The 144179-nt window shown below is 43.8% G+C and overlaps 1 long non-coding RNA gene across 1 annotated transcript; it reads right to left on the bottom strand.

Moving 5' to 3' along the window:
* Window positions 1-69833: 69833 nt before the first annotated feature.
* Window positions 69834-129808, bottom strand: LOC138295691 (uncharacterized). The gene is made up of 4 exons (XR_011203667.1): window positions 129788-129808; window positions 106878-106996; window positions 75199-75303; window positions 69834-70733 (listed from the first exon to the last, which is right to left on the bottom strand). It is a non-coding gene; the product is annotated as an uncharacterized lncRNA (long non-coding RNA).
* Window positions 129809-144179: the final 14371 nt, after the last annotated feature.

Here is a 144179-nt window from a genome sequence, read left to right as displayed (position 1 = left end):
CCTCTGCCACCCCCCAGTCCGGGCCCACTCCCCCTCCTTCCAAGGGCAATCCAAACCCTCTCCACCTCCACCACCACCTCCTAAACCCCCCTTCAAGACCTGACTCACCACTCCTGCCACCCCCTGCCCCTGTTCCCTGAGGTGCCTGACTGCCCCATTGATGCTCCTTCCAAGTAGAGTTTCCTTTGCATCGTAGTGGTCAAGTATGGGCTATATATACCCTTCCGGGACTTTGCAATAGACTGGCCAATGGCCATATCTGGACATTCATGTTCTTTGTTGCAATTAAATTTGAGTGCCCAGCAGAGCTGTTGGCACAATATAGAGACGTTGTGCAGAGTTTCACTGGGGGTGTGGTGTGTACAGGTGTGTGCATTGGTGCAGTTATTTGTTGGCTTGTGTCTGGTAAGTACATCTTGTTATGCTATGTATGGCTTGGGATGGTGGGAGGATTTGGGAGTGCGTTTCGGTGTGGGTGGGGTGAGTGTGTAACTGTGCCCTTTCTTCCCATGTGTACTAGGCTGAGGTACTTCCCGTTGTTGTGTTTGTCGCTGTGTTCGTCGTCAGTCACGGTCCTGGAGGAATATGGCAAGGAGAAGCACTGGGATTATTTCCAACTCTTGCTCCATGTCTGCGTCGGCGTGTTCTGTGTGCCTCCGGTAAGTGTCTCTATTTATATGGATCGTTTCAGCCATGCTTTGCCTGGCGGTGGTTCCCGCCCCGGAACTGATGGCAGTGTGGTGTTTCATAATTTGGTGGGTGGGTAGGGCTTTTCCTGTGGCCTCAGTGCAGCCTCCCCTGTCGTCGGCGGGACTACAAAAATGGCAGTGTGTACATGGCCCTCTGCCTGTTTCTCATGTGTTTTATTATTTCGTGATCTGGACCGCCAGCCTGCTGGCGGAAGTTACCGCCACCGCTGACAGTGCGGTGTTTCCTGCCATGTTCATAATGACCACCATAGTGTTGTCAACTTGCTATCCAGACTAAACTATAACTCAAGCCTTCCCCATGTACTGCTTATATCCTTTCACATTACATCAGTTATAGCATGTTTATAATCACATACATATGCATGCATACATGTGTGTACATATATTGTTTGAGAGATGTCCATTGTATCTTTCAGATATCATACGTACATCACAAGAATATTCAGAAGTTAATTGTGCAATTGTTCTTCTTGCTCCTTCATGATCATTAACCCAAATTTCCACACTCTCTGAATATATCTATACTTGTTTTATCAAATAAATTCAACAAAATAAGTTTCAAGTGTATTTCCTTTCATTACTTCTCTGAATTTCAAATGTCCAAAAGTGCTTTAGTAACCAAACATAAATGCAGAGTTCCTTCATGAAATTCAAGAAATCCAAATCCAAGGTTCTGGCTGCAGTAACATTGATGTACAGCTATCTCCAAACAATGTGAGAGTTCAAGGATTACTGAAAAATGTACATTCTTTTTCAGCACTATTGCATAGTGCATTCTCCATAGACACAAAGGTGGTCATTACAACCCTGGCGGTCAGTGTTAAAGCGGCGGTACTACCGCCAACAGGCCGGCGGTAAAAAATTTGCAATTACGACTGTGGCAGAAACCGCCAACAAAGACAGCCACTTTAACACTCCGACCGCCACGGCGGTACACACAAACAGTGCGTCGGTCACCGCCAACAGACAGGCGGGAGACAATGTACGGCCCACACTATTATGACAGGCCAATCCGCCACCTTTTCTGGGGCAGATTCACCGCGTATAAAAACACAGCGAAAACAGGAATCCAGAAGGAAAAAAGCTCACCTCTACACACCCCACGAGGAACAAGGACGCCATGGATCCGGAACTCCAAATTCTACCTGCAATACTCTTCCTGCTCCTCTATCAGGAGCACGAATGTCGGTGGCAAAGACCACAGTGAGTACTGCGCCTACGACACAGGGGAGGGAAAAAACAGGGACAAGCAACACGCAACACCCCCCCAACCACCACAACACACACACTAATGCATATCAATACATCACAGTTACACCCCCAAACACCCCGGAAGAATGCAAAGACAATAGAAAATTAGTGTAACCATTGTAATATATTAAAAGCAAGTAGGCAGAAACATATATATATACACCATGTACAAAATATATACCAAGCATAGTAGTCCAGGTAGTGCTCTAATAAAGTCAGTGGAACACTGGGACCACACAGTATGTGCGAGGCCCACACAAGATCCCCGACCATGACGGAGAGAACACTGCAGGGGCATCAGAGAGCAACAAAACAGGCACCTCAGGGGGAGGGAAAGGGGGGGCACCTCAGCCGCTTGAGTGCACAATGCCAAATTCACGAGGGGGCCACATGCCCACTGTTCAATCCTGGGGAGTGCAAAGCCACAGTCTCACAAGTCTCTCCACTGGGTGGGTTGCCGACTGTTCAATCCTGGGGAGTGCAAAGCCACAAAATCACAAGTCTCTCCAGTGGGTGGTTTGCCCACTGTTCAATCCTGGGGAGTGCAAAGTCACAGTCTCACAAGTCTCTCCAGTAGGTGGGGTGCCCACTGTTCAATCCTGGGGAGTGCAAAGCCACAGTCTCTCAAGTGGATGACAGTCTCCACTGGATCTGGAGGGGGCCTTTTGCCCAGAGTGCTTCATCCTGCCAAGGACAGAGGTAGTGGATGTGATAATCCACTGGTTGTGGAGGGGGCTTTGTGCCCAGAGGGCTTCATCCTGCCAAGGACTGAGGTAGTGGATGTGATACTCCACTGGTTCTGGAGGGGGCCTTGTGCCCAGAGTGCTTCATCCTGCCAAGGACAGAGGTAGTGGATGTGATACTCCACTGGTTCTGGAGGAGGCTTTGTGCCCAGAGTGCTTCATCCTGCCAAGGACTGAGGTAGTGGATGTGATACTCCACTGGTTCTGGAGGGGGCCTTGTGCCCAGAGTGCTTCATCCTGCCAAGGACAGAGGTAGTGGATGTGATACTCTACTGGTTCTGGAGGGGGCCTTGTGCCCAGAGTGCTTCATCCCGCCAAGGACTGAGGTAGTGGATGTGATACTCCACTGGTTCTGGAGGGGGCCTTGTGCCCAGAGTGCTTCATCCTGCTAAGGACAGAGGTAGTGGATGACAGTCTCCACTGGTTCTGGAGGGGGCATGGTGCCCAGAGTGCATCATTCACCCCGTGACAGACTCAGTTGCGTCAGTGCCCTTGCCGCTCTTGGGCCAGCAGTGCTTGAGATGGCGGTGCCCTGTTCAGTGGTGTTTGAGACAGCGGTGCCCTGTTCAGCGGTGCTTGAGATGGCGGTGCCCTGTTCAGCGGTGCTTGAGACGGCAGTGCCCTGTTCAGCGGTGCTTGAGACGGCAGTGCCCTGTTCAGCGGTGCTTGAGACGGCGGTGCCCTGTTCAGCGGTGCTTGAGACGGCGGTGCCCTGTTCAGCGGTGCTTGAGACGGCGGTGCCCTGTTCAGCGGTGCTTGAGATGGTGGTGCCCTGTTCAGCGGTGCTTGAGACGACGGTGCCCTGTTCAGTGGTGCTTGAGATGGCGGTGCCCTGTGCAGCGGTGCTTGAGGTGGCGGTCTCCATTGCAGGGACTCAGCTGCTGGCGGTCCTTCATGGCCCAGCGGGGCTTTTGCTGGGGGTGGCCTCCTGCGCAGTTGGGCTTGTGCTGGCGGGCCTGTCCTGGGCAGCTGGGCTTGTGCTGGCGGTCCTGTCCTGGGCAGCTGGGCTGGTGCTGGAGGTGGCCTCCTGGGCAGCGGGGATGATGGCAGTCTTCTCCACCATGCTGCTCTTCCCAGACTTTCCTGGTTTCTTGTGGCCCTTCCCCACCTTGGAGTGTGTCCACACTCCCACTCGGACCCCTGGGAGCGGCTTTGGTGGCTGGAGTCTTCCCCCTCACCCGCAGGGCACTGGCCAACTTCTGATGCTTCACAGGTGGGGGACTGTCTGTGCTGTGGCTCCGTGCCACACTGGCTGCCCTGGTGGCCGGTGCACTCCAGATTCCGGTGACTACAGGCTCCACTGGTCCCGGAGATGTTGTGGCTGAGGTGCTAGTTCAGGACCTAGGAGACGGACGGGGTGGGGGAGGAGTGGGAATGACGTCAAGGTTGGACAGGAAAAGTTTTTTTGACACACTGGGATGGGTAGCTGGAGGGGGTTTGGGAGTGGAGGAAGAGGTGGTGGTTGTAGGAGGTGTTCGTTTGCTGACTTTGGGTGAAGGTGCATGCGCTGGAGGCTGTTGTGAGGTGGATGTCTGTTGGGTGTGTGTGTGCCTGCGTGTGTGTATCTTGGGAGGGGGCATCACAGACACACTGGGAGAGGACACAGGGGACGTGTGAATGGTAGTGGGGGTGGTGACTGCACGTGAGCGGGGTGTGGTGGTGTGTGTGCTGTGATGGACGTAGTGGCTGAACATGTAGTGCATGCTGGTGTACATGGGGAAGAGTAAGTTATTACCAACTGCACCGTCAAAGCGATTGGCCCCCATCCCTACCCTTGCCATGTGGCACATGCATTCACTGTTGTTTCATGTACGCTGCACTCTTCCCCCTTCCTTCTTACATCTAGCCCTCTCCACACAGGCATAGCCCATTCAGCATGCTCCCAGTGTACTTACCTGTTTGTCTGGAGGACCACAGAGTAGCGTGTACGGGGGAGGACCCCATCCGCGAGTTTCTCCAACTCCTCCGATGTGAAGGCAGGGGCCCTTTCCCCAGACACTCGAGCCAGTGTCTCTTCCAGACCGAGGTCACAGCAGCACTTGCAGTGTAGGTCCTGTCCTGTCGAAGATCAGGTATCGAGTGATTGAACAGATAGAAAATAGCGGTCACGTCTGCGGCGGTGCGTACCGTCACCACCGGTGTACATCGTTTCTGGCTCCTGGGACCCATAGGGTCCAATGCTAACCAATGCAGCATTGCGCCGCAGTCTTCGACCGCCTACTGCGATGGTGTACAACGCCAGTGCAGTTACCTCACATCCCATTGTCCCACTTTAGAGGTCAGGCAGCCGCCATTTCAGGGGCCCACGTGGATTAATTTTCAACTGCGTCACACATACCTAGGCCTAGACTCAACACACATACAGGCCACCTTTTGTGTATGAATGGTGTTCTGTGTAAACTGTGTGTACGTACCTCTGAGTTGTTTGACTCTGTGCTCGCTGTTGTCCTTCATAGGCACCGTCCACTGGGACATGTGAGGAGATGGCGGCATCCTCCGGTGTACCGACCATTGGTGGACCTGTCGACAATGGAGGAGCGACATGTGATTATCATATACAGGCTTGACCGTGCCACAATCCAGGAATTGTGTACCCAGTTGGAGCCAGACCTGATGTCAGCTATCCGCTATCCCACAGGAATCCCCCCTGAAGTGCAGGTGCTGTCAGTGCTTCAATTCCTTGCAAGTGGGTCATTTCAAACAACAATGGAGATAGCATCAGGAATGTCCCAGCCTATGTTCTCCAACGTGTTGTCCAGTGTTGTCTGCCCTGCTGAAACACATGCGGAGCTACATCGTTTAACCTAAGGTGGAGGAATTGCCTACAGTAAAAGGTGACTTTTATGCCCTGGGACATATCCCCAACATCATAGGTGCAATTGATGGGACACATGTGGCCTTGGTGCCCCCCGCAGGAGTAAACAGGTGTACAGAAACCGGAAGAGTTACCATTCGATGAATGTGGAGATGGTGTGTTTGGCAGACCAGTATATCTCCCATGTGAATGCCAAATTCCCTGGCTCAGTACATGACGCTTACATCCTGCGGAATAGCAGCATCCCTTATGTGATGGGGCAACTACAGAGGCACCGGGTGTGGCTATTAGGTGAGCACCGGGACCCAAATCAGTGGGAATAGTTGTCTGGGTCTGTGGATGTCCCTATGAGTTAGTGTGTGTCTAACAGTTGTCCCTCACCATTTGGAGGTGACTCTGGTTACCCCAACCTGTCATTGCTACTGACCCCAGTGAGGAATCCCAGGACAAGGGCAGGGAAACGCTACAATGAGGCCCATGGGCGAACTAGGAGGATTATAGAGCGGACCTTTGTCCTCCTGAAGGCCAGGTTCAGGTGCCTCCATATGACAGGTGGTTCCCTATTCTACTCACCAAAGAAGGTGTGCCAGAGCATCGTGGCCTGCTGTATGCTTCACAACTTGGCTTTGTGATGACAGGTGCCTTTTCTGCAGGAGGATGGTCCAGATGGCGGTGTTGTGGCAGCTGTGGAGCCTGTGGACAGTGAAGACGAGGAAGCAGAAGAAGAGGACATCGACAACAGGAAGACGGTGATCCTGCAATACTTCCAGTGAGACACAGGTAAGAAGACAGGCCTACCTGCTACATCTAATTTAAATCTACTACCTCTCTTCTGTCTGTCATTTTCATCCAGTGTATGGTCACTGAATTGACACTTTCCCTTACGATTTCACAGATGTGGGTCCCACTGTGTAACATCTGCTTTGTTTCCTCATGGACTAGAGCTGTGTGACATAGGTATGTTGACATTACATTTGAAAGAGCATTTTGGCACTGTAATTGCTAATACAATATTTCGAAATCACAGACAGACTCCAGATTGTTTTGTGCTGTAAGGGTGTTTATTTAAGTGCTCAATATTGGAGGGGGTTGTAAAATGGTGAGGGGTGATGGTGGAGGAATGTCCATGGCAGAGTCCAGTCTATTAGTCTCACAGGTGCATTGTACAAAGGGGCTTAGGAAGTGGAGCTGGGACAGTTTAAGTATGGACAGGGTGACAAGGTGGGACATAAGGATGACAATCAGGGTGGTCTCATTTCTTGGCAGGGGTCTTGCCATTGTTCTCTGTCTTTGTCCTGGATCTCAGGGACCGCTTGCGGGGTGGTTCTCCCTCTGCAGGGGGTGGGGTACTGGTGTGGTGGTCCTGTGGCAGTGCCTCCTGTCCACTATTGCCGGCGGAGGTTGTGGGCAGTTCATCGTCCAGGCTAGTGTCAGGGGCCCCTTGTAGTGCCACAGTGTCCCTCCTGGTATTGAGGAGTTCCTTTAGCACCCCTACAATGGTGCCCAGGGTGGAATTGGTGGATTTGAGTTCCTCCCGGAAGCCCATATACTGTTCCTCCTGCAGCCGTTTGGTCTCCTGAAACTTGGCCAGTACCGTTGCCATTGTCTTCTGGGAATGGTGGTAGGCTACCATGATGTTGGAGAGGGCCTCGTGGAGAGTGGTTTCCCTGGGCCTGTCCTCCCCCTGTCGCACAGCAACCCTCCCAGTTCCCCTGTGTTCCTGGGCCTCTGTCCCCTGAACCGTGTGCCCACTACCACTGCCCCAAGGTCCCCGGTGTTGTTGGGGTGGTGGGTTAGCCTGGGTTCCCTGTTATGGTGGACACACTGCTGCTTGACGTGTCCTGGGGACAGAGGTACGGGCCCGCTGGGTGGGTGCTGTGCTGGTGTTTCCAGAGGGGGGAAGCTCAGTAGTGGCCTGTGGCTGTGTGAGGGGAACCGACTGTCCTGAGGTCCCAGATGGGCCGGGCTGGTCATCTTGATCCAGTTGGACAGAGCTGCTGTCATCACTGTGGGCCTCTTCTGTGGGTGGAGTGAACATGTCTGGACCCTCCTGTCCGGTGACGTTGGGTAGGGGTCCTGCAGGGGTGTAAAAGCATGATTATTGTATCTGTGTGTGCCATGGTGTGCAATGGGTGGGTGACCGTGTACCCCAGTGCTTGCATTCCTGTGTAGGACTTTGTGTGATGATGGTTTAGTGGGGTGTATGGGTATGTGCAGTGGACATGCTTTGGTGATGGGTGTCCATGCTTTGGTGTTACATGCAGGGCTTGATTTTGGGATGGGTGGTTTGTGATATTGGGACAATTGTGAGGAGTAGGAGTACTGGGGTGAGGGTGAGGGTGGGGGTATGTGATGGCATGCAGGTAGGGTCGGGATGTAATAATAAAGATTTGACTTACCAGGGTCCATTCCTCCACCTACTCCTGCGAGGCCCTCAGGATGCAGAATAGCCAAGACCTGCTCCTCCCATGTTGTTAGTTGTGAGGGAGGAGGTGGGGGTCCGCCGCCAGTCCTCTGTACCGCGATGTGGTGTCTTGAGACCACGGAACGCACCTTCCCCTGTAGGTCATTCCACCTCTTCCTGATGTCATCCCTATTTCTTGGGTGCTGTCCCACTGCGTTGACCCTGTCCACGATTCTTCACCATAGCTCCATCTTCCTATCTATGGAGGTGTGCTGCACCTGTGATCCAAATAGCTGTGGCTCTGCCTGGATGATTTCCTCAACCATGACCCTGAGCTCCTCCTCCGAGAACCTGGGGTGTCTTTGCCGTGCCATGGGGTGGTGTGGGTGATGTGTGGGGTGATGTGTGTTGTGATGTGTGGGGTGATATTTAGTGGTGTGTTGTGTGAGGTGCGTGGATGTTGTGTGAGTGATGGTGTTGAGTGCCTGTGGATGCTGGTTTGTAGATGGTGGTGTCTCTCTGTGGCCTTCAGTCGCAATTGTTGTTGTAAGGGTTTGTGGGTGATGTGGGTGTGTGTTTTATATTGTATTGGGTGTGTGGGAGTGGTGTGTGTATGTGTATCAGGTGTGTGTATTTTGATTTGTCCAAAGTGGTAGTGTTTTGTATAAGTGTGTATTTTTTTAGCAAGGCGGTGTGTACCACCAATGGAATAACCTGGTTGAAAGACCGCCGCGTGGATTCGTGGGTCGCGATAGTGTGGGCGTATTCCTGTTGGCGTGGCGGTGGAGGTTTTGTTATCGCCAATTTATCACTGACCTTTGGTGTGGCGGACTTGTGTGGGTGTCTAGATTTTGGCGGATTCCGGCCTTTGGGTCATAACGACCGTGGCGAAATTCCGCAGTGTGTTGGCGGTCTTCTGCACGGCAGTCTGCGGCTTTTACCGCCAATGTTGTAATGACCCCTTGAGTTTTCAAACCCCCAGGGAGGACACCCTGATTTGTCCAAACAGGCCTAGTGGACATGCCCTAGGCAGGACAAGGCCCAGAGAAAGTCAGATTGAGAGGAGGACGAAACCTCACTGCGCCAGGGAACCTGATCCAGACACTAGGGACCCATCTTCTAGCACCCTAAAAGCACACTGTGCCACATTCACACCAACTTAGAGAGATGACTGCATGGCCTCAAGGGGAAAGCACTGCACCATACACAGAAGATGATAGGCAGGCTGCAGGAGGACCTTCAAGGCAGTGGACCAGCCACACACATATACCCCACAAAATGAGAGCTCTAAGAAGGTCCGAGATGAGGGGACATGTGGCACATTGCCAGATGCCACACACAGAGACGATGAGGAGAATTGGATCCGCGGCCACTTTGATCATCTCCAAGCCAGAACTCAACTCCTGAGGCTGGTGATCAGAAGACAGAGACAGTCAACCAAAGAGAGGCCCTGTTGGGCAGTTATGAAGTAGGTGACAGCACAGAGGAGAACCAAAAGGAAGCCGCAAACATGTGTGAACAGAGTCTCTGCCCCCTTGCTTCCCAGCATAACTGTCCAGACACAGTAACTGGTGGCTAAGCAAACCAGGGCTTCTAGGTTGAAGGATGCAGATACCTCTACAAAGAAAGGATGTAAGCATCTTGTCACCATCACACTAAATTGTCAACAACCCAAGAAAGTAGGCCTGTGCCCTTCAAGGCAAGTTGTTGTCACTTGTCGTACAAGTGATTGGAAACTCCATTATGCCAATCCTTGTCTAGTGCATCACCACTACCATTCATGCACCATGGAGTAACCAGACTGGAGTCCGACACTGCTATTATACCAAAAGAAAAAAAGCACCAATGACACTCCGAAGAACCAAACTATGAGTCTTGCTGTTTGACTCTAAAGACTGATGGACTATGTGATATCCAGTTTGTTTTGTTTCCACAGGTTGGATTTGTCCTTTAATTTGAACTGCATCCTGATCCCAGTAGTGTTATCATGGATTGGCCATGACCTATCTACCCTGTGGTTGCGTGAGTGACTAGGCAGTGGCTCCTCAGACATTGCCATGGCCCAGACGGAGTACGTGCAACCCTATCGCAGACCACATGCAAGAGAGATGGACTTGACAGCACTCCACCTACAGATTCCAGGAGGTAGTAGTACTTCTGAACGGAAACTTCAACAGGTTGCAGGCTGTCTTGCCAGTCACAAGACTGCCATCATTGAGTTAAGCAATGCCAACAGTCAAGCTGCAAGATGGACTCCAACATTGCTCCTGTTGAATCTATTTTGTACTTTTGACAGCAACTACTAATCATCTGGAGCATCAGAAGAGTAGGCCAGCTCCAAACAATGGATATGACCTCAACAAGTATACTGCCAGAAAAGTCTTGGATTTCTTTGCACCAGTGTTTATGTCCTGTCCTAGCCCAGTTTAAATTATGAATGCAAGAGTAGGGGGCTCATTATGACTAAGTCTCATGTTGGGGTGACTGTTTATACGGTTCTCCCCCCGTGGGCCCTATTATGAGTTTCCCATTGGGCTGGTGGTCGGAAACAGTGTTTTCTGCCCCCCAGCCCAGCGGGAAACTCACCACAACATTGACCCCGGCTCATAATCAAGCCAGTGGCAATCTTACGGTGCGTACTGCTTTTCACTGCCCGTAATTTGGGCACTGAAAAGCACGATGGGCTGTTCATGGGTGCCCCTGCACTGCCCTTGCATGTGTGTGCCGGCGCACCCAACACCCCCTTTCTGCCAGCCTTTGCATGGCAGTCCAACCACCATGCAAAGGCTGGTGGAATAGGGACTCATAATCTGGAGGGCAGTGCTGCCCTGGTGAATTACAACCGCCGAGACCACCAGGCTGTTGACTGGCGGCATCCTGGTGGTGCCGGTGGTCGTAATGTGGCGGTCAGTCCACCATTATGGTAGCAGTCCGACCGCCACCGTGAGTGTGAGGGCCTAGATGGCCAGGTGTAGCCAGTGTCATTTGTTCATGTGTCCACTGCTTTTTTGCTGTTTGACTCTAGAGACTGATGGACTATGGGATATCCAGTTTGTTTTGTTCCCACAGGTTGGATTTGTCCTTTCCTTTGGAATTTGATAGGAATGTAGGGGCAGATTTGTGGAAAGTGGCGCTGCACCGAGTGCAGCACCACTTTGCCTACACCCCTTAACACGCCCCTTCCGTCACCATGTGTGCGCCATCTTTAAAATACAGTGCACCATGGCGCAGTGTAGGAGGCAATAGCGTAAAATCTCATAGATTTCTTTATGCCATTTTTCCGGCTCTCCTAACGGGGAGATGCCCCCTTTACATACAGTATGCCTGGCACAGGCATAATGTAGCACAAAGAGTTACAGAGTGGCGCAATGCATGCATTGCACCCCCCTGTAAATACGGCGCGGGGATTTCAGCCTCGTTGGGCCACATTAACATCAAAAATGACATTAATATGGCTCAAGATGGTGCTAGGGCATTATAACTATGCACCCGTAGTGTCCCCCTGGACACATAACGATGCAACACCTTCCCTGAAGCTGTACTACCACCTATGCCACGTCCATCTATCATAGGTGTCACCATTCAGATGACCCTGTCAATAAAAGGGGCTGAGCGCACGTTTCTGGGCCAGTTTAGTAAACGACTAAGCAAGTCCCTCTCGTCATTTACTTTAGCATGCGGGCCTAGCGCCCGCAACACTACAAGCGCAGTTCGTCAATTTCAATTGAAAATTATTGAAACACGGGACAGATTCATATTTCAATCTGTGCATTTGAGTTTACCCAGCAATTTTTCTGTTTAATGTTACCAGTACTTTACTCTCTAATCTTACTATGATTTGTTAATTGTGTGATTAATTGCCTGTCTCATTACTCAATAACACAGATGCGACACTAGCTGAAGCCAACCCTGGTTGCAGTTTATCAACCCACTTTGTTAATTTTAGCATACAACCACACATGAATACGCAAATAAATTTGGAAAATTGAATTATCTGCCCTGCTTTTGAATGTGCATTTGATAGTAATTACTCGACAGTTGTACTCTTGTGCGTGGCCTCTTAGACGCTTTGCTTTAGGTTTCCAGTAACGGAGAATATTGAGTTAATTACGCTGCATCGTCCGATGATAAAGCGGCCAATAACACATGCCACTATTGAATCTCTTTCACATTTCTGTTATTTAAAGATGGCAGTCTGAATTAATGTGGCTATCAACCACCTGCTGTACTCTGAACACTCCTATTAAACATCTCTGTTAAAACATTATTCAGCAGCAGGACATACATCTAAAAATATTCAGAAATTACAGTCATTAAATCAAAATTAACGTGTCAAATGCAATGACAGCCAGGAAGGAATAGCACCTATTAATAGAAGTTATACAGGAAATTATTATTTTGAATTTTAAATAGAGCCAACATTCTAATCTAGCGGATGTCTGATTATTCTAAAAACAGTTCCTGCTTATACATTTAATTCAAAGAAAAGGAAACATGCTTTTTGTATACTGTCTATATATTGATAGATAATATCTTTTTCGGATTGTAAATTTTGTGACTGCGTCTTCTCTAGGCAGTGAACAAGGAGAGTCGAATTTAAAGGTTCTAGTGATACCCTTTGCTGCCTGTTCCCGGGTGATACTTAGGATCATATTTAAGAGCCCCTTGCTCAACTTTAGCACCACCTTAGCGTTTTTTTTTAACTAAGCTGGCCTTTCCCCCGTGCCATATTTACAAAGAGGTGCAATGCATGCATTGTGTCACTTTGTAACCCCTTGCGTCACATTATGCCTGATCCAGGCATAATGTATGCAAAGGGTGCGTTCCCCCATTAGGAGTCCTGAAAAATGGGACATTTTTTCTGTCATTTTTTAACGCCTGCTCAGAGCAGGCGTTAAAATGACGCACCCATTTAAATCAATGGGCCTCCTTGCACTTTGCTACACAAGCTTAAACATTTTTGACAAAAGTTTAGGAAAATGCCAAAATAGTGTCAAGAATTTTGACGCGATTGTTCTAACTACCGTCATGGTATTCCGTATCTCAGATGCGGGACACACATGGTGGCGTTAGTAGAGTGCGGGGGCGCAAAAAAAGTGGGGCTGCATTGGGTGCGGAGCCACTTTTCTTAAATGTTTCCCTTAGTAAGCAGTTACTGAGTAGCACTTACCAGTCTCTGCTGTAACTGTGTGGGGAATTTAAGACTGGATGTATGAAAACCTTTTCCTGGTCGCATTGGGCCATTTGCAACTGGGAAAAGGCTTTTCCTCATGCAGCAATCCTATTCTGCGAGTCGGTAACCTGTTACTGACTCACAAAATATGTTTGCAAGTCTCTATAAGGGCGGGGAATGCCAAGGGCATCCTTTCCTCATAGCGAGTCACAGGGGTGTGTAAGATTGTTTTGCGACAGTGAATGCAGATGCAAAACAATCACAGTTGCCACTAACTTCAAGTTGGTGGTAACTCATTCACAAATGGGAAGGGGTTCCCACAGAGCCCTTTCCCTTTGTGAATGGAAGTCAAAAAGAATTTCAGAGCTGGTAGTGGTCCCAAAGACCACTGCCGACTTTGAGCAAATGAAAAGAAAACTTTTCATTTTTTTGTTTGAAATGCATCCCGTTTTTCCTTTAAGGAAAACGGGCTGCATTTTAAAAAAGAACTGCTTTATTTAAAAAGCAGTCACAGGCATGGTGATGTGCTGTGTCCGGCAGGCCACCATCCCTGTGAGTGTGGCTATTCCCGATGGGTTTGCAAATTGTGACCTACCTAATGAATATTAATAAGGTAGGTCATTGGAGAACCCATTGAAAATCTCGAAATTTGTCTGAGACACGTTTGTACATTTCATTTTGCGAGTCTCTAATTGCGATTCGCAATGAATTGCAATTAGAGACTCACAAAATGAAATGGTTGTACATCTGGCCCTATATATCTTAATGTTCAGATCGATACTATAACTATTATACCATACCTAAATTCATTACCCTAAATCTGCCCTTAAAGGTTAAACCATGTTTGACTGTGCTTGGTAACCTCTAGGTAACTCTAAATTGTACTGCTCCCGGATAACCCTTTTAAGGTAATCTTTAAATAATTATTAGCAACCTTTACTATTACTCCTCTTTGTAGCTAATGTTTTAATCCACTGAGTAATGTACGAAGGTGTTTGTCCATAATACGTCTTCTTAAGTTTAATGCCCAGTACACTGCACCATCTGGACCTTGCCCGATAATCCTTTACTCGCTTCGCTGTGCAGCCCCCAGTCTATATCTGATAGGTTCTAGCTTTCTCATTCAGTTCATATGTGTAATTCAGTCACCGAATATACAAAGAATAACCTTGGGTGCAGAGCCTCAGGCATGTGCCTACAAGTCTTCATGCTTTCGATTTAAGGCTATGTTCCCTTCTGTCTTCTCCCATCTCTTCACCTTCCTCGCCTGCCTTCTCTGACCTTTTAGAGCCCATCAGTGGTGTGTCTCCCACCCCTACTATCCTAATCCTTACTTATCTGTTTTTCTGTCACTCTCCACTCCTATGGCCCCGAACCAGACTCCTCTAATTTCCTAATTCCGTGCATAATAAACCCGTCCTTGCCACCTATGGTTTCTTCCCCCATTCTATTCCACCCGCCACTTTACTCTCTCTCGTTCACTGGCATTTCCTCTCTATTCAGACGGTCTTTCCTCCTCCAGTTCCCACCCCCTCAGTTCACTTGTTTTTACCACCAGCGGATTCGTCATCAGCACTTCACGCTTCAACTAACAGCCTTTGGCCATGTCCAGTTGACACTTCGGGTACGGCTTGGCCTTTTGTGTTCAGCCCACTCACCACCAAACCTTCATGGCGGCCATAACTTTCAAACATGCCCATTTGTGTGTGTATGTTGTATTCTTCCCTCACGCACACAAAGACCTGGGCTCAATGTGTTGTATTTACCTGGTACCTCCAACAACAGCTCCACCAGTGTCTACTGGACAGGGGCACCTGGTACATTCTGTGTGAAGTGTCCAGCCTCGCCCAGAGAGTACTGACACTCCGCACAAGATGAGGCCTTTCACCATATTCTATTCTTTTGCCCTAGAGCCCTTAAAGATTCATGTTTGGCCATATCAAGCAGGCTTTGGGTACACGGTGCAGCCTTTGGCCATGCGATATACCCTTTACTCTTCTCCCTAAGACAGCACAGCATGGACCTGGGCTGTGCCCTTCGGATGCTAGGCAGAGAATGTGCCATTCAGCCATGGTCTGCATTCAATCCCTCCATTGAAATGCAATTGTTTGTGACTTCAAAGAGGGCAAATATAATGTTAATGTTCAGGCGACATGTTATGTTAAAAGTCATTTATGTCATCGCAGATGTTATTTTTTTATGTCATCAATAAATATAGAAATTATAAACTGATACATTTGAACTCCTTACCAAACTCTGTTCCCATTGATATTAATGGTATCTGCAGTGCCACTGTGCATTTGGACATCCTAGTGTGTGTATATACATATATATATATATATATATATATATATATATATATATATATATATATATATATATGTATATATAGACATATATATCTATATATATATATCTATATATATATATATATATATAGATATATATATATAGATATATATATAGATGCAAGACTGTTTGCAGGCTTTCATATACACTTGGGTTTGTGTCCTATAACCACTGGCACCGGCCTTTAGAAGGGTAACTTAATAGGGCGTTTCTTATATGATTGCTCACCTATGAAAAAATCGTAGGTCTGTGATGTTTTTGTTATATCTGAGTATCTTTCTATATATTGAAACAGATTTCTTTTTACTAGTATTACGAACAGGCACTACGTGAAACTGAACTTTCAGTGCTCGTGTTGAGCTTTACCAGTTCAAATGTCTCATTTCCCAATATCAGAAATACCTTTGAAGCAGGTACTGACTGTTCACTCTACCTTTATTCAGCATCAAAATATATTTTTGATTGTGGTAGAGAATATAATTTTTGCGTTGGAGCACATTCTGGAGGATGAGCTCTATATTTGTGGAATTTGACTCGAAACAAATGTAGTAGTCCTACCCACAACAGACAGAGAAGAAGAGGTATTGGAGGCAGGGTACATTTCTATCTCAACAACAGAAATAATGCAAAATGTTGAGAAACTAATTCCAAAAATGTTATGTATTTTCTTTATGTTTTATATTTATTGTTCACCTGTCCTAATTCTCTAAAAACGACAGCTATATTTGTCTACTATTTTAGGTCTCACCTAATACAACTGGTATATGCTGTCACTTGAGGGACATTTTGTGTACTAAAAGGGGCTTAAAGTTTGCCCATTCCTTAACACTTGTTGACTTCATTTTTCACTCTTCATTGGCCAGTGAATGCCAGTTTCATTTAATCTTCTTTGGTGTGGAGCATGGACCAAATACTTATTGTTACTTTTTAATTGGTGTCCTTCCCGCTGTTCGAGCTGTGATTGAGGTACTATTTTTCTTTCTTCAACTTCTGTTGTGCGTTGTTGTCCATTCTGCTTCTGCCCCACCCCCGGTGTCTGTGCTACTTCTGCCCTCCAACCTCTCACCATCTTGTTATCTGTGTTGTCCTCCCACATGAAGTAGACAACACTGGGCTTGTCATAATGCTGTTTTATACTCCTGTTGTCCATGGTGCTTGTTTTTGCCCTCCCTTCCTCACGTTGTCCATGTTTCCAACTCCAACACGCCATATGAAATAAAGTGCTATTACGTGGCAATTGCTGGCTTTTTCATAGCATTTTTTTTTCTAAATTGTATTCATGCTGGACAGCAGCTGCGCTGCTATACAACATGGCTAAAAAACACTGGCCTATTTGCTTTGTCTGGTAGTCTTGTTGAATTCCTTGAATTCTCAGAACCAGAATGGGGGCTCACATATAAATGAGTCAAGTGTTGCTAATAGGTCTAAGTAGCCTCCATTCTGACCCATTCTTTGCAAGGTCAGAGATATCTCAGTGATGCTACTGTCAGTTCTTTCTGCTCTGCTGGCGTATGAGATAACAAGCTCACTCTAGGACCAAGACTGGTCTACCAGGAGAGGCAAAGTATTTACACTGTCAGTAAACAGATGTTGGTGAGAACTGTTTGAACTTTTTAGCAGGCTACCTTTGAAAGTGGTGGCCCATAGGTAGTGACCTGAAATTTCAATGAATGGGCAAGCAAAGCAAGCATACCTCAAGAAAACTTTGAAAGAGTAAAACAAATACATTTTACAGCACTTTTTTTTTTACAGACATTTATTAAAAAGCAGGGTACTCATGAAATATTCTAGAACATTCTTCGTGTTTCAACTAAACCTACCTTTCCTTTGGATTATTTGCAGATTTGTCTGCGCTAGCGTAATTTGATAACATGGAGCCAAAAGAGTACACTTTAGGACAAATAAAATGTCTAAAATGTAATAAGTGAAACAGGAAGTTGAGGAATTGCAATTTTATGCAAACTATTGTTTAAATAGGGTCAATCTATATTTCTGCATTTCATTTAATTTTTCCCTTCTGCCCCTTGGATGTGGATTCTTTATCATATGCTATAAAGGAGGATCCACTTGAAAGATAACAAAAAAATGAAAATACAGACATTTCACACTACATAGATCAGAGTATGACAGATTTTTCAGGCTCCTAGAGCACTGCTCAGACAGCCATACTGATTAGCACTCAACTCTCTGGGTTAGATTATATATTTTGAAATGCAACAACAAACATTAGCTTGTCGTGCAATGAAAATATGAACATTGTTCTATTAAATGCATGTTTTTCATCTTAGAACAATAATTTTCCCTAAGAAAATATTCATGAGAAAAAATATTTTAATTCTGTAAGTACCTTTTCAGTTTCAGTAAATACATACCCAGGGCCTGAACTAGAGTTTGGCTGAGGGGTGTACTCCATCACAAATCTGACAGATATCTTGTCCGCCGTATTACAATTCCATAATATCCTATGGAGATCTTAATAATCCCGCCCAATGATATATCTCCGTAAAAAAATTGTTGTCCAGAGATTTTCATTTTTGATTTGTGTTTTGGGATCATTAGAGAAGTGGTGACATTTGAAAGCGGTAGGGAGGTGAAGGTCTGGGTATGACATTTATGTAGTGAGTGAAGCGAGCAAGCTCAATGGACAAAAGTGGGGTCCAGGGTGAGTCCTCCTCCCAAGTAAAAATAGAAAAAAGATTGACAAATGGTGCCTTTGAAAGGAAATACATTTAGTAAGAAAGCAAGGTATATAAAGAAGTGGGAATCTATAGCTTTGAAATATTAAACACGTTAAAAACTGTCCTATATATTACTCGATTAACATGTTCACGCTTTAACTTAATGTGCGAATTGTATACCGCAACAACTTCAGGCCCCTTTAAAGTGTGTGCTTACCCAGTGTCTTGCACTGCATGCAGGATCAACGTTGGAAGAAAATGCTCTAACCAGGCATCAGAAAGCACCCACAGCTGCTGGGTGCAATCAGTCAAACAGAAATATGTGCAGACAGGTCTTTAAGTGGGAGAAAAAAGTGAGGGCTGTCTAAAAGGAAACATGCAAAATACATTTCTGTGATTCCTATAATGTGCCACCTGGCCTGTATTTTGTTTTCTCTCTGAGATGTTATTGCATCAAAAAATATAACACAACAACTGACATATACTTAAAACCTGTCTGTACTGTTGGCATTGTCAATGGTTGTTAGCTGTTTAAGATAAATAAGCAACAATAATGATTAGTAATAAATAATTAAAATTGGAAATGGTTCAATTCTGAAATCGTGAGCCTGTGAATTAAATATTATTGAGGCCTGAAGAAGGAGTAGGGCCTTCAGTTATGTGTGCTTTATATTAGATATGTTTGCCATTTTTCTCTTCACATCTCACCCACCTGCACATTTTCAATCTCTTTCTCCTCTTCAGCACCCTTTTTCACTCTTCTCTGAATGCACTTCCTAGCATCTCCCTCATGTTACCACCCCAAACATATACTGCACTCATTTACATTTAAGCTCTTTATTTCCTTTTGCTTGTGCCTTATAAATATTTGGACCTCTGAACAACCCCTTCACAGACATTTACCCTGGATTTCAATTGTAACCATTGCTCTGTGTGCTCTGCAGAGACACCAACCCACTGACAGGCACTTTGCTTTACCTTCAATCTCAGCATCAGTGCTCTCAATCAAAGACCCTCATAAACACCTGCCACAAGTCAAAGTGTGCACTGTGGAAGAGAAATAAAATGCACAAAAAGAAATACAGAAACAAAGGAAGATGAAGCAGCTAGCTCTCTTGGCGAATGCACTATTAATTAAAACGTGAAATAAGGGAGGAACTAAATTGCTTTTTAACATTCATTGTTTGCATATCAATGCATGTTTTTGGCATTAATGCTAAGGACATGACGATATGACCAGTTTCAAAGCCATACAGCACATAAGTGCGTTTATTTAAGCACATATTTCTCCCTCTGTGCTTGACTCCGGTACTTGGATCAATTTCACAAGGGAACAAGAACTGTGCTCATCTTTTGGATCAATTGTGTTAGTGAACAAACACAGAAGCTCCACTTCTAAAGGAGCCAGCAATTTGCAGCCAGGACCTGGGGTGACACAGTGGGGGAAGTTAGTGTGACAAGGGGTCTCAGTACAATACAAATAGCACAAGATTAGCATTATAACACTTACTATTACCAAAGACAAGGCACCAAGTAACAAGTGCTTGCATCCTCTCCTACTGCGTGATGAATGGGGAAAGGGTTGGATCCATGCCTGTGAATGAGGGATTGCTGCCTTCATGCAAGGATGAAGACTCCAACACCCGAAACCAAGATGCTAAAAGTGTCACTGACCTATAGGGATACTGCCATAGAGCACAAAGGAAGTAAAGGGCTTTAGAGCAGTCAGCCCTGCGTTGTGCATCACAGTGTAGAAAGTTGATTTACTGTCTAGCTTCCATTTCCTGCTTCAAAGCGAGGCAGTGGAGGTAGCCTGGGACAGGCAGCCCAGATGTAAATGCATTGATTTGTTTAGAGTTACGATTGTTACAATCCCATCTCTGAACAAATCAATCTATTTATTGTTTTTTACTATTAATGTGTAGGAATTTCAGAGGGGCACAGCCCCTCAGCCCTAAAGGAGAAACTGCCCCTGCATTAGAAAAATAATTTAACTTGGGTAGACATTGCTGATCTGGGCTCATTTTTTCTGGACAACATTTTTTTAAATGGGGCTGTGTTGCAGTGATGATGTAATATTTCAGGAACCATTAGTTCTATATACTTCATTTTAATGTAAAAACATAGGTTTTGGGGGTGAAGTAGTCTTATAGAGACAGAAAATAACTCCTCATAGCAACCCTTCTGCCATTTTCCAAAATGGCAACTATATTAGAAGAAGAAGAGACATATAGAAGTGATACAAATAATAATGGTTTTCAATCCTTTTATGTATACACCATACAATATTTATGATCTGACTATGAAAAAAATAATATTTATCATTCCTCTTTTAGACACATTTTCATAGTTCACTTTTTTGTTTTCTCAATTCTTCCATCATTTGTAGAATGCTAAACATTTAAGAAGAGCATATCGACAGAGACATCCTTTTGCAGCACACGATTTGCAAGTCTATGTACGTGTAAGTTCCATGGGTAGAGGCTTTTGAAATGTTGTAGGTTTTCGCATCCCATCAATATCTTCCCAACCAAATTGACATGGATCTGTCTTTACATATGCATAGTCGAAAACATTTACACATCTTCTAATCAAGTTGAATGCTCTTTTAATGAGCCCATCCACAGGATATGATGTCAGCGGAAGTTCATTAATCGGACTGATCTCCTGAACTCACTGTACCAAAGATCGTCAAATGTGTGACAACCAGGACTAATTTTCCACAAACGCACAAGGTATTTTTCTATGTCTTTAAAGTCACATTCTTCTTCTGACTAAGCAAATCCTTTTATAAACTTCACAGGTTCAGGAGTTAAAGCTCCAAACGTTGTTCCAGTTTTGCTCATGGTGTCATCACATGTAAGAGTATGTGCCTTTATAAGAACACTGTGCATCGCTGGGTCAAGATTCTTGTACAGAATATGAAGCGGGAATATGTCTTCTCTTGCCTATTCCATAAAGTATCTATAACTCTGACAAACCTCGACTTATAAACACTGCAGCAAATCTAAGTAGCACAATAATAACATCTGTGTCAGTACAATGACTCGAATCGAACCATTTAGACAGCCTACTCAACATGTAACACAACACGAAAGTCAGCTTACTCCAATGTTCTGTTTAGTTCTTGAACAATATGGCCCGTATCTTTTGAATATATCTCTGCAGGCACAAACTCCTCATTGAGAATCATTCTACTTGCAATATTGGAAATTCAGTTTTCACTGAAGTATCAGCAATGTTTTGGCAAGTTAACATCTCCAAGTTCATCCTGTTTGATGTTGATGACCAGAACTTATGAAGTATGCATAGGTCGAATTTCTGATGCAGGTAAGGCCAGTTGTTGCACTGTAGACATTTTTCTGATTCTCTCACATTCTGACAGACAGTTCAAGATAACCCTCAAAGACAATGAGCATTTCTTGCAAGGTGCACAGTGACTTTGTATAACAGTCTGAATGACCTCTCTGAAGTTTTGCATGGATGAAATCCTGACCATTCGCAATTGTGACATACAGTCCACAACAACAGCAGTTTTCAATGAGGAGACCTTTTCAAAATGAAATTCTTCATGTGAATGTTATTTTTCAAGCTCCTGTAAGAGTTTGTGCTTAACTGGTTTTGTTGCAGCATCTCAATCAAATAATGCGTTTGTTGAAAGAAGATCATGTAACAGAATGTCCTTGAAAAATTCACACCTTACTTTTGCTATATCTATCTTTCTATGTGCTTGCAAAAGTAGTTTTTTTGTAACCTGTTTGTAGTGGCTGGCTGGACAAACCCCTACTATGGCAAGTAAAGCTTGGAAGTTTATCTTTCAATACAAATCACTCCTGCTTCACTTATGCGTATAGTTTCTATCCATGTTCCAGGACATCTAGTAGACATGTGTTTATATCGGTATCCACATGTTGTTTGGTCACCGAGTTCTGTAATCGCAAAGGCTCAGTCATTTTAAAGGGCTTTCCTTGCTGCTGTATGAAATGAAGAAGGCTATCAACATGTTTATTAAAATGTTCCCTCTCTATCCCACAAGTTCTTGTTGAGGATCAGTTTCACCATGGTACATCAATTTTGAATTGGTCACCTCTCTGAAAACATTGCAAATAGAAAGGACTTCATGGTGAACTAGCTGCCATTGAGCAACATATTCACTTTTACGTGTCTGACCAACAATTCTCTTGGAGCTTTTCTGTGATCTCTGGATTGTGTGTTCCAGTCTACTATCTGGAGCCACAGCATTGAACCTTCCCTCTCTGTCTTTCACCACAGTGAATTTTCTGTGGAAGGATGTTTTTTTCCATCTCTAGCTTCTTCACTCTTTCCAAATACCAGGACCCACAGCTCAGGTAGTTTATGCAAGCAAATGTATGAAAAACAGTAATCAGCGACTCCACAGTCTTAGCATGCAGCTCTCATTCACCTTCCCGATCAGTATGTACCTAGTTTTTCACTAGAGCTATCATGTTTAAAACATTTCCCCTGCACTTGCAAAGTTCAGATATTTCTTCACATTCTTTGACAAGCTCTACAAACTTGGGATCTCATTTAAGAGGACCTAGCAGCACACTGCCCCACTGGAGTGCCATTTTTCTGAATCTCCGATGGCACAGTGTGCCAGCCAATACTTACAAGGCCACGCAAAGCCACCCTGTGTGGCTTTTCAAGGCCTTGTAAATATGGACCACTTCCACACATAACACTGCATGAAAGGGGCATTCCGTGGGTGTTGCTTGGGTGGGTTCCCACACAACACCCATCGAGCCAGAAGTACTCTGGGGCATTCCTAGATTTACAAGTCTGGGAATGTGTCAGATTCCTACACCACCCCAGGGGTGGTGAAAGAAAAACGCAATGGTGAGAAATATTTTCATTTCTCCCCATTTTTTCTTCTTTCTATGTGTGCTGCATGCTGAAAGAAGAAAACACTTCTTGTAATTTTTTTGTGTGCAGGAAGGTGTCCTTTTCTGCACAAAAACAATCCTCCCAGCATGGTGCAAGAGTGCCTGGGTTGGCACACGGCAGCAATTTGTGCGCAGCGCAGGGGGGAGAGGACAGAAATATGCCATATCTTGTAGATACAGCACATTTCTGCCCTTTTCAGGTGGCGCAGGGTGGCACAGTAAGGCAATTACTATGCCCCCTGTGCCATAGGCCTTGTAAATGAGGCCCTTGATTTTTTGATTTTCTGATTTTGAACTGAGTGTATTGAACATTGCCAGGATTTGCATTATGTCTTTTGAATGAGCTGCATCCTGTGCCTTGTTCACTTCTGAGGTAAGAATTTCAATGCAATGTTTCTATAGCCTCAGATATGAAGATGTACATGTTTTAGAACTGTGTATACTGGAGATGGAATAACTGGTAAAAACCCAACCTTATTCAGTGGGACAGTATTCTGGGAGGTCAGAACAATAATTCCAGCCCACAGAGGAAATGGCTTTTCTTCATCTTTTCAGTCTGCACCGAGTAAGCAATATAATACATTCAGTTAAACCAGCTTTGCAGACCACAGCATCAGAAAGAAGAAGATCCATGTTCCCAGCCACTTTGAAACTTTCTGTCAGACTGGGATGTGCTGATGGCCTGTAGTGATTTTGCACACATTGGCAACGCAGTTGGGTTATAAGTTGAAGCTTGGCTTCTTTATGCCTACAGCTAAAACAACTTGTTTTCCAGCAGCTACTTCATTGGTACAGTCTTGAAAACGCACCATGGCATGTGTGCTGGATGTTCCAGACAAAAAAGAGCTGTCTTCACAATCAAAATTATCAAGAGCAGCCACCTTAAATCCTTTCCTGGTAAAGTGATGTGGAAGTGGTGTGATGTCGGAGTCACAAGATTTTACCGCATGAGTGGCTAACAAGTTCCTGCTCCAAACTATGTTGTTATAACTTGTTCATACACCAATCTTATTCATTCAAGTGATTAGCTCTCTACTTTTGCACTTGTCATTGATTGCATGGGCAGTCATTGTGTGTAGTGGAGTTTTCTTTTTGTTGTGATGTATTCATAAAACATGATTTGGAAAAGACAGTACTTTTGCATAGCATAAGCTTGTCGGTTCATGGGATCGTCTTCCACTTCCTCGCTTATATCTTCAAAGTCATCATCAATGTTGTCAGCTTCATTTCCAAACTCAAGAATTTTAGTTTGTAACAGTTTTGCTTTGCTGACATTAAACAATAATGTAAAAATGTTAAGACAACATCAGGCATTCTTGTTGACTCCCATGATTTGTGGAGCTCTGGGGCATCACAAAATTTGTCATTAAGTCTGAAAATCTAAATCTTTCAGGGCATTTCTTAAAATGGTTCCTGCTGATTCTACTGCATCCTGTGATCTTATTTTGGCAGCAAGAACGTCAGGAGTCAAATTAGCTGAGAACACCATAAACAGCTCATTCTTTTTGTTAGACTGACAAAAACGAATTCTGTCATTGTGCATTCTCACCAGAAAAACCTTGATATTATGGATCAATACAGTTTCATATTTGTTGACCATTATTTTTTCTGATCTCACTGAGTGTGAACCTGTGGTCAGCCCTCAAGAGAAACTTTAAAACTTAATTTACTTTTGCAAACATTGCAAACTTAACTGAAGGCTGCTGGTTATGTTGCTGCTGGGAGCTCATCGTACATTCATATTTTTGAATGTCGTACACATGCAGTTCAGGTGAGAATACAAATCAACTGCAAATACATTCACTTCGCTGTTCAGATCACCTACTTGGTTGAAAACTTTGTCTTGGGAAAACTAGCTGCTGATAAAATCATGTTTGCCCTTTGAGACTCACATACTCTGAACTTCGTTTTGTCAGTCTCTTTTGCCCTTGATCTGGCTAAACCACAGATAACACATTGAAGATCCTCTGCTCTCTGATCTGTTGTTGGAGGTGGACGAGGGGTAGCCATTGGCTTCTGCTATTTTTTTGACAATTTTTTTTCTAGGCTTTTTCCATGGTATACGACTTGTAGCATTTGTTGTTACAATGATAAAATATTCAATCCTCTTCACTCTTTAGTTTTAATCAAAAATGTCTATTAAGGTTGGGACCCCGGAGGCGATCCAACAAGCCAGATGTATGTACAAAAATACAATTTTACAATCAAAGAAATCCTGGGAAGACTCTATTTGGCAGGAGCTGTTGGATGCTACAAAAACAAATAATAACACGCTTTTCTGGGAATTGTTGACTAAACATGACTAGAGTAGGTCTAATCTAAGGAACCATATTCAACCCGAAAGTTGGGTGGAGCACTTCTCTCTTCTTTATGAGGGAACTACCTCTTCTGGGGCTTCTGATTGTGATAACGTGGGATTAGACCCCCTCACTTCACTAAATGCTAACCCTGCCATTTCTCTCCCCGACGGGAGTCTATATGACCCTGAGGGTCACATTTGTTTCTCCTTAGAAGAAACTGCTGATGCTATCAACTCCTTGAAACCTGGTAAAGCTCCAGGACCAGATAAAATCCCAGGCGATCTTATAGATCCGAGCCATCTATATGGACCTGGTATATCAACTTATTGTCAAATAGAATCACAGAAGGAAGACAGATTCCCGGGATGTGGAAGGGTGCTGTCTACAAAAAGGGTAACACAAATCTCCCAACCAACTATAGACCGGTTAGTCTAATTGATAATCTGCAAAAAATCTTTGCCAAACAGCTCCTAGGTAGACTATCGAGCTGGGTTACAGAACAGCAGATTCTTTCTCCGCTACAGGCAGGGTTCCGGCCTAGAATAAGTACGGTAGACCAGGCCTTTAGGTTGGCTGTGCTACATTGGAAATATGTAGTTCTGGCAAAGCAAACCTTATATGTTGCCTTTGTTGATTTGCGTTCTGCCTTTGATTTGGTCCCAAGAGAAAAGCTTTGGGAAGTGTTATACAAAATAGGGATACCTGCCAATATAATTCACCTATTGAAACGCATGCACGAAGACACATATGCGCAAGTGAGGTGGGGCAACCAAGGTGAATTGACTAATAAATTCCCCATTAAAAGAGGTGTCCGACAGGGTTGTGTGCTAGCACCACTCCTGTTCTCTCTATTTATTAACAAGGTGGTGCAAGAATTAAGGGCATGTCAGAATGATACTCCTACCTTAGTCAATCAGAAAATTCCTATTCTCCTTTTTGCGGATGACTCTCTACTACTAAAATGTTCTAATTCTACCTCCATCCCATGGATTAAACACGTATCCAGCTGGTTTTGTACATTGGGACTGGGAGATTTATGGGAGAACCCCCATCAACTTGAGAAGTCCCATGTAAAAGTATTGAAGGGAGCCTACTGGTCCTATATACGGAACAACTATATTTCCCACAAATTTAATGGTCGTTTAACTAATCTTTTTATTGATTTTAAATGGTACCCAGAGTTCGAATTATACCTAGATATAATACCTGATCTATTAGGCAAAGGACTGTATGCCAGATTCCGCTTTGGAACACTACCATTGATGGCCTTGACGAGCAGATGGGGATCCAACTCTACTTCTGATATTTGTCCCGTGTGTGGCAATTCCTCTGAAACAGTAGAACATTTTATGTATTTTTGTCCTGCTTACTTAGTCCCAAGGTCTAAATGGATCCGCAAAACTTGTCGGGAATTGAAGTTAAGAAAATGTGCTTTAGCTCTGAGGATTCTAAAAAGTCACAATTCAAACGTGTTAATTTATGCTGTAAGCAAGTTTTTAGTAGCGGCATGGCGTATCCGTAACTTTTATCTATAATGATCTTAACTGTTTTTAAGTTGGGCAATCAGGGATTTTATTCTTTTTTTCTTATATTTAGTTTATGGTAGATTTGTACTGTTTTATTCATGATGATTATTTATCTTGTATTGTATTGCTTTGATGGTCTGCTGGCCGAATAAAGCTTGTGTGAAACTGAAAATCATTTGTGAACTTCAGTCTTTCAGTATTTCTGCAGCATTTCAAACGCTCTTCTGTCCAGCTGCAGTTGATGTAAGCTTTTCTTTCGGATTAGTATGGCATATGGCACATTTTTGAAGGAGTCCTCAGATTTTGTAGTTATCAACACTCTGTAAGAAGGTAAAGATTCTTTGCTACCACCTGCTTCACTCATGTTTACAAAGTTGAATGAACGGAAAACCTGAAACAAAAACAATATTAAAATAAATTACTATTATGATGGCTAAAAACATTCTAGAGCCACCATTTTGGAAAATGGTGGAAAGATTGCTCTGAGGTTTTATTTTCTGTCTCTATTAGACTACTTGGCCCCCAAAACCTGTTTTGACACCAAAATTAAGTATATAGGTCTCATGGTTCCTGAAATATTACATCATCACTGCAACACATCTGACATTGTTAAAAATGTTGTCCAGAAAAAAATGGCACGGATTAGCAATGTCTACACAAGCTAAATTACTTCTCTATTGATACAAAAACACAAATCAAAAATGAAAATCTCTGGACAATAATGTTTTTACGGAGGTTTATTAAAGGGCCAGGACTATAATACAGAGAACTGAATATCCGTCACTTTTGTAATGCAGTAAACTGTCTGCCAAACTCTGAATCAGGCCCTTAGTGTCCAAAGATTATTATCAATTCCATGAAGTACTGACATGTGCTACTGACACAAAAAGTTGCCCCAATATGCCAAGTATTACTATTATTATATGAGGGCTAGAAGCATTCCAAGGGTTTCATTAGGAATAATCATGCTTTGGGCGACCTCATAAATCTCTACTGTGACTGGAAGATTTTGAAGTAAGTCCTGTATATTGCCTATCTGTGCCGAGGAACATCAGGGGTAACCTGGTGTCATAGCCAGCCATTGTTCCCACCAAATGTCCCACTGGTTACTGATCTTGATCTCCGTTGACTGTGCCCACTGATCCCTGGGAACCAGACACCCAGGCATCACAGGAAAGTCCTAAAAATATGGCTTTGTTTTCCTGAAGGATGGGCTATTCCTTACTTTAGATAGTGGGTCCTTGTTTCATTTTTGAGTTTCATGGCAGTATCATTAGGTGCATTCCAATCCGTGTATGAGAAATGGCTTGGGAAGCACAGGTTGACCAACCAAAGACCTTAAAGTTGAGCGCAACGTACATCTCTTCAGTACTTGACTGTCAGCAGATCAAGGTTTACCCAGGAAGATGGTGTGGGGTTAGAGACACAGAATTCTGCAGCTCATGAAATAACTTCTAAACGTACGAGTGTCCAGTCAGTGTTTTTACTTAGTAGGAAAAAGGACTTTATTCTGACACTACAGGCAAGACGTACTCTGCAATTCAATAAAGACTATAGTACTTGAGGGAAGGTCTAACACTACAGGAAACAACAAGTCTAGGCCTCAGAGTGTAATAATAGATTAAGCTTTTACCATTTCCATGAACGCAAAAGTCAGTCCATAAGTTTTATGTCCCACCATGTTCAATCATTTTGGAAAAACGCTCACGTTCAGCAGTCTTCAATCTGGCACAGTCCTAAGAGGAACTGTTTACCTCGTGGTCTGGTGCAGGGGAATGAGTCTGACGGGCGCACTGATTTTCAGTGGCCAATGGCAGCATAAAGAGTCTGGAAACTTTGCACTTGTGTTGTTGTGGTTCCTACTACTCACTCTAGATCATTGACTGGTATTTGCATTCCTGCATCCTTTATTGTTTTGTCCTCTATTCGGTTCCTCACATTTCCTGTCTTCCAATTTACTCTTTGCTTCCGTGTTGCTTTTTGTTGGCGGTTTATATGTGTGTCCTGTATTTGCTGCACAGCTTGCAGGTGTTATCCAGCAGTGCCTGGATTCCAATAGGTTTCTTGGTAGTTCATGATGTTTTTCACAGTTTGACCGTGGGGCATCCCGGCAAATGAACTTGTATCCTTTATATGACTGATATAATATCAACTTTCTCTTCACTTTACTGAAGAAGACTTGCCCTTTCCAGGATGCACTGATTACCAGACGAGACACAATGAAGGCCTGCCTTGATCTGAGAATTGAGATATCCCTGTACCAGTCGTCTATGAAGTGTCCGATACTTCTCTTCCATCATTTTGTGTCCTCCTTTTCGCTGCAATCTGCAACAGTGAGCTATTTGGTACTTTAGGGGCAGTCTGTTTTGGAAGGGTGGGGTTTGCATCGAATCTGCCTGTCAAGCACTCACATATTCCAATTGGTCTTAATAGTTTTCCAAGACACATCATATTAACAACAGAAGGATTCCATAACAACACTTTTACAGGGCATAATTAGTGTTATACCAAAGATTCCGAGTAACTTAGAAATCATGCTTTGAGAGTGAAATGTTTTACTTGATAAATTTCATCAATTAGTGGCTCCGCTGCAAAAGGCGGCCCACATCTCGGTTTTAACAAAACCACCTGGATTGGCAGAGGGAATTCTTAATATGGGTATCTCAGCAAATCATGCGGTTCCGATTTGGCCTCAGTTTTCATGATAGACAGCACATGATAAATTTACAAGGGATCCTGGTCAGTATCAGTTTTTTGTTGTACAATGTCAGTTACTGTTTAAAACTCATCCTCAGCAATTTGCTGTTGATAGTGCAAAAATATCTTTCATGCTCTCATACTCCATAAACGACACCATGTTATGGACCATTCCTTTAATTATGAAAGCTAGACCTTGCTTGGAGAATTTTAACAAATTCATCAACAATGTTTCACCATCTTAGGTGATAAAGAAATGACACAAACTGCACATACAGAGTTATTCACTATTAAACAAGAATTATTGGATCTGTTGAAATATCAGAGTTTTTCAGCAGTTATACGCAGATGCATCTTGAATGGATTATGCCTAAGTGGCTGCTTTTTATCAGTGGCCTCATGAAGAAGTAAAGGATGCCTTGTCAAAGACAACTACAATTACAACAGCACTTATTGATCTGAAATTGCAGACTGAAGCACAGAGGAAACAGCATTAGAAAGAATGAGGTAGAAGGTTTAACCTTACCTTCAAAAGATTTCCTTTTTCTCCTCTGTCTGCAGAAGGTGTTTTCATGGAAGAGCCAATGCAGATTGGAAATATTAGATACAACTTAACATAAGAAGAGAAGGACAGATAAAGATAGAACGGACTGTGTGTATACTGTAGAAACAAGGTTAATTTTGTTCATAATTGTCCCTTGCTCCAGGAAAATGAGGTCTCCCCCAACCCTGAATAACAGACCAGACAAGGGTGTTTTGTTAGCAGATCTGTTATAAACAAAGCACATTACTTACATTACACAGTATGTCACATTACATGCTGATGAAGTGGCAGATGAAGACAGAGGGGACGAGGGACAGAGAGATACGTCATCAGCCAAGAGCAGAACAGAACCCCTGGACTGGGCCTCATGGGAAACTACCCGCACCTGGTACGTATTGAGTTGGTTCTACTTATACTCAATGCTTGTCCAGCAGTTGCTCTGGCACAGCGCCTTTAGCATCTAGAGACTTTAAAACTGCTCTTTTCCTCTGTTCACATTTATCTCTTGGTTTGTGTGCAATTTGTACTTTATAAACTGCTGGTTTTTTTCTAGCCGTGATTGTTTAAATTTCTCTCCTGGTTTTCCCCTATACTGTGCTAAGGCCTCCAGAAGGCAACCACCCCACTTTTTGTACAAGCTAAAAAGGCAAATACACACCTAAGCCTAGCCAAAGTGTCTTTAAGAGACTGCTTAATTTGTTTGGTAGTATAAATTGTGATTATAAAGTGTAAGTGGTACCCATTTTGTGGCTAGAAAACATGATTTGGTTTGGTGTACAAGACAATTCTGACCTCATGAGCAGCTCCCTGCCCGCCTGCTCACTTACCTGTACTTAAGGTCACATGTCCCTTACATAACCTTCCTATTGGTTGTTGCATCTGTACTCTGAGTGGCTTCTAGGGCTAAGATTTCTATTGGAGCTAGGACTTAGGGTCTGACAAAATGCACTTTACCCATTTACTACAAACAAATCCTATCCACATTTCAATTTCTCAACAATCTCTACAAAACCCCACAGCTATACATGCCTCTACCCCCAACTGCCACACAATGGTGGCTTCACTCTCACGCAAAACACCACTCTCTCCTATTCCACTAACAACTCCACACATCCCCAAGACAACATAAAACCACATTATACATAACTTTAATACATACAGACACATAAACCCTGTTCATACAAAACACCAGCTCTACCCTCTACTTGATCCTAACAGACCCCTTTCTGTCACCACCAAAACTATACTCAGCCCTCCCTTATATCCTCCACGAAAATCACACATGGGCAGTGCAGGGCACCCCCTGCCCAGCATTGTCAGAATATGCACTGTCTGCTTTGCACAAGTCTTGCTGCTTGAAAGCCATAGGTATCTGAGGTTGAGCATTAGGTTGTTCAAACGGGCCTGACTGGACCCCAGACAGTGTTTGAGAGTTTATTCCATAGTAAGGCCCCCACAGCCATACCACATAATATGCTAAAAACCTCACAAGTTGTATTTCTTTGGTGCACATCCCGGTATACAAATGTTGGGAGATAGGGATTTGCATCAAAATCCATGAGTGATTGCACTGGAACACTGGAGCAAAGTGGCACACATCCCTGCTTTGTTGTACTTGGAGCAGCTTTCCCATGCAAATCATGATTTGCTTTGGAAAGTAAATCCCAGCACAAAACCTTTCATTGGTTTTGTCACATTTGTGATGCAAACTTCGTACAAAGCGTTAGTAAGTCTGGGCCAAAGTAACAAGTCTAGAGATATACAGAAAGATCTGCACCAACTTTGGTGAAAAACTACAGCTGATTTTGAAGTAAGCACTAATTATGAACTGCATTTACCAGGATCCAAAAGGTCGAACTGTGCTGGGATGTGAGGCAGGGTGCTCCCACCCCACTCCTGTTTAACAGACTCACTGGAGCCAGCAAGCTGACAAGCTTTGGAGATGCACCTGTGTGCCTGTTAGTGGTACTTTGACCTGAGAGAAATTTGGCAGCATTTCCAGCAACCCCAGATGAATTTTCTTTGCTCTGTACTACTTCTGCTCTCTACTGTTGAAGGGCTAAACCCAGAAACACGTGTCTAGAGATATACAGAAATGTTTGCACCATCTTTGGTGAAAGACTACAGCTAATTTTGAAGTGTGAACCACATTTACCAGGATTCAAAGGGCAAACTGTGCTGGGATGTGAGGCAGTCTGCTCCCAACCACCCTCCAGAGTAACAAGCAGTCTAAACCTACCCTCCACTGACATTTCAACATCATACAAAAATATATTATATTGAAATATTTACAAAAAACATGCATTGGCTAAAATGAATTGAGAAGCATGTTTATGAATTTCGTGACTTTCCAACAAGGGTCATGGCAGGAGCATCAGTGCAATATATCTATCAATTTGCATTAGATGCATGTTTCTTATAAATGTAATTGACTTACCATATCAGAAGAAGTTATTGCATCTATCACAACCTCGGTCTGTCGATCTGTGTATGCAGATGACTGTACCAACTTCTACATTTCTTTAAGGTGCAGGGCAATTCTCTGTGATCTGCATTGGTTCCCAAAGTAATATTAAAGATAGCACTGATGTCGTGAAAAGTCTGCAAACTATTGGCTATCAAGATTTGATGATTTTTTATATATTCACAGAACAGCCGAAATGTATTAACTCTTTATGTAGATTATGTCCCTTGGTGTTGTTAGGCCTTAATGAGTACAGTGAAACACCCTGCCACAAACATTCAGATCCTTAATAATCACCCATTTGTCTGTGCATGATGTACATCTAATTTGATCCAGATGACTTTTCTTTAAGAGGTCTCAATCTGTACTGTTACTCCTTTATCATCATAGGGGTGCACTTAAAATAAATAACTTTAAAGTACAGGAGGTGGAGTAGCAATGGCACAGTCCTGTATAGTGTTAGCAAGAAACTGAGTCCACCACTCCCTTGTGCGGTAATTAAGAACAGCTACTAATTGTGGTGAAGTGAGCCCCACATACCCCTAAGCAATAGTACCACTGTGAGTAATGCACTATTGATATGTATACCACTGAATACTGTCACTGTTTTCAATGGGCTTACCGTCGAAGTTGAGAAGAGTTGGGGAACGGCCCCGGTTCCGGCAGGTTCTGCTCTGGCCGAGGAAGGGGCGACCCCTTCCGGTAGCCACGGTGCTGTTTGACAATAGCAAGCCACTACAGTCCGTGCCCTCCAGAAGGAGTCCCAGAGGAAAAACCCCAGTAGGGTAAAAAACCTCCAACAGGAACTCCCTGAAAAGGAAGGAGGACACCAAGGCGTTAGAGCTGAAGATCCGAAGTGCAGGAAGACTGGAAAACAAAGACAGGTCAGGAAACACTGGATTCACAGGAAGAAACCAGTCAGAGCGTGACTACCACCAAGGAGTGTTGCAACGCAATGAACAAGCAGCTGACTTCCCCTTATATACCTCTAGACAGGAAGTAGGAAACAGGAAGTAGAAACACCACCATCTTGAATTGGGAAAAAGAGTATAATAGTGAATCAGGTACATGCGTCCAAACAAAGAAAAATAATGCATGCTGGGAAGAGAGGAAGTGGGTAGCATGCTGGGAAAGGGAAAAGGTCTGCATAAAAGCACCATCATGTGCAAATATCCGGCTTTTGCCTGTGCATGCTGGTAAGTGCCCAAAGTACACGCTGTCAAAAATGTAAAGCGCACTAATGCGCTGTGTGCGGCAGGATCTAGACCAAACTCGAGGTCTTTCTCCCGCCGCGTTTGTCTTTCCTGAAAAGACAAAAGAAGGGGGCGCGGCGAGTGCCGCGACCCCCGGACGAACTTGCGGCTTTCCCCGCGACCTGCACGCAAGCCGCGGCTTCCCCCGCAGTCCGCATGCCGGCCACGGCTTTCCCCACGGCCCGCACGCAGACCGCGGTAGAATGCCTCGGCGCAGCCGCCGCGCCGCGACAAATACATGGTCTAAGACTGTGCAAACTTTTGCCCAATTGCAAACATGCCCATTCTCAATGGGAAACCCAAACCTGTCTGCATTGCAGTCAATACCTTTCTTTTGAAAAATAAATTAACATTGTGTTTAGCAAAGAAAAAGGATGCACATCTGCATTTAAGAATTGCTAGTACTTTGCTGACATTTTAAAAGGGCTGCCATAGCAAGCAAGCATTGGGAAAGTGAGTAGCTCTTGCCTTCAAATGGTAAGCACTGATGTGGGACATGTTGGATCAGCAAATTTAAAAAAACGCCAAGATGTGAGAAATTGGGTTATTGATTGAGGAGGGTGGAAGCCCTGCTCAGGCAGCAACCACAAATCTTGTCAGGGTGAAACACAAAAATCACTAAACTAACCTGTTCTTAACCACCCTATGGTAGCTTGGCACAAAGCAGTCAGATGTAACTCAGAGGCAAGTGTACAAACAGTAATAAAGTAAAAATGTAAAGCGTTTTCACAACACACACAACACACGTGATGCACTATCCCCACATAAAGAAAACACAACACCAAGTTATATAAAAATACACTGTATTGTACACATAGCAATTATGAACCGAACACAACATATCAGTAATATCCTGCTATCCGAGCAGTTGTCAGAGCGTTACACAATAGTTACTCAGCAGAACCAGCAGAAGTCACACATAACACACAGGTTACTTATTATTCTGCAAAATAAGTAGTAGTCAGGAATCATATTACTAAATGAATGCACTTGTCATAGATATATCATAAATGCCCAGTAACATTATAAAACATATGGCAAGTCAAGAAAACATATCAGCATGTCATGCCCAAAGAAGGAACATCAGCACATATATGTAGCACTTTATAAAACAAACAGGTTAACATAATGTTATGTCATGTTATAGGGATTTATAAAGCACATGGCTACCCGAGGGCCTCCCAGCACTGAATGCGGACCTTCAAGATAAAGTCTGAAACATTTGCTCTGAATAGCCATGTTTTAATTAGTCACCGAAAGGAAAGCTCATGGCTGGTCAGCCGAAGGCTGAGGGGAAGGGAATTCCATAATTTACTATCTAAATAGGCCACAGAGGTTCCACCCCATCTACCTTAATTTACAACTAGAAGTCTAACTAATGCAGCCGATGAAGATCTAAGCTGCTTAGAAGGCATATAAAAAGAGGCTAATGGCCTTAGCAAAGAGGGGCTTCTATTGTATCAGAACCTGTGAATATAACACAGAGCTTAGAACTTTATGGGGTATGCCACAGGAAGCCATTGAAGAGACGAGATAGTCTCTTTGACAGACATTTATCTAGGTATGTCTAGGAGAAGCCGGGCAGAGGCATTCTTAACCACCTGCAGTTTTCTGCTTACATACTTTGGAGAGCCGAGGCATAGTGCGTTACCGTAATCAAGCTGGGATATAATAAGGGCCTGAACAATAAGGGCCTGATTTATACATTTTTAGCTCCGCATTTGTGTCATTTTTTTATGCAAAAGTGATGTAAACTTACAAAGAAAGGAGAGAGGAGGTTCCAACCAGTTACAACTGGTTCTGGGAGTGCCCACTCACTCCTTCAGCACAGGCTCCAAACATCAGTTGGGGGTAAACAAACCTTTTGTGTTAGGCCAGGGCACAGCCTTTACAAATGCAGGTGTGCCCCCCTCTCCCTTCTCTCAGCCCATGAAGACTATTCAGTTTGCAGAGGCACCTCTGTGACACCTCCACCCTCCCTGTGTACAGGCTGCCTGAAAAGTATGCACAAAGCACAGCTGTCACTCTGCCCAGATGTGGATTGGAATCAAGCTGCAAAACACCTTACTCATAAGCACAGAGAAATTCTCACTTTCTAGAAGTGGCTAGTAATACAAAATCCACTTACACCAGTAGGCAGCATTTCTCAGCACCATTTCAACCATACCAAACATGCCTACGCTACCCCTCATAAATCAGACATTACCCCCTAGACATAAGACAGGGCATTTCCAATGCAATCCTATGAGAAGGCAGCACTCACAGCAGTGAGAGACCAAATAGGCTGTTTGTCACTACCAGGATAGGTCACGCAAATAGGCACATGTCCTGCCTTCTATATACACAGCACCCAGCCCATTGGGCTAGTTAGGGCCTACCTTAGGGGTGACTTCCATGTAGTAAAAGGGGAGTTCGGGCCTGGCAAGTAAATTTAGATGCCAGGTACCTGGGGCAGCAAACTGTACATGCAGGCTCTGCGCTAGCAGGTCTGAGACAGGTTTAAAAGGCTACTTCAGTGAGTGAGTGGTGCAGGCAGCCCACTAGTAGCATTTAATTTACAGGCCCTGGGTATGGAGACAGAACTGTGCAAGGGACTTACATGTAAATTAAATATGCCAATTAGATATAAGCCAATCATACCAACTTTAGAAGGGAGAGCACCTGCACTTTAGCACTGATCAGCTGTAAAATAGTGCTCAGAGTCCTAGAGCCAACAGCAACAGGTCAGAAAAAATAGGAGGAAGGAGGCAAAAAGTCAGGGGATGTCCTGCCAAACAGGCCAGATCCAACAGCAACCATCAAGGATCTAGTCATAAAATTATACAAAATTTCAGTTGTCAGAACAAAGTACTATCTCTTTTAAGAAGATCTAACAAGGATTCTGATTGTGCACATATTCTATAACCACAGTTTGTCAGAGGGGGTAACTAACACCAAAACCCTTTGTCTATTACAGTAGTCTGGAGATTCCATGTAACAAAATAACTATTTGTAGACTTTGAGACAGAGTAATAGCAATCAACTATTAAAAGCCTATTGACTTTGACATATCCTTTTCACAATAAATAGTTCAGGCCTACTGACATTACCATAACTGTTCACAATACACAATCAGGCCTACAATCTTAATCTTTGGGTTGTTACCATAACCAACTCCGACCTTCTGAGTTGGACATAAGCTTCCCCACAAAACAACCATAAGGCATATCATAATAACGTTACGAATATGTACAAAAACAGTTGTCAAAGCAATATAAAATCCCCCCTAATAGAGCATAACAAGGATTACCATAGTGTAAATCTTCAATAACCATAATTTATTCAGGTAGGTGAGCAATACCAAAACCCTGGCCTACGGTGGTATTCTGTGATATTCTGTATAACAAAGTACCTGCTTAGAGGCTTTAGCACAGTGTAACAAAAATCACAATAAACAGCCTATTGCCTTGAACTCATGAGTTGCACAATATGTTATTCAGGCTACTTGCTTTATCATGAGTCTTCATTCTAACTGGATCACAGGGAAGGAATCCTACATACATTTTACCACTGAACAGAAAAAGCATATAGCCTTTCCCATTGGCTTGACATTATAACCAATACAGTGCTACTGAAGTGTGCATAAGCTGTCAACCATCACAAATACAGTTATACAATTACAAATATAGGGAAATTACATTTGGCAAAACAATGTGCAACCCCTCTCAATAGGGTCTAACAAGAATCATTACAGTGAAAATATTTTATGCCGACGGTTGGTCAAAGTGGGTGACCGCCACCAAACTCCTTGTCTTCTATGGTATTCAATGAGATTACATGCAACAAAATACCTGTCTACACCATGTAACAGTGGGATAACAATCCACTGTTAGAGGATTATTGACTTTAACAAACGCTTTTCATAATAAATAAGACAAGCTTACTGCCTTTCTCATACTTTTTCATAACAAACATAGAAAGCCTATGGCATCCACCAAAACATTGCTCACAGCAATCAGGCTTACTGCTGTTATTTTTTCACTTACCACTATAACCAATTCAGACCTACTGCACTGAGCATACGTTTTCCCACAAGGCCGCAATCAAATAGTCATAAAATTACAAATGTATACAAAATGACAATTGACAAAGCAAAATATTGTCTCACCAAAGAGGGTCGAACAAGGCACAGTGCAAATCTTCTATTACCACAGTTTTTCAGAGGGGGTAATCAACACTTAAACTCTTACATACTATGGCAAACTATGAATTGCCATGAAACAATATAGCTATCTGTAGGCTTTAATACAGAGTAAGAATAGTCCTCCCTTAAATGCCTATTGATATTAACATATGCTTTTCACAATAAATATGGCAGGTAAACTGCCTTGATCACAACTTTTAATACCAAAGAATCAGGCCTATGATCTTTATCACTGATTTGTCACCATAATCATCTCTGTCCTACTTTACTGGAAACCCATCAGTTATACTGTAAATACATTTCAAATATGTACAAAAGTACAGTTGTCAAAACAATATAAACTCTCTTCTAAGGGAACCTAATAAGGATTATTGTAGTGCACATTTGTATGCCCATAGTTTGTTCGGGTAGTATAGCAGTACCAAAACCATTGCTTATTAGAATGGTCGGTTAGTTTTCATGTAACAAAATACCTGCCTACTGGCTTTAGGTCAGTGTAATGACAATCTATTTTAAACACCTATTGTCCGTAGCATATGCTGTTCACTAGAAGTAAGTTTTGCCTACTGGCTTTGTCATAACATTGTATAATAAACAGATCAGGCCTATAGACATTATCATTGTCTTTCCATCACAACAATCTCAGTCCTAATGTATTGGGTGAGTATATGCTTTAGTACAAGCCAAAATGTGCAATACAAGCACTCTTTTCTAAGGAAGCACAAAACGTTGGTCCAAAAATTAAACCCTTCACTCATGGGTACCAACATGTGGGTGGAGCCTAAGCCGCTGTCTCAGTAGTACTCTAAAGGTTCTTTTTCTGTTGATCACATAAGGAAATGTGACAGCAGTGGTGTCAAGCTAGACCCCAAAAGGGCAATACAGGGCTTGCTTTTAGACTTGGCTGGGACAGATGTCATCTGCGTCCTATTAGGAGAACTCTCAGTTTATGGCTGTCCTGTCAGATGTGGACATCTCCTTGGGTATATAATTTGTAGGATGACAAATTCACACATGTACCGATGATCCCCAACTCTGGCATGGTCAAAAGCAGTGCTGACAAGATGGTGGCCACCTTTACTCATCTCACATCAAGGGGGATGAGAGGAAATTGAGTTGAAGACAGCTAGTTGAGACAGGAATGTCAATGAGCACCCTTCACTTCCCTGTGGGTCATGTGATTCCTCTTTTCAGTTGTTTTCTGGTCCTCACATAGACACAGTACAATATTAGACATAAAGGAAGTTTGTTTGGATTGTGTGATGCTGAGTGATCCCAACCTCTTAACAAAGACTTTAAATGGGACAGCCAATGTGAAATTGCAGAAGCTCTCCTCACCACATATTTCACTTGGGCCCAGTGTTACATTTTGAAGGCCCCGATTGCAAGTTAAGAAGACATTTTTGCAGGGATTGTGGGTGGCAGAGATTTCTTTTACCACCTACTCTATCTACATACACACCTCCTAGTATCTCTGACATATTCAAGGGCTTAACCTTTCAGAATGAGAAAAACTGGTCCATTTTGGATGGTTTAAAAGTATCTTCGACTGATCCAAAAGCACTTGATATTCGGTTAATATTTAAACTAGAGCAAAGCAAGTCTCTACCTGCTGTCCAGAAGCCCAGACTAGATGGTACTCTCATTCATAGGCGCATTTCCATGCTCTGCTCTTATATCACCTTGCCATCTTATTTATATTCGCAAGTGTTGTGCACTTGAACAGACATGTAGAACACTGGAGACAGAATTGTGTACAACTGTTACAGACACATTAGTGAATATAACTGGATGGGTCAGTGACAAAAAAAGAGAATCCACAGTCTTGACATTAAGATGTGTCTGACCTCCCTCAAGTCCCAAACAATACGACCCCCAAAGGTAAACTGGTTGCAGAGACAAATGCCTGATTCCCTTATTCATGGAAAATGCATGTGATGCTCAGGCAACAAGTAGCCAGTCTGTCATTGCATCAAAGAAATAAAGGGGCATATTCGAGAGCCCCTAACGCCATCGGAGCATCACTTTTAGTGATGCTCCGGTGGCACTATGCACTATGCACTGCACCGTATTTACAAGGTGGAGTTAAGCCACTTTTTGTGGCTTAGAATCACCTTGTAAATACGGCCCCTTCACACACAGCACTTTGCGTGGAAGAGGCATGCAATGGGTGTTGCTGTGAGCGTGCCACAGCAACACACATTGCATTTTGATGCTGCCCTAGATTTACAAGTTTTCGCAAACCCGTAAACCTGTAAACCTGAGGCAGCGCCAAAATCTAACGCCACCCCAGGGGTTTTGTGAGCATGGCACAATAAGGTGAAATGCTTTTATTTTTCCTTGTTTTTTGCATTTTTACTCTTTCTATGTGTGCTGCATCCTGCAGCACACATAGAAAGAGCAAATCACCATTTAAGATTGCTTTGGTGCAGGAAGGTGTTTCTTCCTGCAAAAACCAATCTCCCCCTCAGCGCAGCCATCCTTGCACTATGGTGCAAGGATTGCTGCATTCCCGCACAGCAGCATATATATTTTGCCGGCACAGGGGGAAACACAGGAGGTGCACCATATTCTATTAAATACGGCGCACCCCTGCGTACTGAAAATGATAGGTGCGCGATGCTGCCAAATTTGGTGTAGCAACGCACCATCATGTTCTCTTAAATCTGGCCCAGAGAATTTAAGAGACACACACCATGTTAACTAAATTGACAACAGAAGTGATAAGAAAAACATCATAATATTAAAGATACTGTGATAAAGGGATGAAAGAGTATAGACATCACAAAAAAACATTGAAAAAAAAACTTCAATATCATTCTATGCAAAGTGCCAAAAATTGAAAAAAATCTAAATGTTTTAAAAGCGAGTGATGGGATCCGGGAGCTCTTTGTGGCCAGACCATCAGAGATCTCAGTCGGGTAAAATTTGATAGTTCATCCCACGTTACATTTTCACATTAGACTTAGAAACGGCCTAGAGATTCACCATCTTCAGTGGAACAAGATTGGGTGATGTAGATGAGAACGACTGCACTTAGTCAGAAGCACCAGCTGAGTCGTTCAACCGAAGATAATAACATGAAAATGTTGAATTCATACCCTTTTCAGCTGGCATGGCACTTTGACTACGCACTAATTCTAGTATTCTTCAGCTGTGACTTCTCTGAATCCATTGCAGAAGCCAGAAGGCCAAGCCCACGACTACTGACTTACTTCACTCCAGCAACCTTTATCAGCTGTATCTCTTTTTCCCTTTAAAATCTGTTTAAAATATTTGCCATGAGGCTAAAATGTGACAGTATACAAGCAATAGACTTTCAAGTCAGAAAGACTGGTCCTAATTCTCACAAGATTAAAAGCAAAGACATAACTTATTGTGCTTGTGAAAATTCATGATGAGCATATTCCTCTTTTTAACGTCGGCCACTTCCTGTGCTTGACATTAGCATCATTTACATTGATCAGAATCAATATATTTCAAGTTGCAGTTTGTTATTCCCCACAATGAACAATGCTGCAGTGTATTGCATTATACTGTGTTCGAGCCTGAGAAATTGTGAGTTAATGCACATCGTCCTCTCAAGGAGAATTTTTTTTTCCAAAAGCTGAGAAATGCAGTCCAGCAGCCACAAAGGGGATATTTACTACACTGCACCTCCCTTCACTGGGAGAAGGTGAATGCGATGTACAGCCTTCATTAGGATTTCTCTGTTACGGGGGAATTTGTTCCTATTGTTTTACTCACTAACAAGCCACAGGGAGCTAGCTACACCCCTGAACAAGTTAGAAGTAAACTGGACGTCACAGCTAGAGTAAAACTTTAATCCTGTCCAACAGAATTTTAGGTCTGCTGAATTGAGCAAATCAACCAAATTGATCAACTCTGAAACAGATAGGGTGCTGAGCATTGTAAATGCACATACCAACTACATGCATGCCAGGCATTCACAGAAGAACTTAAAAGATGTTTATGGTAGATTCACTTGTCAATCATATGCTGTATTGTATCCCCTGTAACTGCGACTAGATCATCCCTGGCAATCTGAGCATTGATGGAAATACCATGACATTAGATGGTGACAGGATTATGAGCTGAAGACAGTTTCATCTGTACCTTAGCTTAGCCCTGACAAATGTATTTCTACATGGAGCTACTTGGAGCCCTGCTCTAGGGTGGATGCATGAAAATCCACTTCTACACCAGTGAAGCATAACTATTCTGTGCTTAATTTGAGCCAGTGGTTTCCGGTGTTGGGCACCAATACTTATTTTTGAGGGTTGACACTTAGTTTTCTGCATCAGACATTAACTGCGAGCAAAAGACACATATGAGAATGGTGGAGGAAGAAAACAAAGAAAAGGATCCTGTTAGACTTTTCATCCTTGGCGTGGTCTCCCTTAACTTTTTGCCTGTGTTTCCCAGGTTGCTGATGTGTGCTGACTCTGTTTCTGCTGTTTTTGTTACTCTAGGAACTTTACCACTGCTAACCAATACTAAAGTGCAAGTGCTCCTTTACAAAATGTGTATGTAATTGGTTCATCCATGATTGGCATATTTGATTTACTAGTAAGTCCCTAGTACAGTGCACTAGAGGTGCCCAGGGCCTGTAAATCAAATGCTACTAGTGGGCCTGCAGCACTGGTTGTGCCACCCACATAAGTAGCTCTGTAATCATGTCTCAGACCTGCCACTGCAGTGTCTGTGTGTGCAGTTTTAAACTGTAAATTCGACTTGGCAAGTGTACCCACTTGCCAGGTCTAAACCTCCCCTTTTCTTACATGTAAGGCACCCCTAAAGTAGGCTCTAAGTAGCCCCAAGGGCAGGGTGCAGTGTATGGTTAAGGTAGGACATGAAGTAATGTGTTTTATATGTCCTGACAATGAAATACTGCTAAGTTCTTTTTTCACTGTTGCAAGGCCTGTCCCTCTCATAATTTAACATGGGGGATAACTTTAAATATGATTAAGGTGTAGATTCCATTTGGGAGCGGATAGATATGTGGAGTTTGGAGTCTCTGATCTCACAATTTAAAAATATATCTTTTAGTAAAGTTGATTTTAAGAGTGTGTGTTTGAAAATGCCACTTTTAGAAAGTGAACATTTTCTTGCTTATACCATTTCTGTGACTCTGCCTTTGTTGGATTCCCTGTCTGGATCAGTTTGACAGTTGGGCTGGCTGCGCCTCACACTAGACAGTGACACAAAGGGAGCTGAGGTGTGTAGCCTGCATTTCCTGATGAGCCATCTGTGCTAGGGGGGAGGGGAGGAGAGGTCACTCACACCTGAAAGAGCTATGCCTGCCCTCACACAAAGCAATCTCCAACCCCCTGGTGAGTGTCTGGGGCCTGGCCTGGGCAAGGCAGGATTTCACAAACAAGAGAGACTTTGATTTGAAGTAGGCCTACTTCAAAGGAGAAAATGGGTATAAGAAGGGCACCCTAAACCACTGACTTTAGAACACTTCTGAAAACCAAGAGGAACCTCTGCCTGGAGAAGAGCTGAAGAGCTGAGGAAGAAGAGCTGCTCTGCCTGTGACTGTGCTTTGTGGAGCTATCCTGCAGTTGCTGCTTCTGCCAGAGTAAGAGGGCAAAGACTTGACTTTGTGTGCCTTTCATCTTGAGAAGAAATTGCCAAAGGCTTGACTTAGAGCTTGCCTCCCGTTGTTTGAAATCTCAGGGACAGCAAAGACTTCTCTCTGCCAGCACCTGGAGTCTCTGGAGAGACTCCTACTCTGCCCTGTGATGCCCATCCAGTTCCTAGGACACTGAAAGGAGAAGCTGGCAGCCTAGGAGTGGGAAATCCACGCACAGAGCGCCGTGCGGGGAAAAGAGTGACGTGACTCCGATCTGTGGCTGAAGAAACGATGCACCGCCGGCTCTGCGGCTGAAAATCGATGCTCGCCAGCAACGTGACCGAAGAATTGATGCACAGAGCTGTAGAAACGACATGCAGCATCACTGACGGAGGCTGGTGAGATCGCAACCCGTGCTGCGTGGTTTTCGGATCATCGTGCAGATGGATTTCCGAAGCAAACACCGCTGGGCATGTAAAAACAACACAAGGACTGCCCTGACCCGAGAGTGCTGACCAGATCGACGCATCGCTCTCCTGTGGAGAGAAGAAACGAAGCGCCCCAACCCGACGAAAGGAGAAATTATGCAAGGTCCTGCTCGCGAGTGGAATCGACGCATCGCAAGCCCTTTTTGACGCACACTCGCCTTTGCGGGGTTATTTTTGATGCACCCAAAGTACATTTTCACTCTAACAGTGTTACTGTGTGTTTAAAACTACATGAAGACTCTTTGCTTTTTAATTGATAACTTGACTTGTGTATTGCAGATTTTTTGTCGTTTTGGCCTTGTTTTGTTTAGATAAATATTTCCTATTTTTCTAAACCTGTGTTGTGTCATTTTGTAGTGCTTTCATTAAGTTACTGTGTGTGTTTGTACAAATACTTTACACCTAGCACTCTGAAGTTAAGCCTACTGCTCGTGCCATGCTACCAAGGGGGTAAGCAGGGGGTTAGCTGAGGGTGATTCCTTTTTACACTAACTAGAGTGAGGGTCCTTGCTTGGACAGGGGGTGACTTGGCTGCCAACCAAAAACCCCATTTCTAACAGCGTCATAAAGGGAGAAAGCAGAAAGCTGCAAGAGTGAGCTGAAGGGGCAGGGAGGGGCTGTAAATGAATTAAAGAGGCCCATGATGGCATGCACATTTAAGTGTAGCAGTCGTGGGTTTAAAAAGAGAGCTTTGGGCACTGACACGTTTTTATTTACAAACTAAGCACTGCAACTAATCTTGATTGTTTCTTGTGTTTTTGAGTTTCAGCAACTCAAGCTCAGTCTCCATCATGTTTAGACCTGCATGTCCAGTGCCAATCTGAAACTCAAATCCACTAATAGGGAAGATTTCCTACTTGCCGATAATAAACACAAGTTCAGTGATATGAACCTTGATGAATTCAACCCTATAGATCAATCATTGCCAAGTCACTTGTGTTTATTGTTGACACTAAACTCTCCTTAAAGAGTAAATCACTAAGATGACCAAGGAGGTATAGGAGGAGCTCTCTCTCTTGCAAAAACGAAATATTTCCTTCTTGCTTGTAAATACAGATCTGCACTTAGAACCCATGTATTCTTGCATCTCGATGAAGGCCACACCTTGCTCCGCAGCCTCCCAGAGTCCCCAAAGGCCGTACTGAAAGGTATTGTTCATGCCAGAATTAGCCCAGCAGGGGCATGACTAGTTGCCAGTTCTGTGGGATTTAACAGTATGAAGAAATTTGCCTCACCACTTCGGCTCCCATTAAAGGCAAGCATGATCTTCAAAGCTAGCCACATTATCTGCAAGGCCATCACAAAATCCCCCTGCCTACCTATCTGCTGAAAGTAACCCTCGCCAGTGCATTCTGCACACCTGCCACTCAGTGGCAGCTGATGAACTTTCAGATACAGAAGACTATCCTTTGTAAGGAGTGCATGGCAGGGATTACAAGGTGGGGTTATCAAGTGGTGTGTTTTTTACAGCATCCTTATGTTATGAAATTGGCTAAAATATATGGATTTTACAAGGGATTCTGAAGCGTAGCTTCTGAAATATTCTACGACTTCAGGGTCGGATGCAGTTTTGCTCCTTACAGCTGCAAATTATGAATGCGGCTTACAAGAAAGAGAATGTGATCCCGATGAGAGATCTGCTCAAAGATGCCGAATTTCATTCAGTCACTCTGCAAACCTGCCATGTATGCTGATCAAATAGTCTGCTTCTGTTCAGTGCTCAGAATTAGCACTAAATTATGCTTGAGCTGCAAGTCTACCTATGCACTGTGCCCTGCAGATCGCTCAAAACTATTTCCTTACACAGACAGCACCTCTACGTAGGTGGCTAGAAACCTAGCCAGGCAAACTCTGCACCATTTTACTTTTTGAAAAAAGGTCAGTGTGTAGGTAGCTAAAATGACTGACAAAGGGATCGGTACTTCTCTGGTTGCCTATCCTACGTAACTCTGAAAGGCTAGCTTTCATAATTTTCCACAGCTGCAGATTGTCTCGGTAAAGATGTAAGTGTGTAGAGTGAGGTATAGATTTACTATTCTTAACTCCACATCTTTCTACTTTGAAGATATATATCTTGTCAAGGTACATATATATGGAGTTAGACAACTAAAATCTATACATACTTACCATTCATTATTCAGGGTTTTCAATATTCTGTCACATTATTGTGACCACTCAGTAGTCTTGCCTCGATATTCAGAACCCACACCGAAGTTTTTCATTTTCTATGATCAATGTGGTTCTATTATCCCACCGTTCTAAGTGCTGTTAGCTAAAAAAAACACATGTTGCTACATTTAATATAGGCCCGCGTAGCAAGTGCACATTTCATAATCAATTTAGAATGGTTACTGCAGTTACTTTTTTAGCTAGCATTTAAAGCTTTCTGGATGAATGTGGTATGAATGTGGTATAGGGTTTTTGCCCCCTGGTATTACTGCACACATGTCCCAATGGGTTTTTTATTCCTGTTTAAAACTTAGTCAATCCCACTTTAGTTTGAATCTCTCTCATATTTATTATAAGATGCACCGCATTCTTGGCTTGCAGCTGCCTACTCTAGCACTATGACTCAGAAAAATTGTCACTGATGCTCTGTTCTGATGTGTCTGTGTTCCTCTTAAAGATCCATTTCTGACACTCCCGCATGTTTCCTCCAATGCATCTCACTTCTGACCTAAGGCATCACTGCAATTTCTGTGTTGAAGCTCACATCCTCCTGATGTCATGCACTCTAGAGAATGTGCTTTCTCGGACAGAACTTTGCCAACATTTGTCATTGTTATATAAGCTTGTGACTCTCTCACAGCTGTGCCATTGCAGCTCCACACTGACTTTCATCATACTGCTATTCTCGATATCCACAAGCTGCTCGGCTGATGTACCTCAGTCATTACCAAAATCTCCCCTACCACGCAGGGCTTGCCTAGGGCAGCAGGCGTGGCTTCCAAGACACTTTCTATTGAGGAAGTCATGAGATCTGCATGAGCTATGCTCATCAGAAAATTGGAAAAGGCTGGCGTCGAACACGCTCACCATTAAATCTAACAAAGTTTCGTACTGTGAGACAAAAGTACAAAGGCCATATATCTATAGCTCTATAACATACCAGATCCCTCCTCAGTACGGCCAAGAATAGACTAAATTGCTATTTGAGGTAATTAATGAAGCTAACCATCCTCCCTCCAACCCCCCATTTAGGCATCGGAGATCCTTTGACATAATTTTGCGGAGTTCATTGACAAAAAAGTCATTCACACCTCTCCTTTCCTTCAAAAGTTGACAACATACTCGAGCAGGTATTGTCCCACAGGGCACCATAGCTATGATCGTCTTTCACCCCAGTCTCAAAGGGAGGTTTACCACAAACTCTATCAAAGATGAAACCCTCGAACCATCTTTATGACTCCTTTCCAGGATCCATCAGTAAATCCCTAGCCAAGCTGCTTCTGGGCAATCCCATTTAACCCACCATTGGATCAGGGCATGTTCCAAGACTTCTAAAAAGAGATCACATTTCTCCTCACCTAAAAGAAACAGTCTGTTAACCCTGACAACTTCAACAATTGCTGCCCTATTTCCACCCTGTCTCTCCTAGGCAAGATTATCGAATTTGTGTTGCCTTCCAGCTGTCAGCCCACATCCAGGACAACAATCTTATTGAATACCTTCGTTCTGGATTCCATCAGGGCCACAGCACTGAGAGTATATTTTGCAGATTGAGGGAGGTGGCCTCCGGATCCTAGACATGGGTAATTCCTGTCTACTTGAGGCTTCTCGACCTCTGCACCGTGTTTGAGACAGTTAACCAACAGGTGCTGCTAGATACCCTGAAGCATCAAATGGGTATCAATGGTGTAATAGTTAAATGGTTCACATCCCACCTAACAGCTCCAAAATTGAAAAAATTATGAATGCTGTGTCAGGTCCAGTCAGCCTGCAACAAGGGGTCCCAAAATGTTCAATTTTCTCCTAAACCCTTTTCAACCTCTACCTCGAACCCCTCTGCACAATCCAGACTAAAATCAGAAGTCCTCTTCCACCTATATGCTGGTGTGACTCAATTCTACTTGAAGGTCTAATTCCTGCAAGCCTGCTTCCACTTGTCTAACTACTTGAATAGAATTCAAACTTGGGTGGCTAACAACTATCTCAAACTAAGTCCAGCGAAAACCGAGTTTCTGCTTATTTCTCTAGAGAAAGCTAACTTGCCAATCCAAGACTGAATGGATCCCATCCCAGACATGGTCAGCCACCCTTCCATCACACTCCCATCATACAGAATGCCAAATCTCTGGGATTCACCCTCAACAGATGCCTTAACCTCCAGAACCATATATTCTCCATGGCTAAGAGTGGCTGTTTCCAGCTAAGGCTCCTATGGTGAATCAGCTCATCCCAGCACACAATCTTAAATCTGTTGTCCAGGCACTTGTTCTCTTAAGACCGGACTAGGGAAATGTACTCCATTCTGCCATTCCAAAAGTTCACCTAGGTCCTCTCAGATCAGTCCTATATGTGGCATCCCACTTCACAACATGACACAAGAAATTCAATCACATTTCCCTCATTCTACGCTCCCTTCAGTGGCGTCCCATGGAAGTAAGAGCTCAGTTTAAAATTGCCTGCATCACTCATAAAGTTCGGCACTCCTCTTTAACCGCGCACCTCTCCAAAAAACGTAGAATGTCAGGCACCGGAATAGACTCACAAACTGCTGAATTGCTCCACCTCGAACCTTCAAGCATGAGCGATACATGAGGTAATCCTTCTCCGGAAGTGCCACAAAATTATGGAACTCCCTTCCGCTGAGCCTCCATCTGACCATATGTCAGCTCACCTTCAAAAAAGGCCTCAAAGCAACTTTCTTTGAGCGACACCTGGCCTGACCCACTCCTACCCTGTCATGCTCCTTCCAAGGTTAGACCAAACACAACCAGCACAAACAATTGCTGTTCAGCTTGTGATGCTGTACCATCTGTATGTCACTGCTCTGTTTTACAATGAATACTGTACTTCATGGGGTGGCTAAACTGGTGTTTTCTCCACCTATGTAATTTTTATTTGTTATTAATACGTTCTGCCTTTGGTATAACACTCTGAAGCTATATACAAGCAGAAACATAAATAAATAAATAAATAAATGAATAAATACATAAATCCTGACCTGTAGTATTCCTGTTATTCAGCCACGAGAGAAGAGCAGCTCTTTCATTGCATTAGAGTTCTGACCTGCATCTGCAATTGCACATTTAATATGCCCCCCACAGTATGGCATGAAAGTTAAACTATAAAGTAATAAGGAGAGACATGGTGGACGGTGGAATTATTTGAGCATGCCCTTACCGTTCGTTGTACAACATGACACAATCTAATAAACATGATGAACAACCGTAGCAAGTAGCCAGGGATACATCCTTCTAGATTAAATAGTTCCATTTGTGACTTCACTCTAAATGATATGAAGCTCAGCAGAGAAAGGAACATAACTTTATTACACAGTCTGTGTTCTACACTGACAAATTAAGTCTTCTACTTAGCTGTAAGAAATTCCACATCAAGAGCAGTGTGGCTATGCCTGCCTCGTTGTGGGAGCAGGCGTGTGTGACAAAGCTAACAAAATATACCTAGTGATGTGGCGCTAGTTTAATCTCCGAATTCCAACTGCACAGCACATTCAGTGGATCCTTTTGTTTAGCCAATATACTATATCATAGGAAAAGCAAACAAATAGGACACTGCAAAAATGTGCTACAGTTAGTGTAGTGCTTGTGCAACACCTCTTCACTCCCCATATTAGAGAGAGATATGAACCAACATAATAAAGGCACGGTCAGAAGTACATAGACATTCCATAACAACTCCTTCAATGTTTAACATACAAAGCCACTATATTTTTGTAAAGTCACGGAGTGGTTCTTAAAACTGTACTTTGTGTGGTTAAAAAATTAGTGTAGATGCTAAAGATGGATCACACTCACGCAGGCTGACTGAGGTTTCTCAGAGATAGGCACATTCAAATCGAGACTGTTGGACCTGGCTTTTTGACAGGGTCATCCCCAAACTTTTTGCCTCCTTCCTCCTATTTTTCTGACCTGTTGTTGTTGGCTTTTGAACTCTGGGCACTTTACCACTGCTAACCAGTGCTAAAGTGCATATGCTCTCCGTGTAAATTGTACTGTTGATTGGTTTATCCATGATTGGCTATTTAGATTTACTTGTAAGACCCTAGTAGAGTGCACTATATGTGCCTAGGGCCTGTAGATTAAATGCTACTAGTGGGCCTGCAGCACTGGTTGTGCCACCCACTTCAGTAGCCCCTTAACCTTGTCTCAGGCATGCCATTGCAAGGCCTGTGTGTGCAGTTTCACTTCCACTTCGACTTGGCATTTAAAAGTACTTGCCAAGCCTAAAACTCCCCTTTTTCTACATATAAGTCACCTCTAATGTGTGCCCTAGGTAACCCGTAGAGCAGGGTGCTGTGTGGGTAAAAGGCAGGACATGTACCTGTGTAGTGTATATGTCCTGGTAGTGTAAAGCTCCTAAATTCGTTTTTACACTACTGTGAGGCCTGCTCCCTTCATAGGCTAACATTGGGGCTGCCCTCATACATTGTTGAAGTGGCAGCTGCTGATCTGAAAGGAGCAGGAAGGTCATATTTAGTATTGCAAGAATGGTAATACAAAATCCTGTTGACTGGTGAAGTCGGATTTAATATTACTTTTCTAGAAATGCCACTTTTAGAAAGTGAGCATTTCTTTGCACTTAAATCTTTCTGTGCCTTACAATCCACGTCTGGCAAGGTTTAGTTGACAGCTCCTTGTGCATTCACTCAGACACACCCCAAACACAGGGTACTCAGCCTCACTTGCATACATCTGCATTTTGAATGGGTCTTCCTGGGCTGGGAGGGTGGAGGGCCTGCCCTCACACAAAGGACCTCCACACCCCCTACTGGGGCCCTGGCAGACAGGATTGAACTGAAAGGGGTCCTGGTGCACTTCTTAGCCACTCTTTGAAGTCACCCCCACTTCAAAGGCACAATTTAGTATAAAACAGGGCCTCTGCCCTACCACCTCAGACACTTGCTGGAGAAGAAACCTGAACCAGAACCTGTATCCTGCCAAGAACAACTGCCTGGGTGCTCAAAGGACTCACCTGACTGCTTTCTACAAAGGACCGCTGCCTTGCTGTTGGCCTGCTGCCTTGCTGAACTCTTGTCTGGCTGTAAGAGTGCTCTCCAAGGGCTTGGATAGAGCTTGCCTCCTGTTCCCTGAAGTCTCAGGACCAAAAAAACTTCTCTTTTTCAACTGGACTCCTTGTGCGCCGAAAAGTTCGATGCACAGCTTGCTCCGCGGTGAAAAACTCACTGCACGCCGATCCAGAAAGACACCACTCGACGCGACGCCTGCGGTGCGACCGGAACTTCGACGCACGGCCTCGCATGGACAACGCCGCCTGACTTCCAGAGAGGAAATCGATGCAACGCCTGCCGTGAGAAAAAAAAATCCACGCACAGCCTCCCGGAAGGACGCACAGCTGGATAACAAGCCGAGGAATCCACGCACAGACCCTGGGACATCTGGTAATCCCGCGATCCACAGAAGGAGACGGTCCGCGTGCCGGAAAACAATGCATGTCTTCCCCGAGAGAAAAATAACGACGCAAGTCAGTGTGTGAAGGGGCGAAACCGATGCACACACCTTTTTTCTTCCCGTAGAACGACGCACGTCTCCCTGCGTGGAAAATAACGACGGAAGTCCGGGTGTGAAGGGGCGAACCCGACGCACACACCATTTTTCCACGCATCTCCTCCTCTGCAGCCCTCTGTGGAGATTTTCCACTCCAAACCAGGTACTTTGTGCTTGAAAGAGACTTTATTTGCTTTTTAAAGACTTAAGACACTTTATATCACTTTTCTTTGATATCTTTACAAATTCATATTGCATCTTTAATCGTTTTGACCTACAAATATCCAGATAAATATTATATATTTTTCCAAACACTGTGTGGCGTATTTTTGTGGTGCTATATTGTGTTATTGTATGATTTATTGCACAAATACTTTACACATTGCCTTCTAAGTTAAGCCTGACTGCTCAGTGCCAAGCTACCAGAGGGTGGGCACAGGATAATTTGGATTGTGTCTGACTTACCCTGACTAGAGTGAGGGTCCTTGCTTGGACAGGGGGTAACCTGACTTCCAACCAAAGACTCCATTTCTAACATTGGTGATCAGCGGTGAGGATAGGACTTGTATTTGTGCAGTGACATACAGTAGCTAAGTATTTCACTACCTACCCACAGTTGAGGGTCAACTTGATTTTTCATCTTTTTGCTTTTGGTTCTCTGATGTCCTCCTGGATATATTATTGATATTTTGGACTTTGGATTTTGGTTTTGCCTGTGATACCTTGTCAGATTGGGAACGGGTACCTACCGTGTGTCATTCTTTGTGCCTACTGAATCCCTCACTAAGGCTGACCTCAGGAGGCTTTGGAGAAAATGGGGACTTCCTATGTCAAGGAGATCCACTAAGATGGAACTGCTAGATATATACATAGCATGGGGGGAAGAAAGATGGGCAGAGGAAGAGGCAGCAAAAAAACAAATGACTGAGGACTCCTCAGATGAGGAGGAGGACTGCTCAGATGAGGAGGAGGACTACTCATATGAGGAAAGAGAACCAGTGAGAGATGAATGGCTCCTAGAGGCAGAGCGGTGGAGTGAGGAGCTAGATCACTTTATTGAAAGGGCTGAGGCAGCAAGAGCCTTAGCGCTAGAAAAAGAAAGTATTGCAGCTCAGAAGCTGAGCTGTGAAGAGCTGAAACTGGAAGCCGGAAGGGCTGAGTCCAGTTCAGATGGTGGCAGCAAAAATCTTGCATCCAGTACTGCTGAAGAAGGGCACAAGCCCATAGATGTGGTGCCCAACTTGAAGAAGGGAGTTGACACACCCCAGGCGGTTCAAGAGTATGAGGTAGTTCCCGTTATGCACAGGGTCCCTGAGAAGGATTGGGGAACTGGCACAGGGAGTCATATTCCTACTGGGGGGAGGGACACTTTACTGGCTCTAAAAGAGAGTGACAGGGAAAAGGGTTCCCCCCTGGTGGACGTCCTGGATATAGAGTGTGGAGACATCCCAGAAGAGTATGGGTTGAGTGTCAGGGACAGTCGGATACTGTCTCACCAGTCTCAGGAGGGTGATGTAGAGTGCTTTTTCAAGGCTGAGTCACTGGATGGTTGGGTGAAGGGTACTGTGGTTAATACATGTGAAGGGCAGAGTGATGTAATTGCTGGAGAGCATATGTCTGGTCCTTATTTTCCAGAGCTACGCCAACACCAGGTGGAGTGTGAGTTCTCTGACCCCAGGGAGCTTACAATGGAGGGAGACTTCTGGGTGAATACCAGAGAGTCTGAAGAGGCATTTGGGGGTGCTCCTGAAGGGAGTGGTCTAGGTGTTTCCCAACCAAGTGAGGTGGGAGAGGATTGTAGTGTCCCAGGTAGGTTCCAGGTCCTAGAGGGTTCCATGAGGGAACGCCAGGAGGGAAGCCTAGCCTGTTCCGTAGGGCCACCTGTTGAGGGAGGCTCCGCAGTGTCAGAAGAACTTGGGGGGGTGACTGTAGCCAGCATCCCACCAGTTCTGGTGTCTGGCAGTACCACTCCTAGTGAGGGGGTGCAGAAGTCCAGACAGAGGGTTGAGAGGGGGTTGCAGACCCCAGTGGAGGTCCTGGAGAGTCAGGGGTCAGCTCTGAGAGCAGAGCCCCCCAGGAATGACCCAGGTGAAACCGTTTCTGGTTTGGGGGAGATCCAGACTCTGCCAGATGGGCAGAGGTCAGGAGACCTGCGCCAACCAGACTCTTGTGTAGCCCTTGGGGACAGTGTGTCCCTTGTGGGGGGTGAGCGTGCCCCCCAGGAAGTCCTGGCGTGCCAAGCAATTGTTCAACCTCAGGGTGGTGACTCTGGGTTGGATGACCAGTTTCAGGGGTTAAACTCTGGCCTGGTGGGGGGTCAGTGTGCCCCCCAAGAAGTCCTGGTGTGTCAGGCAATTGTTCAACCTCAGGGTGGTGACTCTGGGTTGGATGGCCAGATGCAGGGGTTAAACTCTGACCTGGTGGGGGGTAGGTGTGCCCCCCAGAAAGTCCTGGTTTGCCAGGCAATGATCCAGTCTGAGGGTTCAGACCCTGGGCTGGAAGACCAGGTTCAGGGTGTCCCCCCGGACCTGGAGGGAGGGGCTACTGATAACAGTGCCCCTACCATGTTGTCTTCTGAGGAGGCCACTCCTAGTTGGAGGGTGCTGGACCCCAGAAGGGAGGGCAGGGGGAGGGAAGCCTCACCCCAGGCCCTAGTCCAACCTGAAGGTACAGACCCCAGGTTGGAGGGCCAGTTGCAGGTTAACAGTCCTGCACTGGTGGAGGAATGGTGCAGGGCGGCTTCTATAAACACCCTGGCCATGTTGGACTCTGGGGGTACCGCTCCAGGAGGGAGGGTACAGAGCCCCAGAGGGGAGGACCAGGTTCAGGCTGTCATCCCTGACCTGGTGGAAGGGAGAGTGGTTAAAGGGTGCCCAGCACCTGGGGCTTCCACCCCCCACTCTCCACAGGCACAGTGGTTGGAGAGCTTTGAGAGGCCTAGGGCCTGGCTCTCATCCCTGACAGCTGTCAGTAACCACTGTGGCTTGCTGACTGGGTGGACAGAGTTATCCCTGGGGAGGGGACAAGTGTCACGCCCCGGGGTAGAGTGGGCAACACCACTGTGTTGGTCCTGGTGGTACTATCCTGCTCCTGGGATACGTCTGTGAGCAAAGTAAGGTTAGGTGCTGCACAGATGGTATCCGCAGGTAAGGAGAAAGGTTCCCCATGGGTTGGCTTAGTGGGCCCTGAGAGTATGGACAGAGGGATACAATTGGAGTCAGGAAGGCGAAGAACTGGAGCATGCCCCTGCTGGTGTGGGCCTGGGTCCTTGTTCTATCGCCTCAAACAGGGAAGTACATCAGGATAGTGATTGTTCTCCCCTGGCTTTAGGCTGGTGGGGGGTCATGTTGGACCTGGCTTTTTGACAGGGTCATCCCCAACCTTTTTGCCTCCTTCCTCCTATTTTTTCTGACCTGTTGTTGTTGGCTTTTGAACTCTGGGCACTTTACCACTGCTAACCAGTGCTAAAGTGCATATGCTCTCTGTGTAAATTGTACTGTTGAGTAGTTTATCCATGATTGGCTATTTTGATTTACTTGTAAGACCCTAGTAGAGTGCACTATATGTGCCTAGGGCCTGTAGATTAAATGCTACTAGTGGGCCTACAGCACTGGTTGTGCCACCCACTTCAGTAGCCCCTAAACCTTGTCTCAGGCCTGCCATTGCAAGGCCTGTGTGTGCAGTTTCACTGCCACTTCGACTTGGCATTTAAAAGTACTTGCCAAGCCTAAAACTCCCCTTTTTCTACATATAAGTCACCCCTAATGTGTGCCCTAGGTAACCCCTAGAGCAGGGTGCTCTGTGGGTAAAAGGCAGGACATGTACCTGTGTAGTTTATATGTCCTGGTAGTGTAAAGCTCCTAAATTCGTTTTTACACTACTGTGAGGCCTGCTCCCTTCATAGGCTAACATTGGGGGTGCCCTCATACATTGTTGAAGTGGCAGCTGCTGATCTGAAAGGAGCAGGAAGGTCATATTTAGTATGGCCAGAATGGTAAAAGAAAATCCTGCTGACTGGTGAAGTCGGATTTAATATTACTATTCTAGAAATGCCACTTTTAGAAAGTGAGCATTTCCTTGCACTTAAATCTTTCTGTGCCTTACAATCCAAGTCTGGCTAGGTTTAGTTGATAGCTCCTTGTGCATTCACTCAGACACACCCAAACACAGGGTACTCAGCCTCACTTGCATACATCTGCATTTTGAATGGGTCTTCCTGGGCTGGGAGGGTGGAGGCCTGCCCTCACACAAAGGACCTCCACACCCCCTACTGGGGCCCTGGCAGACAGGATTGAACTGAAAGGGGACCTGGTGCACTTCTTAGCCACTCTTTGAAGTCACCCCCACTTCAAAGGCACAATTTAGTATAAAACAGGGCCTCTGCCCTACCACCTCAGACACTTGCTGGAGAGGAAACCTGAACCAGAACCTGTATCCTGCCAAGAACAACTGCCTGGGTGCTCAAAGGACTCACCTGACTGCTTTCTACAAAGGACCGCTGCCTTGCTGTTGGCCTGCTGCCTTGCTGAACTCTTGTCTGGCTGTAAGAGTACTCTCCAAGGGCTTGGATAGAGATTGCCTCTTGTTCCCTGAAGTCTCAGGACCAAAAAGACTTCTCTTTTTCAACTGGACTCCTTGTGCGCCGAAAAGTTCGATGCACAGCTTGCTCCGCGGTGAAAAACTCACCGCACGCCGATCCAGAAAGACACCGCTCGACGCGACGCCTGCGGTGCGACCGGAATTTCGATGCACGGCCTCGCATGGACAATGCCGCCGACTTCCAGAGAGGAAATCGACGCGACGCCTGCCGTGAGAAAGAAAATTCCACGCACAGCCTCCTGGAACGACTCGCAGCCGGATAACAAGCCGAGGAATCCACGCACAGACCCTGTGACACCTGGTAATCCTGCGATCCACAGAAGGAGCCGGTCCGCGTGCTGGAAAACTATGCACGTCTTTCCCGAGAGAAAAATAATGACGCAAGTCTGTGTGTGAAGGGGCGAAACCGACACACACACCATTTTTCTTCCCGTAGAACGACGCACGTCTCCCCGCGTGGAAAATAACGACGCAAGTCCGGGTGTGAAGGGGCGAAACCGACGCACACACCATTTTTCCACGCATCTCCTCCTCTGCGGCCCTGTGCAGAGATTTTCCACTCCAAACCAGGTACTTTGTGCTTGAAAAAGACTTTGTTTGCTTTTTAAAGACTTAAGACACTTTATATCACTTTTCAGTGATATCTTTACAAATTCATATTGCATCTTTTATTGTTTTGACCTAGAAATATCCAGATAAATATTATATATTTTTTTTAAACACTGTGTGGTGTATTTTTGTGGTGCTATATTTTGTTATTGTATGATTTATTGCACAAATACTTTACACATTGCCTTCTAAGTTAAGCCTGACTGCTCAGTGCCAAGCTACCAGAGGGTGGACAGAGGATAATTTGGATTGTGTGTGACTTACCCTGACTAGAGTGAGGGTCCTTGCTTGGACAGGGGGTAACCTGACTTCCTACCAAAGACCCCATTTCCAACAGAGACCTTCAGGAGACGTTAGCTCCTCCTGACTCAGTGAGGTGTGCTCTTAACAAATGACTTTTTCTTCTTGGTTTCTTGTGTCAAGTTCTATGGCACATGAAACCTCTTCACCAACAAGATGTACCTATGACAGCATCCTTACTTCTTCATGCAGCTATTAGAGTCCCTTTTATATCTGACACAGTCCATTGGTTAGGTTTAAAGTGGATTCTGAGCTTGCTCCCTGGGTGCCTGTTTTTCACAAGCACTTGAAAGATTGTTGAGTGACAGTCATGATGGGTGGTACTGGTGAAGTAACAGTTATTGGATTGGTTTGTGGCACGGCTTGGAATCTAGGTGAGGTGATAAGTAATGTGAGGTGTTATCAGCACCAATCCTGATTATGGAGGGGTGGATGGGAGAGCATCAGGTTGTCAAATAGGGAGTATTTTGGCAGTCCCTGAAGAACAAATATAGTGCCCACTCAGAGCTGTGCGCAACTCCCTGAGTTATTATCTGGCCCTTGTTCAGACTGTGAATGAATCTTTCATCTTTGCCTCTGACCATTGAGGAGAGGCTCAAATGTGTTACATCTTTAATGAGGTCATCTAAAATTATTGGCTTTAGAATGACTCTTTCAGCAGTGTGTGCCTACGGATAACTTTTTCTGGTTACATGGATTGCAAGATGAATATAGTCATCACTATAATATCTAGACATGGTTTGGTTTCTTTGGTGCTGTCTAAGTACTGACGGGTGGTGTCCACTTATACAGGTCTTTGTTTGCCTGAAAAGTTTGCTGATGCTCACTCATTCACTCCTGAGGTGAGGAAGATTTGAAAAAGTCCCAGAGTGTTTTAGTGAGAGAAGTGAGGTTTTGGACACATCATCCACAAAAGTTGACCATGCCCTGGAAGGGATGTATGATGGAACAATACATGCGTATAGCACGCATGCCTTTACAACGCAGTCTCTACAACGACTGTGTCTTTAACATGCATGCTTTTACCACATATGCATTTACAATAAATTTCGTTGTAAAAGCATGTTTGGTAAAGGAACATGCATGGTAAATTCTCCCCACCACACCCTGCACTGACACCATAAAACCTACCCTAACCTGTCCAAAAAACTACCTCGTCCTAAACCCTAAAACCTACTGTGCCCTATCCTAAAACCTACCCCACCCTGTCCTAAAAAAGACTCTGAAAAACCCTAAAACCTACCCTGTCCTAAAAACTATCTCAACCTGTCCTAAAAACTACACCGCCCTAAACCCTAAAACCTACCCTGCCCTGTCCTAAAAACGACCCCAACCCCGCCCTAAACCATAAAACCTACCCTGTCCTAGAAACTACCCCTCCTTGTCCTAAAAACTACCGGGACCCCCTCCCACCCTGAACTCAAAAAGCTACCCTTCCCTGTCCTAAAACCTACCACTCCCTGTCCTACAAACTACCCTGGCACCCCACCCTCAACCCTAAAACCTACCTTGTCCTAAAAACGACCCCACCCTGACATAAACTCTACTGGGGGACCCCATCGCCCTAAACCCTAAAATCTACCCTGTCCTAAAACTTTCCTTGCCCTGACCTAATAACTACCCCGAGCCCCACCCTATGCCTTAAAAGCTATCCTGCCCTGTCCTAAAACCTACCCCGCACTGTCCTAAAAAATACCCCTCCGCCACACTAAAAGCTATCCTGCCCTGTCCTAAAACCTACTTCGCCCAGTCCTAAAAACGACCCTGATCCCCGCCCTAAATCTTAAAACCTACCCTTCCCTAAAAACTATCCCGCCTCCCGCCCCACCCTAAACCCTAAAAGCTACCCTGCCCTATCCTAAAACCTACCCTGCCCTGTTCTAAAATTGACCCCAACCCCCGTCCTAAACCCTAAAACGTACCCTGTCCTAAAAACTAACCCACCCTGTCCTAAAAACTACCCCGAATCCCTGTCCCCGCCCTGAACCCAAAAAACCTACCCCATCCTGTCCTAAAAATTACCCCGACCCCCCCTTTGCCCTAATCCCTAAAAGCTCCCCTGCCCTAAAAACGACCTCGACCCCCCACCTTAAACCCTAAAACCTACCCTGTCCTAAAACCTACCCCGCCCTGTCCTAAAATCTACCCAGCCCTAAACCCTAAAACCTAATCTGCCTTGTCCTATGACTACCCCTCCCCTACCCTAAACCCTACCATGCCCTCTCCTAAAAACTACAGAACTCCCCACCCTAAACCCTAAAAACGATCTTGCCCTCATAAACTACCTGACCCTGTCCTAAAAACTATACCTCCGCCCCCACCCTAAACCCTAAAAGCCACCCTGTCCTAAAAACTACCTGACCCTTTATCCTTATCCTAAAAACAACCCCCTTCACCCTTCACCAAACCTGGCCCTACTTACCTCTTTCCTCTGGTCGCTACTCCTTCCTGAGCCGCCCGGACTGCTCTCTCTGCCGTTATCACGCATATGTATGGTAAAGGAATGTGTGCTAAATGCATGCTTAGTAAACACATATGCGTGGTAATGGTAGCGTGGTCAATGCATAGTGTTGCATTGACCGCGTTGCTAGTGATGTTTCCCCCGGAAGCTGTGTCCTTTAAATGTTATGGTTAGTGAAGTACCAGGCTTGATATCTTGCAGCTTGGTTCGATCAGATGTCATTGCACCTGTTGAGAAATGACAACCAAAAGGTCTACGAGGGTCTGAGAAATTCATATGTCTTCATTTTTCTTCCTATGTCTTCTTGCTCAGCGTAAGGCCGTGAGGCAATGCTGGATGGCCCTGAGATGGGAGTTGCTCTCCTTAATGGGTTTGGCATGCAATGAAGAATAGTGTCATCATCATCTTTATTGTGGGCTTCGAATTCTGTCAGTGAGCGTGCTGAGGTGGCGCAAACCTTTTGTGTTAGTTCTTAGTCTGTGATAATGAAGGCCACTGGACACTGGACTGTGATCCTTTTACCTTGTTGAGGCTGAAAGCATTCTGGAGCACATAGGTGTAGTGTTTTTTGTATTTCCCTATTCTTGTGTACGTTCCCTAATGGAACTTTACTTTCATTGGCCACCGTGTGGGGTCTGGAAAGAGAGGCAGTTTGGAGTTGACTGTGGCCTCTGAGTATGCAGGTGGTCGATGCAGTCGTGGGTCCTTTTATCCAATAAAAGGATTTTCTTTCTACATCCTAAGCTTTGTGCTTTATTATTTGGAAATCGTGACGGATGACCTTCACCCTAAGTAGCTCAATGCTACAGTAGGTTTTAGAACCTTTTCTGAATTTCAAGATGTCTAGATCAAATATAAAATGAGCCAAGGAGAGAGGTCCAGATATTGAAGCCTTAACAATGGAGAGGACTGCTGCCAAACTGTTAATAAAATTGTTCAAAATTGGCGGATTTAAGATAGCTGATTGAGGGAGACGAAACATAGACATCTGGTCAGATGAAAACTTTTGAAAAGGCCTTGTGAGGTAGACTGACATACTTCCATTTAGGACCTTGTGGATGATGAACACAGCATTACATTGCATTAAATGTTTCACCGCTTTCCAATGGAGGGTCCAAAGATCAGGGGCAATGCACTGAGTGCCTCAAATTTTCAGTATGATTTCGGAAGCTCTTGCTCCGAGCCGTTTGCAATCTGAAAATGATTATTCCCAGGTGGGCTATATTGCGACATTAGAGTAGGTGCCATAAACTACATACTCCATGTGTAAGCATGTTCACTGAATACACACACTCACAAAAAGATACGTCAGCCTGCACCAAAGCAACAAAAAAAAAAGACTGAAAGAAGACAACCAAATCAAGAGCCCAGTAGCACTGTTATGACATCATCCAGCCCTGATACAAAATAACTAGTTGAGAATACCTTCTTAACGAGTTTCAGACACAGCTAGAGATGAATAATTAGTTTAATGACAATTATGTCTCAGTTGCTAATACGTATGCTACAGTAGACACAAGCAGCAGTCTTAATCACTGAAATCCATAGATGACTAAAAGGCAGAGGGAGGAATTAGCTCACTTTTTAACGTAGGACAGACACCACGCTCACGGCATCTCTTCCGTTACCAACGAGCACCAATGGATTCTTCCAGCACATAAATGCAAAATTCAGAAAGCTCTATAATGTGCTTAGATTGCAATGACTTCAAGTAAGGACAGAGAGTGGCATGTACCAGGGAAGTGAAAATTAGTTTTTATTTCAAGGGGGCTTGTGGTGCATTGAAATTTGCATTGACACAAAATTAACTCCTAATCTAATGGTTTTAGGCAGCACAGCTATATGGTTGCCTATAATCTTCTTCTAAAATCTGTACTGAATCTTTGTACTGGAAAGAGAGATCGCATTTGATAGGAAATATGTTGTTAAGCTGAAATACGATTTCTGCAAATTGTAACTTTGTGTAACAATAGTATGGTACCTTTTATGTGCTGTTAATGTTGCCTTTTATTTCAGGGTTACAACATTAGCTAAGGCGTCTTTTAACAAGCTGGAAGAAGCTTGCAGACAAGATCAGCTTCAAACTCTTTTGGGTACCCCCGGAGGTTTCCCCTACTCACCCGTTACGGAGATTACCTACTATAATGTGGATTCCAAGATCCTCAACCAGAATTTCGTATGCACTAACATCGAGCTCCTCTCAGTCCCTTTAGGGCCACCGCTCACCCTCTCTAATTCAAATTAGGGGGCCTCCACAGCTGCAAAACCCACCTACAGATTTGAAGGCCCATGTGGTTGATTACGTATGCTGCTCACTTACTGTATCCTCCCTGTTCTATTAACGTTACAATTAAGAGTACTTGAAGTGGTCGGGTGAAGACCTCCTGAGGGTCACTCACTCAGAGGATAAGGAAGCCAACTGCTTCTCGCTCTAAAATGTCTTCTTGGTGTCCATCATATTTTGCTAAACTCCATTCTGCAAATCACATCCAGTTTCAGCAGTCAGGCCCAGATTTACCAAAACGACACCAGTGCAAAGCAGCAGGGAAAAATGCTGCACTACGTGAGAAGGAGAGAGCACGAGAGCGCAATAATTACAGGAATATGGCACTCTCCTCCCCTCTCCCTTGTGCTGATGCAGAAATCTGTTGTCGTGCACCATGCACACACCTTTGCACTATATTGCAAGTGTGTCTGTGTGAGGTTTTGTAGCATAGGTTTTGTACTGGAAGAATAGCCTTCCAGTACAAAATACTATGCTTAGACACAGTTTAAAGTGTTTCCCACTCTGTCTGTGTGCTGTACAGTGTAGCATGCATGCACAATCGGAAAAGGGAGGAGAAATAAAGGTATTTTTCCATTATAGTGCCTAGTTGGAATGGGTGCTACTTTTTACACAAAACTCTGTTTCCTTTTTTAGTAAATAAGGTTTTGCGTCAAAAATCTTGGTAGGTTGCATGGGAATGCCCAAGGACTACCCATGGAATGCCCCCTTGGTGCTAAGTAATGCAGCACAGTGCTATGCACTGCTTTGCTTTACTTTTAAGTGATTTTCCAGTGCAAAACATCTTGTTTTGCACTGGAAAATAAATAAGTACAAAAAGATGTAGCATCATATGTAAACACAGTGAAAAAATCACAGTAAATATACCCCTCAGTCTTCAGATAGAGCTAATAAACCCCCATCCATTTGTCTGGCCAATCATGTTAAGGGATAACACATATTAACAGCGGAACCTGCCTATACTGTTTGACTCTCGAGCTATGAGTCACTAATACAGATATCTCATACCCTCTAGGCCATCAAGGCTGCACTGTCAACTAAGGGCCACCGAAGCTCTCAAACTCTCCTAGTGCACACACTGCGCGGCACGCAGTCAGTCACTCACACACTTTCACCGAGCGGATCCTGAAGCATACACACAGGCACTCAAGATTTACCTGATTGAAATGAAAAACGCTCCAAAGTTGTGCTCAACTAGGTCACACCATGTTGCTTGTTTGGAATTTTAATATTTTTTAAATAAAAAAGGGGCCACGCTGCGGATTGACTATGTCATGTCAGGGCCAAATGAGCAAGCCAAGGTCTCTCACTGGAAGTATTGACATAGCACTTGCTCAATGCTCTGTCCGTTTCAGAATGGAGGTGAGATTAACTAACTCAACTGGGAGAAGCCGAGCACACTTGCTTGTCTCACTGTGCGACTCATGCATACATTTTTAATCCATCATGCGTTTTAAATGTTAATTCATCATCAGAAAAGCAAGGTCACAATTTGTGAAAAGTATTGTCCCGCAGGGGTGTATGTCTCATGCCCTAAGGTCAGATGTCAGTTTGGATTATTTCTGTTATGCAGAGACTTTTTGGGGCAGATTTAAGAGCCCCTAGCACCACAAGAGCGTTACTTTCGATGACGCTCCGGTTTCGCTAACCACTGCTCCATATTTACAAGGAGGTGTAACACCACTTTTTGTGGCGTTACACCTCCTTGTAAATATGGGCTCCTTCGATGCAGTTTTCTGCATCGGGGGGCATACAATGGGTGTTGCAGTGGGCATTCCACCACAAAACACATTGCATTTGACGCTGCCCCAGATTTACGAGTAATCGTAAACCTGTGGCAGTGCCAAAAACTAACGCTACCGCACGGGTGGCATTAGCATGGCAAAATGGGGAAGGAATACTTTTATTCCTCCTAATTTTTTGCTTTTTCCATGTTTGCTGCATTCTGCAGCACACACAGAAAGAACAAAGGGCCAGATGTATCATCATCCCGGTTCGCATTTCCCAAATAGCGATTTTTAAGAAATCGATATTTAAGAAATGCAAAATGGGATGTATGAAAATTGCGATTCAGTAATAGCGATTTCTTAAAACTGCAATCACTATTGCCGAATATCAATTAGGGAATGGGACTCCATTCATCCCTATGGGCCTGTAGGCCCATAGGTGCAAATGGTTTTTGTAGGAGGTTGGCCTGGCTTATAGTGGGCACCTGATGGTACTTACACCTTGTGCCAGGTCCAGTTATCCCTTATTAGTAGATTAGTAGTGTTCTAGCAGTTTAGGCTGATAGAGGTAGCTATAGCAGAGCAGCTTAGGCTGAACTTGGAGACATGCAAAGCTCCTATTATACCACTTATATCATATAGCACTATATCATAAGAATCACAATACTCAGTGTTACTAAAAATAAAGGTACTTTATTTTAGTGACAATGTGCCAAAAATATCTCAGAGGATATACTCCCTTAGGAGGTAAGTAAAATACACAAAATATACACACAAATCAAAATCAGGTAAGTAAACAGTTAGAAAAGTAGTGCAAACACTGTAGAATACAATAGGATGCAATAGGCCTAGGGGCAACACAAACCATATATCAAGAAAGTGGAATGTGAACCACAAATGGACCCCTAGGCTAGTGTAGTGTGTAGAGGGTCGCTGGGAGTGTAAGAAAACACTAAGGGTGTCCCACCCGTAGAACCCGAAAAGTAAGAGTAAAGTGATACTACTTCCCCAGAAACACACTAAACTTGTGATAGGAGATTCAACAGACTGCAAAGCACTAAAGACGGATTCCTGGACCTGAGGACCTGCAAAGGAAGGGGACTAAGTCCAAGAGTCACGAAAGTGTCCAGGGGGGGCAGGAGCCCACTAAACCCCAGATGAAGGTGCAAAATAGCTGCCTCCAGATGGAAGAAGCTGAAGATTCTGCAACAACGAAAGATGCAGGAACTTCTCATTTGTGCAGAAGATGTCCCGTTGAGTGCTGGAGGATGCAGAGTTGTTTCCTTGCACAAAGACTGAAAACAAGCCTTGTTAGCTGCAATCGTTGCGGTTAAAGAAAAAGGGTGCTGCCACAGAAGGACCAGGAGGTCGCCAATTGGAAGAGACAGATGGGGCCCTCAGCAGCACCGAGAGCCCATGCACATGAAGGCAGCACCCGCAGAAGTACTTGAACACAGGTTCAAGAAAACTGAGTACGGTGGTCATCTCAACACTACAAAAGAGGGTCCCATGAAGCCGGTGGTCAACTCAGCGAGTTGAGCAATGCAGGACGGAGTGCTGGGGACCTGGGCTAGGCTGTGCACAAAGGATGCCTTGCAAAAGTGCACAGAAGCCATAGCAGCTGCAGTTCACACAGTGCACAGGATTACTGTTTGGAGAGGGGAAGCAAGGACTTACCTCCTCCACATTTGGACAATTGGACCACTGGACAGTCTGGGTCACTGGGGTCCACCACCTGTGTTCCAGGGGCTACGCTCGTCTGGATGAGAGGGGTCCCATAGTACCGGTGATGCTGAAGTTGGGTGCCTGCTGGAGCAGGAGAATTATTCCATCGACCCACGGGAGATTTCTTCATGGCTTCCAGTGTAGGGTGAAGGCAGACAGCCCCCAGAGCTTGCACCACCAGGAAACAGACGTGAAAGCCAGCAGGATTAAGCGCTACAATGTCGCTGGTAGTCTTCTTGCTACTTTGTTGCAGTTTTGCAGGTATCCTGGAGCAGTCAGCGGTCTATCCTTGGCAGAAGTCAAAGAGGGAGATGCAGAGGAACTCTGGTGAATTCTTGCAAATCGTTATCTGAGGAAAAGCCCACAGGAGAGACCCTAAATAGCCCTCAGAGGAGGATTGGCCACCCAGTGAGGTAAGTACCTATCAGGATGGTTCTCTGACGTCACCTGCTGGTACTGGCCACTCAGAGGCCTCTATTGTACCCTCACACCTCTGGATTCAAGATGGCAGAGGTCTGGGACACACTGGAGGAGCTCTGGGCACCACCCCTGGGGTGGTGATGGACAGGCGAGTGAGCAGGGGCTGGGTGATCCCTGAACCGGTGTAGACTGGCTTATGCAAGGAGGGCACCATCTGTGCCCTTCAAAGCATTTCCAGAGGCTCAGAGAGGCTACTCCTCCCCAACCCTTAACACCTATTTCCAAAGGGGGAGGGTGTAACACCCTCTGCCAGAGGAAATCCTTTGTTATGCCTTCCTGGGACAGGGCTGCCCAGACCCCAGGAGGGCTGAACCCTGTCTGTGGGGTGGCAGCAGCGGTAGCTGCACTGACAACCCCAGAAAGCTGGTCCATTGTGGAGCCCTGGGGATGCATGGGATTGGCACCCCAATACCTGATTTGGCAATGGGGGGGCAATTCCATGATCTTAGACATGTTACATGGCCATATTCAGAGTTACCATTGTGAAGCCACATATAGGTATTGACCTATATGTAGTGCACACATGTAATGGTGTCCCCGCACTCACAAAGTCTGGGGAGATTGACATGAACTATGTGGGGGCACCTTGGCTAGTGCCAGGGTGCCCTCACACTTAGTAACTTTGCACCTAGCCTTCACCAAGTGAAGGTTAGTTATATAGGTGACTTATAAGTTACTTAAGTGCTGTGTAAAATGGCTGTGAAATAACGTGGACGTTATTTCACTCATGCTGCAGTGGCAGTCCTGTGTAAGATTTGTCTGAGCTCCCCCTGGGTGGCAAAAGAAATGCTGCAGCCCATAGGGATCTCCTGGAACCCCAATACCCTGGGTACCTAGGTACCATATACTAGGGAATTATAAGGGTGTTCCTGTGTGCCAATTAGAATTGGTGAAAATGGTCACTAACTTATAGTGACAGTTTTAAAGGCAGAGAGAGCATAAGCACTGAGGTTCTGATTAGCAGAGCCTCAGTGACACAGTTAGTCACTACACAGGGACGCATATTCAGGCCACAAACTATGAGCACTGGGGTCCGGGCAAGCAGGATCCCAGTGAGACAAGCAAAAACAAACTGACACACATGTAAAAATGGGGGTAAAATCCCATCCAAGATGGTACTTTCCCATAGTTTTGCATTACCTAATTTGCGGTTTCCTGTTAGGAATTCGCAAATTAGGTAATGCAAACCCCAGGATGCTGGGGGCCTAAGGCCCCCTTTGATACACCCTAAAAAATATTTGTGGACATGTAAAGCGCACACATGCACAAAGGGCATGTGTGCCCTACATGTCATTTTTAAAAATTAATTTGTAATGCATTTTTAAAAATTGCACATGCTTACCACCAAACTTGAATTTGTGGTAATTGCATTTCCTAAATGCTAAATTCGCATTTAGGAAATGCATGATACATGTGAATAAAGTAATCGCAAATAGGTCTTCCCTATTTGCGATTACTTATTTAGGAAACCGCACATTGCGATTCCCTAATCGGAGTCGCAATGTTAAGGACTCGCTTTTTTTAAATCATGAAAGGCGATTTTGCATTCGCAAACGGTGGAATTTTGCGATTCGCACTGTTTGCGAATGCAAAATCCTTTGATACATCTGGCCTTAAATGCAATGGGTAATTGTTTATGTGCAGGAAGGTGTCCCTTCCTGCTCATAAACAATCATTTTAAAATGACGCTTTGGTACTTCTATGTGGGCTGTGCTTTGCAGCCCACATAGAAGTGCAAAATCACCATTATAAATTGTTTATGTGCAGGAAGGGACACCTTCCTGCACGTAAACAATCTATCCCCTCAACGCAGTCACCCTTGTACTATGGTGCAAGGATGCCTGCGTTGGCGTAAGCAGCTTAAATCTGCACCTGCACAGGGGGAAATGCAGGGTTGCATCGTATTCCTGTAAATACGGCGCATCTCTGGGTTCCAAAAGTGGTGCAGCACAGCGCTGCTAATTTTGGCGCAACACCGTGCTGCCGCCCCTTTTGAATAAATCAGGGCCTTTGTTCTCATCCTCATAGTATTCCCAAGGGCATTTCTTGCACTGTACGAGATATACAACACTTGCTGATTTACAGTTGTGTGAGCCTTAAATAAGACTCAGTTTACTTGCCCAACCTGACACAGAGGACTAGAAAGGGTAAGTAAGTGGAAGCTTTGCCCTTCATTCTAAATATACATTAACTTACAAAACGTTGAGTTATAGCTGAGTTTCCTTGCATAACCCGGCCACTGGTCTTCAAGTTCGGTTCTTAGTGGCTTTGTCAGCTGATGTGCTAGTAAATCGTGATGTTATACACCCATCTGTGATAACTATGTCCTCCGTTCTGACATTAGATCAAATTCTGCTCTAGTAACTCACAATGGAGTTTACTTCCGTTAATTTTCATTGGCGAAACAATCTGTAGAAAGTTAGAAACACAAACACATTCACTCACTGTCTCTCATCACACATATGTGCACATATTCATACACAGCTGCACATTCAAAACGCACATTTGTTCAGTGATATATAGGACATTTTATCGCACGACGTACCTTCCCAAATGGAATTTTCAAATTCAGTCACTTGTGGAACATTAAGACCCTTTCGCCTTTTGGAGGCTTGATCTAGTTTACTTTGAAAAAATAGTCTTAACACCATCTTCTATCACATTTTCCTCAGCCAGTGCTAGAGAAATATGATTTGCATCCCAGAGGCTTCGCCTCAGAGCTGCATAAAATTGTTTGCTTTTGCTCTCAGAAGCTAGTATTATCCATGCAAATGGGTTTGAAGGTTTTCATGAGATGTATACATTCTGACAGTTCTAGCTGCTGCTGCCATGGTAAAGGGCTCTAATGCTGTTTTAACTATTATCGTGTGCTTTCAGGTGCATAACTAAAACTAGTAAAACCAGTCCCATGTGAAAAGTTAGACTTCAAATCTCCCTCTTGCCTTAATGTCTTGATAAACCAATGCAAAGCTGCGGCTAGCCAAGATCAAACAAATGGAAAAGTTTCACTATAGGCATTCTGAGAAAGTTTTTTTTTATTTTAGAACTGAAAATAATATTGTAAAACGTAATCTTATTTTATTGAACTTAAATGAAATATATGAAATATTTAACAAGATCTGAAGCATTCTTTTGAAATGCATAGGCTCTTATCAGCATAGCTTTTATGTATAAGGTGCGGACCATATCATAAATAGCCAGTAAGCCAACATTTGATTTAAGGAGATGCTAGACTCTCCCATTCTAATACCGTAACCAGGGGAAAGGAAATCATCTTTGGAACTATGCATAAAGTTTATTGCTAAGGAACTACAAACAAATGGCACCTTCAAAAAATTGAGCATCCTTTTGTAGGGGCATACTTTTCAAAGTAGCTTTCTACTGTTGTGTATGCTGCAAATACATGTTTTACTATTTTGAGACTGCAATAATTTTCTTCTTGATTGAGACATTGTGATGACGACACACAACACGAGACACACTGGCTTTGTACACTAGGGTCTTGATTCACAAAGGTAAACTTACACTTTGTGCATGTTTATGATTGTTTGCTATTAACAAAGGTATTTAGGAGTAGTACATTTAAGAGTGTGGAGATTCCACACATAAAAAGAAGACTAGAAATCAAGAAAACAACACAATAACATTTGGAAACCAATTTAGAAAAAGAGAGAAACAGTAAATAAGCAGAAAGACAGGAAAACAGTTAAAATCACTACCAATATAGCAGAGTATATCAAATAGTCACTGGGGTCACTCAGAAAAGGAGCCCCAGATAAAAATTAAGTTTAGACTTTTATTACGGAAATCTTAGTGTAAGCAATACAAAAGAATGCAGTGAATGCTATGGATATAAATCTGAAATGTTTAAATCTTAATTAAATAGGAAGAAACCCTCACAATTCTAAGTGTCTGGCTCATAAAGAGAACTGACACCATCCTAAAGGAGAAGAAAACAATCGAGCAGACTGGATAGAGCCTCAGGAGAAAAATTACAAGTCACCTCCATACCCAAAATACCAGGGGTTTAATATACATTTTATGCATAAGCAATTAGCAAGATTCAGCAGACATGGCTAGCTGACATTGGACAAATCAAAAACAAGGATGTAATTTTAAGACTCTTAAGCACTAGCCCATTTCTAAGGTAGCTTCTGTTAGCTTCCACAGCAACAGCAGTCAGGAGATGTAAAATAAAATACAAAACATTCTCAAACAAAGACTCATATATTAGTATGCTTGCAGGCCTATATCAGACCTTCCAATGGAAATGTTGTTTAGAATGATGCATCAGGAACACAATGGAAAGCTTCACTCACATTACATGCTGTGCTCTCTAAGTAAAGTTATTACCTATGTCACAATACAATGTGCTCTGTGGAAACTGTAAGGAGAGAGGGCTTACAGCGGGACATTGATTAGGAGGAGGGAAAAAGCAGGGGCAGGATGAGCAGGACATCAAAAAAGTGCATCCATTTTAACATAATGGTGACACACAAAAATATGGCATAACTAAACTACATTAATAAACAAACTTCTAAACACCAAAAACAACTTCTTTTAATGTGCAACATCATTAATTCTTCAGTTACGACTAAATTCATCATAGAAATCATTAATTTGCACAAATTGTTCATCAATCAAAATTGCACATCATATAAAGCTTCCACAAACCCATAACATTTTCTGAGGACCAAACCAACGTAGTCTGTGTTAACTTTTCTTTTTGTGGGATGCTTCAGATTCATGTACTCCATTAGTTGAATGCAATGATCCACAGCTGTAGAACTGTTCTGCCTTCTGCAGCAAAAAACTGAAATTATTTGACATAAAATCATATGCTCTTGCCTTAAATAGTGAGTTTTTAAATGTGAAACAGGGCTATCACGACTTATTATGTTATTTAACCACCATTAATCATTTGATAGTTGAGACTGGTTAGTATGGAAAAAAATGTGTTTATTCGTTTTTCACAGTTGTATGATGTACTAGCACAGGTTGTTAATCCTCCTACAAAGTTGCAAATCTCTTAGATTTCGTTTTACAATTACATCATTCTTTATCTGTGTGTCTCTACAAGAAAAATAAGTTTATGACCATGATGTTTGTATCCAGACTGACCACAGAAGAACATGAACATTTTGATGCTCCAGGGCCTATGGAGTTAGGTTTTGTGAAAGGCATTCCCGGAAGAAAAGGAAACAATACATTTGAAAGTTTATTTATGCATTGGGGTAAACCCGGAAATTCTGGGTTATCAGAGTAAATTTAGTGTTTCAGAGCATCATATACTGGTAACATCTTAGGAAAATTCAAGCTGCTGGAAAACTGGATTCCTCAACAATAGAAGGAACTGCCTTGTTCAGTGAAATAAATCAGTCAGTTTAACGTGTTACACAATAACATGACATCTTCAGTTCCTCATGTGATATTTCCTAGTAAACGGGCTTTGCCCAGTGGACAGGATACAACTTCCTCAGGACATTTAGATTTGTGTGCTTCAGGGAATTGTATGGATCTTAGGATTTCACAGTATTTACAGATATCTGTTTTTTTTTTTTTTTAGAAAAAAGGTTCCCTATCAGGTTATGGTAGTAAATGGCTCTGCATTGTCTTTAGGGCTTTCACACCTTCGAACACATATGATTTATTTGGTATATAACTTAATTGCTTTCAATAAATTAATCCTATAAATCACTTTTAATACATATTAAGGCATAATATATTTTTTTACATTGGGTGGGAATGTATTTTTTATGTAATCTTCAGAAAAAACATTTTTAATAAAAAAATAATAAGTTTAAATTAATTTGTTTTTTTTTTAGATTAAGTAACCATTGTTGTAACATTTTGTTGCTTTTGCTCTATGAGTTGAGAGATAGCTGTAATACCGTTGGCCAATCAGGTAGATATTTGAGCACTATCTATGGCAATTTTAGGGTTGTACCACATGGGGGATCATTACACGAGTTGAAAAGGTGTGTAAGCCTGAGATATAAGCATCTTGGCAAGATGACTGGAGTGGTTGAGTTGTGGTGATAACATAGACCTTGGCCTTAAAACAAATGACAAAAAGAAAAATGAGAAATTAAAGCATTATAGTATGCTAGAGTGGACAAAAGAAGAGACTGAAATACCTAATGAAGACCAAATCTGTTTGAGGGTGAATGCAGAGTGATATTGACGGTAATTACAAAAGTTTACATCACCATTTTGTTTTGAGTTTTTTTCATTTGGATAGGTAGATTTGGGCTGGCCTCTTGTTCCATAAGAACCTGGATTGTACGCTATCGATGAGTCTGAAGAAGGTATGATGCAACCTGAGCTGAAACATCGATAAAAAAGAAATTGATAATTGACAGGAACATCATTTTGATTGTATGTAATTTGGCCCACCATTAAAGATATGAGGGTGACCTTTGAGTAGATAGGGTGGAAATTCAATATTTAATTACATCTATATTTAGCTTAATGGTGACCTTGATAGAGAGAGAATACAAAATACCTAAACATTTGATTTCAGAAGAGTTCCACATGAGACTTGTGTCCTAAAAATGTATTTGAGACAGAATTCATTGAGAGGCATTATGTCGGATTTGTCTATACTTACTGGCTATCTGGAAACTGACGAACAGAAAGGCAGCAAACCGAGAAACTTGGGATGGAAATATGAGGATTGGAGACATATAATAAATTATCATGAGCATAAGAAGGGAATTTAAAATTCAATTTACAGTGAAGAAAGCCAGTAAGAGCATGTGAATTATGTAAAGATTCAAGGAATTATTCCAATGCCAGAGTAAAAAGTAAAGGCGATAGAGGACAACCCTGTGTACTACCTCTTGTCCGGAGGAAAAAATGGGATTGAAAGCCATTGGTAAAAACCTAGGTGGAAGGAGAGGTGTAGAGAATCTTAACATATTGCAGAATCCTGGGACCAAAACCGTGCCATTTGAGGGATCTGAACACAAATTCACAATTTACAGGATCAAATGCTCCTTTCGGCATCCAGAGTGACAGCCGCGATGGAGGTTTTACTTTTAGAAGCACAATGAGTAATATTTAGGAAAGTGAGGGTATTATCAGAAATATTTCGACTTTGGACAAAACCAGATTGTTCTATACCAACCAGAGAGGGGATTAGATAGTTATCACAAAGGGCCAGAATCGCTGAGAATGTTTTGCAATCTGTATTGTTGAGAGAAATGGATCTGTTGTTCTTGCACTCAGACAAATCCTTATTTTTTTAGGAATTAGACATATCATAGCTCCGAAGAAGAATCCTGCTTTGGAGTCAGAAACGGGAAGATGTTAAATGAGTAATAAAAGTTTAGGTACTAGAAGATTAGAAAATGTAGAGTAAAATCCTACCGTAAAGCCACCCAGACAAGGTGCCTTGACTTTTGGAAGTTTAGAGATAGCCGTACTGATCTCTGCACAGGAGATTTCTGCCTCCAAGGGGGTAAAATTAATTGGAGAAGTTTGCATTTTAGGGATTGTATGATAAAAGGAGTCAAAGGAGGCTTGACTGGGAGTTGTATCTTCTATATGTGATGTAGAATAAAGATCGACAAAATAAGCCATAATCTCCTGGTCTTTGAACAGTTGGTTACTGGAGACATCATATATGACTTCTATTTTGGACTTTTGTTTTTTGATTTTTAGATAATTGGCTAACAACTTACCAGCTTAATTAGAACTGTCTTAATATTTAGTGTTAGTTTTTAAATGGCACTACTAGTGTTATTTTTGGCGGTCCAGTTAAAACTAAGTTTAGCCTGGATGAGTTGTTCAAGAACTTCTTCATTGGACGTGGTACGGTATTTATGCTCTAGTTTTTTGATGTGTTGTAGGATATTAAAAGATTCATTAACAGTGGCCTTTTTTTTTTAAAGAGCCATAGATAATGATGTCATTGCTTGCTGTCACTTTGAAGGAATCCCGAACATGGTGAAACTGGATCTCAGGAATTATGTTATTGCTAAAGAATTTGATAGCAAATTGTTGAAAACCCGCTACAAACTGTAAATCCTGAAGGAATGCATTATTAAAACATCATCGATTAGAGCAGGAAGAACATTGGGTAAATTCTATATTTATGATTACTGGAGCATGATTAGAGATAAGGATGGGACCTAAGTAAGCGCTTATCAGATGCTGTGGGAGATGTTTATCAAGAAAAATATAGGAGGAACAGTGAGTAGGTGAAAAAATTTAGTATTCTGAAAGGCCATGGTTATAAATTCACCATGTATCAACTACACCTCTGTCAGAGATTGTTCTAAGAAAGTCCTTGTGCATTTTATTGGGAATGTATTTGAATACAGATTTTCTGTCTAACAGGGTGTCTAGGAGCTGGTTGCAATCCCCACCCATTAAATGATTAACATTCATAACCAACATTAATTTAATTTAAAGTGAATTCCAGAAGGTTATATCAACCCAATTGGGTCCATAGATATTAAAAAAGAAGAAAGGGCAACCATTGATTTGAATATCTAAGTGAAGTCATCTACCATCAAAGTTAGTTTCTTGTTTTAAAATATTGACAGATAAACTTTTGTGGAGCAACATAATAATGCAATTTTTTGGTGAGCAGCAGAAGAGCTATAAAAAGATCCAACACAACGTTTTCTAAGGAGGTGAAACTCTTTTTCAAGAAGGTGGGTTGTCCACTGCAATATGACAAGAGATTGTGGAAAGGTATGTGAGAACTCTTTGTCTTTTGATAGAGCTGTGAAGGCCTTTAACATTCCAAGATGCAATTCTAAGGTTATTCATGCAGATGTTTGGAGAACAGGGTACATAACAATAACCTCTGTGAACATAAAGCCTAATAGACAGATTAACTGTATACCAATGCAGCTGTCTAAATGGAACATGGGAAAAAATGATTAATAATAAGTTGACTCAGAAACTAGGAGAGAAAAGGAGTATATTAATTAGGGATGAGTCTAAAAGAGACCCAAAAAAGGTAAAGGAAAGACGTATGGTTCAGAGTTGAAAGTACTTGAACCATAAGGAGAATATTAGGGAAAAAGATGAAAAATTGCAAAGAAGCACAGAGGAACAACATGGGGGATGAGCCAGCAGAGACACCAGGTCCGATATAGATGAGATATAACAAGAAGAAAACAAGAAGAGAGAGTGACCAGAGATGTTAGACAATATTAGACCTTAGAGCAGAAAAAAAGGATGAAGAAGAGAGGACAAAAACTGAATTAAACAATAAAAGACAAGCATAAATCACATAGGAAGATCTTACCCAATAGAGAAGGAAGGTATGGGATGGACTTTCAGGTGATGGGTAATAGACTACATCAGAATAATACGCAAAAATTGAGGATGACAACAACAACAGACAAAGGACCTGAAGGAAAAAGGGAGAAAAAACATTAGTCTACATCAGAGGCATTACTTACATTTCATCAACCAATAAGACAAATAAATTAGAAGTAGACAAAGCAAAATTTGAAGGAAAACTCATGAGCCTCCTGGATCCATATCTTCTCTTTTGTGAGGGTGAATGAACTCTGAGTTGAGCAGGAAAATTGAGGGATAAAGACTTGTCCTTGTAGGTAACCTTATAGAGACATGGGTGGATAAACCCATATATTGTGCTCATAATTCCCAATGAGAGGCACATGTCTTAGAATTCCTTGTGTTGAGCAGCTGTACCTCTGGAAACATCCTGTGAGAGGAAAACCATATGCTCAGAGAACATAATTTGTTTTCTTTGCTTGAAGGTGGAGAGGATTTGCATTAAGTCAGTGTATTGAAGAAAGAGGATGGAAGTTGAATTTCAGCCAGAGAGCTTGGAACCAAGAGGTTGAGCCCTTTGAATGTTAAGGGTAGTACTGACAGTGAGACAAAATATTCTGAGTAAGTTAGTGTGTAGTAAGGCAATCATGTCTCCCCCTACCATATGGACTACCATATAAACAAAGGTTGTTACGATGATTTAGATTGTCTAATTCCTCAGTCTGTCTTTTAAGGGTGTCAATCTCCTTGACCATAGTGTCCATTTTTGAAGTTAAAACCTGAGCCACCGCGATGTTGGTATTTAAGTCTAAGACCCTGCACCTGAGAGAAGATCATTTGTGCTCCAGGCATTGGAGGATAGCATTTGTTTCCACCATGAAGGGTTTTAGCATTTTAAGTTTGTCCATTAAATCTTTCATGGTGATTGGGAGAGGAGATTTCCTGGGGGAAAGTGGGTCCTTCTTGAGACTTTTGTTTCCCCAACATAATTTTCTTTGTGCAAATCAGATGTAACGTTAGTGAGGGATCCATTTTTCAAGGGCAAACAACCCCCTTCTGCCATTTTTTAAATAAAGCGTAAAGTATGTAGAGAACACAACAATGGTTGGGATGGAATAAAGAACTGTTGGAAAATGGGTTATTGGTAAGGGCAGGTAGGTACCTACACCTAGCAACAAGCCACTAACCTCCACTTAGGTCCAGTTAGGTCTCAGTAAATTAACCCCAGCTCAACCCTTGGTAGCTTGGCAACGAGCGTCAAGGCTTAACTTAGGAGACAGTGTGTAAAGCATTCAAATATCACAAAACAGTAATTAAATAAAACACAGGAAACAGTTTAAAAATCCAAATCCAATTTATAAAAATAGTTTATATTTTTATCTTTAAAATGACACAAAAACGAATAAAATCGGATAAAGGGAACCGGAGATATGAATTTTTAAAGAATTATTATTTTTCTAGCGCTTAGAAACAAAAAGCGCCAATCGGGTCATCTGGTTGCACCTCGACCGGGGCAAAGTCAAAGTTTCAGGCCGACCGCGATGGAGCCCTGCTCGGCTACAGGTCGCGGGAGGCCTCGGTTAAAAAGTTACCTTCTGACTTAGTCTTTATTTTGAAGATTTTCTTCAGCGGGACGAACCTGACAGTCCTATCCGACCCCCTGGAGCCCTTCTCCGGATACGCGATGCTGGATTCCTCGGTGGAGATTTTTACCTTCGGACTTAGTCGTTTTTTCGAGGTGAAAATCTTTCGACCGGGGTAAACCTGGATCTTGATCCGACGTCCATGGAGCCCTTCTCGGATACGATGGCTGGGAGGTCCCGGTCAACTTTTTACCTTCGGACTTAGTCTCTTTTTCTGAGATTTTTCTTTACAGGGACGAACCACCAAATCAGGCCGGGTCGCGGTTGAGGCAAGCCAGCTAGAATTTCCGCGGCGGGTCGGTCCCTCTATGGAGCTTTTTTACAAAAATTCTCAAATCTTCTCCAAACTTCTGGGGCTTCACCCAGATGTTCTTTTGAGGTTCTTTTGGGGTCCACAGCTCACCCCAAGGGTCCAGAAGTTCTGAGATGGTCCTTGGGGGGTGCGGACTACCACTCCCAGAATGCACCTGGCGCAAACTCCTTTTTGGCCACTGGACAGTGGTCAGTGGTCACTTTCTTCAGGAGTTGGTGCAGGGGACTCTGGATAGCAATTTATCACCTGTAGCAAACAGGGAGTCCCTCCTTGAACCAGTTGAAGCCAGGCAAAGTCCTTCTTGTGGTGAAGCACAAGTGTGCAGCTGGTGCAGTCCTTCTGAGTGCAGGTTCCAGGTGCAGGCCAGGGGTCCAGCAGGGCAGTCCTTCTTCTCCTTTAGTTCTTTTCTTGTTGAATTCTGGTGGGGATCTGAGGTGTGGGTGCAGGTCTGCCAGTTTTATCCTTGCTCCTGGGTGAAAAGCAGGGGGGTCCTGGTTCTCCAATCAGGTACAGGGTCGTCCCCCTGTGATGACCACTTCCTGGGAAGTGTGGCAAAAATCCATCCCAGAAGGCAACATTCTCTAAAAATCCAACATGGCTGAATCGGATTTTTGGAGGTTACATCTGGCTGAGCCCACCCACTGGTGTGGCTAAAAATCATAAACACACCCCTCTCCTGCCCTCTCCTAATCTAATCAAGGGGGCACCTAGTTGTCTGGGGTTGCAGGATGTGGGGGTGTTGCTGGTTGCTCCAAATGTCTTTCTCTGCCTTTGAAGACCAGTTTGGCAGCCCTCCTCTTCCTGCCTCACCATCTGCTGAGGGGAGATTCTCTCCCACAAGCACATTCCTTTGTGTGAAGCCAGGCCACTTCACACCTCATCAAGGCAGCTTGGCTAAGCTGCTGCAGGCTGGCCAATCAGAGCACAGCAGCAAAAACAATGCAGGGCTGAAATTGGCAACTTTTTAGGTAAAGTCTAAAACTTTTTACCTGAACAAGTTATATTAAATCCCACAACTGGAAGTTGTGGGATTTATTACAACAATTAATTTGATACCAAATTCTTGGTATGCATCTTTTAAGGAGACTTTAAAATTTAAAACAAAGTCTCCCCATTCTAGCCTATGAAGGCCATTTACTACAATGAGGGAAAAACGAATTTGGCTGTTTTTACCTCACCAGGGCTTATAAAACTATTTTTATAAAGTCCATGCTTATAGTTAGATGGCACCCAGCCCTAGGGGCACATAGGGCACACCTTAGGGGTGACATATGTAAAAATAAGGTAGTTTAAGACTTTGGAACTACTTTTAATTCCAAAGTCGAATTTGCATATAACTTTAATTTAAAAGCAGCCAGCAAGGCAGGCCTGCCTTTAAAATGACACTGGGCACCTCAGCAGTGCACCTATGGGTGCACTACCTATGCTGTGGTCCCTAAACCTAGACGCCCTACCATATACTAGGGACTTATAGGTAGGTTAACTTAGCCAATTATAATTAGCCTAATTTGCATATTGATTTTACACAGAGCACAGGCCCTGGGACTGGTTAGCAGTAGCCAGGGCACCATCAGAGTCAGGAAAACACCAGCAAAAAGTGGAAAATGGGGGCAAAAAGTTAGGGGGCCTCTGCAATCAGCCCTGTTTTCTCACAAGAACCAAGACAAAGTCCAGCAAAAAAACAAGAAGAAATTGGCAAATGGCAGGAATATGTTTGAAGAAAGTAATGTTACAAAGACATATTCACCAGGGCCATCTCAATTGAAGTGAAGGTATGATGTTAATTCAGGAAACAAAAACACTAAGGATAAAAATAAATCATGCCAGGGATATTTCTGGATGTGTAGAGCAGGCAGATCAAAACTGAAGAAAAGGAAGAAAGAAGCGACCTAGCGAAAGCAAGCGCATCACTCCTGTTCCTGTCATCGGTGAAAAGGGCAGAAAACTCCCACCACGCCTCCCACCGTTAAAAGTTGAGAGGTGGGACGCATGGCAGTAGAGGCCGAATTTTGAGAGAAAAAGTCACCAATGTGGTCACTGGCCCCCGGGCTGCATCCCACTATATGCAGAAGTGGCGGAATATAGCTCTGGTCCCCGCTGGAAGCAAAAGATTGGATTGAGGAGTGGGAGCTCCAGTATCCAGTGGCCATCTTTCGATGACCGTGCTGCACACCTCCAAGTCTACACTTTTGATTAATTTACACTCCGATTTTGTGAATAGGCAAAATCAGGAAAATTACTCAATTTCAATAGTGTTCATGAGATACAAATCTACAATGAGATCCACATTACATAGATTATAAACTACATAATATGTATCTAAACACATTTTAAGAAGGTGAAAAAACATATCATTTCATTTACTGAATTAAATAAAAGTTGCATGACATCTTTCACTAAGTGCACTCCGTATATCAGAAACAGTGGTTTCAACAAAGATTGACTGTTATTATACAATGCACGGCACAGAAAAAGAACACACTGTAAAGTTTGTAAAGAAACACCGCAGAGACTACTCAATATGAATTCTGGAGCCACGCCCAACCATGCTCCTGTAATAATAATTACTGGCAAAATGTTCACTCGAAACAAAAAATGATGAACACCAAGCTCGAAGTTGCACTTCAACTATGGTTGGGGTTGAGCACCAGAGCATGTAGAAACAATTACCTCCATCTTTCTTTTCCATACAAGCAAAGTATCTAAATCCCTTGAAGTCTTCTTAATGCTTTTGTTTTAGAAAGCTCTTCAGTGCTAAACGAGACATTGCCATAAACTCAATCTTATTCATATTAAAGTGCTGTAGTGCTTCATTAAAATTCTTGAGAAACATGTTGGTAGTCCTTCATTGGTCAAATGCTTCTGAACAGAGTAGGCTTCTAAAGGAGTGCCTTTTGCTAAGCAAAAGATTGCAGCCTCAACAAAGGACGGCAGCCAACCCCTTAACATAGATGCTCAGGAGCTGCATATCTAAGCGCAAGGCTTCAACCAGTGTGTGGCTACATACGGTACAGACTTTGCAAAGTATTTTCTCCTCTATTTTAAGGAGAATGGTCCAAGATTTCATGTCTATGATTTAAATCGCCTACATTAGAGTTGTGGGGATTTTTACATTATTTATTGAAAGTAAATGGATAAATTGTCTGTGGCCTACAGCCCTATAACATGATAGGAATGTATTATTATGAGCCATCATTTTCCCAGATAAGTGCAAAATGTGTTCTTTCACAAAAAGATTGTCTGAAAATATTGAGCTCAAATATGGGTATGAATCAGCACTTCCCAAGTACCTAATCACCACTTAAAGTTTTTCAATTGTCTTTCTCCCTCAACTTTTAAAATCATCACTTTACTCTTATTGATGTTATTTTTAATTAATGATCATCAGTAAACTTCTGCAGACAATACAAAGGACTCGGAAGCCCCCTTGGAGTTAGGCTGAAAATCTCAATGTCATCTGCATAGAGAAATTAGGCTATATTTCGGTGACCTAACTCCAGGGCATTCCCAGCTGATGCAGCCAAAGCTGATTGTAAATCAAAGATATAGAGAGAAAATAATAAAGGGGCTAACAAGCAGTCTTGATTAAGGCCGTTGTTTCTCAGTATTTTAGGTGATAACCTACAGTCACCCCAGGCATTACATAGCACCAAGTAAAGGAATAAAGTGAAATAGTAAGGTTAAGTAGATGAAATGGAATTTTAAAATTTCTAAGCTTTCTCCACTGAGTAGGGCAATCTATGCGGTTGAAGGCCATGAAGAAATCAATAAATGTGGGTAGGTCAGGATATTATGTGATACCACATATTTCTCCACCTTCAATTGGAGGGCTGTAATATTATCAAAGGTTGAACTTGGTTGAACATTCAAAATTCTGTCTGGGCCCCTAGCTCCAGAGGGTCTTGCATGAAATGTACTCTCTTTAATCTGGGCCCTTGAGGGTCCAACCAAATCTCATCCTTCAGAGTTGTAAATCCCCTGGGGGAGGTTAGATCCTCATGCACTAGATGGTTAGCTGAAGAAAAAATTGAAATATACGAAGTCGACTCACTACTTGGGATTGGACTAATTTTGGGCCTGATACTGCTCCCAGTTCATGTGTTAATTATACGCCAAAACCTTATGCAGTCTTTATTTTTGGCAACTTCCCATTGATCTATCCAGATCTTGTCAGACAGTTCTTTTTTATGGTCATAAAACATCTTGCTTGCTTTCTTTTGAGCAATTTTATAATTTTCCTTCTTCCGCTTGTGAAAGATAAAAATTGCTGCCTTTGCAATGTATTCATTAATTTATTAAGACTGAGAGCCTGACTTAGAGTTTGGCAGAGAGGGTTTCTCTATCACAAACATCACGGATATCACATATTACAATTCTTTGAAATTCCAGGGCGAGGATTACTCTGAAACTAACTTGAAGTTAAGAGAGATTGTTTGATGATTGCTCCATGGAGAGTCCAATATATCATGGTTAGGTAGCAAACTTGACATGGGAAAAGAAATAAGACTGTAGTCAATTAATGACGTCTATTTACCACTCCTATATGTGCAATGGGCAGTGATATCATTGGCAATCTTCCATTTACGATCATATAGCCATTAACCCTGAAAAACACCCAATGGAAGCGTACCTCTCTTATCTGCTCTACAGGATGGGTGAGAAAGGAACTTGGTATGTTTAAGACTTCCTCCTGATCCATAGCTGCAAACAGGCTAACAGCAATTGGGGATGTTAGTTTTAATGCCCCCCAAAATTAACAATATTCTCCCCTTCCCCAATTTGAGAAATCCATTGAAAGTAAGAGATGAGGAGAGAGTCATAAGTTACTCAAAAATTTAAGAGTTAACTTATATGTGTCAATTACTCTCAAGTGTAAGTTACCTCTGTGGCTAGGTCCATACGTGTTTTATTTCTTTCATATATCAGCTCACTGAGAAACATCAGACTGCAATAAAGTTGAAGCAATTAATAATGTGTGGTTCTGAGCCCACCCATGTAAATTGTGAAAGTGTCATGCTCTGACACCTCCCTGTGTACATTGCATATGATTATTTATTGTCTGTCTTCCCTGGCCTGTCATGTGTATGATATTTCATAGTGATTATGGGAATGCATGTACAAGTTCAGAGTGATCACAGTAAACGTGTCCTTGTGAATTGTGCAGTGAGGCAAACAAACGTCCCTTAACAGAAAAGGCATGTTCTGAACTCCCTGATGCCACAGCCGAAGGTCGGTTCAGTTTGCTTAGCTATGCTATTCCTGCCTCCTCTTTTGTTTATTTATATATATTGAGATGACCATGCAGTTTTGTATCCCAGACAGACAATGTTAGACCTGAGTGGCTAAAAACAGTCAGACGCCAAAGCAAGGCCGCCATAGAGTCAGCAGGTGTGAGGTAACAGCTATGGTGGGCAATATGGTCGATAATGCTGTGGAGCAGAAAGAAATGGCCAGGATCTGAGTCTGTGGAAATGTTTCCACTCCTCAGCATTCCAACAATGGCAGTATTTACTGTGAAGTGTGATGGCCAGTCGCACACCTCTCAATAATTTTATAAATTGCCTTCACCAGCCTTTTTCTTCTAATGGGAAAGTCGGAATTATTGGTGGCAACTCTGTTACCACTGGATATTTCCCATTTGTACCAAAGAGTACCTAAATGTGGCTGCTACTGCGGCTATAAGAAGAAATGCAGCTGCTGATACCTCTGGTCACACTATAAGTGAGCCCACTTTAGATACATCTCGATTTTTAAAAGCTGAGAGTAGTTTTGATTCTTCTGATGTGTTTCCATGAGAGTGAAACAAGTGTGGCTTTAGCTCTGGCAACCTCTTGGTCTGTATGTCAGACCGGTGACCTTATAAAAAGTAAGGCAACACTGATACAATGGCTGCTGAATACACTGCTTTGAAGGCGAGGCCCCAAGGTCCTACTGTTTTTCACCCTCTAAGCTTGATTGGATGTGAACCATATAGAAATAATGGAGAAATGCCACAGGTGTTCAGGATTAGCATAATGAATCCACGTTTAAGAACTCATAACTCTCAACAGTAATTATGAAACACGATAAATCCACAGCCTCACAATTTGGGAAATATGACTTGTCAATGTGTCAATTGAGACTTACGGTAGTCTGTCAAAGGCGCTATCTGCCGAACGGTCCAGTTCAAGAGATATATCAGTTTCAAACACCCACTGAAAAATACTCACGTGTTCATATTTTAAATGTATACTTCTTGTCACTTCGATAGCCTCTATATCACTGTCACTAAATCCTTCAGAATTTACCAACACGTGTTGATATTAATATGAAGAGGTCGTTTCAGTGTGGAGTAAAATAACACAAAATATATTTTATTCAATAATATTTAAATAGCTGGAATCTGACCTTCCTCTTGCGATATTAACCAGGAAGTTGGGCGCTTCCTTAACGAAGCTGAAATGTCATTTTTTGTGGGGCAAATGTGTCCATGCAGAGAACGGTGCTTTTGTGGAAGATGTTTTTTTGGCAAAGGAGACCCGAGAACCTTCAGGATTCCTTTATTAAACTCGCCGAAATAAAAATATCCAGGCAAATATATGTTAAGGGAGGCAGATTCTTCTCGGTTTAAACTCTCAGAGCGTCTGTAGTGTCGTGGGGAAAAAGAAAGGAGTGGAAAAAGGTACATGCAATCACAGGAGTATTGTGTGGAGGATTTCAGATGGCTGCGTGATGGGAGAGCGGAAGAAGTTGCATGTCGGTGAACTAATGCCAATTCACGCGCTGACACTAAGCGGGGATCATGTATAATGGAGGAAGGGATAATTGTCAGAATAATGCAGATGCAAAGATTTACTCAGGCCTGCATTCCCCGAGCAGCTCCCTGTGACATTTCCATGTGTCTCATTGACTTTCAATAGGCCGTTTGCCTTTTAGTGCCTCACGGTGCACCTGCCCGTCACGGAATAAATCATCCCGCAGCAGTAACAGCTCTCGAAATAGCACCCGATTCCATCCCGCCAAAATTACATACTTTCCTCACATACCAGAGAATTTAACATTGCTAGAAGAGATGAGAAACACAGGCTTTGCCTGTCGCTCGGCGCACATATAATTGAATTGAAAGCTTGGTGCCGGATCATAATAGGGCTTCGTTCAGTGCTCAAGTAGAAAACCGGGAGCGCGTTATGTAATAAAGTGCCATAATATCGCTATGCAGTATTTTCATTACTAATGTATCCTACAGTCTAACCATGCCTGAAAGAGGCCGAAATAACCCCAGTCCTAGTTCCCAGTAATTACAAACGTATGTCTGCAGGCTGTATGCCGCGTGGCGTGCCACAGATTTCAGGTGCATTTGTAACAACCACCCATTTCCTTTGTTTAAAAATTCTAATCAGCCAGTGTGTGCGTATCCAGGTGTGTAACGGCTAATCATTCTTGAAAACGTACTGTGCAATAATAGAGAATACCTGTATGCCATTTCTCTTCACCTAAACCCGTCACAGAATAATAGCCTAAATCCCAGCCCAGTCCATAATGCTGTGTCTGTCTTGAACTCGTCTGCCACGAATTGTCGAGTTAATCTTCTCCCATGATAATTTCTTCCCTGACCCATGCACCCTCTTACTGTGCATTTTATTTCCACTTTTGCTGCGAATTCTTCGTCGATTGTGCTGCTTTTTATTCGCATCGAAAAGCACCATCGGCATCACACCTTTGCTGAGCATCAAAACTCACCATTGTGGATCAGAGAACATGCATATGCACCCCCTCCTTTCTGCTGCTCAGATTGTTGTTTGTAAACTGCCGTCAAAATCATCCTCCGCAGTCAACGATTTACTACCCGCCCCAAAACAATTTACTACTTCAGGTTTGCTAAAAAACTTTCTATGTTTATTTGAGTGTTTTTTTTAATTTTAACTCATTTTGTGTGTTTTACTGTTTTTAATAAAAGCATGGCACAAACACATTCATTTTCCTATGTCAATATATAAATCAGAATGAATTTTGATGGAAACCCCCAAAGCATTTTATGGTTAATTTATTATAGGAGGAGGTCCTGACATCATCCCGTTGCACACATTACCCTGTACAGGGATAATTGGGATGTGTTCCAATGCCAGTCTTTTCAATATATTTTCAATTACAGAGTGCAGCAGTGTTTGGAAATTCGGGGCATCAGCAGGTATACTCTTAAGCGAATATGTATTCTTTTCTAACTCCCCCTCCCTCCTTTCCTCCTCAGCACACGCACTTAACTGCAGATGCACACACCTTGAGAGTTAGGGACTGATTTTCAGGTTGGTGAGCATAACATATTTCTGGTGTTAGAGGACTTGTCTCATAAACCACATAGAAATCACATAGAAGGCGGCATGCCAGCTGGATTTAGAGACTTATTTATTTATGTTCGTGCGTTGTAGTACATTGTATTTAACATTTCAGTTACTTCAGGGCGCAGAGTGCATTGCAAAACTGCGCAGACTGTAGAAAAAGTGAGGGGGGGAGGGGGGTGGAAGGAGACAGTCCAACCAGGTAGAGAAGGAAAGCAAGGTGGATTTTTTTGCAAAGATAGCAGATTCCAGGTTTGGACTCAGCAAATGCCAGTGACTCTGTTGGCATACAGTCTGTCAAAGTGTGGTTTGCCGGCACTGTCTCTGCCAATAATTGCAGACTTTGGAAGCACACCTACAATGAGTGTGTAGGTTGTGAGAAGCCACATATGCCATCCTTTGAACATTCAGACAATGATACCAGCATGCTCAGGACCCGAACCGTACCTTTCGCTGCCTTTTAGGCCACATTTTCTTTTTGTTTTTCAGGAGTTTAATCCACCAGTTTGGGGGTTAATAATTGGCTGTAAATACAACAAATGTCCAACCACCAATTTCAACAGGTTTATTTCATCTCCGTGAAGGAACTATGGCAGAGTTTGCAGATTTCAAGGCAGGGAGTCCACTCTTTGGCCTGACTTCTAATTTTCAGAAATTGAAATGCTGGTAGTAAAGGTAAACCTAATGCTTATTGTCCATCACTGCCTAATCTCAGTGCTAACACGGGAAACTGAGTGCTAAAATCTCACAAAACTCAGCAAAGTCATTCCAAAGGGACTCAGAGGTCATGGGTGTGGCTTTAGATGAAGAGTTGGTTGCCTGCTTGAGTACTTTGAAAAGAAGTTTAGGCTTGTTCTTAGCTATGTACAGGAGGGATCTGATATGCATTGACGTGGCTCTGAAAATGAGGTCCTTGTAGTTTTGCCTCCCATTCACCAGCCTTAACAGACTCAGCAGAAAGGATGATTGCGCCATTCTCTCTCAAGTTTTCTAAGTTACTTCCTTTCCTCATAAAGGTTTTTCGAGATCCATGATGGTAAACGTTTTGGTCTGCTGCGCTTGCCCTTGAGAGATGCAAATTCCTCTATCAAGGATGCCACGCAGGTATTTCATTTGCCTGTGGTAGGGCTAATGTCAAGTTGAGGAACTACCGCTGTGAAATTCAAATGAACTTTGCTCACAAGGGCTGTAATATCGAAGTTTGTTGAGTCCCTAAACCGGGTTTTCTCCTTCATTGGTAAATCAGAGCAGTGCTTTAAATGGAAAAATAGAAGTGCAGGTACTCTGTACCAGAGTACCTGCTTGTTTCTGAGAAGTGCCGGTACTCTCCAATTAAAAGTATTACGTTTTTCTTGAGATGTGCCGGTACTCTCCCTCTCAAAATAAAAAAGTTCCGGTACTCAGTACCGGAGAGTACCGGCCCATTTAAAGCACTGAATCAGAGGTTTTAGTGAATGCAATTATGAAGGGGAGTAGAAGATGATGAGACCAATCTACGAGATGGAAGCACTGGCTGTTAGGTAAGGAATAATCAGATCCAGAGTGGGGCCGTTGCAGTGAGTGTGGGTTTCTGACAACATTGCAGGAGGTAATTCTTGTTGAGAAAGGAGGAGAAGGTGTCCATTGATTTGCAACCAGTGGGATCGCAGCAAAGATTAAAGTTATCCTCAAAGCTTATATTGTTAGAGCTAATAAATTGAGATGTGGTGAACTCAAACAAGATGTGTGAGCTCAATCAGTGGCAGCTGTTGTCATTTGAAAAAGTAAAAGTCTGGGTATGACTTTTAGGTAGTGAGTGAAGAACGCAAGCTCAATGGACAAACGTGTGTTCCAGGGTAGGTTCTCCTCCCAAGAAAAAAATTGAAAAAAGATGGCGCATTTGAAAAGGAATACATTTAGAGCCTGATTTATACTTTTTTAGCACTGCATTTGTGTCATTTTTTGATGCAAAACCAGCGAAAACTTACAAAATTCAATTATATTTTGTAAGTTTGCGCCGCTTTTGTGTAAAAAAATGATGCAAATGCGATGCTAAAAAAGTATAAACCAGGCCCTTAGTGAGAAAGCAAGGTTTATAAAGCAGTGAGAATGTATAGTCTTGAAATATTATACACATTAAAAACTGCCCTATATCTTACTGCATTAATATGCTCACCCTTTACTTTAATGTGTGAATTGTACACTGCAACAAACTCAGACCCTTTAACCTATGAGGTGCGGGTGCCAGCAACTGGCCGACATCCGCACTACCTGGCTCCACGACCAGTGGCCAACACAAGGGAGGGGGGCTGAAAAATCCCCTGGTGCGTTGCACCAGAGCATTTTTTTAAATTAAAAACACCCCCAGGAGACACGGAGCTCCTGTGTCTCCCCCTGCCCCCCACCTGCCCGTTTGTGACGTCACGCTTACATCACAATCTGTTTTCCCCACCGGAGCAGGAAGCAGAGGTAGGGCCGTTTCCTGCTCCGGTGGGGAAAACAGGCCCAAACAGGCATCCCCACCATTGGAGAATCCCTTGATTGAAAGGGGAGATTCTCCCCTTTCAAACAAGGCCTTCCTGAAAGAGATTCCTGGCCCACGATCACAGCACAGCCCGGTTCGAGGTCTAGGAAACCCCACTAGACACCAGGGATTTCACTGGGGGTGGGTCGGCCCCCTCTGAAAATGGGCCACCCGGGGACATTTTTTATTTCTTTTTAAAAAGTGAGTTTAACCCCAGGGGTAAAGAAAAAGAAAAAAGATAAAAAAAAAAAAAATTGACAGGGGGTTGCCTGTGAGCAGGGCAAACCCCTGTAAGGTAAATGTATTTTTTTAGTAGTTGTATGATTTCCCTGGGGGACACTATGGCCCTCAGGGAAACCATACAGCTATTAAAAAATACATATAGATCTCTCTCTCTCTCTATATATATATATATATATATATATATATATATACATAGATATATTTAAATCAATCTCTCTCTCTCTCTCTCTCTCTCTCTCTCTCTCTCTCTATATATATATATATATATATATATATATATATATATATATATATATATATATATATATATATATATTCACCACCAGTTCCTTCTTGCAGTTGCAGCTTGTGTCTTCAAAGCAATGTACATACTTCAACTGATGCCTTTCAACGTTAGCTTTTAGGCAGCAATAAAAAAGTTAAGTAACTCTTGTGAATATTTTTCTGCTACAAAAGGATCTGACTTTTGTCTAGTGGCAAGTTTGATGTCATAAAGTAGCACAGGAGGTTTATATGCCTCCTGCAGGAATCAAATCTGTACTTTATGTAAATACCGGATTGGATTAGTAAAGCCAGCTATTACCTGCGCTATGATACAAATGAAATATAAGTACGAGGGTGGCTATGGGGAGATGAAGGGCATTTTTGCTGGGTGGTAGTGAGGGAATCCAAGGAGGAGGTCATGGGAGTGGGAGCACCAGTAATGATTGTTAGACTGGGCACCAGAGGCGCTAAAGACTGTTAAGATTGGTATGTGACAAGGTGAAGTTATAGTGTGTCTTTTTTGTTTGTTTGAGTGTCTTGAGAGAACGTGCTGATTGAGGGAAGAAGAGAAGGTAAGGTGACTGAACTTTACTGTTGTACACATCACACACACACCCACCAGCAATTTTTGTGACTGTCTACGTAGGCTAGTGCTTTAGAGTGAGAGGTTAGCCAGTAGAAGAGATGGCGTCTTGTTGGATGACTGCTGCTCAAGCCCTAACTGGGGTTATAGAGGACAGCTCTGACGTAGGATCAGAGACTGAGACAGCAGATACTGAAAAAACATCTGAGGGATAGGACAATGGCGGAGAAGCTGGGAGTGATTTTTCCAACAACTCCTCTTCCAGTGATTCTGAGGGAGGTGATGAGGACAGTCGTGCTGTCCCTTCACAAGCACACTCTGTGCAGTGGGACATTAGCGGGTTAGCCCAACCCAGAGAGCAGGTGCATGTGGCGGCAAGCACAGAGAGAGTGCTCTCTTGGGAGCTCCCAAATTTAGTTCAGCCCCAAATTCCACCGCCCAAATAGTACTGTGGAGAAATCAAAATTATCTATCACAAAACAACCTGGTTTTGTATGGCAGGCACCTGCATTTTTGGTCCGAGGCTCGGCGGCCATATAGGGAAACCTACCAAACCCAGACATTTCTGGAAATAAGACACCTGGGGGAGTTCACTAAAGTGTGACTTGTGTGGATTCCCCAAAGTTTTCTTTCCCAGAATACCCTGCAAAGGTGAAATGTTGAATAAAACCCCTATTTTTTCTTGCATTTGTCACACAAACTACAAGAATATGCTGAGATCCACAAAATTCCTACCACCCAGTGTTTCCCCACCTATCCAGATAAAAACGCTACCCCACTTGAGTGCCTGGATCTAGTGCCTGCGTCAGGGATGGTTCACCCCAAGATCAACAGTTGCCCTCATGTAAGGACTAACATTGACCGTTCTGTGATCCATTCCTGACACAGGCACTAGGCCTACCCAAACAAGTGAGGTACCATTTTTATCGGGAGACTTGGGGAAATGCTTGCTGTAAGGACATTTGTGGATCCTCTCAGATTCCAGACCTTTCTCTCACGGAAATGTGAGGAAAAAAGTGTTTTTTTATTGCCAAATGTTGAGGTTTGCAAAGGAATCTGGGTAACAGAACCTGTTGAGAGCACCACAAGTTACCCCATCCTGGGTTCCCCTTTGTGTCTAGTTTTAAAAAATGTACAGGTTTGGTAGGTTTTCCTAGGTACCGGCTGAGCTGAAGACCAAAATCCACAGCTAGTCACATTCCAAAAACACGTCACTTTTCAATGTAAACATTTGATGTATCCATGTTGCATTTTGGGGCATTTCCTGTTGAGGGCACTAGGCCTACCAACACAAGTGAGGTACCATTTTTATTGGGAGACTTGGGGGAATGCTGGGTGGAAGGACATTTGTGGCTCCTCTCAGATTCCAGAACTTTCCATCACCACAAATGTGAGGAAAAAGTGTATTTTTTTGCACAATTTTGAGATTTGCAAAGGATTCTGGGCAATAGAACCTAGTGAGAGCCCCACAAGTTACCCTATTCTTCCCCTAGATGTCTAGTTTAATTTTTTTTATAGTTTTGCTAGGTTTCCCTAGGTGCCGGCTGAGCTAGGGGCCAAAGACCACAGCAAGGCACTTTGCAAAAACAAGTCTTATTTCTGTGGGAACATGTGATGTGTCCATATTGTGTTTTGGGGCATTTCCTGTCGCGGACACTAGGCCTATCAACACAAGTGATTAACCATTTTCATTGGGAGACTTGGGGAAATGCTGTGTGGAAGGAAGTTTGTGGCTCCTCTCAGATTCCACAACTTTGCAGCACCGAAATCTGAGGGAAAGGTGTTTTTTGCCACATTTTGAGGTTTGCAAAGGATTCTGGGTAACAGAACCTTGTGAGAGCCCCACAAGTCACCCCATTCTGAGTTCCTCTAGGTGTCTAGTTTCCAAAAATGCACAGGTTTGATAGGTTTCCCTAGGTGCCAGCTGAGCTGGAGTCCAAAATCCACAGCTAAGCACTTTACAAAAAACAGGTCAGTTTTCTTTGGGAAAATGTGATGTGTCGATGTTGTGTTTTGGGGCATTTCCTGTCACGGGCACTAGGCCTACCACACAAGTGAGGTACCATTTTTAGCGGAAGCCTTGGAGAAATGCTGGGTGAAAGAATGTTTGTGGCTCCTCTCAGATTCCAAAACTTTTCAGCACCAAAATCTGAGGGAAAAGTGTTTTGTTTGCCAAATGTTGAGGTTTACAAAGGATTCTGGGTAACAGAAACCGGTGAGAGCGCCACAGGTCACCCCATCCTGGATTCCCCTGGGTGTGCAGTTTAGAAAAATGCACAGGTTTGCTAGTTTTCCCTAGTTGCCGGCTTAGCTAGAGGGCAAAATCCACAGCTATGCACTTTCCAAAAAACACGTCAGATTTCAATGTAGAAATGTGATGTGTCCATCTTGCGTTTCCTGTTACGGGTAGTAGGTCTACTCACACAAGTGAGGTACCATTTTTATCAGGAGACTTCAGGGAACACAGAATAGAAGAATATGTGTTATTGCCCCTTGTCTTTCTCTACATTTTTTCCTTCCAAATGTATGACAGTGTGTAAAAAAGACATCAATTTGAGAAATGCCCTGTAATTCACATGCTAGTATGAGAACCATGAAATTCAGAGATGTGTAAATAACCACTGCTTCTCAATACCTTATCTTGTGCCCATTTTGGAAATACAAAGGTTTTCTTGAAACCTATTTTTCACTCTTTATATTTCAGTAAATAAATTGCTATATACCCGCTATACAATGAAAACCCATTGCAAGGTGCAGCTCATTTATTGGCTCTGTGTATATTGCTTTTCAAAAAATTGGCATTGGCGGAAAAAGTTACAGAGTAAAACGTGGAGAAAAATGGCTGTTTTTTTCATCTCAATTTCAATACTTTTCTATTTCAACTGTTATTTTCTGTAGGAAGCCCTTGTAGGATCTACACAAATTACCCCTTGATGAATTCAGAATGTTGTCTACTTTGCAGAAATGTTTTTGGGATCCAGCATGGGTTTCACACCCATTTCTGTCACTAACTTGAAGGAGGCTTAAAGCACAATTTTTTTTTAAAATGGGGTATGTCCCAGTAAAATGCCAAAATTGTGTTGAAAAATGTGGTTTTCTGTGCCAAGTCTGCCTGTTCCTGAAAGCTGGGAAGATGGTGATTTTAGCACCGCAAGCCCTTTGTTGATGCCATTTTCAATCGAAAAAAACACAAGCCTTCTTCTGCAGACCTTTTTTCCCATTTGTTTGAAAAAAATGAAATTTTAGCCATATTTTGGCTAATTTCTTTGTCTCCGTCAGGGGAACCCAAAAAGTCTGGGTACCTCTACAATCCCTAGGATGTTGAAAAAAAAAGTACACAAATTTTACTGTGGGTAGCTTATGCAGACAAAAGGTTATGAGGGCCTAACTGCCCCAAATAGCCAAAAAAAAGGCCTGGCAGCGAAGGGGTTAATGGGTGCAGGATGATATGGCCAGTTTTAAAGCCATTCAACAGATAATTGCCTTTACTGTAAGCATATATTTCTCGCTTTGCACTTGACTCAGATATTTGGATCAATTTTGCTAAGGGAGCAAGAATCCAGCCCGTCATTTGGATCAATTTCTTGAGGGAACAAATACAGCATCTCCACTTCCAAAGGAGCCAGCCAGGGCCTTGGGTGTCGCAGTGAGGGAGGTTATTGTGACAAGTGGTCTCAGTACAATAAGAATAACTCACAATTTGCATTATAACACTTACCATTACCGAAGACAAGGCACCAAGTTACATGTGCTTACATCCACTCCTACTGCAGGACAAATGGTGAAAGGGTGGAATTTATGCCTATGAATGATGGATGCCTGCCCTCATGCAGGGATGAAGACTCTGACACCAAAAATCATGACACTAAGGCGGTCATTCTGACCGCGGCGGTCGGCGGTCGCCGCCCGCCAAGCGGTTCCCGCCGAAAGACCGCACCACGGTCAAAAGACCGCGGCGGCCATTCCGGCTTTCCCGCTGGGCCGGCGGGCGACCGCCAGAAGACCGCCGGCCGGCCCAGCGGGACAGCCCCTTCAACAATGAAGCCGGCTCGGAATGGAGCCGGCGGAGTTGAAGGGGTGCGACGGGTGCAGTGGCACCCGTCGCGATTTTCACTGTCTGCTAAGCAGACAGTGAAAATCTTTGTGGGGCCCTGTTAGGGGGCCCCTGCACTGCCCATGCCAGTGCAGGGTCCCCCAGGGGCCCCACGGCACCCGTTCCCGCCATCCTGGTTCTGGCGGTGGACACCGCCAGAAACAGGCTGGCGGGAAGGCGGTCGGAATTCCATGGCAGTGCTGCAAGCAGCGCCGCCATGGCGGGTTCCCTGGGCCAGCGGGAAACCGGCGGGAAACCGCCGGCTCCCCTTTTCCGACCGTGGCTTTACCGCCGCGGTCAGAATTGCCCAGGAAGCACCGCCAGCCTGTTGGCGGTGTTCCGCCGCACTCCGCCATGGCGGTCATAGACCGCCAAGGTCAGAATGACCCCCTAAAAGCGTCAGTGGCCTAAAATCTATACTGACATAGACCACAATGGAAATGAAGGGCTTGAGAGCAGTCAGCTCTGCATCATTCATCATAGTGTGATAAGGTTGATCTACTGCCTGGCTTCCATCTCCTGCTTCAAGGCAAGGTGGGACAGGCAGCCTGGAACAGACAGCTCGAACCTAAATGCATCAATTTGTTTAGAGTTATGATCCTTTTGACTGTATCTCTGAACAAATCAAGCTATTTATTATTTTTTGCTATACATGTGTATACATTTCAGAGGAGCACAACACCTCAGCTCTAGCGGAGAATCTGCCCCTGAGCTCAATGCATTATTTGACAAAAGTGTTAATCTCTCATGAGGGTGACAAATAATGTTCCCTCTGAGACTGGCACCAGTGCAGGATATTTCCAGAAACATGCAGTGAAATGAGTGAGAGTGATTCAAGAGAAATAGCTTGTGTATGACCACTACATCTCCACCATACCTGTCTTCTTGGTGGCAGTGAAAAATGGAATAGGGTAAAGGCACAAGCATATCCAGTATATTGTCTGTGTCATCATTGAGCCAGGTTTCAGTAAAAAATATCATGTGCAGGTTGATACTTTTGAATATTTCCAAAATCTCAAGGTAGTATTTAGCTGTTGAATAGTAGTTGTGAAGCATGGCACATCTGACAGCAGAGCTGGTGAGTTTAGATTAGGCGTGGGTGGAATCTTAATCACATCAGATTGATCAGAGTAATTTTGGTTATTTCACACTATTCTTTGATACCAAATTACTGATAATTACGTGATTACACTCCTTTGCATAATTAAGAGTAATTTGGGGAGAAAACTTCACCAGAAGAGTACTTTTAGTGTGCACAAGTGATCGCGTGAACTGGATATTCGTTTTCTGCTCCATTTAGCATTGCTTCTTAGCACAAAATGCATCCTTATGTCAATTTTGGGTGCAGGGTGCAGCTTGTGTTAAGAAAGTAGCTCTAATGCTGGTAGCAGGTTGGGGAAAACACCTACACCAAGAGCCCATGTAAATAGTGCCAGAAGCTGCTCGATTTTCATGTTCTTTTGCATTTAGCACTATTTGTTAGCATAAAATGCATCCTCATGTCTCATGTCCATTTTAGGCCTGAGTCTATTTTGGGTGCAGGGTGCAGTTTGTGCTAAAAAATAGCACTAAATGCCAGCAGTAAGTTGGAGAAAAATCATACTCCAAGAGCACATTTAGCGAGCATGGGTGCTAAATGAATCCTCATATCCATTTTGGAAGCAAGGGGGTACTTTGCTCTAAGAAATAGCTCAAAATGCAGAATTAATCTTTTAGTGTAATGGCAGAGTATTCTTTTGGAAGTCTTAGTTAGTTCTGCATGATTGTGCAACACTGAATTATGTGAGTTACTCCCATCCCTAGTTTAGGCACTTGGATAAGAGTTGCATGAATTTGTGTGGATATGTAAGGTGGGTCAGTGGATCTGTGGTTTGAGATGATGGTGAAACTGGTTAAGTAGCCTTGACCTTTGTAACTTTCAATACAGTGTTTTTCTCATTGAGGGAAGAATACACCTGATTGAGTCTCTGGAAATATTGAGCCTCTAAGGGATGTAATTCGGAGAAGGATGTTGATGCTGTTGTGGACAACATTTGTGGTTTGCAAGAGAATTGCTGAGCATAAAGGCAGCTTGCGTTAGGAGGTTGATTTTCTTCGTCAAATGGGATATAGGGTACAAGAGTTCTGAGCTCTGGACATTTAGGAGTCTGGAAATGCTATGGGCTTGTGTTGAACTTTAAAGTCAGGTCTTGAGGCAGTCACATTACTTGCATGTGCATACGTATGCCCTTAAGTTGCATATGATAGCAACAACACAGCACATGTCCAATATATTATTGCATATGATGTTTTTTTTTGTTCCTCTTTAGCAGGAAGTGTCCCTATGTGGGTGGTGTAGGTGACATACCCTGAAATGCCCATAAGTGGAAGTCTCGGTTCTAGGTACTATGTTATCCTAAATTCAGTTTCCACAAAATGAATGATGAAGACTACAGCAAAACAAGAAAGGGCAATTCCCATAGGTCTCACCTTTTCAACATATTGACTCTGCCAATGTTTCTTCACCCCGAGGTTCGCTATCACCTGCAGCATGCTTGTGAGCAAGTTGTTTGCCCCCCAGGCTTATTCTTTTAGAAGCTAAGCACTGGCTGTAAGAAATCTGTCTTTAGGTGAGTTCACATACCAACATCAGCCAAATTACAGCCTTTTTACAAGAGGCATGATATACAGCCTCAGCAGTAAAGAAAGGTTTTGTTTTCATGAACTGCCGGAAGATACCAACAGTTATCGATGAGTTATTGGCATTTTTGTATCCCCAGTCCAATATTTACATCCCAGCTTGAAAGTTCAGTAAGTTAATGTATTGCCAGTCAGCATCTGCGCCAGAGTATCATATTACACATTATTGAAGTGTTAGAAATGGGTTTTCTGGTTGGCTAGGGTATGCACCTAAGACAGGCAGGGCAAGTGAGTTACACGTCCAAGATAATCCCTGCTTACCCCCTTGGTAGCTTGGCACGGGCAGTCAGGCCTAACCCAGAGATAATGTGTAAAGCGTTTGCACAACACACACAACACACGGGCCGCAAGATGTACACCACAAAGTAAACACAACACTGAGTTATGTAAAAAATAAACTGTATTGCACAAAACATAATTAGACCAACAATACACATCAGTAATAACCTGCTACTTTAGCAGTTGTCAGAACGTTACACAAGTTACTAATACTCTGCAGGAATACGCATTTGTCACATTAGAACACGTAAGTACTCAGGATTCTGCAACCTAAGCAGTAGTCAGGAATCACTGTAAAGAGATAAATACCCTTGTCATAACCATATGAGCAAATGCCTCTAGTAAGACTATTATAAAACCTATGACAAGTCAGGGGCAGTAAACAGAACATCAGAACATACATTCAGCATCCCCTCCATAAGCAGGTTACCATATTTCTTCCCCAAGTCCATACCTGAAAAAAGAGTATGTCCAAAATGAGCACCTGGTCTTAAAATGCGAAGGCACTCCCCAGGCCTAGAAGCCAACAAGAAGGAGAAGGAGGGGCCCGGCGCTCCTCTGCGCAGAGCGGGGTCCCTGGACTGATGTACAGGGGGAAGAGAGTGATACACACCGTCCTCCTACATTAATATCGAGCCCCGTCTGGGGCACGACAGGTGACAGAGATTTGGAGCTTTGTGCTCCTTTTTCAACAGCCGGGGAAAAGGGGAAGAGGCACTCCTGTATTCCTCCTACATCCCGCTGCTCAAGCCCCTCTCTGGGAGAGGCTATAACATGGACGGTTGGCCCCACTCCTTAGTCGGGGGCCGTTCCATTGTCTTTCTGCCTTGGTCGGGTGGGGCCTCCGACGAGGTTTCCCTCGGTCCGGCAAGGCATTGTGGCTGCTTGGCCCCCGGGCATCCTCCAGGAGGACGTGCTTCCTTTTTTTTCAGAGCGAGGGCTCTGGGGGCCTGGGCTTCCTGGCCCCAGGGCCTATCTTCCTCCTGCACTGGCCCTCAACAGCACCCGACCCGGTGCGCAAGTGACCTGTTGTCCTGGGCCGCGGCGGTGACGTGCAGATTCCCCGCAACTCCTTCCTGTGCCCCGGGGGCACCACCAGCAGCTCTCTTGATGCCTGGGGGCACTGATATCAGCGCACTTCAGATGCGCTTCCCTAGATACGGGCGCTCGGGCCACGGCAGTGGTTTTGATTTGTGGAAATGCGCTACCAGAGCTGGAGGCCACTTCTGGGAGCAGGGGCTGCGCCGGTGAAGCTTATTTTACGACCAACGGGCCTAGAGGCGCGGGTGAGCACAAAGGTGAAGCTTTCACCCGGCGCTAAGTAAGGGAAAGCAGCCCTCCTTTGCCTGAGTTCGTTGCAGGGGTCAGGGGCCATGGCACCCTGTCTCTGGAGACAAGAGGTTAGGGGGGAAGCACAGTGCTGCAGGCCCAACAACAGGCCAGCACAAGGGGTGCAGGTGATGGGAGTTCCTCTTAGTGACCAGGTAGGTCACAGGTTAGCACAGCAGCAGCTGTCCAAGGTGGTCCTGGTGAGTCCTCTCAACAGCGTCCTATGTCGAGTTCCAGGTAGGGTTTCTGGAGTCCCAAGAATGTCTAAATTGTGGGGGAAATTCCCAGTACTTACACTCAGTCTACAGTGTGTTTTACAATGAGGAGAGGAGGTTCCAACCAGTTACAACTGGTTCTGGGAGTGCCCCTTCTCTCCTACAGCACAGGCTCCAAACATCAGTGGGGGGGTAAACGACCCTATTGTGCGAGGCCAGGGCACAGCCTTTACAAATGCAGGTGTGCCCTGCCTCTCCCTTCTCTCAGCTCAGGAAGGCTATACAATATGTAGATGCACCTCTGTGACACCTCCACCCTCCCTGTGTACAGGCTGTTTGAAAAGTATGCACAAAGCCCCAAATGTCAGTCTGCCCAGACATGGATTGGAGGCAATCTGCAAAAACACCGGAGTCAGAAGCTCCGATAAATGCACGCTTTCTAGAAGTGGCATTTTTGTAATAGTAATAAAAAATACACCTGCACCAGTAAGCAGCATTTCTTATCACTATCACAACCATACCAAACATGCCTATGCTACCCCTCATAAATCAGACAATACCCCTTCCACATAAGGCAGGGAATTTAATAATGCAATCCTATGAGAAGGCAGCACTCACAGCAGTGAGACACCAAGTTAGGCTGTTTGTCACTACCAGGACAGGCCACGCAACCTGGCACATGTCCTGCCTTCTACATACATGGCACCCTGCCCATAGGGCTAGCTAGAGCGTGCCTTAGGGGTGACTTACATGTAGTAAAAGGGGAGTTCTGGGCCTGCCAGGTAAATTTAGATGCCAGGTCCCTGGGGCAGAAAACTGCACACACAGGCCCTGTGCTAGCAGGCCTGATACAGGTTTGAAAGTCTACTTCAGTGGGTGGCTCAAGCAGCGCTGCAGGCCCACTAGTAGCATTTAATTTACAGGCCCTGGGTATAGGGATACCACTTTACAAGGGACTTACAGGTAAATTAAATATGCCAATTAGGTATAAGCCAATCATACCAATATTACAAGGGAAAGCACTTGAACGTTAGCACTGGTTAGCAGGAAAAAAAGTGCTCACAGTCATAATGTCAGCCAACAAAGGTCAGAAAAATAAGGAGGCAAAAAGTCTGGGGAATGACCCTGTAAAACGGCCAGGTCCAACATGAATGTATTACTGCAAGCAGTTTAGTAAAACAGCAATGTTTGCTTTCTGATACATTTTTACAGTAATAGCATTGACAACTGCATCATGCTGATTACACTGAGTGCTAGTATTGTTGCACAGCTTCAATACTGTATGCCTCATGCACACACTTGGAAGCTTCTTCATTATTAACGTGCCATTTGCCCATAGGACTCTTTACAGTAATTATGCCATGCCTATTAAAAGCCTGTCAAGTCTTCTCTCTGGTGTCCTTCATTGTATTTAAAAGGAAAGGGTCTATATATCTGGCTGCCAGCCAGATAGTATGTAATCACTGTTATTTCTCCAGCAGCCATCTAAATAACATACAGTCCCTGCTATTTAGCCAGGAGCCAGCTAAATATATGAACCTTCATTGTTTATCCGGATGCAGACTAGGTAGTAGAGATCTTGTACTATTTGTCCAGCATACAGCTAAATATTGAGAAGGTGGTCTTATTTAGCCAGATATGAAGCAAAAAAGGACTCCAGGAAATTACAGGGTAGTGGTCATCTTGTAATGGGGATGCAGGAAAGCCTGTGAATCATTTGAAAGTCAATGCATACACAAATATATAAAAAATGTACAAAGGTAAGTGCATGATTTAAGCTTAGTTGTTTACAGACAAATACACAGACAAATTGATGCTGAATAAAGACATTTATGTTAAAAAATATTAAAATAAGGAATGTAAGAATCAAACTTCTGTTTCAAGAGTTTCATGACATGGCATAAGATATTTTGTGCTGTAGTGTTGGAATATGTGGCTGTCTCTAAAGAACAGTGAGTATGTTTTAATGCATGTTACACAAATGTTTTCTGCACTCAGGAGACTACATTTATTGGGGTTCATGATCCCCCTTTAGACGGCTTGCCTATTTTGAGCTTACAATTAAAGGTCTTGTGCTAGTTGTCGACTTCTTTTCAAGGGGCCTTGTTCTTGCTCAATATTTCAGACCTGGCAACACACTAACAGCTGACAAGCGGCAGAATATGGGGAGTGCAGCGAAACAGGTGGTGTCTGTGCAACAGAGTGAAAGGCACATATAAGATTGTTGGTAGTAGGGGACACAGGGGGTCATTCTGACCTTGGCGGACGGCGGAGGCCGTCCGCCAAGGTACCGCCGTCAGAACACCGCACCGCAGTCAAAAGACCGCGGCGGTGATTCTGAGATTTGCCCTGGGCTGGCGGGCGGCCGCCAAAAGACCGCCCGCCAGCCCAGGGCAAATCAACCTTCCCACTAGGATGCCGGCTCAGAATTGAGCCGGCGGAGTGGGAAGGTGCGACGGGTGCAGTTGCACCCGTCGCGTATTTCAGTGTCTGCTAGGCAGACACTGAAATACTTTGTGGGGCCCCCAGGGGCCCCGCGGCACCCCCTACCGCCATCCTGTTCCTGGCGGGAGAACCGCCATGAACAGGATGGCGGTAGGGGGTGTCAGAATCCCCATGGCGGTGGAGCGCGCTCCGCCGCCATGGAGGATTCTGACGGGCAGCGGAAAGTCGGCGGTACACCGCCGGCTTTCCGCTTCTGGCCTCGGAATGCCCGGCGGAGCACCGCCGGCCTGTTGGCGGTGCTACCGCCAACCTCCGCCATGGCGGTAATTACCGCCGGGGTCAGAATGACCCCCACAGTGCTTTGGGGCACATGCAGGACATAAATTGGGCGATACACAATAGTAGTGTATCTGTGGAATGAGAGAAGTGTAAGCTGTGAAGGCATGAGACAAATATTCACTCAGCTGCCAGTGAAATAAATACACCTTTTCCGACTATTTACCCACCAGAGTGAATTTCAAGCGTAGGTGCTTGATGGTCCCATGTCATAAGTGACCCCATCAGCCAAATTGACATTTCAGCCACTTGCCCAAAGTATCTTCAAAACTGAATTTTTGTTTTCAACATGCTCAGGGGTGTTTTCAGTGGGCCGGGTCCTGTCTCTACAGGGCCCTCATTTCTGTTATTGGAAGAGTTGTCTGAGCAAAAGAAATCTGGAAATAAATGAAAATCTGTGTGACAGGCTTTAAGGCTGTACAAGACTAAAGCCATTTTGGCAGGATCTTGGGAAGGAAGGGAGGAGGACCAGAAGGAGGACGATGATGACTAATAGGAGGATAAGGAAAAGGAGTTCAGCCACCAGGATGGCTAATATTTCCAGAGGCATTAGGACCATTCCATTGAGACCTAATCCAAAACGTAAAGGGTGACCAAGGCCAGAAGGAACCAGGGACAAATGGATGAGGAGTACCAGGACTAGGAGAAACAGAACTAAAGGTACAAGGACCAGAGTGAAAAGGATCAGTAGGACAAGGCACATGTGAAACAGGGGGGGGATGCAGAACAGCATATGTTACAGTTAAAATGCTCAATCCTCCTGTAAGGTTGTGCTTCTATCACAGCTTTTTCTCAGACAGTGGCAGTTAGCTCAATGACGCCAAGGCTATCAGCTGTGCAGCAGGTGTTGGTATGAACTGATGTCCAGCAGCAGCAGGGCAACATCCTTTGAAGATTCCAGAGACCTATCTGTCCCTTGACCCCCTCCCTGGTGATGCCTGCTGAGAGCTGGGCAAAGATGTGGGAGGTTTGTGCCATTCAGCACAGCATTGTTATAGCCAGTAACCTGGGGAAGATACTCTGTGCTTGAGCTGAAAGTGCAAGTGAGTTGGTAATAGCAAAGTACAGCACTTTCAATTTAAATCACTGAACTAGCTCAGGATCCCTTCTTCACTGCTGTTAAACAGTATTCCTGTATGTTGAGAACATAGCTTGATGTATTTTCTTCCAAGGACATATCACCAGTACACTGAAGACCTTATAAAAAGGACAAGAACTCAGCAACAATCTTGCAGCATTCTTACTATATATTCACACAATTTTGTCACTGAGCTCGCAGATCAATCTGCACTGAATCATACATTGGTGTTGCTCTCACATTAAAGCTGAATGGGCCAGCTGTAGGTCCTGTGTTTTAACTCTGAACTTACCACAGCACTACTGTTTGGTTCTGTGTGCTTACAAAAAGTAACAACAGGGGTGTGCTTGTACCTATTTTTTGGTTTTCATATATATCTGAGAAATCTACAACACAAGTGATTTAGACTTTCACCAAGGTTGCTGTTTTGTGAAAACTACTCCCTCTTTTGACTTCAGGGACAATGAGGTAAGGAGGTTTTTGGCAAGTGTTAGGTATGCAAGAGGAGGCTGAGGAAAATTGCATGTACCTGAAGCTGGAAGTGCAAGGCACCACCAAAGAATGATGACACTCCTGATTGTAACTGTTAGAAATGGGGTCTTTGGTTGACAGTCAGGTTACCCCCTGTTCAAGCAAGGACCCTCACTCTAGTCAGGGTAAAAGAGAATCACCCTCAGCTAACTCCTGCTTACCCCCTTGGTAGCTTGGCAGAGCAGTAGGCTTAACTTCAGAATGCTAGGTGTAAAGCATTTGTACCAACACACACAGTAACTTAATGAAAACACTATAAAATGACAACACATTAGAGAAATATTTATCTAAGCAAAACAAGACCAAAACGACAAAAATCCAACATACACAAGTCAAGTTCTGAATTTTTAAAGATTAAACTAAAAAATAGCGCTTAGAAACACAAAATGCTTCGATGAGGTGTTAACACGGCGTCGTGACGGAGTCGTTCCCAACAAGTCGACACCAGTGATGCCACACACGGAGTCGTGTAGACCCCCAAGTACAGTACCTTTGGAGAAGAGTGAAAACAAGTCGATGCGCGAACCCGGGGATCGCGGCATCAGTGCGAAACGTTGAATCCGTGCACTTCGAGCGGCGTCGGTCACGATGTGGTGAGGTGACTTCCACGGAGTCACGGACTTCAGCGGGGCTGCAGCAGCATCGGGCCTGCGAAGAGTGTCGCGTTCCAGCGAAGGTCACGCGTCGGGTGCAGGCGGCGTCACAGGATTCATCAGTGGCGGCAGTCTGAAGTCGTCCAAAGTCGATTTCCTTGGATTTCCACCAGCTTTACTTTCAAGGGCCCAGGGACTGGATAGGGCACCACTTGTCAGAGCAGGAGTCTCTCTAGAGACTCCAGGTGTTGGCAGAGAGAAGTCTTTGCTGTCCCTGAGACTTCAAACAACAGGAGGCAAGCACTAAATCAAGCCCTTGGAGATTTCTTCACAAGATGGAAGGCACATAAAGTCCAGTCTTTGCCCTCTTACTCTGGCAGAAGCAGCAACTGCAGGATAGCTCCACAAAGCACAGTCACAGGCGGGGCATCACTTCTCCTCAGCTCTTCAGCTCTTCTCCAGGCAGAGGTTCCTCTTGTTTCCATAAGTGTTCTCAAGTCTGTGGTTTTGGGTGCCGTTCTTATACCCAGTTTCTCCTTTGAAGTAGGCCTACTTCAAAGTAAAGTCTCTTTGGAATGTGAAATCCTGCCTTGCCCAGGCCAGGCCCCAGACAGTCAACAGGGGGTTGGAGACTGTATTGTGTGAGGGCAGGCACAGCCCTTTCAGGTGCAAGTGACCACTCCTCCCCTCCCTCCTAGCACAGATGACTCATCAGGATATGCAGGCTACACCCCAGATCCCTTTGTGTCACTGTCTAGTGTGAGGTGCAATCAGCCCAACTGTCAAACTGACCCAGACAGGGAATCCACTAACAGGCAGAGTCACAGAAATGGTATAGGCAAGAAAATGCTCACTTTCTAAAAGTGGATTTTCAAACGCACAGTCTTAAAATCAACTTTACTAAAAGATGTATTTTTAAATTGTGAGCTCAGAGACCCCAAACTCCACATGTCCATCCGCTCCCAAAGGGAATCTACACTTTAATCAGATTTAAAGGTAGCCCCCATGTTAACCTATGAGAGGGACAGGCCTTGCAACAGTGAAAAACGAATTTAGCAATATTTCACTGTCAGGACATATAAAACACATTACTATATGTCCTACCTGAACCATACACTGCACCCTGCCCTTGGGGCTACCTAGGACCTACCTTAGGGGTGTCTGACATGTAAGAAAAGGGAAGGTTTAGGCCTGGCAAGTGGGTACACTTGCCAAGTCGAATTTACAGTTAAAACTGCACACACAGACACTACAATGGCAGGTCTGAGACATGATTACAGAGCTACTTATGTGGGTGTCACAACCAGTGCTGCAGGCCCACTAGTAACATTTGATTTACAGACCCTGGCACCTCTAGTGCACTTTACTATGGACTTACTAGTAAATCAAATATGCCAATCATGGATAAACCAATCACATGCACATTTTGTAAAGGAGCACTTGCACTTTAGCACTGGTTAGCAGTGGTAAAGTGCCCGGAGTAACAAAAACAGCAAAATCAGAGTCCAGCACACATCAACAACCTGGGGAACAGAGGCAAAAAGTTAAGGGAGACCACTCCAAGGATGAAAAGTCTAACAGTAACATACATCTAATAAATTCAAGGAAAAAAAACTTGTCTGTATATGTTAACTGAGATCAGCTGTGAAGTTCCTCGACTGAAGGTGTGATTTTCCTCCTTCCATTAAACAGTCATAAAATCCCCAAACAGCCTAATGAAGCTTCTCAGTAAACTGTTATAACCTGCCAATGATTATAAAGTTGCCCAATCTATATAAAATTGAAATCTCAGTAAAAAATAGAACTTTCAAAGCACCAGTATCATATAGAATTGGACTCAAATCTATCTTTACGTTGATCCTCCCTCTCTGATACTTTGGCATTAAAATGGTAAATACCACCTCAGAACCTAATTCACTGAAACACATAATACAAGAGCACTTGTTAGGTTTATTTAATAATGTGGTCATGTATAGAATAATGTTTCCTGAGAATTCTGATTCTGAATGAGGTGAATTGCACTTATGAGAGGATGGATACTCAGGTAGTAATGGTCTTAAACCAAATTACCATCCTGACTGAATTCAATTCTGCCTGCTTGCCAAAGGAATCTCAGCATTATCAGATATTCCATCAGGGAATTATGCAGAAAGATATGGCTCCTAGGACCTCACATAAAATTGTAACTTTGATCTCACAACAACAGGAGGGTCATTTAGAAGCACCTGCCATTGAGCTCACTAATCTTAATTTAGAACATAAATGCATCGAGCACAAGAAGGGCAGCTTCTACCTCTGGATGGCAATAAAAAAAGGAGGGGCAAGCATGGTTCTGGCCTGTCAGTAAATAGTGCTGAGGCTGTGTATGATGTTCAAATATCCCAGACGCTTCAACATGTGCTCCATGAGGTACAGGAGATTAACATATTGCAAGCAACAACTATTTCATTGAGACATACAGAGAGTCTCAATATAAACAGCCAGATTTAAGCCTTTTCTGGCCAGGTTGAAGCCTTAGAATTATAGCTTTCTATAGTGGAAGATGCACTTTTTTAGAAACCGAAAATTTGTCAAAAACAAAGGAGATATATCTAGTCACAACTCAAAAATTAAAGATCTTGAAAACCAATCACAGAGATACAATATTTGTGTTGTTGGCTGTCCCAGAGATGAAAGAAGATGGACAAAACATGAATAATTTTGTTAAACATCTCATTAAAAGGTATATGGACCCAGATGCCCCTGGTGACTTAACAATATACCAGACCCATTAAGTTCCTTTTTACTCCAAAACCTTATGGTCGGTCTTGCATGATATAAGTTCATTTAATGAATGTTAGATTAAAGAACCTATCCCAACTAGAGATCTAAAAAAATAAACTCAAGTTGTCGATGATTATCACATTTGTATTTATTCTGACATTTCATACAGTAAACCAAGAAAAAGATGGGAACTCCAGCAGATGATTGAGAAATTTGAAAGCAAAGACATACAGCCACAACTCTTGCAAACAATGATGCTTGAAGTATTATGGACCAATAATTCCCATCTCTTTTTAGAAACCTTTGCCCAAGCTCTGTTAGTTGAAATCCAACAAACAAATTCCCTAACAGAACAATAACGGAAGAACTAATGCAGGTGTCCCCAACCAGTTGATTGCGAGCTACCAGTAGCTTCTAGACACCGTCAGAGTAGCTCACAGCCATTTAGGTCATTTTTTAGGTACGCACAGGGTCATATGTTACCTATTAAAGTTAAGGGAAGGTGGTGTTTAGTTTACATTATTATCATGAGGCTGCAGATAGCAGGGCCTGTTAAGGAGCAGTCCTGGAGTCAGAATCACCACAGATGGTAAGGCCAAGAGGTAAAGAATTCAAGCACTGACTTATTTAATCTTTAAACAAAAACCCTTGTCAACTCAATATTGGAGGTGAGAACAAAACAATGTTTTTCAGTGCTTCTAAAACATGGAAAATGAAAATGAAACAACACCCTACATTTTTTTTTCAAATGTTTGAATTTACAAACAGCAGGCCTCTTGGTCCCAGTGGCCAGCAGCAGACTGTGCCATATGTATAACTGAAAAATAAGTTACTTTTTAAATGGGAGAAATTTAAAATGCAGAAAAATATTCCATTTTATGAACATTTTAACACCTTAAGTTTCTCACATTTAAAAAATGGTTCTATGTTTGTGTTATATATGTAACGGTGTCATATATGGTGAAAGGTATGTCGACAAATACATTTGACGCAGGCTCTAAGTCATCCATACAAATATTATCCCATACATCCCAAAGACTTCACTTTCACTGATGCACATGGCAATCCTGTCATAGCACCTGTAGTAAAGGATGTTGTTCAAACCATAGTATCTGGTTCTATACATATTAGGCTTAAAGTCAGTGAAGCTGTTTGGGTGTCTGGTAACAATGTGCGAGTTGTTTAATCTTCAATAGCTCACAATGATTTTCACTGATCAGAAGTAGCTCTCACTACAGAAAAGGTTGGAGATCCCTGAACTAATGAGTATAAATGTATGTGCAAATATGCACAAATAGGTGGATATTTCTATAGCTTTTATTGTTCCAACATATTGCATAATAATTAGCTCAACAGACAAAACAAAATCTTTTTTCAATATAACTTTATCTGGGTGGGGCTTAGCATTAGCATTACTTAGCCTTGATGCAACAATTTTGCACCAAATTAAGTGGTGGTGTAAGAACCTTTTGCCTTACCTTACTGCAGCGTGTGAGCTCTGCTGTAGCAGCTTCCCCTTCAATGCACAGAACTCCTCAGAAAACAAGGATGCAAAGGAGCCACATCTTTCTTTTCTTGCATGTGTTTGGTCTCCTGACTGCAATATAAATCATGGAGTGAGACTGCATGTCAACTTAGGAGAATGCTACGTGCAAGAAAAAAGGTTTCTTCACATATATGTTTATATTTGGAACTATTTTGAAGGTGTTTTACATGCACATACATGTTTTTCTGTTTAGATTGTCTTCTCAATCCAAGATGCCCAACATGTTGGAATGATGTCATGTTCTGTTTCTCACTATAAGCAAAGCTCCATTGCTAGTTCAGTCATTTTGCAAGTGTTGCTGAATCATTGCTCACTCACTACACTCAGTCTCTCCAGTTCCTGATGTCATTTCTAAGGGTGGGCGCAACTCATGTAATTCAGTGTAGTTTAATCATGCAGGATTACTTCAATATGAGATTATACTTGAATTATGCAAGAAGAGAAATTCTGCACTCAGTGCTATTTTGTAGCACAGAAATTCCCCCTTGCATCCAAAAAGGATGTGAGGAGGTGCTGGAAATGGCCTTTTCTACAGGGTTACCCACAAACCTTTACTTAAATATGAGATTATACTTGAATTATGCAAGAAGAGAGAAATTCTGCGCTCAGTGCTATTTTGTAGCAAAAAAATGCCCCTTTGCATCCAAAATGGATGTGAGGAGGTGTTGGAAATGGCCTTCTCTACAGGGTTAATCCCAAAACGTTAGCCTGCTTGTCTCCAATTGTGCTGAATTCCTTTTGTTGGCCTTTGGGCTGTGTGCACTTTATCACTGCTAACCAGTGCTAAAGTGATTGTGCATATTTGAATTACTCAAAGTCCATAGTACAGCGCAGTACATCCAGGGCCTGTAAATTAAAGCCTACTAGTGGACCTGTAGCACTGCTTGTCACCCCTTTTCAGTACCACTTTAAAACATTTCCCAGGCCTGCCATTGCAGCCTGAATGCAGTACTACAGTGCCATGTTGACTTGGCATCTAAAACTCCTTGCCAAGCCTTAAGCCTTAAACTCACCTTTTATTACATATGTCATCCCTAAGGTAAGTCCAGGCTAACAAATCAGTACACTTCTGAACCTGTGGATACTCTGCCAGGAAGAATAACTACTGTGCTGCTGTAGGACTGGCATTTTGCTTGACTGCTGCTCTGAAAGAACTGCTCTTTTGTTTTGCTGGCCTGCTGCCGTCCTGAGACAAACTGGACCCACATCAGTTGAACTAAACTCCCAGAGTGGCTTCAAGTGTCAGCTGACAAGTTTTTTGTTTTATGAAGTCTCAGGGACACAAAATACTTACAACCTTTCTGCTACAGCACCTGGACTCTGCCATCAGAGAGTCTTAACCTGCCAAGTGGTGCCAATCCAGTCCTTTGGTCCATGGAAGTGGTAATAAATTGCTTCTTCAACCAGAATCCCCCCATCAATGCCATTGTGCCGCTTGGAACTGCCACATCTCCATTGATGCCATCACATCACTGCTGCTGCAATGAGCAAGTGCAATGCATCACTGAGTGCGTGGTGCATCGCCTCCATTGCCAATGTATCTCTGGTTAAGTTAAGCCTGGCTGCTCTGTGCCAAGCTACCAAGGGGTAAACACAGGTTAATTTAAGGTGTGTTGGTGAGTTACCCTGACTCGAATTGTGATTCCTGCTTGGACCGGGTGCATACCTCTACCAACCAGAAACTCAGGCCCTCATTAGGAACGTGGTGGTCTTACTGGCGCCGTCCCAGCAGTAAAGACCACCACATTATGAGATTGGCCAGTCCTGCCAGTGCGGTAAGACCGACACTGCCAGCGGAGAGCTCCTCAGGGCAGGCAGCATGCCTGTTGGACTTTTGCTTATGCAAGTCATCCCCAGTCTTTTTCGCCTCCTGCCTCCTAATTTTTTCTGACATGTTGCTGTTGGCTTTTCAACTCTGAGCACTTTACCACTGCTAACCAGTGCTAAAGTGCATATGCTCTCCTGTTTAAATTGTATGTAGGTGGTTCATCCATGATTGGCATATTTGATTTACTAGTAAGTCCCTAGTAAGGTGCACTAGAGGTGCCAGGGCCTGTAAATCAAATGCTACTAGTGGGCCTGCAGCACTGGTTGTGCCACCCACATAAGTAGCTCTGTAATCATGTCTCAGACCTGCCACTGCAGTGTCTGTGTGTGTATTCTTACACTGTAAATTCGACTTGGCAAGTGTACCCACTTGCCAGGCCTAAACCTTCCCTTTCCTTACATGTAAGGCACCCCTAAGGTAGGCCCTAGGTAGCCCCAAGGGCAGGGTGCAGTGTATGGATAAGGTAGGACATATAGTAATGTGGTTTATATGTCCTGACAGTGAAATACTGCCAATTTCGTTTTCACTGTTGCAAGGTCTGTCTCTCTCTCATAGGATAATATGGGGGCTACCTTTAAATATGATTAAAGTGTAGATTCCCCTAGAGAGTAGATGGACATGTGGAGTTTGGGATCCCTGAACTCACAATTTAAAAATACATCTTTTAGTAAAGTTGATTTTAAGATTGTGCGTTTGGAAATGCCACTTTTAGAAAGTGAGCATTTTCTTGCTTAAACCATTCTGTGACTCTGCCTGGTTTGTGGATTCCCTGTCTGGGTCAGTTTGACAGTTGGGTTGTTTTTCACCTCACTCCAGACAGTGACACAAAGGGAGCTGGGGTGTGATCTGCATTTCCTGATTAGCCATCTCTGCTAGGAGGGAGGGGTGGAGTGGTCACTCTCATCTGAAAGGACTGTGCCTGCCTCTGACAATGCTGTCTCCAGCCCCCTGGTGTGTGTCTGAGGCCTTGCCTGGGCAAGGCAGGATTTCACAAGAAGGTGTGAGTCCCCTTTGAAGAAAGGTGACTTCAAAGACTAAAATGGGTATAAGAAGGGCACCCAAACTTACAAACTTTAGAAACACTTCTGGAACCAAGAGGAACCTCTGCCTGGAGAAGAGCTGATAGCTGAGGAAAACGTGCTGCCCTGCCTGTGACTGTGCTTTGTGGAGCTTTCCTGCAGTGCTGCTTCTGCCAGAGTAAGAGGGCAAAGACTGGACTTTGTGTGCCTTCCATCTTGAAGAAGAAATCTCCAAGGGCTTGATGTAGAGCTTGCCTCCTGTTGTTGAAGTCTCAGGGATAGCAAAGACTTCTTCCTGCCAGCACCTGGAGTCTCTGGAGAGACCCCTACTCTGCTCTGTGGTGCCCTTCCAGTTCCTGGGACCCTGAAAGGAGAGGCTGGCAGCCTAAGGACAAAAATACACGCACCGAGCACCGTGCGGAGAAAAGATCGACGCAAATCCGATCGCGGCTGAGAAAACGACGCGACGCCGGTTCCGCAACTGAGAAACGACGCCGCAGGAAACGCGACCGAAAAACCGACGCCCGGAGCAGGAGAAACGACGCGCAGCATCGCTGACGGAGGCTGAGAGATCGCACCCTGCGCCGCGGGACTTTCGGATCGTCGTGTGGCTGGCTTTTTCAACACGCACCGCCGTTCCGAGTTGTTTTCGACGCACACAGCCGTGCAGGGTTACTTTCGACGCGCACCGCCCGTGCGGGGTTATTTTTGACGCAAACCAGGTACATTTTCACGCTAGCAGCGCTAGTGTGGTGTTACAACTACCTAAAGACTCTTTTTATTTTAAACCTTTAAAAAATCATAACTTGACTTGTGTATGTTGGATTTTTGTCGTTTTGGTCTTGTTTTGTCTAGATAAATATTTCCTATTTTTCTAAACTGGTGTTGTGTCATTTTGTAGTGTTTTCATTAAGTTACTGTGTGTGTTGGTACAAATACTTTACACCTAGCACTCTGAGGTTAAGCCTACTGCTCTGCCAAGCTACCAAGGGGGTAAGCAGGGGTTAGCTGAGGGTGATTCTCTTTTATCCTAACTAGAGTGAGGGTCCTTGCTTGAACAGGGGGTAACCAGACTGTCAACCAAAGACCCCATTTCTAACAATGCCTAAGACCATCGGCTGTATTACGAGGCAGCAAACTGCCAGGCTTTTTGTGACGGTCACCCCGCCACGAAATTTCTGGTGGTAATGCATCTGGTGACAGGAATCCCCATTCAGAATGTTTTTTTATGCTATATTAGTTTAGATTGTCTGTGTTTGCTTTGGTTTAGCTTGGAATCAGCCATGTTATTCCAAATTGCTAATTCAGTGTGCACCATGGCCTGAACAAAGAGCTTAAATGCTCAGCAATCTTTGACTAGCTAATCTCTGAGGTCCCACACTAATACTTCTCCAAAGAACACATTTTGTCCCTAAAGAAACCATAAAAGGATGTGCTTATGGTTGAACAGGCTTATTTTTTGTAATCCTTCACTGCCATTTGTGGGGTCACTACTCATGTCAACATGAAAAACACAGAATTAAAGCCTTCAGATAATTGCCTAACGGATACCCATGACAGACGTTTCAGAGTCCCCTCAACGTTGCCCACTATCAGATTAACATAGTATTTTACTAAAGGTCAGTCTTGGATGATACTTCATCTTTTCAACAACTAAGCTGACAATGAGCTCAGCTGTACAGTTAAGACTGTATAAAGGGAGACCTTAATTTTTTCCTTGACCCTGGGCATATATGATACAAGCCCAAGATTTAAAAAAATGTTTCAGACTTTAACAACTCCTTTTGGTGTGGTTGACCCTGACACAGAGATCAGTAGAAGGAACGATTATACTCTTGTTTTTCTCTGGACGGTTTAAGACTTCCTCAGTTATTGATAATTTTTTAATCTCCTCCCTACCACTGGGAGACAACATATCACTCCAATTTAAGGTCTCCCTTCCATACAAACATTCCTTTAATCAGATGGAGGTTACAGTATGCTTTATGGCTTGAGCAATCATTTGTCTCCAAACTGAAAGGTGAGATTGTGGAGTATTGTTCATTTAATTATCACACTACTGACCCTTCGGTAGCATTGGATGCACTTAAAGCTATAATGAAGGCACATTTGAATGCTCAAATTGCTTATGCTGGTTAACCTGTATTAGACACTTTGGGGCAGATTTAAGAGCCCCTAGTGCCACCGGAGCATCACTTTTTGTAACACTCTGGTAGCGCTAACCACTACTCCATATTTTCAAGGAGGTGTAACGCCACTTTTTGTGGCGTTACGCCTCCTTGTAAATATGTAAGGCCCCTCCATGCAGTTTTCTGCATCAGAGGGGTGTGCAATGGGTGAGGCAGTGGGCATTTCACCACAACACCCATTACTTTTGAGGCTGTCCCAGATTTATTAGAAATCATAAATCTGTGGCAGCGCTAAAAACTAACGCCACCCCAGGGTGGCGTTAGCATGGAAAAACAAAGAGGAATGCTTTTATGTGTCCTAGTTTTTTGCTATTTCTATGAGTGCTTTTTAGAAATGGGGTCTCTAGTTGGAAGAAGTATACACCCTTGTCCAAATAGGGACCACAATCCTAGTCAGGGTAAGTCACAACACAATCCAAATTATCTTGAGCCCACCCTCTGGTAGCTTGGCACTGAACAGTCAGGCTTAACTTAGAAGGCAATGTGTAAAGTATTTGTGCAATAAATCCTACAGTAACACAGGGAAACCACCACAAAAATACACCACACAGGTTTATAAAAATAGATAATATTTATCTGAATAAAAGAAGGTCAAAATGACAGTTATCCAATAAGCACAAGTTGAAATATGACTTTTAAAAGGTTTTCAAGAGTTTCAATCCTTAGAAATCAACAGTGGTTTCTTTGTTACACACAGTCCTGGGGTGCATCACAAATAACGATGCACAGAGACCGCAGAGGAGGGGATGCGTGGAAAAATAAGGTGTTGTGTCGGATTTTCCAGCGCGGTACAGACAATGTGTCTTTTCTTTCCAGACTGCAAGGGGTTGTGTCATTTTTCAGGCACGCAGTCTTGGTTCCTCACTGCAATGCAGGGATATATTCACACCCAGGGACGATGTGTTGAAAATCCTTGATGCTCTGATAGAATGAGCTGGTGCTGTGTCGATCCGGTAGGCGATGGGTCAAATTTCCCACTGTATGGCAGGCGCTGTGTCGAATTTTCCATCACAAAGTCAGTGCTGCGTTGTTCTGGTCAGCGGTGCGGTGATTTTCCAGCTGTGATGCAGGCTGTGTGGTGATTTTTGCAGGCGTAGCGTCGATTTTCAATGCACAAGGATTTTCATGAAAAGGTGAAGTCTTTGTTGGCCCTGAGACTTCCGGAACAGGAGGCAAGCTCAATTTAAGACCTTGGGGAGAACTGCAGAGTCAGAGGCCAGCAGGGCAAAAAGCAGGGCAGCAGTCCTTCTCAGCAAAGCAGTCCACAGGAGTCCTTTGGGCAGCCAGACAGTTCCTCTGACAGAGTGCAGGTGTAGGTTCAGAAGTGTCTAATTTGGTGGGGTCAGAGACCCAGTTTATATGCCCAAAAATGCCTTTGAAGTGGGGGAAACATCAAAGAGTAGTTTTGAAGTTCACAAGTTCCATTTTCAGTCCAGTCCTGTCTGCTAGGATCCCTGTGCGGGGATATCATTCCTTTGTGTCAGGGCAGGCCACTTGCCTTTGAAATGTAATTGGGAGCCCCATCACCCTTCCTGCCCAGGAAAATCCATTTGGTATGCAGGTGAATGAAGATGTGGCTGAGTGTTCTGTGTTTGTGGTTGGCTGGGTGGAATGCACAAGGGAAGTTGTCAACCAGCATAGAACAGATGTGGATTGGAAACAGGCTGTAAGGCACAGATGGCATTAAGGGCCTGATTCTAACTTTGGAGGACGGTGTTAAACCGTCCCAAAAGTGGCGGATATACCACCTACCGTATTACGAGTTCCATAGGATATAATGGACTTGTAATACGGTAGGTGGTATATCCGCCACTTTTGGGACGGTTTAACACCGTCCTCCAAAGTTAGAATCAGGCCCTAAGTGTAGAGAAATGTCCACTTTTTAAAAGTCACATTTCTAAAATAGTAATATTAAATCCAACTTCAGCAGTAAGCAGGATTTTCTTTAACCAGTCTGGCAATACCATACAAGACATGGCCACTCCTTCCAGATCAGAATCTACCACTTATGAGTATATGAGGGCAGTTCTAATGTTAGTCTATGATTTCACAGTGGTGGAAAACAAAACAATTTTATGTTTTGTTTTTACTACCAGGACATGTAAAACACATAAGTACATGTCCTGCCTTTTACCTACATCGCACCCTGCCCCATGGGTTACCTAGGGCCTACCTTAGGGGTGACATATGTAGAAAAGGGCGAGTTTAAGGCTTGGCAAGAAGTTTTAAATGCCAAGTCAAAGTGGCAGTGAAACTGCACACACAGGTCTAGGAATGGCAGGCCTAGACATGGTTAAGTTGTCCCTTCCTGCACATAAACAATCTATCCCCTCAATGCAGATTGCACTATGGTGCAAGGATGCCTGCTTCGGTGCAAGCAGCTTAATTCAGCACCGGTGCTGGGGGAAACGCAGGGGTGAGCTGTATTCCTGTAAAGACAGAGCATCCCTGCATTTCAAAAGTGGTGTGGCACTGCTTTTTTAGCTCAGCACTGCACTGCACCACATTGGCATAACTCAGGGCCTTTGTTTCTTCTTTTTTTTCTGCCAGCCTTTGGAACACATGGCATCCAGCTTGCAGTAACACATCCTTGTGAGCTACTCAATACTGATCTTGTGACAGCATGATAGTAAATTTTTTGATCCTGGTTGATTCTTGCGAGTCACCTGCTACAGATCTTATGATGGTGATTGTGAACATTTTCATGAACACTTTGGACGCATCAGTTTAAAAGTGTTAAAGTTTGAGAAAGCCACATTACTGGATTTATCGCTTTCTATTGATGCTGCCTTTAGTTGTGGTCCTGGTGATCACCCCTTACAAAAAAGTTTACTAGGGTCGCAAAGTTAACAAAAATACTACAGGGCTGATTTTAATTAGGATTTGGTACATCATACTCTGATTCGGTGTTGTGCTGTTGAAATGTATATTCCTATAAGCCCCTAGTTTTGTACATGTGCCTTTTATATAACACCTGCGCACTTTAGTTCAAGCGCTCATTTTCACTGCCCCGTTGGAGCACTTTGTTTGTGATGCAATGTCTTTATGACACAAGGTGGTCATATATATTGATATATTTTCTCTGTGATGTGTCTATAGCACATAAACTGGGTTTGTTTCTTTACAAAACCAATCAATTGATGGCATTTTAGATTTTGCCAAGGAAGTTGAGGTCTACACTTCCCCCGTGGGGACAAGAGTTTTGATTTATTATAGGCTGCTAGAAACAGATACAGCAAAATATATCCAGTCAGTCATCGAGAAACTAAAATTATAACTCATGATCAAGAAACGATTTCTTCTATATTTTCTATCACTATCAGCCAATCTATGAAAAGGTTATTCCCAGCTTAAAGATGAGTGTAATACGTTTCTATTTCATCTTCCTTTAACATCAATTTCCTCATATGACTCCGATTCACTGCCTGAACCAATAATGCCAGTTTAGGTTAAAAAGGCAATATGGTAATTGGCTAGTGAATAAGCATCTGGCGAAGATGGTTCCAGTATTGAGTTTTATACGATCTTTCCATTCAACTTAAGTTTTGCCTTTGCACCGCTTATGAATCATACATTTCTTTGAGGAAAATTCCACCAGCCTTTGAAAAAGGAGTCACTATCAGCTTTTTGAAACACAGGGAAAGTCCAGAGACCGGTTAAAATTGTCCAGTTACACTGTTCATCACTGATTACAAAATGTTGGCCCAAAATGTTTCTAATCTATTACTAAAAGGAAGTCCATTTTAATTCACAGTGATTAAAGCAGCTTTTCACCAGGTCGTAATAATATAACTAGAAATACTCAGTTTTTCAGACTACTTTAAAATTAATCAAGTCCCTGCTGCGATTGTTTTACTAGATGCTGAGGAGGATTTTGACCTAGTGGGCTGGGATGTTTTATGTTAATTTCTTTCTGTTTTCAATTTCCCAGCCCTGATCACCATGCTCATAGCATCTCTCTATGATACAGCTGAAACTGTTATTGACAACAAACCCGTTAGCACTAATACACCAAAAAGAGGGGCGTGCCAGGGTTATCCCATATCACCAGTTATTTTTGCATTCTTTACTGAACCATTGGCAATATGTATTTTTTGTACTTTTCCTTGAGTTTGCCACTGGTGGCTGGCCTTCCAATTATAAAACTGTATGCTGATGAGTTTACTTAATATTTAGCAGCAAAGGTCTAAAAATATTCGCCTTGCATTGTCATTTCTTAGGCATTGAATTATATTTCACACCCTAAAAGGTATCTTGGTGTACATTATATGGATGGTTTAAATGCTCTTTATGATAATAATTACACCCTACTCATAGCAAGGATTTGAAGATAATTCTTGAAATTGAATACTTTCCTACTATCCTTCCTTGGTCGTATTGCTCTCAATAAAATGTTTGCTTTACGGTTATTATTATTATTTTTTCTTAACTTTTTTCACAAGCACGTGATTTTTTCAAAACAGATATCATTTTCCCAACATTGTTTGGGCCAACGAAAAAAAAAAAGATTCTCTCGCAAAGTCCTCTGGCTTCCTACAGATCAGGGCTTGCCTTACCTTATCTTCATTTATATCACTAGGCTCCTGTTACCATCTAAGTTAAATGATTTGTAAATAATACCTTTTTGTTTGACAATGCAAAGTAACACAAATGTTTAAAGAAATCCATACATGTTTTTAACCACGTTAGTTTAGTAGGAGAACGTACATAAAAAGTGTTATAAAGAACCCTCTAAGTGAAAATAAGTGCCGGCTTCATACCTGTTTCATATTCCTAACATTCATGCAGATAATTCTTTACATGCACTATGTGGCCATTTTTCCAGTCGCTACCCGAAAACATTGCTCAAAGGTTGACCCAGTTGTTAAAATCTGTTATCTGTATTTTCAAGATGCCCTCCAAACAATGTAAGTTTTTCATCAGTTCGAAATAACTGCAAACAGTTGGATTAATATTTCCTATTTTCAACAAAAATATTTGTTTAAGCAATTCCCAATTTAATTAATTACACAAACTAAGGAAATAACTGGTCGGTTCTATACATTAGAACAGGTACATTTCAGGTTACCGGTACAAGGTAATGTTACTGGGCCTGGACTGAAAACTCCACTCCCCTTGTGGATTTTTCAGAATTTGAGCACTTTGCGCTATGCAGAGTAGTGCAGAGTTCCTGAATTCCATGCTTTTCGGTGCAAAGCAAAGTTTTTTTGTTTTTTTCAGTCATGCGCATGAGATTTGTCTTTGGCACTGGCTCACTAGTGCTATGATACTCCTGGGCCCGCTAGCAAGCGCATGCAAGACTCTGTAATTGCTTGTGCTGCTTCTGTCCACGATAGGGGCCAAAATAATGCCACTCATGAGCGCAAACACACTTTGATTACAATTCCTATTCAAGATGCATCTAAATCTAGTCAAAAAGAGTTTTTTTGAGTTGGATTTCTTCTCCAATGGACCCTTCAAGTAGTGTTTTAGTGTGAGAAGCCTTTTTTTATCTTCAAACAGGAAGGAAGTGCCCCAGAGACTCCAACTTTCTGTTCCTGTCCAGCAGGCTCCTTCCAGTGCTTCGTCCATCTCCTGGTCATTATTCACTTGGAATTTGAGGTGGAAGTATCACTCTCTTTGTTTCCTGGACATACCTTTGGATTTGAGGATTTTCTTTATGAGATATCACACAAGTAAGTTAAAAAAATATTGTATAAGGGTGTTGTGTGCTGAGCATTTCTCAGTATTTCTTTTTACTTTAATTTGATTTTTAAATGTTATAATGGTAGGTGGCTTGGAGTTTAAGTAGTGGCCTGGTTCTTTGTTTTTCATTTAATTAATTTTTCCTCTTAGGTAAAGGAACATTTTTGCATGCTCAGTGCCTTTTTTCCATGTTTGTTACATTTGCAATATTCATTTATTTTACTATGTGGCCTAGGCTTCCAAAGGGACATCTAGCCAGTGGGCCCAGTACTAGTAGTCATCAGTGCATATGTTTTTAAAACTTCATTTAGGGCAAGGATATCATTGGATTACGTTACAAATGCTGACTATTGTTTGTGTTTTTTTTTTTTCGCAAAACGTGTATATGTTGCAGGGTAATATTTGATGACATAGGAGGATGTGCGTTGTTGTGAAATTCCTATAGCTCAGTTCATTTTTGTGTTTTGCATTGCTAAATTAAGGTTAGTATTTTCTTCTTTGTTACCACCAAACCTCCTTATTCTGGCTAGTATGTGTGTCTGTGTATACGTGTGTGTGTTTGTCATCATCCACTATTTTTCCTTGTTCTCCATGTCTTGTGGCCAGGGGCCATTTTGTGTAGTCTATGTCCATAGACTTGCATGTGTTATTTGTTCTCCATGCCTCCTTGTTCTCAGTTATTGTTTGACCATGTGGCTGGCAGACATTTTCTTCATCCAGCCAGTGTATCTTTGTCATAGGCTTACAGGTTTTCTTTGTTCCCCATACCTCCTTGCTCCTTGTTGTTGGTGTTTGACCATGTGGCTGGCAGCCATTTTGTGCATCGAGCCAGTGTGTTCTTTGTTCCCCATGCCTTCTTGCTCCTTGTTGTTGGCGTTTGACCATGTGGCTGGTGGCCATTTTGTGCATCCAGCCAGTGTGCCTTTGCCATAGGCTTGCATGTGTTCTTTGTTCCCCATGCCTCCTTTTTTGTTGTTGTTTGATCATGTGGCTGTTGGCCATTTTGTGCATTCAGCCAGTGTGCTTTTTCCGTAGGCTCACGTGGTTTTGTGTGGTACCAGTTTAATTATATTGACATGCTTGGTGATCATTTTAGTATATGTATCATAAAAGAATTTGATTCTGATGAACATTGCTTATTATATTTCCTTCCTTTTTGCATTTTTTATTCTGCACGTTCTTTCCTCACAATAAATGTATTTATTCTTGTCCTCCCATAGAAACATAAAAAATTATTGATCATTTGTTTAATTTAAGCTTATATTTTGGTTCTATTTTGAGTGTATATTTTGTTTTTGTATTTTAATTAGTAATTTTTTTAATTTAATTTCTTGTTTGTAATTTTTTTTTATTTTAGCTTTTTCCTTTCTTTTCCTTTTTTCTTTTTTTATTCTTTTCATTTATTTAATCATGCATTTTGACTTAATCGATCGATTGATCCATCCATCTATCCATCCATTCATCCATTCATCCATTCACCATAGGTACACAGCTGCACTACAGCATTTGGATTCTTTAGGTGTATAATAACTCCATTTCCTCCAGGACACCCTGGCTGCAGTGCACTGAAGACACATTAGTAGAATAATTCATTTATTTAATGATTATTCTATTTCCCATGGATCTACTTGCCGCCATAGGTTTTTAAGGATTATTCCATTTACCCATGCACCTCTCTCTGACTACCAGAGGTTTCTCCTTTAAAACAGATGAAGATAAAGCAAAGAGCTACATCTGCATGTTGTGTTGCCTGATTTGAAAAGAAATGTTACGGTATGGTGGTATTGTTTGACTTTACAATGTTTGATTAAATTGGTATTTAATACATAGGTAACCAACCACACTAATATTGCATTTGTCTGTACTATTTCAACCTACAACAGTGCCACATTTCACTAACTATATTTTTTACTTGCTTGGTTGCTTTAAGTGCACAAGAGAAGAAATGTCACATTACCTGCAGTGCTGCCAAAGAGAAGGCCTGTACAGTTATTTTAGTCCTCCAATCTCTTCTGCCTTTGCAGCTTAGTGTCACTGCCAACTGAGAACTCTAAAATGGCCTGAAAGTAAATTGCTCCCAAGAAAGTGAACAGTGACAAGAAGCAGCTTTCCGCCAGTGGCGTGCCAACTGCAACCCTTTTTGGGATATATTAGCCTGCCACACCGACCTCCAGTGGAGGAACCTGGAAGCAGCAATCCCACATCAACAGCACCACCCCAACCTAAGCCCAAGACCATGTTTGTCAGTTAGGTAGCCACTGCAATCATGGTGACGCCAATGAGCATTGACGTTAAATTGGAATTTTACCTTTGGCAAAGTAGCACCTAATTGTTTCAGGAAACAGAGCAAAGTGGATAGCAGACACAGCTATTTATAGCAGATCTTCCTGAAGTTGGAGCAGAACAGGAGGTCGAGCTTCCTGCTAAGCAAGCATCTCCTCTTTTATAACCACTGGCTCCAAGATATCCAGCAAGAAAAAGGAAGGGTACTACTCCACCATCTTTTCCAAGCACCATTTCTGATAATGAGTAGACATGGAGTAGACCTTGGCAGTGTTTGGGAGATGCAAGGAGAGGCAAGGGAAATTAAAAGTTTCTAAAAGGCTTAGAATCATGGTAGGGGATGATGAGGAGGGTGACAACGATGAGCCAGTCATTGTGGAAGCTGGCACAGAGGAGTCGGACATGACTATTCAACCTGCTCAGAGGGATGTGGCACAGGTAGCACCACCATTTCCCATATTTGTAAAGCAGCAGAGACCTGCACCAACCCCTACTTAAGTAGAAGTATGCACTGCAGAGAGGCAATCAGCCAAGTACCTCCAGTTCTTATTCAGGCATTGGCCCACTAAGAAAGTACTCTATCTCAATTTGGGACTTTTTTATGCTTAGCAAACAGGAGGAGAACATTGTAACATGCTCCATTTGCCACACCAGTGTATGCCTGGTACACATTGTGGTACTGGAGGCCAAATGAAAAAACATCATGCAATCTGGTGAGAGGTGCACCTTAAAAAAAATTGTTGGATGTCCCTGTGGTGATGAAGGTGAGGAGAGCCGGGAAACATCAGCCACAACTAGTCCAATGATGGTGGGATGCAAGAAAGAAGAGGGTGACATCCTCACACAAAGCAGCTCTGTCCTCAGCAGTGCACCAGAATCATCTGCCTCAGTGACCTCACAAAGGTACAGGAAGACTCAGAGTCAGATAGAGACACTGTGGCATACAGTAACTGCTCCACTGCACATTGAGTCTACCACTATCTACTTCTGGAAATTCCCCTGTGTCAGTGGCCTCATAAAAAAAGAAAATCCAGGCTACTATTGCAGGCATGTTTAGGAAGGAGGGGCCCTACGAATGCAGCCAATGAAGGCACATTTGTACAATGGGAAGCTGTTAAAAATGTTAGCACTGGACCTCCCCCCTTTTTCTTTTGCAGAAAGAGTGGGATTCTCCAAATTTATGACAACCAACTGCCTGAAATGGAAGGATCCAAGTCGGACCTATTTTGCCAGAGTTGCTGTTCCAGCACTGCAACACGATGTGCTGCAATTGGTTGGATAAGCTTTGCAGCAATTATCCACACTATCCACCTAACGACAAACATGTGGACCAGATGCCAGGCTACTGATTACATGTGCATCACTGCACACTGGATCTGTTTTGGAGGGGTAAAGCAAAAACTATCCACAGGTCTTGGCCCTGAAGACATTTTTAAGAGCGTTTGTCAGCATGCAACAGAAGCCACTGGACACCCACACAAGTCCACCCCACCAAAGGTCAGTGATAAACTGGCGATAACAAAACCTTCACCGTCACGCCAACAGGAATACACCCACACTATCACGACCCACGAATCTACGCGTCTTTCAACCGCGGTATTCCATTAGCGGTGCACACCGCCGTGCTCACACATTTACAAAACACTACCACATTGGACAAATCGAAATAAACACACCTGATACACATACACACACCACTCCCACACACCCAACACAATATAAAACACACACCTACATCACCCACAAACCCTTACAACCAAAAATTTGGAAGAAGCAGAGAGACAGAAAAGCAAAGACCACACCAGCATACAGAGGCACACAACACCATTACTCATACACATCCACGCACAAAACATCACAAACCCCTAAACATCACCCCACACATCACACCACACACCACACACCACCTCACACATCACCCACACCACCCCATGGCACCACAAAGACACCCCAGGTTTTCTGAGGAGGAGCTCAGGGTCATAGTGGAGGAAATCTTCCGGGTAGAGCCACAGCTATTCGGATCACAGGTGCATCACACCTCCATAGCTAGGAAGATGGAGCTATGGCGCAGAATCGTGGACAGGGTCAACGCAGTGGGACAGCACCCAAGAACACGGGATGACATCAGGAAGAGGTGGAACGACCTACGGGGGAAGGTGCGCTCCGTGGTCTCAAGACACCACATTGCAGTTCAGCAGACTGGCGGCAGACCCCCACCTCTTCTCCCACAACTGACAACATGGGAGGAGCAGGCCTTGGCTATACTGCATCCTGAGGGCCTCGCAGGAGTAGCTGGAGGAATGGACTCTGGTAAGTCAAATCTTTAACTACCATATCCCCCACCCTACCTGCATGCTATCACATACCCCCACCATCACCCTCACCCCCATCACTCAAACTCCTCACATATGTCCCACTATCACAAACCACCCATCCCAACACCAAGCCCTGCATGCAACAACAGAGCATGGACACCCATCACCAATGCATGTCCACTACACATACCCACACAGATCCCCAAACTAGATGTCACACAATGTCCTACACAAGAATGTAAGCACTGGGGTACATAGTCACCCACCCATTGCACACCATGGCACACACAGAAGCAAAAATCATGCCTTTACACCTCTGCAGGACCCCTACCCAACGTCACCGGACAGGAGGTTCCAGACATGTCCACTCCCCCCACAGAAGAGGCCCACAGTGATGACAGCAGCTCTGTCCAATTGGATCTAGATGACCAGCCCGGACCATCTGGGACCTCAGGACAGGCGGTTGCCCTGACACAGTCACAGGCTACCACAGCACCCACCCAACAGGCCCATACCTTTGTCCCCAGGACACGTCAAGCAGCAGTGTGTCCACCACTACAGGGAACCCAGGCAAACCCATCACCCCAAGAACAGCAGGGACCTGGGGGCAGTGGCAGTGGGCGCACGGTTCAGGGGACCGAGGCCCAGGAAAACAGGGGAACTGGGAAGTCTGCTGTGCGACAGGGGGAGGACAGGCCCAGGGAACCCAGATTCCTCCACCATCACCCCTGACCACTTTAATACCACCTCCACCATTTTGCACTTAAATAAACACCCTTGAATCACAAAACAATCTGGAGTCAGTCTGTGCTTTCACAAATGTGTATTTGCAATAACTGAGGAAATTACCACTGTCCATTCAATTTGTCAACATACCTATGTCACACAGCTCTAGTCCTTGAGGTAACATACCAGAGGTCACACAGTGGAACCCACATCTGTGAAATGGAAAGGCAAAGTGACAAGTCAGGCCCCATACACTTGGTGAAAGTGACAGACAGATGATAGGTCTTACAATTTTATATGATGTAGGAGGCGGGGATGTCTTCTTACCTGTGTCTCACTGGAAGTATTGCAGGATCACAATGTTTCTGTTGTCTATGTCGTCCTCTTCTGCCTCCTCTTCTTCACTGTCCACAGGATCCACAGGTGCCACAAGACCCCCTTCTGGACCATCCTCCTGCAGAAAAGGCACCTGTCGTCGTAAAGCCAAGTTGTGCAGCATACAGCAGGCCACGATGATCTGGCACACCTTCTTTGGTGAGTAGTAGAGGGAACCACCTGTCATATGGAGGCACCGGAACCTGGCCTTCAGGAGGCCGAAGGTCCTCTCTATGACTCTCCTAGTTCGCCCATGTGCCTCATTGTAGCGTTCCTCTGCCCTTGTCCTGGGATTCCTCACTGGGGTCAGTAGCCATGACAGGTTGGGGTACCCAGAGTCACCTGCAAATGTCGAGGGACAATTGTTAGACACACACTAGCCCTTAGGGACAAACCCAGACAACTATTCACACGGTATAGGGTATTTGTCCTCACCTATTAGCCACACACAGTGCCTCTGAAGTTGCCCCATCACAAAAGGGATGCTGCTATTCCTCAGAATGTAAGCATCATGCACTGAGCCAGGAAACTTGGCGTTCACATGGGAGATGTACTGGTCTGCCAAACACACCATCTGCACATTCATTGAATGGTAGCTCTTCCGGTTTCTGTACACCTGTTCACTCCTGTGGGGTGGGGGACCAAAGCCACATGGGTCCCATCAATGGCACCTATGATGTTGGGGATATGTCCCAGGGCATAGAAATCACCTCTCACTTTAGGCAAATCCTCCACCTGAGGGAATTTGTTTTTAGCTCCGCATGTGTTTCAGAAGGGCAGACAACACTCTGGACAATACGTTGGAAAACATAGGCTGGGACATCCCTGATGCCATGGCCACAGTTGTTTGAAAAGACCCACTTGCAAGGAAATGGAGCACTGACAGCACCTGCACTTGAGGGGGGATTCCTGTGCGATGGCGGATTGCTGACATCAGGTCTGGCTCCAACTGGGTACACAGTTCCTGGATTGTGGCACGGTCAAACCTGTTGGTGATTATCAAATGTCACTCCTCCATTGTTGACAGGTCCACCAACGGTCGGTACACCGGAGGATGCCGCCATCTCCTCACATGTCCCAGTGGACGGTGCCTATGATGGACAACAGCGAGCACAGAGTCAAACAACTCAGAGGTACGTACCCACAGTTTAAACAGAACACCAATCATACACAAAAGGTGGCCTGTATGTGTGTTGAGACTAGGCCTAGGTACATGTGACGCAGTTGAAAATGAGTAGAGAAAATCTACAGAACGAGCTACAACAATAAACCTGTAGGAAAAATAATCCTCAGGTACAAATCGCTATGGATACGGATAACTATAACATGATATGTCAAAAATGAGGCCATGTGGGCCCCTGAAATTGCGGCTGCCTGACCTCTAAAGTGGGACAATGGGATGTGAGGTAACTGCGTTGGCATTATACACCGTCTGGGTAGGCGGTCGGAGACCACGGCGCAATGCTGCATTGGTTAACATTGGACCCAATGGGTCCCAGGAGCCAATGACGATGTACGCCGGCGGTGATGGTACGCACTGCCGCAGACGTGACCGCCAATTTTCTATCTGCTCAATCACTCGATACCTGATCTTCGACAGGAGAGGACCTACACTGCAAGTGCTGCTGTGACCTCGGTCTGAAGGAGACAATGGCTCTTGCGTCTGGGGAAAGGGCCCCTGCCTTCATATCGGAGGAGTTGGAGAAGCTCGTGGATGGGGTCCTTCCCCAGTACACGCTACTCTACGGTCCTCCCGACAAACAGGTAAGTACACAGGGAGCATGTTGTATGGGCTATGCCTGTGTGGAGAGGGCTGGATATAAGAAGGAAGGGGGCAGAGTGCTGCGTGCATGAAAGACGGTGAATGCATGTGCCACATGGCAAGGGTAGGGATGGAGGCCAATCACTTTGACCGTGCAGTTGGTAATGACTTCTCTTCTTCCCCTGTACATTTCATGTAGGTCAGCGCCCACCAGAAAATATATGGCGTGCCATCGCCAAGGACGTCTGGACCCTGGGGGTCTACCACAGACGGAGCCCCCCACTGCCGTAAAAGATGGGAGGACATTCACCGCTGGAGCAAGAAGACGGCGGAGGCTCAGCTGGGGATGGCCTCCCAACGTGGGAGGGGTGCCCGTCGCACCATGACCCCCCTGATGTTCAGGATCCTGGCGGTGGCCTACCCGGAGTTGGATGGGCGCCTGAGGGCATCACAGCAGACACAAGGGGGTGAGTACACTCTCATTCTGCTGACTTTGCGCGCAGTGGAGTTGTCTGGGTGGGGAAGGAGGGCTGTGGGTTTCCCTAGGCCAGGGCGAGTTCCGTAAGCAAGGCCCCTCCGTAAGGCAGGCCATGTGGCACCCCAGCCCACCTCTGTAGAGTGCCAAGTACAGCTATTCATGCCCCTGTGTCATCTATATGTGCAGATGTCGTCCATAGGCTTGTAGGCCATTTCTCAGTAATTGAACAGTGGACCCCAAGAGCGCGGCGTAGTGCAGGGGGCTTCTGTGTCTGTCTTGTCCGCCAATGGTAGCGGTAATCCATTCACTCAACATGTCTTTCCTCTGTCATCGTCCCCCCTTTTTGTGTTCTCCCTGTTCTTGTGTGCATTAGCATCATCAGGCGGAGGAGCAGTGGCACCGGAGCATGAGGGAGCTGCATCCCACATGGCCATGGAGGGCGAGACTACGGACTCGGAATCCACCAGTGGGACGGAGGGCGAGGGGAGCTTCACGGCAGAGACAGGAGCTGACACCAGCGACACGGACACGTCCTCTGATGGGAGCTCCCTCTTGGTGCCCCCGCATCTACAGGTACAGCCACCACCCCCCCTACCAGCACCACCCTCCCAGCCACCCCTCTGCCTTCGCCCCATGCCCGCTCACCAAGGACGTTGGCATCACCTTTGCCCCAGACACCTCAGCCCCTGCCCCTGTCACCCCTGCTGCCCTCAGTGAGGAGGCCATTGACCTCCTCAGGTCCCTCACTGTTGGGCAGTCTACCATTTTGAATGCCATCCAGGGTGTAGAAAGGCAGTTGCAACAAACTAATGCATTCCTGGAGGGCATTCATTCTGGTCAGGCGGCCCTTCACCAAGCTTTTCAAACTCTGGCCTCAGCACTGATGGCAGCCATTGTTCCTGTCTCTAGCCTCCCCCCTCCAACTTCCTCCACCCAGACCCAATCCCCTGTACCTCTGCCTATCCTAAGCACAACATCAGACCAGCCTGCACACACTTCACCACACAAGGGAAGCTCAGGCAAACATAAGCACCACACATCCCACAGGCACTCACGCAAGCAACACACACATAAAGACACACCAACATCCACTGCCTTCACTGTGTACCCCTCCTCGTTGTTTACCTCCTCCCTCCCAGTCTCGTCTACACTCACACCTGCATGCACTACCTCTATAGCCACTACTTCCCTCACCAGCACACCCACCAGCACACCCCGCTCACGTGCAGTCATCACCCCCACTACCATTCACACATCCCCTGTGTCCTCTCCCAGTGTGTCTGTGACGCCCCCTCCCAAGGTACACAAACGCAGCCACACACCCACCCAACAGCCATCCACCTCACGACAGCCTCCACTGCATGCACCTGCACCCAAAGTAACCAAATGTACACCTCCTACTACCACCACCTCTTCCTCCACTCCCAAACCCCCTCCAGCTTCCCGTCCCAGTGTGTCCAATAAACTTTTCCTGTCCACCCTTGACCTCTTTCCCACACCTCCCCCACCCCGTCCATCTCATAGGTCCCGCAGCAGCACCTCAGCCACAACATCTCCGGGACCAGTGGTGCCTGTAGTCACCGGTATGTGGAGTGCACCGGCCACCAGGACAGCCAGTGTGGCACAGAGCTACAGCACAGCCATTCCCCCCAACCATGTGAAGCATCAGAAGTTAGCCAGTGCCCGGCGGGAGAGGGGGAAGACTCCAGCCACCAAAGCCACTCCCAGGGGTCCCGGTGGGAGTGTGGAGTCAGCTGTGAAACCTCCCAAGTTGGGGAAGGCCCACAAGAAACCCGGCAAGTCTGGGAAGAGCTGCGCGGCGGAGATGACCGCCATCAACCCCGCTGTCCAGGAGGCCACTGCCCGCCCCAGCCCAGCTGCCCAAGAGGGCACCGCCAGCCCCAGCCCAGCTGCCCAGGAGGCCACCACCAGCCCCAGCCCAGCTGCCCAGGAGGGCACTGCCAGGCCCAGCCCAGCTGCCCAGGAAGGCACCGCCAGCCCCAGCCTAGCTGCATAGGAGGGCACCGCCAGCCCCAGCCCAGCTGCCCAGGAGGCCACCGCCAGTCCCAGCCCAGCTGCCCAGGAGGCCACCGCCAGTCCCAGCCCAGCTGCCCAGGAGACCACCGCCAGTCCCAGCCCAGCTGATCCGTGAAGGACTGCCAACTCAAGCACCGCTGAACAGGGCATGGCCAGCACAAGCACCGCTGAACAGGGCACCGCCAGCACAAGCACCGCTGAACAGGGCACCACCAGCACAAGCACCGCTGGGCCATGAAGGACCGCCAGCACAAGCCCCGCTGAGCCATGAAGGACCGCCAACTCAAGCACCGCTGAACAGGGCACCACCAGCACAAGCACCGCTGAACAGGGCACCGCCAGCACAAGCCCCGCTGGGCCATGAAGGACCGCCAACTCAAGCACCGCTGAACAGGGCACCGCCAGCACAAGCACCGCTGGGCCATGAAGGACCGCCAGCACAAGCCCCGCTGGGCCATGAAGGACCGCCAACTCAAGCACCGCTGAACAGGGCACCGCCAGCACAAGCACCGCTGAACAGGGCACCGCCAGCACAAGCCCCGCTGGGCCATGAAGGACCGCCAACTCAAGCACCGCTAGCCCATAAGTGGCAGGGGCACTGACGCAACTGGGTCCGTCACGGGGTGAGTGATGCACTCTGGGCATCAGTCCCCCTCCAAAATCAGTGGAGAGATCCATCCACTACCTCTGTCCTTCACAGGATGAAGCACTCTGGGCACCAGTCCCCCACCAGAACCAGTGGAGACATCCATCCACTACCTCAGTCCTTGGCAGGATGAAGCACTCTGGCCACCAGTCCCCCTCCAGAACCAGTGGAGACTGTTATTCACTTGAGAGACTGTGGCTTTGCACTCCCCAGGATATGGCAGTGGGCAAACCACCCACTGTAGAGACTTGAGCGACTGTGGCTTTGCACTCCCCAGGATTGAACAGTGGGCAACCCACACACTGTAGAGACTTGAGAGACTGTGGCTTTGCACTCCCCAGGATTGAACAGTGGGCAAACCACCCACTGTAGAGACTTGAGAGACTGTGGCTTTGCACTCCCCAGGATTGAACAGTGGGCAAACCACCCACTGTAGAGACATGAGAGACTGTAGCTTTGCACTCCCCAGGATTGAACAGCGGGCATTGAGCCCCCTTGTGGATCTGGCGTCGTACACTCATCCGGCTGAGGGGCCCCCCCTTCCATTCCCCCTGAGGTGCCTGTTGTATTTCTATCTGATGCCCCTGCAGTGTTCTCTCTGTTTTGATCGGGTATCGAGTATGGGCCTCGCCCATGCAGTTTGGGCCCAGTGGTCCATGGACTATAAATGGTGCAATACCTGGACTTGTATTATTGGTGTATATATATGTTTATGGTGTATATATATATTTTGGAGTACTGGACTTTAATAGATTACAATCGTTACAATCATTTCCTTTTGTCTTTGCATTCTTCCGGGGGCTTGGGGGGTGTAACTGTAATGTATCAACATGTATTAGTGTGTGTGTTGTAGTGGGTGGGGGTGGGGGTGTTGCGTGTTGCCTGTCCCTGTTTCTTGCCTCGCCCCTCACCTGTGTCATAGGTGCAGTACTCACCGTGGTCTTCGCCGCCGGCGTTCGTGCTCCTGGTAGAGGAGCAGGAAGACTATCGTAGGTTGAATTTGGAGTTCCGGTTCCATGGTGTCCTCGTTCCTCGTGGGGTGTGTAGAGGTGAGCGTTTTTCCTTTGGGATTCCTGTTTCCGCCATGTTTTTATCCGCGGTGAATCCGCCCCGGAAAAGGTGGCGGATTGGCCTGTCATAATAGTGTGGGCGGTACATTGACTCCAGCCTGTCTGTTGGCGGTGACCGCCGCGCTGTTTGTTTGTACCGCTGTGGCGGTCAGAGTGTTAAAGTGGCTGTCTATGTTGGCGGTTTCCGCCACGGTCGTAATTGCAATTTTTTTTACCGCCGGCCTGTTGGCGGTCTTACTGCCGCTTTAACACCGTTAAGCCATCAGTTGTAGCGTCAGTACATTATGAGCTTTTATCTGCTGTTTTGCATAGAGAATAGGGCATGAAGAATTCAACCCCTGTTGTAACTGCTAAACCAGGGAGTTCACCAACAATGCCCTTGCAATGAGCATACTAGTAATTGCCTAAGGCCAAAGCAATATGACTTACCAACACCCATTCCTGCTGCCGCTGCTCCTCTCCCTCCAACCACTGGCATGTCAGGTGCACTGGTGCGGCCACTAGCCCCTGCACTGATGGTCGATGCGGCTGTTAAAACATTACACATTTCAGATTTCAACAAAATACACTGACAATAGATCACTAGAGTTCTGTCTTCTTCTTTCATTCACTTCAGGAATTTTATTGGTGTTAGAAATGGTGTTTCTGGTTGTCAGTCAGTTTGCACTCTGTCCAAGGAGGGACCCTCACTATAGTCAGAGTAAGGGAGTTACACCCCTAAAACAAGCACTGCTCACCCCCATAGTAGCCTGGCACAAGTAGTCAGGCTTATCTCAAAGACAGTGTGTAAAGTATTTGTACCAACACACACAGTAATATAGTGAAAACACTACAGAAGGGACACAACACCAATTTAGAAACAAGTCGAAAAAGACTCATAATCCATAGGAATGGATGAGTTGTTTTTATACAAAGTACCTGGTTTGCATCAAAATAAAGCAGCTCAGGTAAGCATGCATTGGAAAAGTCAGCAAAGCGTTGATTTCTTAATTGCAAGTAAGGCCATGTGTAATTTCTTCTCCAATTGCGTAGGCGAGGTGCCGTTTTTCTTTCCTGCAGAAGAGCAATGTGTCGATTTGCTGACAGGCAACCTTGGATCTGCACAGGTTCACTGTGGTTTTGACATCAAGCGATGAAGCATACAAAATTCCCATTCACAGTGGTGAAGTGCTGCGCTGCTTGTGTGATACGTCCATTTTGGCAGCCGCACACGGGTGTTGTGTCAATATCCCAGCCGCGATACAGGTGGTGCGTTGATTTTTCAGCCGCACTGCAGGTCCTGTGGGTGGATTTCAATCCTGGTTCTACCAGCTTCTCCTTTCAAGGGCCCAGGGACTGGATAAGGCACTACTTGGCAGGGTAGGAGTCTCAGCAAGAGAGTGCAGGTGCTGACAGAAGAAGTCTTTGATGACCCTTAAACTTCAGAACAGAAGGCTAGTTTAGTCAAATCCCTTGGAGACACTTCACAAGCAGGAAAACTCAGCAGAGCCCAGTCTTTGTCCTCTCTAAGGCAGACGCAGCAACTGCAGGCCAAACCAGGAAAGCACATTCATAGGCAAATGGGCAGTACTCCTCGTCTAGCTCTTCAGCTCTTTTCCTTGGTAGAGGTTCCTCTTGATCCAAAATTAACCTAAATATCCGGGGTTTTGGGTCCACTACTTATACTCTTTTCTGCCTTTGAAGTAGGCAAACTTCAAAGAAAAGTCTGTTGTTCACAAGATCCTGCCTTGCTGAGGCTTGGCCCCAGACACACACCAAGGGCAGGAGACTGCATTGTGTGAGGACAGGCACAGCCCTTTCAGGTGTAAGCGCCAGTTCCTCCCTCCCCACTCTAGCCCAGGATACTCAGCAGGATATGCAGGCTACACCCCAGCTCCCTTTGTGTCACTGTCTAGAAGGAACTCAACAAACAGCCCAACCCACACGTGGATTCCACAAGCAGGCAGAGGTACAGAATGGTTAAGCAAGAAAATGCCTACCTCCTAAAAGAGGCATTTTCAAACTGACAATCTAAAAACCAACTTTACCAAAAGGTGTATTTTAAAATTGTGAGTTCAGAGACCCCAATCTCCGTATCTCTATCTGCCCCCAATGGGAAACTGCACTTAAAATATATTTAAAGGCAGTCTCCATGTGAACCTGTGAGAGAGATAGGCCTGGCAACAGTGAAAACCGAATTTGGCAGTATTTCACTGTCAAGACATGTAAAACACATTAGTGCATATCCTGCCTTTAACATACACTGCACCATGCCCATGGGGCTACCTAGGGCCTACCTTAGGGGTGCCTTACATGTACAAAAAGAGAAGGTTTGGGCCTGGCAAGTGGGTACATTTGCCAGTAGAATTGACAGTTTAAAACTACTCACACAGATACTGAAGTGGCAGGTCTGTGCCATGTTTCAAGGGCTACTCATGTGGGTGGCAGAATCAGTTCTGCAGGCCCACTGATAGCATTTGGTCTGCAGGCCCTGGGTACTTCTAGTGCACTTTACTAGGGACTTACTAGTAAATCAAATATGCCAATCATCGAAAAGCCAATTACAGGTACAGTTCACACAGAGAGCACTTGCAATTTAGCACTGGGAAGCAGTGGTAAAGTGCCCAGAGTGTCAAATACTAGCAAAAACAAAGTCCAGCACACAGTCAAAACATAGGAAGCAGAGGCAAAAAGAGTCTGCGCCAAGCATGCCAGGTCTAATAGTTGTTTAGTTATGGGAGAAAAGCCAGGTAGTCAAATCAACCACAAATGTTTCTTAATAGAGGGGCAGAGCTAAGTCACTGAAGCGCAATAAAGGAGTGGAATATTTTGGTCAAACCGGGAGGGCCTAAGGCGAGCTCTTCGTTGGCATATGCAATGGGCATGAGCAAGGCAAAAAAAAAAACCTTTACAAGCATGCATAGAAAAGCTGACTTGGGCATGCAATTTTGTTGGTAGAGCACCTTAGTATTAAAGTACCGGTATGCAATATATATAAGGGGAGAAGAGAAAGCTAAGCTTAGTAACAGTAAGAAGTAAGTAGAAGAAAGCAACATACTAGTACACACAAGAGGAAGTCAGGTTCAGAAACATGAAAAGTAGATCAATGCAGCGATATCAAGAATTTAACAAAGCTTAGATAGAATGAAAATAAGTACGAAAAAGTACACAGCCACAGTAAAAAGAAAAGAAAAAATATTTGGAATGAGGAGAGGTGAAAGTTAGGGAAATAATAATAATAATATAACAGGAAGACTTACTGGGGCCAGCAAATCTTCCAGCTTCTGCACTAGTGGGGGCACTGGCATCCTTGGCTGCTCCTGGACCCGCATCTGAAGTTGCCCTCTTCTTCACCTCTGGTGCTGAGGTAATAAATAAAGAAGATTTAAAAAAAAACACTTAATGGTACAGTTAATCTCCCACAAATACAATGCAGAGTTAAACAAAATAACATTGTACTTTTCTAAATCAGATCGTGTAGTACTGACTTGACTCAAGTTGACCTATTACTTTTACTTTCCTAAGCCCTACTCCAAATTTTCTAAACCTACATTATATTTACAACTATGTACCACTAACAGTGCATTCATATTGTAACAAATGATCTTTGTTTCTCAACCACCTTTAGTGGGGCAACTCAGTCTCCAATGTTTTCAATGCATAGATGAATACTATGAGAGGAGTCTCAGTCTGCATGGCTTCCTAAATAAACCTCCCAAATGCGCACCAACGAGGAGGAAGCATTGACTGAGCACCCTACTAGCTCAAACTGGATCACAAAATATTCATTGTAACGTAAATGTATCTTAACTCTGAAAGTCAGCAGTGCAGTGAGAAAAAAATAGCATTTTGGAACACATAAAACAAATAAATAACTGTTACTTACCGAGCCCCGACACCTCGACGCCCAGCAGGTTGAGCAGGTCCAGCTCGCTGTCCAGTATATGTGCCCATAGGTCAACTGCTGCTCGGTGCCCAGGAGCAGTGTGCCAGTGCACCAACTAGTGTACGCTCCCCTATAACAGTTGATGCTCCCAACGGGCGTAACCATTTGCAGGTCTGCTGTCTGCTACCAACATGGAGGGGAGGTAGCTACGCACAAAAAATACCTCTGCTTCGGTACAAATGGGACAGGGTGCAACCCTTGGTGACCCTGCTCTGCATGCGTTAGATGAGGGGAAAAAAAGGGGATTAAAAAGAAAGTAAGAAGAAAGAAAAAAATGTATAGAATCAAAGGGAAAAGTAAAAAAATAATAAACTATTTAAAAAGTTACAAAAAACATACCAAAATAATGACAGAAAGAAAAAATACAAAAACAAAAAGACAAACACTGATGACATAAAGGAAAATGATGGGTGAATAATTCAGAAAAAGGTAGGATTGCTTAGATTTGGGGAGCATTAAAAAGTAGGCCCGGCACCATGCACAGAGAGACAGAGAAAATAAAATGCTGCACCCATGGGAACTGCGTGGTGCTGTTCACGTGACAGTTGCAATGCAAGAATGCGAATGACGCTCCTAAATGTGAAAAACGTAGTGTGAACTGGCATCTCAAGCAACTCCACCAGCTGGCAGAATTCCGCAAAGCTCGCAGAGTTTAACCACTTTGTGGAATTACCTGTAGTAGGACTCCGAAAGCTCCACCCACCGCTAAATATGACCAGATTTTGCTCTAGAAATGAATCATATTCATAGAAACCGATTTAATTCAACTAGTATAGTTCTCACTGATGCTGACTGGTTGAAAATCAATAACATCTCTTATTATTCAATCCAACGTTCTGATTTCTACCACATGGCATTATTCAATGAGTGGATGCTATATTACACTCACCTAAACATAACACATTTTCTTCCCCACTTTAAGCTACTTGCTCAAGATGTTTCAATAATTATTTCATGGATTAGAAACACTTGTGCTTCAAATGCCCTGATCTAGCTAAATATTAGAATATTATTTTTAGTTTTAGTGACCAATTAAAGGTTCAACTTACACCATAGTCCGTGGTCACAAAGGAAATCTCTTAACAAAACATTGTCAATTCATGTATTTGTATAACTATTTTGATCGCTCAATCACTAATAGCAGTCCGTGGAAATCCACTACACCCTACTTTTGATCAATGGTGCAATAAAATGACTAAAATCAGTAAATTGGAACATGCTTTATTTCGTTGTAATCACGAGAAGTACGTATATGATAAATATGGTGTATGTTCCATGAAGATATTATGGTTTATTGTTATATGTCTGGTATTCATAAACATAATCACTGATTTACATTTTGATGATACTTTTTCTCACATTGTTTATTTTATTTTAGTTTTGGAGAAGGAAAGCAGAGGAGCAGAGCGAGGAGCAAAAGAAGGATCAGGACATGGGAGATTTGGAATAAGATAACCACATCCACAACCACAAGACCTGGCCAGAGGGCTCGGAGCAGGATGGCAATGAGGGCGAGGAACAGGATGGCCAGGTCTAGGAGGGCCAGAAGAAGGTGGTGTAAAACTACAAGAACAGGGATCAGATAAAACAGGGCCAGGAGGATCAAGACAAGATCCAGAAGGACAAGGAAGATCAGGACCCAGGAGATTCGGAACAGGTCTAGGCATGTAAGGGGGACTAGAATCTTAGGACCAGGGCCTAGAATACGATGTAGAGCATAAAGGACAAAATGTGGATGTAGCAGAACCAAGGTGAGGAAATCAGACCCAGTAAATAAACAGAGACTTTTTAAACTCCATTTTTGTGACCTACAGATCACTCATTTTACACTCTTACTGTTATACTTCTAGATAGTGGATATGAAACCTGTCTAAGTTTCCAGAAATAGTGTGAGGTGACTGTTGTCTTTGAACTATCATTTTCCGGCTCTAGCTCAGACACAGCCTTTGTGCAAGGTGATGGCTCTCACAGCAGGTGTAAATGTTGCTAGCTCCAAGTAGGAGTATCCAAATTAAGGGCACAATGACGTGTGAGATCTCTGCACCTTGCTGTCATCAGCCTTCTTGAAACCGTCATCTGCACAGTCAAAAGGAAAAATCCGAAATATACTCACTTTAAACAACAGAAATTGCTGACTAACCCTAAGTCCTGCCATCTATATAAGCCCATTGCTTAGGAAGAACTAATCATTAGCCTTTTGCTAATCCAGACCTCATTGAATGGCTATGGGTAGCCCTTTCTCCATCTTCTCTCACTTCAGGGTCTCCACCCTCTAGCCACAGCAATGCAGTCATACACTATTATTGTTTGTAAAAACTGTACGTAGTATCCATCATTTGTGTGAAGACAACACATGTTTTAATACGATCAAAACAAATAATACAATTGGTCATTTCCACACATTATTGTTTGTGCGCAGTATAGTTTTATCTGCAAAACTGTATGTTCGTCCAAATATAATGGTCATATCAATTAAAAAGGTGTTGTCTGTAATGGCAGTGCACCGCCACACCAAGCATTTTTGGAACCATCGTTTTATTGGGTTTTGGAATAGTGAACATATAGCATTAGGAATGACAAAACTGTATATAGTATGATGCAGCGGGCAATATAAATCAGGTAGACTATAAGCAATCAACATTATTAGGAAGCTTGTACATATGGCCTCATGTCCATGTGTCTAGATATAATGCATATCTAGTCTCCATCATATACCATGTTAAACCAGGAGGCATCCAAAAAGCACCTCACTGGTTCCAGTACTCAGAATTTCACTACACACAGAAAATTACTACATCATACATGCTACACATTCACCTCAAATACATGTACTAAACACAAAAATGCAATGATAGAGCAAGGGTTTAGGGAGTACACTGAAACAAAACTTTACCCATGTAAGGTCTATAGACTTCATTCATCACTAGCACAGAAATAAGTGGTCTGGTCAAGGCTAAAAATAACTGAAGACAGTGCACTTTCACCCACCACCACTTAATGTGATGAACCCAGTGCACAGACAGTAGTCATATTTTGGTTATAAGGGGTCACTTGATGCACCCCTCCAGGTTATAAACAGTGCATTTCCATGGACAAGTCTAGTCCTCTCGGCACATGCTAGATTAGTGGGGTTGCAGAGCCAATAACAAAGCCAAGTTTAAATGTGGATCAGGAGAGAAAAGCCAGGAAGACCATGGGGAATAGACTTGGATCAGGGCCAGAATGACTAGGCTCAGCCGTGGGTAGCTTTGGCTCTGAGCAGTCAGCCTTTATCAAAGGAACAAGAGTGAACCATTAAAAAGTACCAAAAAAGTTGAATAAGAAAGGAACAAGGCAAGGGGCATGTTTGCGATTTTGTCATGGGGGTTACTCCATCATCTAAATCCCAATAGGATTTAGATTCTGGTGGGCAGGATATATGTCACGGTTGTGTTGGAGGAACCTCTCCACCAAAATCAAAGTCAATCCCTATGTCTTGGCACCACTTTATAGAAATATGTTGTATTTTTATCTTTAAGTTGGCACCTCAATGACAACAATCCACATGATGGTTCCAGAGAACTACATTTTCAAAGTAACAATAAATCACCACTTTTGTGCTTAGTGTAATAAATCATGATAATGGGTTACTATAATAGTAAACTTTGTAAAACGTTTACACAGTTGTAAACTACCACTTCTGTCCACATTTGGCAAGCAACTCCTACAGGGAGTGAGCCACAAGGGGGAGAAAAGAGGTCAAGTTGGATAGTCACATTGTTGTCAAAACACTCTCTAGTCTAGTTCCAGGCTCCGTGGGTGAACCACCATATACTTTAATGGAGTCATCCTGATGCAAGTTTAACAGGATGCTAAAAATACTGAAGAATGCTTAGGATGGTGATCCTGTGATGGGAGTCTTCTTGGGGCCACCCATCGGTCCATGAACACAGTGGCAACATTGTCTGGGTGAAGTTGATCCAAAAGGCATTAGCCCCTGGTCTACTGGTGTCTGGTTACAGGGAAACCGATGGCTCCCTCTAACTGGCAATAACTTCTTTGATGGGTGACCAGACTGCACTCTGATGACTCTCCCAGCTCCAGCAGACTCATGTTCAACTTTCTGAGGAATGAGTCTAGCTCTCCTAGGTTGTGCTTTGGCAGTCAGCGGTGGTCATGAGTTCTTGTCTACCAACTCACCAAGACAGGCTTATTCAACATGTGCAGCCCTGGAGCTGTAACAGAAAGTCAACCAACTGACTCTTGGAGTCACTTCTTCTGTTTGAGGCTTGCAGTGACTTTTCCTCGAGCAGGGCAACACAGGCACAGTCCTCTCTGCTAGTCCAATGAGCAGCGGGTGCAGTGCAGTCTTTGGTGCAGCCTGTCTTTACTGGGTCCATGGAACAGCAGGGCAGTACTTCTTCTATCTTCTCCTCAGTACATACATACTCTAAGGTCTTACTAGGGATGCCAAATTTTTGCCCAGTCTGTGCCCTCAGGGGATGGGAGGACTACTAATCAATAAGCTACGAGGTCCCCTTCCACCTAGTGATAACTTTCTATAAAGTGTGTCATCTAGCTAGCCAAAAATGCACTATTCGGCCTGCTGCCTTCTCTTGTGAGGAGCTCCCTAGCTCAACCCTGAGATGTGGCTATCTAGCAGCTATAGGCCCGCGAAAAAAACTGGTTTGAAAATGACTTATCCCTCTCTGTCTCTGATGCCAAGTGGGGGAGAATTAATGGTGATGACCACATCTGTACCAACTATGTATTTAATGTGTGGCATAACTTCATACTTGAGCACAATCACATGTTTGCTGTGAAATGATTGGATCATGGTACTCACACATGATAACCAATCTTTCACAGCTGGGCCCTTCACAATATCAATCTTGCACAAAACTGGGTAGATTTGAGCTAAAACCCCAGAAATTGTGCAATGTTAAGTAGCACAATCCTTGAGAAGTTCTTCATCCTTTTGTAGTCCAACGTTTCCTGGATTCTGAAGCCAAGAATCACTGATATATCTGTATGGACTGTTCAAGGTTGTTTTGTTGATTCTAGGCCAGACAGCATTTTCCATAGGCTCTCATTGACTTTGAAAACTATGACTGCATTGGGTAAGCAGCACCCTATAACTAAAGATACTGCTAGCTTTGTTACAGATGCCAAAGTAGCACTTAATCAAGAAATTCAAATTTGAATTTCATTGAAGAAAGGTTGGGTGTTGCAAAAAAAGGTTCTGCCTGAAGACCCCCACATCATTGACAATGTTGATAACTTACTTTTAAAGGCTAATTCACCACCCCAGCCTATTGCTGTTAGCTGATAATCGAAACACTAACCCTTGCCTCCTGAAAACACTACTTTCAATTGAATTGGTGGACTACATGGACCCCAATTTGAGTGTTGATTCTTTGTGTATTTCACCAAGGGCTGGCTTTAGCATTATTGGCACCTCGTACGACAATCATTTGTAGTACCCTTTCCCCATTACTTCCTCCTCAGATTCCCTCACAACCACTAGGCAAAAGTGCCTGTCATCTCTCCATAGCTGCACAAATACATTTTATTTGTTTACAGCACTAGAAAGGCCGGCTTTACTAATACAAATGTATATCTACCTAAACAAATCCTTTTCAGCAACATTAGGATTAGATAATGAAAGACTTGGGGAAAACATCACATCCTAACCTTATTTATGCAGTTTGCATGCAGCTCTTTAATAACAGTCCATAACAATCACTGTTCTATATTAGGGTGGTATCTTATAAACTGCAGTAACAAAAAAATCTCTGTGAAACAGTACTAATCCACTCAGCTATCCACATGAAATGGGTGTGCGTTATGTGCAGCAGACATATTAACCCTCTGCTTTACTTAATGGCGAGTCAAAACAAGGGGTATAGAGTAGTTGGGGCAGCCAATGAACTCTAAATGACCTCCACTGTATTAGGCAATTAAGAGAGTCAGTTTACCATATTTGTGGAATCGAGTGCCACAAAGAAATTGAGGAAGTTATGCAGGGGTTCCAGGGTCGTGCTGTTTGGAGTAATATAATATATATAAAGGACTCGTCAACGTCCACTCTGGAGCACTGGTTGAAAGCTGGCCTTGGTATAGGGGCACCTATCTTGCTTGCTAAATTTACAGCAGTGTACAAGTCATGCTGTCCCAGGTTTCACTACACCGGCGAACAACAATGCTATTACTTTCCTACAGCATCTTTAAATAATCTTTCTACTCTCCAAATACCCATGGAACCAAATACCATTTGCCATCGTATTCAAAGGCTTTCCATCCCTCGGACTGTGCCAGTGTGAACAGCATGACAACTTCTGAACCAAGTTCAAAAGTGGACAAAAGGGAGATTACATGACAGACACACTTTGTATAACCAAATTGATATAGTCCGGAGCACTCCTTAAAACTGGAAATCAACTAAAACCTGATGCCAATGACTGCATTGTAATCAATTTAAGGAATCAGTATGGTGAACAAATTCTTCAATCTAGACTTAATTCCCTCCTCCCAGGTGTCAATAAGATAGAGGCATTGCCCTTACGTGATTTTTACAGGCCATGTCCACCTATTCGTTGTAGATATGTTGCAAACTCAAGCTTGGGTTCAGCACCCATTTACTCTCTAGCAGTCAGAAACAGGAATGCAGCATTGGTTCACAATGATACATTAGACTGACAATCAAATAAAGTCATGTGAAGGATTACAACTAGCCCAGTTTGTGTAAGTGGGTCACCAACTGTTGGTAAAGATTGTTTGTTGTCATTTAAAATCCCACTGGAATATACTGAGATAGATGCTCTCATTAGTGGCATTTTACCGGCAGCTGATAATGATCCTCCAATTACCTCTTCCCCTGTGGTTTGTAAACTTGTTTCTTGGAACGTGATGCATTTGGGGTCAAAGTCAGGTCTACAAGAATAGCTAAGATGTGAAATGCTGCTGGGTGCACTGCTCCCTCACCAAATACACCATCACAGTTTGATTAATCAATTATACTTTTCCCTACTACCACTTACTCTTTGTCTGGAGCCTTAGTAAGGATCGTTATCTGAGACTGGCTGTAACAAATTTAGAAGGCTGCAAACAATAATTTAAAAATATAAACATATTTAATAAGTCAGTTTTTTAGAGTCAATAAAGAGAGTTTTAAGCAGTATTGAAGTATTTATTTCAAATGAATTGCTATAATTTCTATTAATCAAGCTTAAGGTTACAGAAACATGCATGTAATATGTAATATGTCTTGTACCTGTCCCTACTATGTCTGTCTCTGTCTTACAAAATGTGGTAAGGTGGAATAATACTGACTCATAGTCTGGGGAAGTTATTAAAGACAATTCAGTCTGTTACATTAAACATCATTCTCACATTTATCTGTCTCATGTGCTTACGGCGATCCCACAGTTCTGAAACAATTTATTGTCTCTCTCTCTCAGGCACAATACAATATCTGCAGCAGAATTAATAACTCTGTTGTATCTAATAGCTCTGTAGCTGGACAGTTCTCATTAAGTTCTCTACACTCAAACCTGCTCTTGTAAGCGAATGCAGTCAGCTCAGTCTGGTCACTTTAGAATACCCTCTCAATCTTTTTATAGCTCAGTTGCTGTATAATGCTCTCTGGTCATTTGTGGCTCTCAGCTCTGACAGCAGCAGCAGCAGAAGAAGTAGTGGCCCAAAGCAAAAGTCACTGTGGTCGTCTCTCACTCTCCATCCTCTTGCACTTCTCTATGCTCTTTCCCTGGGACCCCTTTTATAATTATTTTGATTGTTACATTTCTTAACAAAGATGTACATTTCTTGATATTTTACGGATTTAGACAATGCTTCTCTTGACAAGTAGCAGGAATTGGATACTTGTACTTCCTTTCACATCCATTCATTCACCTCTGCAAGAACAGTTTTTACATACAGAAGTCTAATGCCAACTCAATTCCCATTATTTATATAATGTTAATGTTTCTACTACACAAGCTGTTGCTATTTTCTAAATACACGTCAGTGCATACCAACGTAGTTTATTAAGTGGGTATGTATGTAAGTAATACTGGTTCTTTTGTTTGTAGCATCTTTCAAGTCAAGAAAGGTTATTGAAGAAACATTCAACCAAAGTATGTGCCAGCTTAGCACATTTTGCAAATCATGCAGCACGGGTTACATAAGGTATAGAGCATGCTTTTAAAAGCTTAAGCAACAACAGTTTCTGGGCCAAGCAATCCACTTTTGTTTTTGCAATTAGTATTTGGGCTTTATCAATCCCCCAGGATGGTTTGGAGCCCTCATAAAACCACTTCAATGATTCATTCTTCAGTTATTTCAAATTTTTGTCTTCTTCATTGCAGTTTTTCTTTTTCTTTCAACCTCTTATATTCATAACACACTATTTCACTCTTTTCTATATCCCTTTTCATTCTTCCTTTTAATTTGTTTTCTCTATGTTTCTTCATTAGTACCCGTATTAATGTGCAGAATCAATGAAGAGATATGATACATGTTATCACTGCTGCAATAGGGATTAGTATATAGCTAGGGACTCTACCTCCCAATCCTTTTAACCATGTTCCTACTCCTGCAAACCCTTCAGAGATACTTTCAGCTATAGATAGATTATTTAAAGGTTCTAAATCTTATTTCAGGTCAATAATGTTATTAAATATGCCGCTGTCTTTTTACTTTCATCTGAATCATAACTGCAGTAATTTTCAATTGTTAACATTTTACAGACTCTGCCATTCTCAGCCAAAAGAATGTCTAAAGCATATTGATTTTGCAAAACCATTGATCTAACCATGATAAGATCTGTGTTTTCCAGCAAAATAGCCACATATGTACTTGTAGCTAATCTGTCTACTTCTGTGAATAGTTTTCTCTTCTTTTCAGTACTATTCTCACAGCTGGAATGATGGCCCCTAATATGTCTCCCACCATTTGTGTCCCTTCCTTCACACTTCTTGTCTGTCTTGTATTTGCTGGTGTCACTGTTAGTGCATCTAGAGAATATACGTGATACTTTTTTAGAACGTTTATCCCTAAATAACATATTACCTCCCAAAATGCAGGTAATTTGAAATAAGCATTTATTCCACAAATAATATAAACTCCTGGTATGGTTGGGTCATCTTTTCACACAATTCGCCATTTACCTCCTGATGAGTCAAAGGTATGTTCACACCTGCTGTTTCCCACTAATATTTTCTTCCCTTGCATCCATTGTTTATACACACATCTTCCCAGGCAATCTTTCTTCTAATCTTAATTCATGTAGTTATCTTTTTCCTAAATTTATCTTCTTCTCTTTTCCATACATTCTTTGTAAATCTTTCATTTCTTTCTTCTAATATTTGTGTGAAATGTTCTATTGTTTACATGTTAAATTTCTCTCATGCGCTATAACTGTATGTACAGGAAAATAGGGTCTAAAATAGTGCCAAGCTGTCTCCATTACTTAAGCTTTTGGATGTAATTTCTTGAAAAATAATATTCAAAATGTAGCTATCTACATAATAAGCTCAGCAATATACTACAAGGAGTGGCATGTCACTGGTATATAATGATACGAGATGTGTTCATCTGCTGAAGATGGCCTGCGGGCAAAAACAAAACAATCCCTGAAGCCCTAGTGTATTCTTGCACTAATCTAGAATACATTTTCATTGCATAATCATCTTTTGAATAGTCTACAAAGAAAGTTTTCAGTTTGCTTTGTGGAATGATGTGTTGCATTCTGTAATAAGAATACCATCTTCTCGGTTTCAGGAGTGAAATAAATCACTAGAAATATTGCTATAGATATTAGTACTGTCAATGTAAGAAAAGCCCCAGAGGATATCTTAACTCTAGTTCTAGTTACAGTACACATGTTTTCTCTACAATCAAATATACTACCAAATTAATCTGTTAATAGCAGCAATGAGGTATAAACATTTTTTTATCTTCTTTCTTGTTTCAGTTAATCCAACAGTAAAGTTTTTTTTCTTTATTTCTTTGTTAGTACAATCTTTGTTAGACAATCACTAAACCTACTCTACGTTCTTCTCAATTGTTATCCCTAAATTTGTTCTTTTCAATCTCGGCTCTAGGTAAATTTATTGGTACTTCCATTTACTATATTTTTCTGTTCATTCAAATGTATTTTGCAATCTAAGCATTTCTTGTTTTCCCTCTAGAATATCCTTCTCTTCTTCCTTCAGGGAGATTCAGGTAGGTCTTTGCAACAATCATTTATGTCAGAGATGGGTATGTTCAATATTCATTCCAGGTAGTAAGTCCATTCAGGTGATGAATATCTTTGACAAGGTACTCATGCTCTTTTTGACCTTCTGGTATGTCTGATGTTTCTTTTGTTTCACTAGCACCACATGATTCTTCCTCCTCTTTGATTTTTTCCAATAGTGGTACATTATTACTCACACTCAATATTTGTTTCTTTTTGGCATTTCTCTGCCAGACAATTACAGTTATTTTGTTGTTGTGGTTGGTACGAGAACTTGTACTATCTCCTGGGTCTTAAAGTTCTCCTGGTGCTTCTGTATTTCAGTCTGAATTTTGGCCTCCAACAATTACAGTTTTCACCTCATAGTTGTCGCCTATCTGTGAGATGTGTGACAATTGGACCACTTCACCTGTTAGAGTTTCTTCACCTCAATTTTCTCTTCTCTGATTCTGGTCACTAATATTTTCTTGTGCAACATTTGGTGGCATGTACACCAAGCTCTAGGCTCTAAGTCTAAAGCATAGACCCAATTAGGAATTCCAGCACACTTTACTGCAGTGCTCGTGATCAGAATGACCTGAAAGGGGCCTTTCTATTGGGGCTTGCCACAGGACTTTCTCACATGCTTTTTAATGTAAATCCAGTCTCTAGGATTTAGACTGTGGCACTGTTCTTGGCCT

The sequence above is a fragment of the Pleurodeles waltl genome, chromosome 1_2 (genome assembly GCF_031143425.1).
Source record: "Pleurodeles waltl isolate 20211129_DDA chromosome 1_2, aPleWal1.hap1.20221129, whole genome shotgun sequence".
Classification (NCBI taxonomy): Eukaryota; Metazoa; Chordata; class Amphibia; order Caudata; family Salamandridae; genus Pleurodeles; species Pleurodeles waltl.
This window is presented reverse-complemented; position numbering and strand designations above follow the sequence as displayed.